The 144179-nt window shown below is 36.3% G+C and overlaps 1 long non-coding RNA gene across 1 annotated transcript; it reads left to right on the forward strand.

Annotated features, from left to right (window-relative positions):
• Positions 1 to 27236: 27236 nt before the first annotated feature.
• On the forward strand, positions 27237 to 83188 carry LOC132597325 (uncharacterized). The gene is made up of 3 exons (XR_009563867.1): positions 27237 to 27479; positions 31985 to 32034; positions 82052 to 83188. It is a non-coding gene; the product is annotated as an uncharacterized lncRNA (long non-coding RNA).
• The last annotated feature ends 60991 nt before the right edge of the window (positions 83189 to 144179 follow it).

The following is a 144179-nucleotide window of genomic DNA, read 5'->3' on the forward strand; positions in this document are numbered from 1 at the left end:
TTCTACACAATCCATCTCAATGCAATCATGCAATTCTTGGGCCTTTGTGACCTCTCTCACTTTCCTTAATATTTGTGAAGTTCACCTGTGTCGTAGCATGCATCAGTACTTCACACTTTTCCATTGCCAAATAATAGAACATTTTGTTTAAGGACTCATCAGTTGATGGACATTTGAGTTTTGGGGTTTTCTTTTTCCAGTTTTTGGCTTCAGTGAATAATGGAATGGGATGAGCCTTCATTTGCAAGCCTATTTGTGGAGATATGTTTTCATTTCTCTTGAGTACTCTTGAGAGTAGAATTTCTAGTCATGTGGTAACTTTGTGTTTCATATTTTGAGGAACTTCCAACACATTTTCCAGATTAGTTGCATTATTTTACATTCCAAACAGCAGTATAAGAGGGTTCCAATTGCTCCAAAGTTTTGCCAACACTTGTGTTTTTGATCAACTCAGTTCTTAACAACTGCTTTATCTATTTGCTTCTAAGATTTTTTTTCATAAACTGTCTCTAAAACACATTTCATTTGTTTATGTATGTTTTTATTTCTCTTGCGGCAGTAGAAGAGGCAGAAGAATAACTTAGTTGTATTTGTACATTTAATAAGGCCACATAGAGTCTGTTACCCTCTGTTAGGGACTCACAGAGCTGCAGGTGAGGGTAAGAAGACCCTAAAAGTCACCCCACAACAAAAATAATACCAGATGTGCAGAAAGAATAAAGAAAGAAGAGATTAAGGACACATATGTTATTGAAGTACAAAATAGTGATTCAATATTTTTATAAATTCTATGCCATTTAAGGTTATTACAAAATAATGGCTGTATTTCCCTGTGTTGTACAATATATCCTTACTGCTTATTTATTTTATACATAGTAGTGTGTGTCTCTTAATCCCATATTCCTATCTCACCCATTCCTCCTTTCCTGTGGGAGATATATGTATGGTATATATATATGTACACAATGGAATATTACTCATCCATGAAAAGAATAAAATTCTGCCATATGTAACAATGTGGATGCACCTAGAGAGTATTGTGATTAGCAAAATAAGAGGACAAAAGTTTTAATCACTAAAAAATTTTAAGGGAAGTAAGAAAAAAATCAGGTTAAAAATCATAGTAATAAGAAGAAACATCTCAGTCCTCTTTTAATAAATTAAGTGAGCAAAGTGAAAGACTACACTATTGCCACTTTCCATTTAATATCAAAGTCATTCGGAATTACCGATGTCAAAATAGATATTCTTTTTTTTTTTTTTTTTTTTTTTGCGATATGCGGGCCTCTCACTGCCGTGGCCTCTCCTGCTGCGGAACACAGGCTCCGGACACGCAGGCTCAGCGTCCACGGTTCACGGGCCCAGCTGCTCCGCGGCACGTGGGATCCTCCCTGACCGGGTCACGAACCCGCGTACCCTGCATCGGCAGGCAGACTCTCAACCACTGCGCCACCAGGGAAGCCCAAAATAGATATTCTTGAACCAAAGGGAGAGAAAAGACAACTATTGGTCTTTAACAGCCCTTGGCAAAGACAAAAAATACTATTAGGTGGATCTCTAAAAATAATTTTCCTTCTAAGAAATAAAGCAGTAAAGCAAAATTATAGTACAAAATAATCCCAGTGATATCATTACTGAATCAAAATCCCTAAAATAGATCACCGGCAATCCAATGGCTAGTAGGCTCTCTCTAATATCTAAAATGCTTCTAATAGATAGCTTAGGATATTTCAATAAAGCCACAGATATCCACGAATTTCCAGTGAGAAGAATTCATGAACGTGTATGAACAAATCTCCCAGATTCTTTGTTTCACGTTTTAACCCAGATGTTTTATACTGTATACATCCTAGACACAGCAGAGAAAGAAAATGCATTCTGCCTTATACTATAAGCTTTAAGAACTCAAGTTGTACCCATATATGAATACTTCATGACATTTATCACAGTATTAGAAATAAACAATAAAATTAATACAAGCCTCCATGGGATTGCAAGTCAGTTAAGTGTTAAAGTATTTACAAAAGTAAAAATCATTTGGGCTTCCCTGGTGGTGCAGTGGTTGAGAGTCTGCCTGCTGATGCAGGGGACACGAGTTCATGTCCTGGTCTGGGAAGATCCCACGTGCCGCGGAGCGGCTGGGCCCGTGAGCCATGGCCGCTGAGCCTGCGCATCCAGAGCCTGTGCTCCGCAACGGGAGAGGCCACAACAGTGAGAGGCCTGCGTACCGCAAAAGAAAAAAAAAATCATTTGAAATATAAATATATTATTTTTTATTTTTAGGTATTCTTGGATATTAAACTTTATTCCAGGGAGTGCCTTAGAATCCAAGCAAAAACCTGACTTATGAATGAGTGCCCGAGTTTTAAATTACAAAAAAGTCAATTGTTAGATTTAATGCATTTATTACAGTACTTTAGTGATTCTTTAAGAAAAATACTGTGATAAATCATCGTCAGGAGATATTGTTCATCGTTCATATGATGAGACGTTAACATGATTTATTTTAAAATATTCATAGAGAACGAATACCACCACGTTTAACTTTGAATTCAACTATTTATTTTAATTATTTTTTTCCACAATGGATGACATCTGTTTACCCAAGAGCAGTGATATTTTAAATTAAAATTATATATATGTGTATATTGCCATGCTTGATTTATATATAAACACATTCAATTCACAATAGAAACAGCTTTTTTCCTTTCACTTTTGTCATGATGAAGTTGTGAATAAAATCTGATGGATACTAAAACAATACAGTTCCCTTCAAAGGGTACCAAATATTCTTTGATCAAATAAGCAATGATCAAAGTCTAAGCTCGTTTTAAAAATCCATGAAAATATTATATTCAAGTGCTTTCTTTTTATTTCTCCTTGAGTTGGTCCTTTGATGATTCATTTTACTAAAAGAAAAAGGAAGAAAACTCATTAACATAGGGAATAAAGCTATAGAAACATCGTACAGGTGATATATCACTACAGGTGGATTTATCCTGACACTGAAAAATCAGCATTTTGAAGTGAAAGTCATCAGTGACCTAAGGCAGGTATTCCCTTCAGATGTCACAGTTGCTCATTTATGTCAGTCAAGAAATTCATTTTTTATGATTGAATTTTACTGTTGTTTAGATGCTTGTTTGATTGGAGAACATCTTAAATTTAACTGAACATATCAGTGCTAGAGCAGTCAGAAATGATTGAGTTTATTCCTACATGGAATGGCAAATATCATATCAAAGTGCAGATCACAGCTTTCAGCACCTCTCTATCAACTCACCAAATTATCAAAAACAAGAATGACCCCAACATGTCTTTGCTAATGTTATATCACATTTCTGTGTCATCAGCAAATCAAATTCTGTTAATAGATACCATTCACTGGTATACTGTTATAAAGCCTGCCCACACTGGATTTATAAAATCCTTTATCCAATTCAAGTTTTTCTCTTGCTATGAAAACACCATCTTGTCATCCTCCCTAAAAGAGAAATACGCATCTTCAATGGTACAGCATATATTGCAGAGTAAAGAATAATCCTCGCAATTAAAATAGAGACAGGGGAACTATTTGTAACATCTTAAAAGACAGAGTGCTCAGAGATGCTCCCAGTGCTGTATTTGACTTATGCTCTGCTCATGATAGAAGCAATGTATATGGCTTTACTATTTATTATTTGGGGGAGTAAGAGAATCACAAATCTTACCTACCCAGTTTCTTAGAACAAATGGGAAAATATTAACCTTCTGTGAGGTGATGGAATTCTAGGAAATAATATCTTACTTCTATCTTTCCACCTACCGCTCTCTTTTTTCTGAGCCCAAGCACATTATGTACAATAGTGTGCGTTACACATACCAGCACTAATAACGCTAGCTCCCATTTACGAAGCAGCTTGTCTGTGCCAGCACAGTGGAGTGGATTACTTGTGTACGTTGTGGAGGAAACGAGAACAATGCTGAATTTCGTAATTTGTCTCCTACAAGAATTTAGGTATTATCAATCCTGTTCTTTGGATCAGAGGATTCTTAATTCTGTCTGTGATGCTTTCAGTTTCCATGGAAGAGTCTTCCAGCCACTGAGGGGGTTTGTGAAATATGTAGAAACCCAAGCAGCCTGGGTAGCAGGCCCACTGTTTTCACTTTATGTAAAACAAACTTATTTTTAACTCTTTCATATATAAATGAGTCTTGTTGAGAGTTGTTCACAGTAAAATGCTAACATTGTTTTCTTGAAAAGAAAGATGATTAGATAAGAGTAAGGATACAGAAAGAGATGTTGGAAATTCAATGAAAGAAGAGAAGTCTATTTAAGTGAGCAAGTGAGTGGACTAGAGCATAGCATGAGAACACAGCATCACTAGGGTTCCACTGAGAGAAGTGGTTGCAAACTTAGCATCCCGCTAGCAAGCTGTTGTTGGTTGTGTGCATTTCTCCAGGTATATTCGGCAGTGCAGGCACAGGTTAGTCAGAGCATCGGATGTGATCTGGAGTTGGCATTTCTGCAAGTGAGTCCCATGGACCGAGAAAGGAGCAAAGAAGTTTCAGAGTAGAAAGGAAGTGACTGTAATATAAGATCATGGAATCTAATGTGAGTAATTAGGAAGATGACAATTTGAGGTGCTGGAAACAATCAAGTGAGATAAGTTCAGTCAGATACATATAACAATGGAGTCCAAGAATTGTCAGAATACTGAGAGTGACCTGCAAAGTTAAGAAGTGGAAGTAAAAGAGTGAAGTAGGGTAATGCAGAGGTTTCCGTTATTTCCAGTGATGAAGGGCGGGAATGGCTGAGATAGATTGGAGGAGAAGTCCCTGAAGGACAAGAAGGGAGGGAATTATCCACTAGGCTATTAAAATGATGTTAATATCATCACCAATGATGACAGGCATAATGTTACAAAGAATGGCAGCGAGAGAGGTGTTGGAATGTTAAAGAACGAGAGTGAGTCATTAGTTGAAGATGGTACCAAGGAAAGACAGTGTTGGTATAATTTAATGACAAGAGCGTTAGATCTGAGTGTTAGCAAGGTGGTAGGAGAACTATCTGGAACTGGAAATGAGAAACGAGGAGGAAACGGATTGCTCCTCTAGCCACCGCGTGACAGGACCACAGAGAAAGCAGAATCTTCCCAGGAAAAACGGGTTTCGTGTTGAGTAACAAAGGGAAGGAACAATTGGAGAAGATAAGGAAGGTTTTATTGTTGATGGACTGTGAATTGCAGGGACACAGAACAGTTTAGTGTTTGGAAAGGAATAAGAGGTGGGGCCGGTTAGAAGTAGAACAAGTATTTGGGAATGAAAATCTAAGGAGTGAGAGGTGACCTGGGCCTCTCGGGCTTATTTTTATTAATGTAAACTAGGATAATGGGCATAATAGAATCATTTCTGATAGCACAAGGAATTAAATGGTGTGAGGATGTGAATAAGAGGAGAGGGGAGGAGGGATATATACTATTAAAACAACTATTTCTAAAAATCATATTAAATAGAAATGGTACAAGGTGAAATGTAAAATTAATTATTCTCACCTCTCATATGTAACCACTGAGAACAGTTTCTTGTGTATCCATTTCTATGCATATACAAAATATATTAAGTTAGACAAAGAGCCATGTAATTCATGTATATTTAAATGTATGCCTGCAAGTATACTCATACAGAAAAAATCACACTCCGTATCCTGTTCTTTTATCTCACTCAATATTTTATCTTGGCAATTTTTCTTCAATAAGCACGTATGGATGTATTTTTTAAAAATTTCTTCATTATATATTTTTGCATTAATCTCTTTAATCTTTATTCTACTAATGAACATTTAGGCTGTTCACAGTTTTCTTGGACTTGTAAGTAACAAATTTTGGTGCATACTTTATTTCACAATTTGTATGAGTTATAGTATATATTATGAAAACTTTAAAGCCAACTTATTATATAAAATGGTATTTTCATTTAAAATTTTAGTACTTATTGCTAGGTTTTCCCTCTCAAAAGCTGTGAAAACATGCACCAGCACATGACGTACACCATGCAATGCAAATGTTATCAAACTTCTTAAATTTTGTCAATTTTCTGTTTGAAATAGAAAAATGTACTGTTTTAATCCAAAAGCTTCCAATGTCAAAGGTGAGAATTTGGACAACTGTACACAACACACGCACGCACACACACACACACACACACACATACATTTTAAGAGAAGTTATTTGGCCAAGTTGAAAGTGTTTGCTATTCCATAAATCACTCCAAATGAATGTCTTTTATACCTTTTCACAGGGCTGGCCTTGCATCTGTGTAGGAAATATCATCCTTACCATATGCTGTGAAGGAGAAACAATTTATTTAGAATCTATTCTGAATATGCACAAGCCAACTAGGGAAGCTGTTGGAATGTGGCTCGAGTGATTTCAGCCTTTTGCCTCTTCTCTCACGCGTGTAATATTCAAACCTTTGGCACATGTCAAAGAGTGCTTTACCTGTGGCAATCCGACCAGTCCTTCGAGGGATGCTTAGACTAGAACCCAGCCCTGGATATCACATCACTGTAAACTCAATTTCCACCTTCTCAGTTATCCCCGGATGTGTGCTGAAAACTGCAACTTCCTTTGCTTAACATAAAGTGTCTTAGTGGTATATTTCAATTTTTTCCAAGTATTTGGGATTTCTTATTTACCTTTTTATTGCTTTTTTTAAATTTATTCAAGATGGAGAATTAAAATAAAGGTTACTTGATAAAAGTATATAGTTAATTTAAAAATCTGGTTAACCGATCTATCACCTCATATAGTTATTGATTATTACTATTATTATTATCATTATCATTTTGAGAATGCTTAAGTTCTACTCTCTTAGCAAATTTCAAGTATACAGTACAGTATTAATAACTGCAGTCACTGTGCTATACATTTTTAAAAGTCAGTTAAAGGAGAGAATCATAAAACAAAATTTAAAGTGTCTGTAAAATAATTTCATACTTTAAAATATTTCCATTTTAATGTAATTCATATAAATAGATATGTTATTCTCCAAACAGTTGGTACAAAGTCAAGGATTCTTCTTTGATTATGCATCCTAGGATTGACATTCCTGATCTCTTTCTTTCATAAATTACATCCAAGGTATAATTAAAGTTATTTCCTCCTATTCTGCAAATAACATTTGCTTCCCAAACTCAAGATTCTTCTCTTTGTAAGTCAACTCATAAACTCTGCCAAAGAACCACAGAATCTTCCACCTCAGTATTTCAGGACGTTTGAACTTAGAGAAAAACTTCAAAGACAGAAGAAGAGAGGAGAGAGACAGGGCGAAAAAAACAGAGAAAGGCAGGGAGCAGGGGAGCTGAGAGAGAGAAGAATTAGAAGAGAATATAATATTTTTCTTGATAGAACAGATTTATTACCACACATTTATAATGTTGAAACTTAAAACACTCAGTACATCTCAGAGAAATTAAATTTCTCACCAAATTGTTGACATTTTTACGTATTATTAACAGCATATACTTTTATTGAACACATATAATGACCTATGGCCATAATTCATCAAAACAGATTAAATTAATTGATTACTAAAATCCTCATGTTGCCGATAGGTATTTGGATGTATACTTTATTCTTTCTACTGAAATACAAGCTCCTTTAATATAGCTTTTTCATTATTCAAAACAATTTGTCTGTGTCTTATGTGATATGAAGATTTACTGCAGTACACATCTGTTGAATGTGTAAAGCTACTAATTAATTATAGGATTGAGTCATAATTATTCTCAAAGTATGGAGACATAGTAAAAGGGGAAAAACATATTTACACAAATGAGCCTTGGCTCACAAAACATAGTTATGAATTACAAATTAATTACAACACTTCTATGTACAGGCAGTAAAGGAAAAGCAGGGATAGAGCAGGTTTCACACTTGTAAAAAGATCAAATAAGGTAAAATTGTATTCCCCTTAAAGTTATTCTGATTAGTCTTGTTACAAAATCACTATTTTTATTGTTGTTGTAAATTTTAGTAAAGAGTTACAACGGCTCAGTGAAGCTGGTAACAGTTTCAGAGAAGGCTAGAAGAGCAAAGACATAAATTTGAAATTTTGGATTGTAAACTAAGAAATTTAAGCTGGAAGAAAAGAATCTGATGTGATTTCTCACAATAAAGAAAACCTTATTTTTTGTAAAAAAAAAAAAAAAAGGAGCAAATGAAGTTCAGGAAGCTTTTAAATATGGAATTAACAAATTGAAAGGAAATTTCAAAATTGAGGAGCTGTGAGAGAGAGAATCATTTAGTTGAAATAAGCAATACAATACCAACATTGAGAATAAGATTTGTAGGAAGTTATAGACCAGATAAAGAAAAAAGTGTGATACGAAGAGAAAAGAGATATCAAACCCTATAGCACCATATACTACTAGATGACATTTTTCTTCCTAAATTTACTGATTAAAAAAAATCAACCTCATTTTCATTTCTTAAATAAAGAGAAATAAACTGTCACTATTAGAAATTTCAGAAGGGCATAATGCATGCTTAATGTTTTTAATAACATGATCAAAGTATTGATAATTAAGAATTTCAGAAGGTCCCTTTACTTTGGATACACCACTCTTATAAACTCTTCCTAACTTGGAAGAGCTATGAAGACATATAAAGACAATTACTTTATATTCCCAAACTCTATACTTTGTTGCAATATTTAGCTCTCTAGACATACTCTGACAAGTAAAATTCAATTCTACAAGATAGAAGGTGTACCATATATTCTTTGCTGTGTAACAAATAAACCCCCATACTTAGCATCATAGAAATAAGCAGGACTTTATTATATCTCACAGTTTCTGAAGGTCAGGAATCCAGAATCAGTCTAGCTGGCTAGGACTGGCCTAGCGCCTCTTATGGGGTTGCAACTGGCTAGGGCTGAAAGTATCTGAAGGCTGGACTCGGGTTGGAGATCCCCTTACAAGATGGTGCGTCCATGGGTGTTGGCAGAAGACCTCAGATTCTTGCTCTGTGGTGGCTGAAAGCCTTAAGACTTTGCCATGTGGACCTCTCCAAAGGCCAGCTCATAATGTGACAGCTTTCTTCCTCCAGAGTGAATGTCTAAAAGAGAGCAAAGTAGAAACTCAATGATTTTTCAGAAGTGACATACCATCACTTCAACCACATTCTGTTAGCCACACAGATCACTTCTGATACAATGTGGGAGAAACCTATAGGAGGCTGTGAATATCAGTAATGCAATAACGTTGGGGATCATTTTAGAGGCTGGTTACCTCAGAGGTTTTATGTGAATGGGCACATGAGCTGAGTATGCATAAACCTGATTAACAGAAAAGAAAAGAGGAAGAAGTAAGATATTCTGTCTCTGCTGCCTAAGGGCAAGAAACAAATGCTGATGAAGCCAAATGTGTTCATGCGTACCATAAGTCAGTGTCATTCAATGTCTAATCTGCAGACAAATTCTTTGTCACCAGTCCAAAATGCAGTGCCCTAAAGACCTGGGACTCAAAACTCTGAGGAAGCTTGCTACCCAGCTATTTGTGGTGTCTCTAAGGAGGAGGATGAGGTTGGATCTGGGATGGTATTGGAAGAAACTGGAAACGGAAGCCTCTGCTGAAGTGAAAAACAGTGGCTGAGTAGACGCTGGCAGAAACAGGAAGCTGACAGGAGGAAACATGCCTCTTCCTCTTCCTCCTGCCTTCCAATGTTCCTCTTGCCTCACCTATTGGTAGAACCTAATGGAAGTCAGCAAAGAAGAAGTGTAGATTTAAACCCCAGCCTCAGGTCCACCCCTTTGCCTAGTCAGTATCCATAAATAAGCTCTACACGTATGGGAACATCCTTCCAACAACATAAACATAAACACTTTTAACAAATGAAAAAGATTTTCCCTCTCTTCCCCAGAAGAGGGGTACACATTTCAACAGCTGCATTACTCAAATTTGGGTGATGTTAGTTACTTCTCAAGTTGAATGCCAGTTCTGTTTGAATATTCCTTAACCTAATGACTACATTGTAAAGTTAGTCACCAACAATAATCTTTCAATAAAACAATAAGGGGAAATAAGAAGTAAAGGAAAAGGAATCCACACATATATATTTAACAAGCGAGGAAGACAATATGCATAAGTGTTACAATTCTATAACTACCCTCGAAGAAAATGCAATTATAAATATAAAATATATCCTCTAAAAATAAGATACAGTTATATTTTTAACACTAGTCCTATATTTTAGTAAAAAAGAGCTAATAGGTTAATAGGTACCAAAATATTCCTCTCCTTTAATCTAAAACTAACAGTAATTATCTATTAAGAAAAAAGGATTATTGACAATATATGAAAATACAATTTTCCCTTAGTTTAAAGTTTTAATAATTGACTATATTTCTTTCTCTCCAAATAATACCCTATACACTTTGTCATGCAACCTTTTAAAACAACTGTGCTTTTTATGCCTTATCTTATAAATTCCAAATCAGTGGGGTCATATGCATGAAGTTTTCCTTCATTTTCAGCATGATAGAAAAGACAGAAGGAGTTGTCAAGGGCAGACAGTCTGGCTGTCTGTTTAAGGACTATGTTGCATTTTAGTCCCTTATGATTAGACAGGTGTCATGTCCATTCTAAGGAGATCTATCGAAATATGCTGCACATTTTTTCTTGGTTTTTTCTTGTCTTCTCAGTTTGACAGAATTGACTGAAAGGAAAATTGAATAAAGATATATATATATATATATATATATTTTTTTTTTTTTTTTTTTTTTTTTTTTTTACTTGAACTACTGTCAAAATAGAAAAGCAAAAAAGAAATCAAGGGGTTGAGTGGTGGTTAGGTAACTGCATAATGGGTAATATTTACCTGGTAACAAAACCTCATTCTCATGATGGTTCTGGGCTTCCCTGGTGGCACAGTGGTTGAGAGTCCGCCTGCCGATGCAGGGGACGCGGGTTCATGCCCTGGTCCGGGAAGATCCCACATGCCGCGGAGCGGCTGGGCCCGTGAGCCATGACCGCTGAGCCTGCGCGTCCCGAGCCTGTGCTCCGCAACGGGAGAGGCCACAGCAGTGAGAGGCCCGCGTACCGCAAAAAAAAAAAAAAAAAAAATGCTACCTCATGATGGTCCTGCCTAGGAAACAGCAAAGACTCGGTCCTGATTCTAGCTATCAGTCGTACATAGATTTATGCTCCTGTTGGTTTACGTTGAGTTTGATTATTTCTAAGATCAGTCATATTAACTTAAGTAGATATTGTTCCGCAAAGAACCATCTTTGGAGAGTCAATATGTATATGGTAGAAGTCATGGTGAAAACACATATATGTTGATTTAATGAGAAGCTTTTGTATTCTCCTTTCTTTAGAATTTTTAAAAATCCTTATATGAAGCTCATGCTCTACAGTAGAGAGCCAGTATGTGTATAGTATATGTCAAGAAAAGGCATTATCTTTCTGAGATATAGTCATGATCATGAGTCTGCCTTTCATAGATTTTCTATTATGAGTAATTTTACCAAAGTCATCAGATAATAGAGATAATCTAAGTGAATCAAGTAACCAAGCATCAAAACTAAAAGAAGTTCTATGTTACTTTGTAGGGGCAGCGATGCACAGAAAACAGGTTTGCTGCATGAGTCTCTAGCAGTGTATCTTTCTTACTTCTGGACTCCTCTAAGAGCAGTGTGCTTCTCCTTCTTCTAGTTTCTCAGCCTGAATAAAGAGGGGTAGCTTTATTTATTCCATCTTGTCTATATCTAGCTCTTCTACAATATAATTTCTATATCATGAGGCCCTGGTGTGAGACACCGTATTTTAAATCATTAATGCAATAATCAATGCATATTTTTTGCAAATATTATGAAGGATCACCTGAAGCTTTCACACAGCAAGTGTAAAATTTGAATGGTAAATCACATTGTAGCATTTATATTGCCAAAGAATGACTATTTTAAAAGTATTTTTAATTTTAATGTTTAGTATTTATAGAAAAATCTATGATCTTATTCTTTCTAAAAAAAATAATAATGAATGCTAAACACTGTACTATTTTTTTAATACAAAAGTGAACAGGACAGGAAAAAAAACAGAACCTGGTATTCTAATGGGAGTAAATATGTAAGAAAATACATACTTTCAACTAGTGTTAACTGAAATTATATAGAAAATAAATATAAAAATAAACACAGGTGATGCAATAGATAGTGAGTGGGATTCTTTAGTAAGATGCTCAGAGAATATCTTTGAGGAAGTAAAATCTAAGCTAAAGATGAGTATTGCAGTGACCCCAGGTATGCACAGATTGAATAATATAGAAGAAATGGATAATTCTTAGAAACATACAACCTACCACGACTGAATCAAGAAGAAATAGAAAGCCCGAACTGACCAACACCTAATACGAAAATTTAAGTAGTAATCAAAAACCTCCCAACAAAGAAAACCCCAGGACCAGATGGCTTCCCAGCCCTAAAAAAGAAGGTGATATTGCCATTTTGAGGCAACATGGACAAAACTAGAAGGACCTTATGCTATGGAAATAAGTCAGACACAGAAAGAAAAACACTCCATGATCTGTTAACATGTGGAGTCCAAAAATTCACATTCATAGAAACAGAGAATATAATGGTGGTTACCAGAGGTGGAGAGGGAGGGGAAATGTGGAGATGTTAGACAAAAGGTACAAAGTTGCATAAGTTCTAGCTATACAATGTACAGCATGGTGACTACAGTTAATAGTATATACTGTATGCAGGATATTTGCCAAGAGAGTAGATTTCAGGTGCTCTCATCACACACACACAAATAAGGTCACTATGTGAGGTGACGGATATGGTAATTAGCTTGACATAATAATCGGTTCACTGTGTATATGTGTATCAAAACATCATGATGTACACCTTAAATACATACAATTTTTATTAAAAAATAAATTAAAAAATTTTAAAGACCCTATTGGTCAGCCTCAAGAAAAGAGCAATCTGATTGCAAAATACACATCTCTGGCGTTCATAGCTCACCTGTTCTCAGGTCTGAAACTTTTTCACATGTGTTCATGTGCTCGATCTTTGACCACTTTGAGTAGGTGTTTCGTGCCATGCTCTTGGTTAAATATCAGGGATTCACAATATATCCAAAGAAATAAACATTTCACCAAATCACCATAATGCAATATAAGGTACTATAACACATGTATACATAGATTTATAAATGTATATGTTCTATCTTAGCTTACAGTAGCCATCATCATATCAAATCAAATATGCAGAAAACCAAACTCACTATCTTTTCTCCCCATTCTTTCTACTCACAAACTAGCTAACTGATTCCTTGTTCCAGATTCTTTACTACGTTTAATATTCCTAATCCCTAAACAAGAAGCACAAAAATTCCTTTGATGATTCCACTTCATTTATCTTATATATAAGCCTAAAAATGCCTCTACTATTATTTTATTTCTGCAGTATATTTAACATTTTGACAGCTGAAGTGAATTATTTTCTAACACCCACTTTTTCTATACAGGAAAATTATTTTCAATAATAATCCTAAAAGGAAGCAAATAATAATAGAAAAGAAGTGACAATTTTGTTTTACTGGATCTCATATGTATATATACATATATATAAAATCATGTCATTTGAAAATACACAAATTAATAATAATAAGTAAATATTACAGAAGTAAAAAACCCTCAAATTCTGTTTCTTCATTTTAAAAATCACCATACCCTCTGCTTATTTCAAAAGTACTGCATTTTACTGAAGAAATATCTAATACCTTAGGGCTTTAAAACACAAACTACCTGAAATGAGCTCAAAGGATTCCGAATTCTCATGAACTGACTCTTGAAATGAACGTGAAATGGTATAGTGGAGGCCATGGGTAATGGGAGTTGATTTTATAACCAGAAGTTCTTTGAATTAGCATCCTTTAACTGCAATGTTTATTGAGGAAAAGTAATTAAAATAGGCTAAGGTAAAGCTTGTGTGTGTATGATTAAAACTCATCAGTAACGATGGCAACTGTTTGGTACTTAGACCAAAATTTGTCAGGAAAATGTATTTTATCTTTGACATTAGAAACAGATAAACTTTTTTTCAGTTTTATTATTGTTTTGAAATTCTCTGAAACAATACATCTCCCTACTGCCTCTGACCAGGCCTGAGCACTACTTGGCCCTTTTGGTTTCCCATTCCTTTATCTACATTTTATCTGTACAGAAACCAGATGCTCATACTTTTACATTAGAATTATTACTAAAATTTTTTTTCAGTATTTTCTGGTGATTGTTTTTCCTTTCTCAGAGGCTGCCTGAATATTGTTCGAAGATTAATCCTCCTAAAATCACGTCTGCCTCATGCCCCTATCCAGCATTAAAAAGTAGAGATCAGACACATTGACTCCCTACTTTCTTCTACATTAAGCCTAAACAATTTTATTTCTCTATTAAAAACTGACAGAATGTTTCCCTTTTGCCGCTGAACTTTTCTGTATAAATCCTTGTATTGTCTGCCTTAATTCCTCATTCTTACATATGCCATGCTAATGTCTGTCTATATGCATATCCTGCTTCTTTTTAAGACACGAGGCTCAATTCTGATAAATCCCTTCCTTTAAGTGAGCTTAACTCTTTTCTCCACTAAATTTTCTCTGACTACACCAATCCATAATAATCTATCTTTACCTTGAACCACTATAATCAACTTATGTTTTATTTCTATTCTAAATTGTATCTACTGAAAAAGTATGCATATCACTTGCAGAGAAGAAGGCATGGGATTTTACAAAAAATAATTTTTAGAATTTAATCATTTCTAAGTAAAGTTTAAAGGTATAAAGGACTCATACATCAGATAGACTTGTGTCTGAAAATACAAGATTCCCTGCATATCAAGAATATAACATTTATAGATTTTTATATCAGTTTTGAAGCACAATTTGAATTAACATCTGTAATATGTGATATAACTTTTGAGAAATTTGTCACAGCTTTTTAATAAAGTAAAACAAAAGTATCTAGTATAAATGCTTTACGTATAGATGTAGTCCTTGTTCTCAAAGACATCAGTGATAATTTGCTATGAATTCAACTTTTCATAAGGGTTCTTTTCTATTAACTAAATATATGCCTACATAATGAGATTAGTAGTTCAGTTTTTCTTTAATTTATTTATTTTTGGCTGCACTGAGACTTCGTTGCTGCACGTAGGTTTTCTCTAGTTGCAGCGAGTGGGGACTACTCTCCCTTGCGGTGCATGGGCTTCTCACTGTGGTGGCTTCTCTTGTTGCAGAGCATGGGATCTAGGCATGCAGGCTTCAGTCCTTGTGGTGCTTGGGCTCAGTAGTTGTGGCTCACGGGCTTAGTTGTTCCACGGGATATGGGATCTTCCTGGACCAGGGCTCAAACCCGTGTCCCCTGCATTGGCAGGTGGATTCTTAACCACTGTGCCACCAGGGAAGCTCAGTAGTTCAGTTTTAAAACCACTCTAACTCATGTAGATTTCCTAAGTAGATTATAGTTTAATAGATTTTAAAAGGTGTTCAAGTTGAGTTAGATATATTTTTTTCATTAAAGAAAAAATGAATTTTTTTTCTCATCGGGGGATAATACTACAAATTCTATTTTATGTCATCCTTTACATCTGTATAAAATTTATTGATGGATTCCCTATGGTTTTCAAAGACTTTATTTACATGCCTTTTGGGTGGCAACAAAGTAGCTTTAACTTTTTGCTAGATTTCTGTTGGTTAGATGGCTGCTTTCTGTGGTAATTTCATTATAACTTCAACGTGGGCTCCAACTCTTATGCCTGCAATTACTTGTGAAATTTAGAGTTACCAGATTGTAAAGTTATGCTATCCACTACCAGCTTCCCAAGAGTAATTTCCCCATTAATTTCTGGATCTACACTAAGCTTTCCTTTTTATACAAATTTTAAAAACAGGAAAAAAAGGAATTCCTTAAGGAAAAAGAGTGCTTAGAGCTAGGTTCTTATAGCTAGTATTTCTGATGAAGTAATAATCATAAACAGCTAGGTTGATGATTGGCAAAATCTTCCTTCCAAGCATGAAGCTCTTTTTTTTCTTCTTTTTTCTCATTTTTAATATTAACTAAAATTATATCTATTCTCTCTAGTCAAAATCACTTTTGAAATTCTGTTATGCTCTTTCAAGGAAGTAAAACTTCCCAACCAAAGATATCAGTTAGCGTGGAGCATTTCCTAACAAACTTCGCTGTCCCAGAGACAGTCCCAAACCAGGGCGTCAGAGAGGGCTCCAAGCCATCAAAAGGAATGCCATAAGCTCACATGTGAAGCTTAAAACTTTTGCACTGAACTAATTTTACCTAAATGGACCAAGCTAATTCTCAACAATGCCTATTAAATGAGAGGTTGTTCTACTTAATAGTCCCCTGGCATAGTACGATGGTCCCTAAAAGCTTTGAAAGAGCTAATGTATTTCCAAAATTCTCAAGATTTTACCTGGAAGATCTCAGACTTGGGACAAAAAATGAAAGGATGATTGATAAAGAATAACTAACTAGAGGACATGCCAAACCTTTACTCCACAAATTAGCTATTAGTCCATTATTCTTTCTGCTCAGGAATCAGCTGCAAAGAAGTATATGCTGCTGAATAGAGCAAAGACTGTCATTTTCCTGTTCTTATGAAGATATTGAAAAATAATTGATGGTCCTTAAAAAATAAATAAATAAATTCACAGACTGGCCCAGATGGCAAATTCCTTATTCTTTATCTGAGGGAACTAAGGGTCAATAGGTTAATTGATATGCCCAGACTAGAATTTTTGTTTCCTGAATCCCAGTTCAGGGTTATTTTATCTTCACCAATAATTCTTACCTCTCTGGTGGCTGGGGATCAATTAAAGATCACATGCTGATGAAATGAAGGATGGTTTCACATTCCCAATGCTCTCTACAACTTCAGAATCTGAATTCTCTTTCCCTACAATGCTACGATTAGAAATGATTTGCTGTAATTTGCAGACTTATTTATTTTTAAATTATGTGTTGAAATGTCAAACCAGGTCAGTGTGTTTTCTTATCCTATAAGCTGCTCTTGTGGAGATGGGAAGTTTATTGGTTGGTTTGCTATCACCCACATACTTGTGTAAGATTAGTTGAGATTTATGTGGAAACAATAGCAATAAGAATTACCTGCCTTGATTTTACTATTTATTTACTTCTGAAGAGGTCTGACGTTTTTAAGTTTACGTGATTGTGATGTAGACACAACATCTGTGTGTTAGCATTGTGATCAGGACTGAAATCGTATCGTTATTATTATTTTCTGGCCGCACCGCACAGCTTGCGGGATCTTAGTTCCCCAACAAGGGATCGAACCTGGGCCCACGGCAGTGAAAGTCCCAAGTCCTAACCACTGGACCGCCAGGGAAGTCCCATGAAATCATATTAAATTTTAATGATAATCCAACTGGGATGTATTTTAGCCTTGCTGTTTGTATACAACACATAAACCTATAGCACACAAAGTATCCTCTTAAAAAATTCCTCGATTATCACTTAGAACCTTTTCTAAGTAATAATATACCTGCATGTCCTTAGAGATCTGTCAGCATGAGTTCTCTGCCACTCTTCTTCATCCCCTACTCTGGTTCCATGGCTCCTCTGATCGAAGCCACTTAAGAAAACTTCACCTCCTTCACCCAGAAGGTGTCTGCTTTCAGAAGTCCAACATTCACGCCAAGGGTGCTTAGTTCTTGAGATGCCAAAATGTTGTCAGCTTGTAAGCAGATCTGTAAGCATGATCCTCCCCTAATCTAACTACCGTCACATGGACTCTTTCTCAGCACAGCTCTAGATGCACTAAGCATCTCATAGAATTATCTTGTCAATATCTAGTCAGGTGCTATCCTTCTTTCTTCACATAAAATCTCAAAATTACTCTCAAGGAAACAGATCCTTCAGTTTATAATTCTCATCTTCCCTGTAGAACTTCAAAGTTAGTACAATGGCTCAACTGCATGGGGTTTCTCTGAAATTTTGCTTAAGTGTCACCTGCTTTGGAAGCTTTTAACATCAACTCCTGTGTCTTTATCCTAGTATTACTCCGTTTTCATTCTCAGTATTCTATTCCCCACCACCCTGAGAATTTGCAAATGTTCTCGGGGAAAAACAAAATAGAGTGAATGTGTAGCTGTACTCTGAGTTCATCTCCCTTCTCTTCAGAATTTTATCCTTGCCCATCCTGACTGCACTGGCATCTCCAATGCCTTTAAATAGAGGTTTTATATATTTAGCACAGTTTTGACAGTCCTTTTCAGTAAGCAGCTGATTGTGTTATAGATTACTCCATCATGATCAGAACCTGTGGTCTCTACTTGCTAACGTTTTTTTTTTCCCTAACAAACTTCTTAACCTGTCTGATTTCTTGAAAACTGGTCATTTTGCCACACTGGTGAAAACTTTACAGATAAGAAACTCTTTGGATAAAAATATAATCTACCTTGGTTCTTTAGTGCCATTTTCCCCTTACCTAATTACATCCAACAAACAACAGAATATAGGTATTTGTTAGTGCCTAACTTCTTATTACGCCTTTCTTCTTGAGTGATATACCGAACTGAGTATACTATAATTCCACACCAAAGATAAAGTGATTTTCCACTACAAAGTTTAAGTTAAACTAGTTAGACCTGTCACACTTCAGGGGGATTAACACTTAGCTTCTACAGAGTAATAAATGACCAAGCCCCCAAATGAAAGGGTACTTTTCTGGCAATACAGATATTTCCAAGTACTGCTACAAATATCTGAGATTTCTTCTTTTAATATGGCAGCTCGAGTGAAAGAATAAAATCTTATTGACCATTTGCCTTTTCTCAAGCTACCTGACTATTTTTACCTTTTCTCATAGCTACTTGACTATTTTTAAATGAATCCTTTGTTTAATGTTTTATGCTCTTCTTTATTCAGATTTCAATTATAGTAAATTTGGTAAATCAAGTTATATAATTTTTAAACTTTTTTAATAGGTCACGTTCTTATCTACTTAAAATCATTTCTGTACCACAATTTTAGGATGACGTCGGTATGCCTTACATCATTATTAGATCTTATTTATCATTCTCACTGACGCATGTAGCAATCCCTCAGATGTCTCCAGAACCATGATGGTTATTTCCTGAGCATTTATCACCTGAATTTTAAATTTGGGGAGGCTTAAATACAAACGACTGTATTGACTTCTCAAAATATTATTCATAGGAAATATGAATTTCCCCAGACATGTTTATTTCAATAGGAGAAGAATATTGTTGCTGAAGCTAATTTATCATCTCAGATAAATATCACTCAGTGGGAAAGTATGTGACAATCTTTGAATTACTAATCGTATGTCTATAATTAAGGACTTAGTATTTCTGTTTCTTCTTTGCTTACCTTTACTTCAGTGATGGATATTTTAGAACAAGTTGAGAATGAAAACTTTCTTTTTCCTTTCAGTATTGCTCTTCTGCTGTGAACCATACTCAGTAAAACATGGAACCTGAAAAAATAAGAGGAGAAACAATAAAATTTTGCATTTAGTAATGGTCCTCTGTGGTCTAAGACGTTGCAGTATTTTATCCATATTTTCTTAAAAGATAGCTCATTTCTTCCAAGCAATGGAACATCAACAGGCTTACATAAATTATTATGTTTACTTACAGATTTGTGTACGATTTCACACTTATTGTATAATCAAAGAAGACATGTCCTATCCTGGATCATATACCTAGGACAATAAAATAGCATAAAAATCAAGAGTACCCTCCTGTGAGGGAGGACCGCTACCTATAAAGATGTGAAGACCTCAATGTGCAACACCTCTCAGGCCACAGAAAGGAGTTTGCTTTTTATTTCAACTTTCAATGAGAACAATGGCAGGGCTCTAAACAAGTGGAGAACATGACCTGATGTAATGTTTTTGAAATCTTATCATGGGAGCTGTTTGGAGATTCGTTAGCAATGGAAGAAGAGTGCAAACGAAGATGCCAGGTAGAAAAGCTTGCAGTCAGGCAGGTGGACAGGATGCTGGCATGGAATAGAACAGCAGCTGTGGAAATGGAGACGCATGTGGAATAAATGGGATAGAAGTTTTGCATTTAGAACCAGCGAGAATGTCTGATATATCAGATGTTGGTGTGTGTGAGGGAAAATGATAGATCAAAGCTGATGTCTAGACTTTTGGCCTCTCTAGACCCAAATCCTTCCACGGAGAGCCACCATTACACATTTTCCACCTTGTCAGAATAGTTACAAGCTTTGACATTATTAAAAGGTCTTGTCTTTAGAGGCGGGACGTCAGCCTGTCTCAGAGACGGCCTGGTGCACGTGTGCCATTTTCGTTCACCTGAACTGTCTTCTGAATCACAGCTTCTCTGGTTCCCAATTTCTGAGTTATTTTTGCCCTTCTTGTCCCTCCAGGATTCTTTTGGGAACAATCACTCGGAAGTCTTCTCTTTTGCTTTAGTGGTGTTGCAAAGTTTTTCTTTCTAGACTCTCATAGAATTATTTATATTTTTTATTTTTCTGCTATTTCAAATAGATTTGGGCATGAGGGAAAAATAAATGTGCATGGTCATACACAGATCTGGAATTCAAAGTCTGCAAATACACTTACCCTCCAGCATTTTGATCAGACCCATTCTAGAAATCTATGTTCAGGTAGCATATCAGAACTATCTCTGGAGTTTTATTGTCCTAGTTATTTATTTGTTTGTTGAATTAAATAGCTTACTCTATTTGATATACAAAAGATTCTCTATTGTCCTTAAATAATAGTTTTCAAAACCATTTATGCTTCCAAATCGAGTTCTACAAACATGTTCTATGCCTAGGTTCTTCTCAGCTATGCTGAGTCAGAATTGTAGGGATGTACATCTGATAACTGTATTTTTATGGATTCCACAAATGAGCAGCCTGATTCGAGAAGCATTACCTTAGGGTAATACGCCCTCCACCATTTTAGAATTATTCTGTGTAATGAGTGATGTCACCCATGAGACTGTGTTATAAATATGATCCGTGTGAGGCAGAAAATAATTTGGGTAACGTATCTACTGATTTAGATAATTTGGATGCAGCCCTTTCTAACACCGTAAATTAGGAGGCAATCATCACTCTCTGTGCAGACGACATTGTTTCATTATGAAGAAGCCTTAAGCAATTAAACCTTTGATTAATTATTGTGAGAATAATAGCTCAGCAGTAGCAGAGCTAAAACAAAACCCTAATGTTTGATAACTATTTTCTAAGGCTTCACTGATTAATACACAATCTCACCCAGAGGTCAAATTATTGTGACTTAATCATCGGTCATTCTACAGGGACCAACATAAGTTTCTACTGAGGTCGTAGTGTCCAATCGGTAATGTTTCACCTTATATCGTTTATTACCTGAAAAGAATCCCAGTATCACTCTCATATTTTCACAGCTGCAAGGTGGATTTATCTGCTGAGTATTTAATATAGAAATATACTTTCTATATTTAAAAAATCACTATTTCTTCATTGTATACTTTGTGATACCATTGGCAATGATTTTTTTGAATACTCTGAGTACAAAATCACAATTTTGCTGCCTAAACAAATTAGATGAGCAGAAGAATGACACTACAAAAGAATGAGTGAATATATTACCATTTAAAATACTGTATTCTGGCTGGACTCATACTCCATCCAGGTCCTCAGTCACTTTGTGACAATGGTAAATTGATACATGTTTTCTGATCTAGTCTCCTCCTCTCTAAAAGGGAATAATAACACAGTTTAAAAAATTATTTTGAGGATAACACGAAATAACCTTATAAGTGGCAAGCAGAGTTGCTGTCATATAACCAGGCTCAGTATCTGGTAGCTATTATTCACAGTTGCTCATCTTAAAAAAAATTCCAATATCTACAGATCAATGCTTCTTTTCCTATTCTATGCACCCACTTATTTCCCTAATACTGTCTTTCTTCTTTCCCACTCACACTTTCTAGAACCCACACGAACATATTGTTGCAAAGCCTAGCAACTGGAAATAATTCCACTTCTTTTCCTTTTTTCATTCCTACTCTAATGTTCTATTTGACTCTGTTTATTAATGTTGACATTCTAGCTTATTGAGGTGTCCCTTTTTCATGAATTTGATTTATAGAGTTCCAGTAGGTTTGAACAGCAGTCTTTATCTCTAGGAAAATACTCTGGTTTATTTTGTAGGACTTCTAGCTCTGACATTTCGTGACATTTTCCCTTACCTTTGACAGTTTTTTTGTTTCTTTAGATAGTGAACCAGACTGGTGAAGTGTTTCATTTGTTTGATCCAGCCTGTTTTATATCTTATAAAGCCCTACAAACTTCCCATCTCACAATACATCCTTGTTTGGTTTTTATTGGCACTGCTTTTTTCTTTACCTTGAATTATTTTGTTGTTGACTAGGATATGGGAAGTTGACTTTTTCCCATAAGTAACAGGCAAACACATTTTTGTTTATTTTTATAAGAAACTGTCCTCCTTCCATAGTCATGCTGTCTGAATTTACTTACTTTTGAAGCACTATAAAATAAAATGTATCAATTCAACTAAAACCTAATTTGAACATTATTTTGCAACCTGTTCTGTGTTTATTTATATGGGTCAGTGTTACCCAGTCAAAAAAAGTTTGTAGAATCTTCCTGTTTCTCAGCAAAGTTTCTATCTTGATCATTTGCAATAAACACTACTATTCAAAATTACTGGTAGAAAAAAAATGGCTACATTTTCATAGCATAAGAAATGTATTTTTAGCATTGTTAAAATGAACACTATTAACATAACACTTTCTGGCTAGTGGTGGAAATTACTGACAGTAATTGGATAGCACTTAATCAGGACAGATTCTTTGCCTCACGACTATTGCCACTACACTTGACAAAGCAAGAGTAACATTTCTTTCTACAGAGCCCCCTTAATAAAAAAATCACAGTGTGTAACATTTTTACAAAGCTGGAAGTTTAAAGCTTCCACCTTAGTTATTTCTTTATTCGCATGTCCATTATGCCCTATTGCTATCTCAAACTTTAAATTTGGGGCGTCTCCAGCTATGTAACCCATAACAAATACACTGACTTTACTATGGATTTGTACATTGCTAGTCCAAAATCTGTGTGAATTCACATAAATAATCACATCCCTACACACACACACACACACACACACACACACACACACTGAGAGACTTCACCTTATTGAATCATTTTACTGGTACTTTTTCAACACCAACTTGTTTTCAAGGTGTTTGATACAAATTTGATAAATATTAGAGACAGAATTTTCTGCTGTGGTAGAGAGATTCATTATTCCTCCATATAACAAATATATTTAAAAGATGCAGAATAAAAGAAGATTCTAAACATTTTTTACAGTATAGCTCATTCTCCCCAGAATATAGTCGAACATAAGATCAGAGCTGTAAAGAAGAGATGGCTTAATTAAAGTACTATATTCATAGCTCGCTATTTAAATTGTCTCTCAAAGAAAAGGTTAGCGCATACTATAAAAGATGAACCGTCATCACACCAATATTAACTAGCTTTAGGCCTTCTTAAAGAGCAGGGGAACAGTCTCCCAATTTCTCCAGAGGAGGTTTTCAGACATTTGGTTGAATTTATTCATAAATAAATAACCTTAACAAGCTTATCTTTGCCCTTCTCCTGTGGTTTTTAATTATTTTAATTTGCCAAGTCATTTTTCAAAAAATCATTTTTGGCATAAATTATAATTTGTATATTTAAGGAAATGAATGTTTAAAGCCATTTCGGGGGCCAGGCTAAACTCTCCTATCCATCGCTCACACCCCTTAACACCATTACTGAGATTCTCCTGACAAAGCACTCAAGCTCCCTAACATTCCATCCCATCTGTATGTAGAATTTCAACCTTGGTTGAAACCGTGTCTTTCTTGCGCTTATCCATGTCTTTCTTTTGCTTAATTGAATCACACCCGAAGCAAGCACGTTCCCCAGAGGAATTGCACTGCCATGAACTCCGGGTCACGTCACCACCCACAATTAGCTCCTCTGTTTTGACCAGCAGCATTCTATTTCCTTCGTCATGCTACTCCCTCATTCTCCCCAATCACTACTTTTAACCTTCTTGACTTTCCTTCAAGGTCGCTTAGCAGATGACCTCAGATCCACGTTAAAGGGATCTGGTCAAAAGTGTCTCAAGTCGACGGCAACAAATTAATCAATGTGTATTTACCTGGACCTCCTTCCCTACGGTTCTAATGTATGAATGACTGGTTTTCTCTGTAGCCAATTCCTTTGACTCTGTCTTTTATCACATTCCTTTCTTCCTCTCAGCTCTCTGCTCATAGATTTTCTCTGACAGCCTCTGGATACCCATTTGTATTTTTATACTGGACTCTACCTTTCAATGTTTATTACATATTAAAATTCTCTCTCTTCTTAGAAACACAGACACTCCCTTGACTCTGTTCTTTTCCAGTTCACACTCTATCTCTCATTTATTTTACAACTTATTTTTTATGGAGTTTTGTGAGCACTTTCCATTTCTATCACTTATTTCCTCCTCACTCTTCCACTCAATTTATTTGTCTTCTGATTCCATCATTCCAGTGAGACTGTTCTTGCTAAGGTCACTCAGACACTTCTCTGAGACATCTCTTAGAATTCTCAGGAGCATATCAAACAATCTGTCCAAATTCGAACTTAAATTTTTCTCCCTAAATCAGTTCATATAGGGCATTTGTTAATTATGTCATCATTTACCCTGTTTCCCAAGCCAGAAAAACTGGATGACATGTTTGCCTCTCTTTTCTAGACCTTGTATTAATTAGTAAAATTTATAATAGGTCTTCTTAGTGTGAGGCTCACAGAAAGCACTTGGTAAATGTTAAGTATGAAAAATAGTAACAGCAAAACTGTCACCTTTGGCATCCCTTAATATTTGGGTAGATTTGTGTTTTACATGTGTTTTCCCCTAAAGGTTTCAAGTTCATTGAGGAACGTACAAATCCCCAATTTTTATACCCATGTCTGACTCCCCCATTGCTATCACAGTACCTTTAGAAGGCTTCTTCATACCAATTTTATTGTGCAGAAAGAATATTAAGCTGTACTTCCACTTCAGCAGGCATCGAACTAATGGAAGATGAATAAAAGAGATAAACATAAAATACAAAATCCTAAAAGATGAAAGAAAAGGTGACTATTTAATAAACCTCAACTTAGGAGTGCATTGTCTTAATATAAAATAAAGAAGTTACAAGCACATATCAATACATTTTACTACTTACAAAGTTAAAGTAATGCTAAAGTGAGGCAAAAATAGTGCTAAATCAAATTAAAGACCAAATCACAAATGGTTGAAGTATTACAAAAGGTTAAGTTTTTCTAAAAGATCCTTGAGAAGAGAGTTTGACTTATATGTTATAATCTGGCATATATTCCAGATAGACCTACCCCTGGACCCACCAATGGGATTTGGGCATATCCTCACAGATTGACAGATACTTGGACTCTCCAAACCCATTTCAGTGGTGGAAATACATTGGGGGTTTTGGTGAAAGCAGAGGAGAGTGTGTCCTTGATACTGAGGCCAAATTAATGGGGAAGATGGCAAGCCACAGATCTCCAAAACCAGCTCATGGTGGCTGTTGGGGGGCCAGAAAGAGCTGCCTTCAGTAGGTCCTTGTTGGTTATCTATTTTAAATATTGCAGTGTGTACATGTCAATCCCAAACTCCCAATCTATCCCTCCTCCCCCCTTACCCCCCAGTAACCATAAATTCATTCTCTAAATCTGTGAGTCTGTTTCTGTTTTGTAAATAAGTTCATTTGTATCATTTTTTTTTTTAGATTCCACTTATAAGCGATATCATATGATATTTGTCTTTCTCTGTCTGACTTACTTCACTTAGTATGATCATCTCCTGGTCCATCCATGTTGCTGCACATGCCATTATTTCATTCTTTTTTATGGCTAATATTCCAGTGTATATATGAATATCCTAATAACCTCTTTATTCTAATAACCTAAATGGGAAAAGAATTTGAAAAAGAATAGATGCATGTATATGTATAACTTAATCACTTCGCTGTACACCTGAAACTAATACAACATTGTTAATCAACTATGCTCCAATATAAAATAAAAATTTAAATAAAAAAAGAAAGAGCTGCCTTGAGGAAGGGACTCTGAAACTGGAGAAGAGATTCCACTCCTCTGGTTCCATCACAGTGTGCGATATAAGAAGGACACTCATCTTACTTCTGTGTCAAAGAGAATAGCATTGGAGAAACTCAGTATCCACTCAAATGAGAAGTCATGCCAATAAAAAAAGTTGAATGGAAAATGGAATAGCATTGCCAAGTAGATGCGGCCAAAGCCTGTAAAGATTATTGGTACTGGGAGAAGTTCTAGCAGTGAATGACAACAAGGTGACCAGGAAAAGAAAACAGTATATGGATACACTCTGTAGTGTGTAAAAAGATAATTCCTCCACATGTATCACTGAGCACGTGGGAGACAGTCCTGAAGATGTCTTAAGATAAACGGAAAAAGAAATAATTGGGATGACTTGGAGATACAGGGGTAGCAGGTGAGAAAAGTTAATAAAATTGTTGTTATTGGCACTTGTATGTTGCATTTGTACCCATAGCTTGGTGAGGTAGATCTATCACTTGAGCGGGCACACACACACACACACGTGTACTAATTTAACCTAAGAATTTTGCATGGAAACATAGGAAAAATGTCTATAATTAACATAATAAATAGAAAACAGTGGTTACCTCTGTCTCCTGAAATGTTAGGTCAGTTTAATTTTCATTTACATATATTTGGCATTTTTTTCAGTAGTTCCATGATGATGAATATATATACACATATATATAATAGTTATATAATTATATACTATAATTTTTAACACATAAAAGAATGTTATTGAAAATAATGATAATCACATTTATTCAATTTTCTGAGTTTTATTTATCTTATTACTGCTAAATCTTACAATAAAAATTTATTGAAATTTCTTTATGTCTGAATAATTGTTTTTTGCATCAGGAAATGTTATGTTCATGTTCTCTATATTAGTGGGTATGTGGAAAGTGGGACGTTTTGAACAGTGAATAATGAGAAGAGACGTATTTGTTTTTAAAGCAAGAGACTCTGGTCAGGTGCAGATATTTAAAGAGAAAAAGTGTGAATAAGTGAACATGTGAAGCTGAAGAGAAAACAGTGAGACCTAAATGTTTGGATGACATGATCTTTTCTCTGTCTGTAAGCCCGCATTTTTTCTTACAACTTTAGGCTTTGGGTGTATGCATGTGAAAAGGGAACCTTAACTCCTGCACTGAGCTCCCTTCTCCAAGAACCAACATCATAGAGCCTTGTCAGGTTGAAGACACAGCTCAGTTGTGCTGAAGCCTACGAAACACGTTCTATAGACTGACTCAGCTTCCCCAGAACCAGGTAAGAGCTAGTATCCATCTGCTTTTGCAAACAAAATGATTCGATAGGAGGATAGACACTATATGCTTCTGAGTTCAGAACAGCCATGTGGCGAGAAAATATAATTATAAATATTCAGATATTTCCCCAAGATCACAGACAAACATACATACACACGTGTGTGTTATAGGTATAGAGATTCTCTCTCTCTCTCCAAATAAATAAATAAATAAAGTATATATACACACTTTAAATACTATCATACTATATGTATACTTTAAATACTTATTATAAATATGTTTATATAGATTACATATAAATTATATATATTTATATATTTTCTTACTTGAGAACTGTAATACATACGTAGAGATTGAGAGAGGAAGTATAGTTATTCAAAGTGGAAAGGTAAGAGTTAGAGCAAGTTAACAGAAAAAGAAATGAGAAGGGGATTGGCATAAGATATTTTGATTAAAACAGGTACCCAACTTTTTCCGTAATTACTCTGACATAATTTATTTTATTTTTTTCTATTTGCTAAAAAGATATAGGATAATGTTTACTGGCCCATTATATAGATACGTACACACATATGTATTTATATATACTATACATATAAATATACGCATATATTTATATATACACATATATATCTGTATATGCATGTGTGTGTGTGTTTAACTTCTAAAGGATTATACATTGACATTTTGCCACTTGAAGTTAATCCTACTAAAATCTTGCTTTTGGTGAAAGACATTACAAAAGTACAAATCTGTATTATAATTGGAATCTCATTTAAATATCCTAAGAGATTCCATAAACCATAGGACAAGCCAATAGTCCAAATTGAATGTTTAAGCATTTACTCTGTTTTCAGATTACTTTTAAAAATCACTGGGTTCATGTAATTTTGCAATCTTTTTTATATTCCAAATTTTGAGTGCATTTTTTTAAATGATGAAAGTTTATCCATATTGCCAATATGTTACCTTTGTATTAGGTTCTTATTTCTTATAGAAGCTCATAGACTCTGTGTCACCCAGTTCAATTACCTAAATTTTAACATTCAGGAGTAAGTCGCTGAAAAGCCACGTGGTATTGAATTGTAATTAGATATTTAACAGAGAGCTCATAGATTCCACAAAGTAGTGACGACTCCAGTCAGAGTGCACACTACTTTTTAATGAAATTGTATAGTTGTTGTCTAAGCACTTCCAGAAATATGCACTAGGCAGTTGATGATTTCATATTTTTTTTAAATTCAATGCCTATCAAAAGGTAATATGTATTCTTCACAACTAAGGAGCCCACGAGCCACAACTAAGGAGCCTGCCTGCCGCAACTAAGACCTGGCGCAACCAACCAAATAAATAGTTTTTAGAAAAGGTAATAGGTATTCTAGCATGAAAAGAGACTCTAAAATTAAATCTTGGCATAGTTATTGCATTAATAAGGCAGCTCTAAAGCAGTGTGGTATGAATAGTGTGTTCCTCAAGTAATTATAAGAATATAAACTTTGTATCACTGAAATGACCCACTAAATTACACAAATACATCTTAAAGGTAAATTTGTATTTTCTAATAATTTACAGAAAATTTTTTCAGAGCCCCCAGTGTGTCTGTAAATGTAGCATGTTCTCTGCTTCACTCTGCACAGAGAATCAGAAATAGAGCTTCCACTGCCTCTAACAAGATTTGCGCACCTTATCCCCCAAAAACTAGAAATGTTTTCTCAAAGTGACTTCTTAACAGATGTTATTTAATAGCATGAGTCATATAAAATTAGAAATTGAAAAAAAGTTGCTGGCATTTACAAATGCTCGTTTATTAAACAAAGATCTGAATGCTATTGGTGTTTTCAATCACTTCCTTATTCTTTTTTCTTTACTAATCTGTTACACATAGAAAAAGAACATGAAAAGACAACTGCACAAAAATTAGTTGCATTATGTTAAGGAAACTGTCAAGCTGAAAATCAGATTTCATTTTCAAGATCATCTTCCCTGATTTCGTTTTTTGAAAATGCTCCTAAATGAAGCTTTATGGTGACCATTTTATACTGATTAAATACTATAATCCTCTTATTTGTGCAGATTTGGGCAGGTCCCCTGTGCTCCTCACTTTTATTAAACATAATATCTAATGAAGCTCATGAAGTGTTTTTGGGTAATTATTACTTATAGTCTGAAGTGAATTTTAGTTCCAACCATTTACATTTATGGGCTGAAACTAAATGATTAATGTGAATTTTTACACATTTTTAGATTTAATTTTTCAGAGTAATTAAACTATAAATTTTAAGCTCTTGGATCTTCTTATCTCCTATTTAATTCAGTATGTAATTGAGAACAAGCTGGTAATTTAAATTGATTGGCTGTTAAGCCACACTAATATATTTAAAGCAAAAGGTCTGACTGGTGTTCAAATCATAAAAACAAATTTGAAAAAAATTTTGATAATTTATAACATTAATTTATTTCCCCAAAATAGTATTACAATATTTTTACCCCTTCAGTGTTCTTATATAGCCATTTCAATCTATGCAATACTTCTTAGAAAAAACAGATTTATTCAATGCCTAACGGTTATATTACAAATGTGGTTAATAATTCTACACTCTTCACTCGATCAGCTATAGAGAAACATAAGATTCCTGATCATAACCACACTGAAATAATCATTTTCCATAAGTTGGGAATAACCATAGACCTATCCAAATTCCTATTAAAGCTTCTAATTCTTATCCAACTGAGAAAGCATCTATAATTAATTTACCAAATGATTATTTGGATTATTTTTAATACATGGGTTATTAATAAAACAAATATAGGTTTATAAGCATTAGAGCAACAATAAAAAAAGCAATTAAGCATAACACACAGCTTCCATTTTTTTAATAGAGTTTATTTTTTTTAGAACAGTTTTACATTCACAGCAAAACTGAGTCAAGTACACACAGACCCTGTGCACTTCCAACCCCACCTCACATACAGCCTCCTCCATTATCAACATCCTCACCGGAGTGGCACACTTATAACAATTGACGAGCCTATGTTGACACATCGTTGTTGCCCAGAGTCCGTAGTCTACATGAGTGTTCACTCTTGGTGTTGTACTTTCTATGGGTTTGAACAAATGTGTAATGGTATGTGTCCACCACCATGATATTATGTATGCAGGTACATATATCACAGTTTCACTGTCCTAAAAATCCTTTGTGCTCTGACTATTTCGTCCTCCTGACCCCAACCGGGCAACCATTGATTTTTGACTATTTCCATAGATTTGCTTTTTCCAGAATATGGTGTAGTTGGAATCATACAGAGTGTAGCCTATCAGGATTGGCTTCTTTCACTCAGTGATAGGCATTTAAGGTCCCTCCTTATCTTTCCAGAACTCACTTCTTTTTCACATGGAATAATATTCCACTGTCTGGATGGACCACAGTTTATTTACACGTTCACCTACTGAAAGACGTCTTGGTTGCTTCTAGGTTTTGGCAATTATAAATAAAGCTACTCTAAACTTTCGTGTGTAGGTTTTTGTATGGGCATAAGTTTTTAACTACACTGGGTAATTACCAAAGCATGTGATGGCTGGAATGTATGGTAAGAATATGTTCACTTTTGAAAAACCTGCCAAACTAGCTTCCATGGTGGCTGTACCATTTTGCATTTCCACCAGCAGAGAATGAGAGTTCCTGTTGCTACACTTTGTTGCCAATAATTTGTGTTGTCAGTATTTTGGCCATTTTAACAAGTGTGTACTGATATCTCAATGCTGTTTTAACTTGCAATTCTTTAATGACATATGATGTTGAGGACCTTTTTCATAAGCTTATTTGTCATATATATATATATATATATATATATATATATATATATATATATATATATATATATATACCTTCTTTTTATTTATTTATTTTTTTTGCGGTACGTGGGCCTCTCATCGTTGTGGCCTCTCCCGTTGCGGAGCACAGGCTCCGGACGCGCAGGCTCAGCGGCCATGGCTCACGGACCTAGCCACTCCGCAGCATGTGGGATCTTCCCGGACTGGGGCACGAACCCGCGTCCCCTGCATCGGCAGGCGGACTCTCAACCACTGCGCCAGGGAAGCCTGGTTGCATTGTTTTAATTTGATTTAGAAATAATTTCAGACCTATGAAAAATTGTAAAAATGAGATTATTACAAAGAAAACACATACTCTGCATGGATCAAACTAAGATTTCATTTTCTTTATCATTTGTGCACATGTATTCTTTACACACACACACACACACACACACACACACACACACACTTTTTTCTGAAACATTTGAGGTTAAGTTACTTACAGCATGACTCTTTAGCTCTAAATAATTCAGTATTTCCTAAGAATAAGGATATTATTTTACATAACCACAGTATAATTACCAACCCCAATACACTTAACATTGATGTGTCATTTTAATCTAATTACTCTCCATATTCTAATTTGGTCAGTTTACACAATAATGTCTTACATAGTATTCTTTTTTCTTCAGTATAGGATACAGTCTAGGACCAGGTGCTGCTTCTGAGAAAAATAACGTCTGTAAGTATATTTCCTAAAATATACCTCTATTAGTACCTTTGCATCCCTTCATTTTGTTTTGTTTTAATATTTGGTTTTTGTTTTAATATTTGGTTTAATATTTGGTTTTTATATTGAATAATTTTAGATTCATATGCAGTTTTAGATTAGAAATTAGAAATTTCTAATCTAAATTTCTAATCTAAAATTCTAAATTAGATTTAGAATCTAATTGTAGATTCATATGCAGTTGCAAGAATAATATGGGTTCCTTTACCCAGTTCAGTTTCCACAATGGTAACATTTTGCAGAAACATAGCCCAGGTTATTAACAAGTACATTGACATTGCATGCAATCAAAGGTAAAAAGATGCATGATTATATATATAACATTCTTGAAATCACAAAATTATAGAAATGGAGAACATATTAAAGACTTTTAGGAGCTAGAGACAGGAGGATGATGAGGTGGGATGTGAGTATTGCCATAAAAGGGCTAGGGCAGAGATCCTCCTGGTGATGAGACAAAATAGTATTTTTGAAAGGTCAATAAGTTTCTCCAAAGAATAGGTCAGAAGATCTGTTACCTTCAAATGTCACAAACCTCAAGGAGGTTCTCTAAGGGGAGAAGAGTCTTTGTACACAGAATTGGGTTAGTCAGATTTATCCAGATGTTTCAATACCTCCTAGTTATTGAAGGCAAAGAACCCACAGTGGGGTAAAAGAAAATGACTGTGTGTTTTCAACATGCCTTGATCGTAAGAAGAATGTAGGTGAATAATAACTTTTCACCGTTAAAAAGGCAAAACAAACATGTATGTACTTTAGTAGAGGCAGAAAACTCAGAGAGAGCTCATACTTAAAGTTAATACTGATTACTTATTTTTCTCCCCGATACACCGAAACGTGGCTTTATTCGTGCAAGCTCATATAGTCGCATCTGTAAATCAAGTATGATCTAACCACCCATGCGTGCACCTTATGAGAACTAAATACTCCTGTCAAATCCTCTGTCATCCAACTAGAATGTATTTGAAAGCAATTATAGTCATAAGAATGTTCTTGTTGACAAAATTAAATTCCTTTCCTGATTTGCTTTGTGTTATGGTATCTACTCATCTAAATCCTGAAGATGAGAACCTATAAGAACTGGATAATTTGTTTTATCCCCCTTCCTTTTTTAAAAACTTTAAATATCCCTGCATCTTATTTTTAATTCACTTATTTCTATTCGTAATTTACATGAGAAAAATATCTTATCAATAAATATTGATAACAAAATCATCAGTAATAATTAAATGCTAAATCATAGTGGCAAAAATGGTTGTGTCCCAAAGGATGCAGGAGCCAAACCACATATGTTCACATCTTGGCTCTTCCGTTTAGTACCTGTGTAGCCTTCAGCAAGATGTTTGAGCTCTCTGTGCCTCAAGTTTCTTTTTGGCAAAAACAGAAAATAATTTTTCCCTTTCAGGGAATTTTTGTGAGAAGTAATGGAATGAACGATGAAATGCCATTAGAATCATGCTTGGGGTATAACTAGTGCTCTAAAAATATCATTTTTAAATCAGAAATATAACTACTTTGTCAATTAAATAATAAAATATTGGGCTTCCATGGTGGCACAGTAGTTGAGAGTCCGCCTGCCGATGCAGGGGACACGGGTTCGTGCCCCGGTCCGGGAGGATCCCACATGCCGCGGAGCAGCTGGGCCCGTGAGCCATGGCCGCTGAGCCTGCGCGTCCGGAGCCTGTGCTCCGCAACGGGAGAGGCCACAGCAGTGAGAGGCCCGCGTACCGCAAAAAAAAAAAGAATAGCAGGTCACACCCAAGGAAAATAGAAGGAATAGATGATAAAAATAAGAGTAGAAATCAATAGTATAGAAAGTAAATGTACACAAAAGGAAAGGCCAAACTTTAGTTGTATAGAAACTTTAATGAACCTAATAAACTCCCACAAAGAGTAATCAAGAAATAGAGAAAACATGTTATTCACATTAGGAATAAAATTAGGGTATCAATACAAATCCTACATATATTAAAAGGATGGTTAGGGCACATTTTGTACAACTATTTTTCAACATATTTGAAATATGCCTGAGGTGTATAATTTTAAAAATGCAACTCACAAAAGTGACAAAAGAGGATATTGAAAATCTGAATAATCTATTGTCTTTAAAGAGATTGGCTAGTTTAAGTTCAAGATAGTGAAAAAATTCGCTACATTTTGGCGGAAGCATCTGCAAGCTATTGTAGCCGATTTTGCAGTCTACTAAAGATTTTTAGCCTCTCACTCCACACAGCTTGTTAATTAAGCAAATATCTTGTTGGGAAGTTGAGCTTATTTTGAAGAATTATTTCTTTCCTGGCTGGTCATTCTCTTCCAAGAAGCTTTTTTAGATTGTGTTAACACCCTATTCCAGAAGAATTTTTCTATTGTTATATGTATTTTGAAAACTTTCCACTTAACTTTCATAGAAAAAGCAACCATACACTTGCTTAATATAGTTGCTTAAACCATAAATATAGTTTAACTGTATTTTTGTACAAATGTATCAGTTCATATAATATTTAATTAATTTTTATGATTGCCATAGTAATCATTTGATACCATTGTACCTATCGTTTTGTTAGTATACAATTCTTTCAACTGATCAATGCAGAATTGCATAGGCTTAATGAAGATTGACCTACTAATAAGGGAAAATGAGTATGATGGGTATCCAATCAATCTGTTTTACAAAGGGAATAGGGAATATCAGTCAATCTTGAAGATTGACCTGAACAGCTAGAAAGGTAAGACTGTATTAACTGAGATGGGCTAGAACAGCTAGAAAGGTAAGACTGTATTAACTGAGATGGGCTAGAATGAGAGTAAAATAAGTTGGAGCTGAATAATGAGGAATTTCATTTTGAGCATGCTATGTTGAGATATTCAACATCAAATGGAAATGTCAAGTAAGCAGTTGGGTATTTGAATTTTGATTTCAGAAAAGGTGTTTGGGATGTAGACAAAATTTGATGATTCCACCTTATGGTGTTGTTTGCAACCATGAAATTTCATTTGATCACCAGCAGAGTGAGTGTATTTAGGGGCTACAAGCAGATCAAGAAAGAGCCCATGACTCCTCCAACATTAAATGGTCATAGATAAAAGGAAAACCAAAAAGGAAACAAAACAAGCATCCAGAGAATTCAAAAGAAAACCAGGGAACTTGTAAGATAAAGAAATGTTTCAAGGACATGTCCTCTTTAACATGACACACATATTGGGACTTCCCGGGTGCACCAGTGGTAAAGAATCCACCTTCCAATGCAGGAGACCTGGGTTCAATCTCACATGCCATGGGGCAACTAAGCCCGCGTGCCACAGCTTCTGAGCCCACGCGCTCTGGAGCCCGTATGTCACAACTAGAGGGAAGCCTGTGTGCTACAACTAGAAAGAAGCTTGTATGCTGCAACAAAGATCCTGGGTGCAGCAACTAAGACCCGACGCAGCCAAAAAGAAAAAAATAAAATAAAAAATAACATGACACATTGATACAAGAGAAGTCATACTAATCGGTGCTATAGAAGTGTTCATTTTGTTTGACTCATTTTACTATCACAGAGCAGAAAACACATCTTTGCCCTGCATGTTCTAAACCAATATTTTCAGGCCACTTCATTAAGGATAAGAGAGTAGAATTTTCCAATTTCTTTTTACTTAAATATAGACAAATAATACAAATTATCAATAACAAACTGAAATAGAAAGACTATTTACAGAACAATCAGTATGAATGTTATATATTTACAAAGCCCATTATTTTAAAATTTTATTAATATCAAATAAGAATTACAATTGCCATACTTTTCCAAAGCACTTTTATTTCCATTTTAGGTGTTGGATAAAAATATTAAAACTGGTCATATAATTATTAAAATTAATTAAAATACCATCTGCTTTGAAAGTTTTATGTAGGTTACAGAACTTAGAATGCATATATATATATTTTTATATTATAATGAAATACAAATATACAGTTATATATTGTGTATAAGCATATGTAATATACGAATATATATTATAAATGTATGTATGCATCATTCACATGCACATACGAAGATACATATATTACACAAATACAAAATGTAAAGAGGATACCTAGAGAGAAGAGAAATTGAGAAAGGAGGAAGGAGGAGGAAAAGGGAGAAATGTAAATAGTACAGAAAGTATGAGAACAAAAGTCAGAACAAACAGCATAAGAGAGAATACATTGCATTAAAAGCTGAGTTGAGAAACTTGCATGGCTAAATTCTAGCCTCTGAACAAATGTTGTCATGAAACAATAAGTGACAATTTACCTGGACTCTTTTTAGGCTAATGAGTCTTTAATCTTTACTTTTACACCATATTAATTTGGCATATTTATTTATCACCCTAATGAGAGAATCAACTTTATACTCTGCTTTATTACAAATTTTAGCTAACTCGAATATTAAATACAAATTCTCAGTTCCTTTAAAAAGATAAAGTCAGACAGTATCAGTGCTGAATAAAGCAGAAAAAAAAACAGCTTTAGTCCCTTCTGGTCTTATAGCTTTTGATTTGTTTATATTCATTAGTCCCCTTTCTTTCTATTTCAATGTGTGTTCCGTATTTCAATTCAGATTATGTCTTCGTTTGTAGATATCAACATTATAAAGATGTTTGAATTCATCCAATTAGGTCTTCCCCGGGCCTTCAGTTTAAAGCCAGTAATTCATAGGCTATTACCGCTTAAGTGCCTAAAGGGACCACAGTAGAAAGGAAGTCTCTTTGATGTTTTGGATAAAATAACTCAGCTGGAGTGCCATACTTGCTGTTAATTGTACCTGAAGAATGGTTTATGTACTCACCCTTCATGTATGGCTTCATAAAATTTAATTCAAATGTCTGAACAGAAGAAAATCAAAAAGTCCCACATCAGAGAGTATTGATTCAGAATGAGCAGAGCTGTCTCAACGAAAGCAAGTCCTGTGAATTTAGATGTTTAGATGTTTGAATGATTTTCAAGGTTGATTCCTACTCCTTCAAATCTTTTCAAGAGCATAACAAACTGAGCTAAAGGAGGGCTCTGCTGGGAGTGACTTCAAAGGTTAGCATTTCTTTTCACTGTCAAGCTTTCCAAGTAAAAGGATGAAACCACAGCGACAGTGGGATGAGCAAAATTTTACCTTTGTTGCATCTATTTGATTTGCATTTATGTTTACGAAGTATAGATATTATAGAAGCAAAGTAAAACCTACAATGCATAGCTGTGAGGTAATTTTACTCCATTTGGTTTCATGAAAAGAATCTGTGGACTAGATTACTGATTTTTAGCAGTCTATTCAGAATCTGAATAAATGTATGTCGAGGCAAATGGTCAGTGGTATATAGATTAAGAATATTTAAACTAGTTCAGACTGTGTAAAAACCATTACTGTGCAGAGGAAAGAACAAAACCCAGAAGAAAAAGGACATGGCTCTAATTCTACCTCAATCACATGTGGACTTAAACAAATATAACCTTGCTTATGTGATTTGCAAAAGTAAAGGGTCACTTTAGTTCTTCTAGCTATATTTTCAATGTGTTAGTTATCTTTATCTTTCTTGTTATAAAATAATTCATGTTTATAAGGAAAAATACAAACTGCATATACAAAGAAGACCTCAAGAACTCATTACTTATAGATAAGCAGTGGTGATTTTTTTTTTTTTTTTTTTTTTTTTGCGGTACGCTGGCCTGTCACTGCTGTGGCCTCTCCCGCTGCGGAGCACAGGCTCCGGAGGCGCAGGCTCAGCGGCCATGGCTCACGGGCCCAGCCGCTGCGTGGCATGTGGGATCTTCCCAGACCAGGACACGAACCCGTGTCCCCTGCATCGGCAGGCGGACTCTCAACCACTGCACCACCAGGGAAGCCCAGTGGTGATTTTTTTGCTTTTATACTTGTAAATCTTTTTTCTAAGCACGATTATGTGCATTTTTTAAATTAAAAAGATGTCAGTGTACTGTTTGTAGATTTTTTATTCAAAATATAAATTATAAGTATTGACATTTTGTGTTCATTTGTAATGATTGCAGAATAGTCTGCTCTAGAATAGTCAAATTTAACAAACCCTTTATTGTTGAACTTTCAAATTGCTTACACTTTTTTTTTAACATCTTTATTGGAGTATAATTGCTTTACAATAGCATGTTAGTTTCTGCTTTATAACAAAGTGAATCAGCTATACATATACATATATCCCCATATCCCCTTCCTCTTGCGTCTCCCTCCCACCCTCCCTACCCCACCCCTCTATGTGGTCACAAAGCACTGAGCTGATCTCCCTGTCCGATGCAGCTGCTTCCCACTAGCTAGCTATTTTACATTTGGTAGTATATATATGTCCATGCCACTCTCTCACTTCATTGCAGCTTACCCTTCCCCCTCCCCATGTCCTCAAGTCCATTCTCTACGTCTGCATCTTTATTCCTGTCCTGCAACTAGGTTTTTCAGAACCTTTTTTTTTTTTTTTAGATTCCATATATATGTGTTAGCATACGGTATTTGTTTTTCTCTGTATGACAGACTCTAGGTCCATCCACCTCACTACAAATAACTCAATTTCGTTTCTTTTATGGCTGAGTAATATTCCATTGTATATATGTGCCACATCTTCTTTATCCATTCATCTGTCGATGGACACTTAGGTTGTTTCCATCTCCGGGCTATTGTAAATAGAGCTGCAATGAACATTGTGGTACATGACTCTTTTTGAATTATGATTTTCTCAGGGTATATGCCCAGTAGTGAGATTGCTGGGTGGTATGGTAGTTCTATTTGTAGTTTTCTAAGGAACCTCCATACTGTTCTCCATAGTGGCTGTATCAATTTACATTCCCACCAACAGTGCAAGGAGGGTTCCCTTCTCTCCACACACTCTCCAGCATTTATTGTTTGATGATGGCCATTCTAACTGGTGTGAGGTGATACCTCATTGTAGTTTTGATTTGCATTTCTCTAATGATTAGCGATGTTGAGCATCCTTTCATGTGTTTGTTGGCAATCTGTATATCTTCTTTGGAGAAATGTCTATTTAGGTCTTCTGCCCATTTTTGGATTGGGTTGTTTTTTTGATAGTGAGCTGCATGAGCTGCTTGTATATTTTGGATATTAATCCTTTGTCAGTTGCTTCATTTGCAAATATTTTCTCCTATTCTGAGGGTTGTCTTTTCATCTTGTTTATGGTTTCCTTTGCTGTGCAAAAGCTTTTAAGTTTCATTGGGTCTCATTTGTTTATTTTTGTTTTTATTTCCATTTCTCTAGGAGGTGGGTCCAAAAGGATCTTGCTGTGATTTATGTCAGAGTGTTTTGCTTATGTTTTCCTCTAAGAGTTTTATAGTGTCTGGCCTTACATTTAGGTCTTTAATCCATTTTGAGTTTATTTTTGTGTATGGTGTTAGGGAGTGTTCTAATTTCATTCTTTTACATGTATAAATTGTTTACACTTTTAACTGTTATGTAAAAACTTCAAACGTCGTAATTATTTCAACTAATTTAATAAAAGTGGAATTTCAAAGTAAATGATTATACAATTTCTATAGGGTTTTCAAATATTTATTTAGAGTTTCCCATTAAGAATTACTGTATCTATTTTGTGCTCTCCTTTTAAGTAGTGCGGTTCAGAAGGTACAGGTGCTTTGATGAATATTTCCTCCCCTAGTTCTGTAACATTACTTGTTAATGCATATAATTATATAGGAGATGAAGTGCCTTAGAGATGTTCACTTTTACATATTCTTTAGGTAAATCTGTAAGTATTTGATACATTTTATTACACTAGGCTACTGTAAGAAGACCTAAAATTCTTGTCACGTCTTTGCTGCCAAACTATCAAAAAAATCCAGAATCACCTGGGAATATTTTAGTCTTTATGGAAGTATGTTTGCCTCTGAAAATAGAAATTCACTTCCATTTCTGAGGACACATATCTCTGTCTTGGGCTAAAGGCCATTTTGAAGGGAATACAAAGAAAGATCATGAGGTATTGTAATATAAAAAGGATTTTCATGTGGACAGAAAATATCTTTAGCCATTCTCCTAGTTTTTATTATAAAATCATTTTCATTATTATTAAAATGTTAAGAAGTCACACCAGCCTCTGTCTTTTCTATATCATCACAAATACTGTGATAACAATGTGTTAGTAATTATTACAAAATGTTTTCCCAAATTATTTTCCAGAAATCTCTAAAATTGTATACTCCCATTAGCTGTATGTAGGATTGGTCTTTCTCCAAAATTTTTGCCAACACTGGATATTATCATATTTTTAAAAATCTGTCAAATCAAAAAATCCCTTATATGTGTATACTTCTAAGAATTTGCCCCCCAAAATGCTGTATTAGGTAAATAAATGCAGACTTCTTGAACATGGAACAAATGTTTCTATAGAGTTCAATCTGTAGCAAAATCTTCCTTATCAAAGGAAGAAAATTTTATTACTAATATATGTCAAGTATAGCAAAGAAAGCATGATACCATCTGTACATCTGATTTCATTTCTGCACATTCCTATGCAAAAATCTTCCCATTAAGAAAAGAAATAAACAAAGGCCAAAGTGCCCAATTGTGAACATATTAAGAGCAAGTAGTAAATAATAGTAATTGAAATATATGTTAGGGTAAATAAAATATACAGTCTTCTTGCTTATTATCTTCCAGCTATTAGATAATTTGCTTATAAGAGGCTCTAATTAGGAGCTACACAGCATAGGGGAAAATTTTAGTAATAAGTGAAAATTGGGAAAAATAAATTGCTTTATTTGATAACAATATTGATAGACATCAATAATTTCTGAAAGTCTATAAATTTAATGAGACACAAATATATGAAAGGACCCATCTATGAATAAAATTAAAAGTTTGTTAAAAATTATTAAGAAAATTCAAACACCTCCTTCCAAAAACAATAAAGAACAACTTGAGAAATTTCACAAATAAAAAAATACATGGAACAAAATAAGTGTAAAAAGAAGCATAATCTTCTTTTAGTATAAAAGTATAAAAATTTTAAAAATACAGTCACAGAATTCCACTTTTTCCTAAAAATGTTATTCAAGGTATATAGAAAAATGGATCATCAATTGAAATTGCTACCACAATTCTTTTATCAAAACTATTAAAATAAAGTGTATCCAAAGATTTTATGTCCAGAAATGTAAACTAATGACTTACAAAAATATGTACCGAATGATTTGTGTTTACTGTGGGATCATTTCCAGTGTCAATAAAATAATAATATAAACCAAAATATCAGCCTACAGGGCTTTACTGGACACATATGTGTCCATTCACTGAATGCAACTCTAAACAAACATTAAAATGTTAATATAGATTTTTATTAAAATATTAATATAGAATATATTAAAGATCAATATTTATTACCAAGTGAAAAATGGGTAACAGAGCAGTATGTGATATAATTCAAACATAAAATATTTAGACAAACACATATAGTTTTATAGAATAGTACTGGAAGAACATATACCAAAATACTAAGCATAAACATCAATGCATGTTATAATTAAAGGAGTTTGTTTTCTTATTTGTACTTCTCTATATTGTCAAAACATTCAATAATAAACATGATTATTATAGATTTTAAAGAAGGTTTATATATGTTTTAAACAATAGTAACATGAATGAAATATACCTCTAAGCTACTTTGTTTATACATTTAGAATTTACTTTGACAAACATTAATATGCAATGTTAAAAACATGAGGATATTAAAATTACCCTTTTATAGACTCTGAGAACTATTAATTTTTTCTGCTTTGAGAAGAATTTGTGAACTGAAGCATTCTCCAAAAACACTACTCACTAAGAAAATAATTCACAGGTCAAGCAATAGCATACCTGGAATAGTCCATATCACCTTGTTTGTCAACTTTAGATCATTAAACTCTGTTTCAATGTATCTACAGTGCTTCCTTATATATTAGTTATTTGAGACCCTTTCTTGTTTCCTATCACAAACATTCTTTTCCAGTAGAATTTTAATTTCCCTGCAATTTTTCAACCAGTTCAGTCTTCAGTATAATGATATAATGCTTGGCCATTTGCTTTTAAATGTGGTTCTTAAAGGGGAATGAAAAACTGGGGGAAAATGATGAGACAAAATTAAATCATTAAACTGAGATTTAGAGAATATATTTTCTTCCCTCTATGAATATAAAGTAAGTTTACTTAAAAAGTTTCTAGTGAAGGGGTGGGATAGGGAGGGTGGGAGGGAGGGAGATGCAAGAGGGAAGAGATATGGGAACATATGTATATGTATAACTGATTCACTTTGTTACAAGGCAGAAACTAACACACCATTGTAAAGCAATTATACTCCAATACAGATGTTAAAAAAAAAATTCTAGTGAAAAAACATATAGGAATTACTCTTTTCTTTTAATTTGATACTCTTATTCTACAGAATTCTAATGAAAATTCTGGTGGCTTCATATAACTGTTAACAGAAGATCAAGATTAACAGTAAATAGTTTCATAGGGCTGAATGATAATTTTTATGACTTTTTGTCTGAAATATTACCTGTTTATTTAAACTTTGTTTTCCAGATATAAGGAAACTTTTCACCTTAAGCTAATTATGACTTATAGAAATCTGGTAAATTTTGACTTTGTAAGCAGAATTAAAACATTTATCTTTTCTCTCTACTGATCCCTCCAGAATTTGGAAACACTTTGTGAATATTCTTATTTTCATGACCATGTCATCATTTGCATGAGTTCAACAAGAATCTATTCTCCTTGTAACAGATCACAATTGAAACATTGATTATATTACAATGGTTTTGACTGGGATGCCATATTTGAGAAAAATGCAAAGAATCAGATATGATCAGACAGCTTAAACAACTAAGGTGAACTGTATGGAGCCATAAAGCCCAATAGAAAAACAGCCCAGTGCCTTGCTTACAGGGTTCCCAGCAATCTTACCAGCTAAATAAGAGAAGTTACTTCCTGGTAGTTACAGGACCTCAAGATATTTCAGGGACCTCAAGAAGAGAGGAATCAACACAAATTTGTAGGTATTTCTGGTAGAATATAGTGGCAAGTCCTTGTAGTGAATTTCCTCCACAGGAGAGGCCTTTTTAAAAGTCAATCTGAGATTCTATGTGAAAAGTTCTGGCAAAATAAATTTTAAAGAGCATATACAATCAATTGCTATTCTTGTTACACTTATGTAAAAAACCTGGCCAAGTTTATGGAAACCAGACTTATTTTGCAAACAAATTAGTCTGAGTGTGGCTACATTTTGTAGAAATGAGGGTAATTTTAGAGAAAAAATATGTTTCAGTGGATATTAAATTCTAGTGTTTTTAATGGTGTTTGAGATTTTATGTTTACTGCCTAAGACTCACTTCCAAATGGCTCCTTGTTACTGTGTTACATTATTGTAAGCTTTAACTGAATTATGGAAAGGACATTCTAAGCTTGTTTCTGAAGCTTATTATAGTAATATGTTTTTAGATGAAGATCAGGTGCCACGTGATGTGCAACCAGATTATGCATATTGGAAACGACATCATTTAAAGGACTCTCTCCAACCTAGATGGAAGGACCCTGTCAGATACTCTTAACTAGCTCATGCACAGCAAAACTGAAGGGAATTGATTCTTGAACTCATATTTTCACTTAAAAAGGGCCCCTTCACTGGACTAGTCTATAAATAGGACTACTGACTTCAAACTCACCTTAAAACAACAGTCAGACAGAGAAGATATGACATCAGCATCATGGTGAGAAAAAAACCACATCAGAAACAGAGAGCTATCCTAAGATGCTGGACCTGACCTGTATGATTATTTGTAGTGTTTTCTTGATTTTTTTGGACTTTTGCTTATTAATCAAGTGTTTTTATATCATGGTCACAGACCTATGCAGAGTTTAAAAATCAATCCAATCATTGGGCTTAAGTTCAATGATCTACATTCAGTACTTCTGGTTACCCTGGCAGATTTCTCCTCTTGAAGGCTCAGATCGAATGGTCCTTAGGAAATTTAATCTTTTCTTTTTTCACAGTCAGTGTTATTTTAATATGATATCTAATTTGTAAATGAAACAGTTTTCTAATTGTTTGAAGCCTTTGGTTAGGCAAACATTTCTTACACAAAAACCACAAACCATGAAAAATTGATAATTCTTGTAGCCTTCTTCAAAATTTAAAAAGAAAAAAAAAACTCTTTAAAAGCACTCTCAAATAAATGAAAAGATAAGCCACACATGGAGAGAATAGATATACAAAACATGTATCTAGTAAAGACCTGTATTCACATTATAAAAATATTTTAATCACTCAATAAGAGAACCAATAACTTAATACTAGGTAAAAGATTTTAGCAAACACTTCACTAAAGAAGACACACAGACGACAACAAAGGAAGACGCTCATCATTAGCTACTTAGAAAACGCAAATGAAAACCTCAGCAGATAAGAAAACGCAAGGTTGGCTAGAAGGTATAACAACTGGGACTCATACATTTCTTGTAGGAATAAAAGTGCAACAGTTCTTAGGAAATTTAATCTTGAAGAATGAAGTTACAGCTCTGTTTGGGCCATTATTAATATTACTAGATGGAATCACTCACTTGGCCAATCACTCAGACTTGCTTTGACCCTGGCCATAAATATGAATTTTCTTTAAATGTTACTCAACCTCCATCAGAGCAAAAAGCTAAATTTCAGTCAAAAACCATAACCTCCCGCTTATTAAGAGGATCCTCCCTCAGTTATGGGATTAATTTATATGGGTAACACCAGGTTATGTTCATTTAAGTTTAAAGCCCCCTTATATTGGGAACAATTAATTCATACTATATATAATCAGTCTAATATCACTAGGAAATTAGGTTGGGTGCCTTACCAGCAATGCTAATATACCATTACTTTTTTTTTTTTTTTTTTTGGTGGTATGCGGGCCTCTCACTGTTGTGGCCTCTCCCGTTGCGGAGCACAGGCTCCGGACACACAGGCTCAGCGGCTATGGCTCACGGGCCCAGCCGCTCCGCGGCATGTGGGATCTTCCCGGACCGGGGCGCGAACCCGCGTCCCCTGCATCGGCAGGCGGACTCTCAACCACTGCGCCACCAGGGAAGCCCTATCATTACTTTTAAAGATAGCGAATGGCATGCAATAGACTGGGTCTGACAGCTGTATTCTGCCTATTCTGCAAGACTATTGTTTCCTATATTACCCAATGTGCAAGTGAGCCTCCAACAAAAATAATGATGACTACGCTACTTAAAATGGTTTACCAGATACCAAGCTCTATGTAAGATTAAAATGATTGCAACAGTGTAACTCTAGATATATGAATTAACAAAGAAGAACGCCTCCTGAACCATAACAGAATAGTAACAGACTAGTAACACAAGTGGTCCGGAGACCTTTATGCTACCATTAGCAGGGTCCTGTCTACTAATAGCATATTGAGTGGGCTATCAATGAAATCCTCGCCTGACCTAGGAATGAGCCTTACTAGCACCATGGGACAAATTGGTCATGAAATGTCTCCCAAAACTTGGTCAATTTATGACCCAAAGTGGAGAATTATAAAAGAAAGAATGCTGCCCACCGTCCAGTTCTACAAGGATTAAGTAATTAGCCACTGCAGTCGTTGACCAGTGGTTCAGCCAGAAAGGAATTCAGGGTGAAAAACACTCTGTGTTTTGGAAAAACAGGCCCCTTAGGTATTTATATCTCTCAGAAAGAATTTTAATAAACCCAAATTCTTGCATCTCCCCATACATAGAACAAAAAGCAAACAAACAAAAAAGAAACCACTGGCATCATTAACAGAGATAACCTGTTCCTCATGATTGGCAATAACAATTTGTTGACATGCGTGACTGACTGCATGTAATCCTTGGCCAGAATCATATATATACCAGCCACTGCCCCACGTCTTTGAACATTACATCAGAGCTGTCTGAGAGGTTATCTCCTGGGCTACAGTCCTCACTGAGACCCTGAATAAAACTCCACCCACGACTCTTAAACACTGAACAATTTTTCTTTTACAGTGTGGTCAAGTTTGAACTTTATTTTGAGAAAGGTTGACTTAGAAAACTACTGATATTACCTTTATGTTTTATGAGAGTACTGGAAATAAATGTTGTACATAAGTAAATTGAATATATTGCTCTCAGTAACATTTACAGTTATTAAGCAAGGTATCAAATAATGTGGATTAGTGTTTTACTTTTTTTTGATAATTATAACTGTTTGCCTGACACCAAAAACACAAATATCACAACTTTATTAATAACTCTATTAGTTTGCTTAACGTGTCCAAAGTGTCTAATGACATTGTTTGAACAAAGTAAAATATTAATTCTCTTATGTCTTTTTTTTTCATGTTTTTGGGTATCTCCCACTTTCTGAATAAATGGGTGGCACCCTATGGAAGAAAAACACAACAAATTTTTTTCAATAAACTTTATTAATAAAAAACATATATTTTATAAAATATTTATTTATAAGTGACCTGTTGCCTACTATTTGAATTGATAGGATGTAAATTAAAATGACAAAGTATTCTTCCTGGTTTTTATTTCAATTAATTCAGAATTAGAATGGAAAGAAATATATAACTAAGAAGGAAGCTTCCAAAAAAGTCACCATAACTTGAAGAACAATATCTATGTCATTTCACTCTATTTCTTTTTAACTAATCCTCTCCTTTGAAAGGAGGTTTTCATTCCAGGTAAGGACAAAGAATGACACTTAGCATTCAACAGTTCTTTGGTGTCCTTCACTGGTACTTCCACTCTCTCTCTAGACTTATGTCTCTTTTTTATTTCTTTCTTAAACTTTTTCCTCCTACTGAGAATAGATAATATGAGGACAAGTCAGAATTAATAGAAACTGTGATAATAACAACAACAAGACAGTACTATAAGGAGATCTTGACGGAAGAAATTATCCAATCAAGGGCCAGACTTTCCTGTACCTCTAACCTCATTCTGCATACAATCTACTTTTGTCATTCAAGATTTCTATATCCAGCAAAGGGAATAAAACATTAAAAAGAGCAATAAATTTCTGTCCCAGGTCAACTGTTCTATAATGCAGCTTTGCTTCTGTTCAGACTTTAGATCTTGACAAACTACCTGGACTCTCTCACTGCACTTGTGCTGTCAGAATGCTTTTATTTAGCAGGACACCTGGTCAGTGTCCTGATTCTACTCTTACTACAGAAAATTGCAGAGCAAGGGAAGCATTTCAATCTCATAACCTCCTTGTTAAAACCATGAGAATGACAATAGACATCCTGTAGTACACCTGAAAATGTATTTAAAATAAAATTGTGAGAAAATATGCAGCTAATTTAATAAATAATACATCTGTGAGTAAGTAGAAGTCATTTGAACTTTCTACAAAGTCCAAACATAATAATTCTCTCTTACTATATAGGAAAGGAAAGATAAAATAGTCAATAAATAAAGAATTAAATTCTTGAGGTAGGCATGGGAGGAGCCTTTCCATATATAAATTTCCTCAATTCACAGGCAATTTCCCTTTTCAGGTCAAAGAAAGTATTCATTACTTTGAAGTAACTCAATTTCAGATTGAAAGTATTTGCCTTATGTCCAATATTCATTGTGGCCGTTACCCCCAACTCACTGATTTTTAAACAGCTGACTGAGTAGAGGACACAAATAATAGGATAAAATTTGCACTGAGTAACCTACTCAATCCAGGGTTCAGATATAACTATTGCGCTTATAGCTCCTTTGAAAAAATTAGCAATGTCCTGTTAGATTCTACTTAGACATGAATTCCTCTGATAACATTTTTAAAAATCTCTCTAATTAACCAAAAATCATAATCAGACTTTATTCACGATCGCAGTGATTATTTTTCATTAACTAGAAAATTAAATAATGCTCGCTATCAAGTTATAAAAGGCATCTTAAAGTAGAGTTGACAGTTACTTTTGGACCTAACTGGCATTAACCAAAAATACACGGTAATATAAAACATGAGCTTTTTTTTGCTGTCATGAATGAAAAGTAAAGTTAGTGAAGTGTTTTTCCCCACTTCTTTAAAATGCGAATGCTATTTCAACACTGACTTAAAATTTTTCCCCGTTTTATATTCATGTCTAAATATCAAAGTCCCAGAAGCAGCCGTTTGGCATCACTGACTAAGACTGGCGGAAGCTACACATTTTCATCGTATGCTTTCTCTGTTTTCTTCATTCTCCACGCCTTCATTTTAATTCTGACTTTTCGCATTTGTGATACATGTTATTTCTGCATCTGAAATCTGTACAATACCAAAATGTCAGTAGTTACAGTCACAAGAGTCAATAATCAAGAACTGATGTGATGAGGATAATTAAAATGTATTAAAATGAGAGAAAAAAGATTTATAATATAAAAAAAGTGTTTTAGAATGTGTTTGAGATGTCAAGAATTACGGTTCTATGAATTCCACAATAAATGTTTCCTAAATGAGGGCTTGAAAGAAAATATATTAAAGTATATTGAGATAAAACTAAACACGTACTAATTACAGTCTGAAGCCACAGTGATTGATAATTGTGTGAAAACAGACAGTTGGGCTCCAGTTCTGAAATGGGCAGCAGCACACAACAGTAGTCAAACAAGAAGTACCTACTTGTCAAGGGAGAAAAGCAGAAGGGAGCCAGAAAGGGTCTTAAAAAGTGGTTAAATAAAATTGAGCATTCCTAAGTCTATGGCTCACACAGAACAGCACAATTGCTAGTGGATGGGAGTAAGGAAGTCTAAGCATACAGGTCTGAGAGCCTGTTCTCCAAATTTCCCCACAGGAAAGAAAATCTGACCGGCCAGTATAACCTGGCTACTTACCCACAGCATCTCAAAGAAAAAAGTTGACATAACTGCAAAAGTGTGAGACAGGAAAGGATAAGCCTAGATATTATAAAAAGTAAAACACAAGAAGAACAGGAAGATTAAAATTAAAAGCACATGAGGAAAAATAATATTATAGAAAAGCACCTAACCAATTGAATAGTGAGGAGATTAAGTCACTAATGGTATGTAAATTACATCATACTCTCAAAGAATGTTAAAAATAGGGACAACGGGGCTTCCCTGGTGGCGCAGTGGTTGAGAGTCCGCCTGCCGATGCAGGCGACACGGGTTCGTGCCCCGGTCCGCGAAGATCCCACATGCCGCGGAGCGGCTGGGCCCGTGAGCCATGGCCGCTGAGCCTGTGCGTCCGGAGCCTGTGCTCCGCAACGGGACAGGCCACAACAGTGAGAGGCCCGCGTACAGCAAAAAAATAAAAATAAAAAAATAAGGACAACGAAGTCTCTCAAAGGAGTGACGGAAGAAATGTATCCATAAAAACAATAGGAAATCGTACATCAAAACAGGCTATATAAATCAAAACCAAATAGACATCCAAAAGAATTAATTGGAATTATTAGCCGTACTAAAAAAAATACCGTACTAAAAAAATTAAATAGATGTAGTATATTCTAGAATGAACCCTGTGGGGGGGAAAGTGATTGGAAGTGAATGCTGAAGAATTCATTCAGAATAAACCAGAGAAATATACTAAATATGAGAAATTTTGAAGATACGGATATTTGATTGAGAGACTCCAAGATATGTTGCATAAAATTTCCAGAAGGAAAGATTACACGGAATTACAAAAAAAACCAAGAGTGATTAAAAATATTCCAGAACTGAAAAAACATGTGAGACTTTAGAGTTAAAATATGCATGAATTGTGAAACAGTATATTAAATATATAACCTAATTATATTGCATCTATAGAATATCAGGTACAAAGTTCATTATTAGAGACACAGCACAAAAAGTGGGAGAGCACACAGAGAAACTGTTTAGTTAAGACAGAAGCAGGGCAGAGATGCACACCGGAGAGAAAGGGTGTGGGCGTCCCCCCCTAGTGAGAAGGAACGCAGTAAAGAGGCGGTTGAATCATTCATATAGGACAGTTCTTCCGGGTCTCTGTTTACCCTTAGCCAAATATCTGGTTCCTTTTTCCACACCTGACCTGTCCTAGGTCCCTCCCCAACACGCATGTGCAACGTTTTTCCAAGATGGATTCCAGCCCAGAGGCCTATGGGGAGCCTTGGCATCACCTATTACGGGGCGGCACCCCCTCCCTTTTGACCCCCAAGGAGCCTTTCTGCTCATGTGCAGTGTCTCCCTTGCCCCAGGGATGGGAAGTATGTGACGTCTTGATCTTTTGCTCACACAGGGATGAGCCCCTCTCTGCCCCCGCCAGGACTGTTATCTTAAAGTGTCCACAGGAGGCAAAGTCCAGCTATTTACCCTGTTCTTGTTGTTATTTCCATCTCGAAGTGCAAACAGGAGGCTGGCTGTAAATATCTAGCCTAGAGTCCACCTGCCTCCTGCCCCAGGAAATGTAAACAGGAGACTAGCTGTAAATGCCTAGCCTGGAGCCCATCTATCTCCTGACTCACTGGGAGGATCCTGAAGACATACTTTTCTCCACTTCTGTGAGAAAAATTACTTGTGAGAGTAATTCCTGCATCACGGAAAGAGCAGGCTTCTGCGGGCCTGACTTCACAGGGGGGCACTGCAGTCACTGAACTGGGAAGGCTAAATGCAATTAGAGTAATTGGATCCCCAGGTAGCAGGGGTCAAGTCACAGCGCTCAGCCACCAAAAGCAAGGTGGCTGTGGTAATGGCAGCAGAGAAACAATCCAAATAATCAACTCACACAGACCTAAGACACTGACTAGTCGATCATGGTGTCCCTGCAGAGAAATACGTAGGAAGAATATTAAATTCTTACTTGATCCGTATGAACGATAAAGTTCTAAGTCAAGTGAACAAAAGTCTAAAGCAAATCATAAAATCAGAGCGTCACGGTCCCTCAAGCAATTCCCAGACTCAAGCCAGCTTATGGACCCAGAATCCTTTGAGTGCAGAGGAGTCTGGGTTCCCTTGAGGAACACTGCTGCAAATGTATACTGTGAATCTTTCTCCCAGCCTTCCGTAAAGGGACCTGTAGCCTTTACCAGGGTAACTGTGCGTTTGGGAAAAAGAAATAAATTGATTTTCAGGAACAACTAGATGCTGGCTATCTACTGACACTAAATTCTGGAGACCCAAGACATATAGTCAGTTTTCACAAAGCTAGGATTACCATTTTAAAACAAGTGCATTTGTAGAAAGTATGGTCTTTCCAATTTCACCTGTAAAAGAAAAGAACTTGCCCTTTTATTACCTATGTTATGATTGTAAATCTCCTTATCTTAGCTACCTGGATGTATCCTAATCATACACTCAAAGAAACGCCCCATTTGGAGACTATAAGATCTACTAATTGGATCAGAACTGAAGCTTGGAGCCCGGTCCATTTCGGAGTGACTTAAAATATGTAACAACTGTACTTTCATCGCAAGTTCCTTACCTTTCAGGCATTTAACTGCATTCCTAAAAACACATGTTTTGTTCATTTAGGGCTTAACTATTAGAAGTTCTGTTTATTGAGTCTATGTCATTTAAGGCAAACACCAACATTACTTGTTATGGATTGAAACTGTGTTACCAAGTGAAACCACAGCAAATAAATTCCATGCCCACCTAGCTCCTGGAAAGCATGAAAGGGAACACAGGATTAATACTCCCTTAGTAGGTATTTTAGTCTGTGAGACGTACAAACCTTTTTCTAAAAAGCACGATAATAAAATATTTGGATAATATATACACATAAAAAAAGGTTTCATATAGAAATAAGGAAATTTTTAAAATATTGAGATATAAAGGGAAAACACACCATTATTTGCATTGTTGGGAATTAAAAATTATTAATAAGCAGCCTGTGAACAATATAAAAGGTAACACAATTTAAAAGCTTAAATATGAATCCTGGTTCCTGGGATTGGGTGAATTAGGAGAATTAACACGGTGATCACGGACACTAAGCCCAGAGACAAAGAAAAATCTAAGCCCTAAAATCCGGCTCAGTTTTAAGCTGAGGTACCATTCGTTGATAATGGACTGTTTACACCATGGGGAAAAGTAGCAGAAAAATGTATCTTTTAGGCCATAAGTGGCATAATATCAAAACATTTCACAGTTTTTCCACACTTACCAGTGTTTATAACTTCCAGAGCAACCCAATACATGATATATAAAATAAGAATATACCTCCCTATTACAGCTGTTAGTTTTGATGACTGTTCCCTGTCATAGTTTGTACTTAGTTTTCTTCCATTCCAATAAAAGTCCTTTGATGTATTAGAGACGGTGCATGTATAGAGTTTCCTTCTTTTCAAATACCTAGTCCTTGTGTGTAAAAATATTGATTTAAAGAGAAATTCCTTTGTTAAATATGTTCATAGCAGAGCCATAAACCTTATTAAAAATATATGAGCATTAGGTAGATTATTAGTGTAGTCCTTCAAAGTTTAATGAGACATTTGAAAATAATGTATTTAGTTGTGGGACCATACAGCTTAACAATATGAAATATGAAATATTCAATCTATTCATGTCTTTGTGTGAACATTATTTATTTACAGCCTGTAGACAGTAAAAAGAAAAACCTCTCCAGGGCAATGGCAATGTCACACATCAAACTCCTAGGAGTGCAAAGCAAAAATGTAGTAAATACAGATAGGCACACACCATATCTCACATATAATTTGAAGCAAAACTTTGAGACATCTAGACAACCACAAAATACTTCTATTTTTCTAAGAATGTCAGGTACCAAGGGTAGAAGTAAAATTTCACTTGAATTAACCTTTATACATAGCATTAATTGCCCCTAGAAAACATTGCCAGGCTTTCAAAATACAGTGTTAAAACTAATACCCTTAATATTTCGAAGAATTTATTTCCATTTCTGAATGCATATTTCTCAGTAATCATGACTAAGCTTTACATTTAAAAAGGCAAATGATTGCAAATCTGCAAGACATTTAAGGCCACTTTGCTGCTTCCAAGCAGCACATCGTTTTAGATAGGACAATTTTTGAAACTTTGAAATTTTTGCTATTAAAGGAAATCATAATCTGATTCTTGACTTCCTGTAGCATATTCAATGGCATTGCTTACATATTGTCAAGATGAAATTCTGTCCAAAAAAGAAGAGCTTAAGCAAGAAATCACCTCTGCTAACATGGTAGACTTGGCAAGTACATGCCCTGTTTAAAAAGGAAAGTTTAAAAATGCTAAATCTTTGTTATTTCCAACACCTAGAGTTAAATATTTCTAGAACACTGTGTTAGAGGAAAGAGAAGATGTTTTCAGTCATGTGTTAGTGCAATAAATATTTACATTCCCCAGAAACATATGACATCAAAATTAAACATTTTGTTTGACAGAAAAGAAATAGTTTTGGCAGCTGTAACTATTTCCCCCTTATAAGCACTCAAATTACACAACTTAAGGTCGTTTTTATTTTCCGCAACCAAAGTAAAGTGGATTCGATATTTGTTCGTGGAAGTCAGAGGGGAAGAGTTTGGTATCTTTTACTTAATATACAGTTTCGTCTTCTACCACACTTACAACTAGCCTTCCATCATTCTGTTGTGACCCTCTGCTATGAGATGGAAATGTAGACGGAAATGAGATTGGGCTTTAAATGAACAACCCATAAACAGAAAACTGCACTTAATCCTTTTTTCTACTTGTGTTAGCAAAAGGACATGAAAGAAGACGTAAGTCCAGACATATTGCACCTCTAGAAGAATTTGTGCTAGGCAATAATCTGGGTTTTGCTCAAAGTGAGGGACCATCTTTTGATACTGGACAATTTGCTTGATGGAAATGAAGAGTTTCAGATGTATAGTATGTACCCAAGTTACTTTGTTTTCAGAGTCAATCAAAGCACCATTGTATGCAGTTTACTTTTCTATTCAAGAAAAGGAAATTAGTCTAACTCATTGTATGAGTCATTATTATCCTTATACCAAAAAACAGACAAAGACGTCACAAGACGAGATAACTGAAGACCAATATCTCTTATGAATATAGACATAAAATCTCATTAAAATACTAGGAAAGCAAGTCCAGCAACATATAGAGATAATTATACAAAGTGATCAAGTAGGATACATTCCACAATGCAAGGTTTGTAGAACATTCAAAAATCTCTTATTCAAATGTAACTTGTCAATAGAATTGAAAATAAAAACCACACAATCAACTCATTAGACACAAAAAAAATTTGACAAAATCCAATATCCATTCATGATAAAAACAATTAATAAACTAAGAACAGAAGGGAACTTTTTAACCAGATTAAAAACATATATTAAAAACCCACAGCTAACATTATATTTATTGGTGAAATACTAGGTCTTTCTCCCTAAGACTGTGGACAAGAAAGGGATATATGCTCTCTCTACTTTGATACAACATTATACTGGAAGTTCTAGCTAGGGCAATTCAAGAAGAAAAAGAATTAAAATATTCATTTGGAAAGAAAAATGTAAAATTATTTCTAGTTGTAGATGATATGTCTATTTATATAAAAAATTCTAAGAAATCCAATGAAAATCATTAGAAATAATAAATAAGTTCAGCACATTTGCAGGATATAAGCTCAATACACAAAATTCATTTGTATTTCAATACGCCTGTAATGAACAATAAGAAAATGAGATTAAGAAAACAATTCCATGTACAACAGCATCAAATAGAATAAAATACTTAGGAATAAATTTAACAAAAGAAATGCAAAACCTGTTCTGAAAATTTGAAAATATTGTTGAAAGAAATGAAAGAAAATCTAAATAAAATGGGGAAATCTCCCATGTTTATGTATCAAAATATTTGATTTTGTAAAGATGGCAATACTCCCTAGATTGATGTACAGGTTCAATGCAAATCTTATCAGAATCTCAGCTGACATTCTTGTAGAAATTGACACACTGTGAAAAGATTGCGCTACCAAAAAAATGGTTATTTTTAATAGAACCAATTAGGCCTTTGCAATATCGGAGCAGCTCTCCTTTTATCAGCTGTAGGTCAAAAGAAGCAGAAGCCAAGTGCATTGGGTATCCAGTGACTATCTCAAAGGCTGCGAGTTTATGTGTTCCAATGGGTGGATCTAAATCCTAGAAGCACCAATGACAATACCTTTGGCCAAGGTATTTGGAGGGTCTCTGCAAATTTTGCTAATTGAGTCTTAGTAATGTCATTAGTTCATTTGACTAAACAAGAGGGATTGAGAGTGGTAAGCCTAGGTATAGTGTTGTAAAACTGGCCAAACAACACAGACTTCTCAGAGCACTTGGCCAGTAAAATGGGCTTCTCAAGCACTATGAAGTTCCAGAGGAGTTTCCCAGGTAAGAATAATCTTCTCCAAAGAGATTTTAGCCACAGAAGAGACAGGGGCCTGTCTGTAAGGGAAGGCTTCAGTTCAGTGTGACAACATACAGACCATGATTGAGACATGTTTATATCCATCAGACAGAGGAAGTTGTATGAAATCCATTTGCGAGACCTTGAATGGTCCACTAGGCAGCTGAACATGCCTGGAAGCAGTACAAACAGTCATCTCTGGGTTGTACTTTTGGCAAGTGGGACAAGTGAGGTAGACACTTTCTGCAGCCTTATGTTGCTTCCACAACATTCCAAAACCGTGAGCTATTCTGAAAGCATATCTACTATCTGTACAAATATTGGCAGTTTTGTCTTTGGCTGAAGTACAAGCTTGTGTAAAAGTATGTAATTGAGTCTGCTGGGCCAAAGTGGCCATAGGTAAAAAGCCTATCTTAGCAGCAAGAGAAGCTGTAAGAGCATATCCAGCATGATACTTGCCATTGTCACTTTTTAAATAAGAACCATCAATGAACCATGGTTCATTCATCAGTGAATCATGGTTCATTCATGGTCAGCAATACCCAAATGAGTTTCCTACCGATCATTATAAGGAGTCAGGAGGTGAGCCATCAGCATTAAGCACCTGTGAGGGAATTCATCCGTGATGCAGGAAAACGAGTAACGGGGTTAAAGTTACTACCATGTGAAAGAGTCATGTGAGGAGTTCTTATAGGTGGTGACGTGGCTGGCTGAGAATTGAGAGTGATGAGAAATTCAGGCAGGCTTCTACTGCATGAGATACAAAAATGGGTTCAGGGGATCCCAAAGTAATGTTCTTGGTGGTCCTAACCTAAAGGACAGTGGCCATGGTGGCCCTAAGGCCAGGGAGGTATCCTCCTATCATAGGGTCCAGTTACTGGCTATAATATCCTGTGGGTTGATGGTGGTCCCCACCTTTTTGGGTGAATACCCCAGGGACATTCTCTCCCTTTTCATATACAAAAAAGGAAACAGGGCTTCCCTGGTGGCGCAGTGGTGGAGAGTCCGCCTGCCGATGCAGGGGATGCGGGTTCGTGCCCCGGTCCGGGAAGATCCCACATGCCGCAGAGCGGCTGGGCCCGTGAGCCATGGCCGCTGAGCCTGCGCGTCCGGAGCCTGTGCTCCGCAACGGGAGAGGCCATAGCAATGAGAGGCCCGCATACCGCAAACAAAAAAGGAAACAGAGAATCTGACAATTTGCGTGTCCAAGGGCAGGCGCGTCCATCAAACCCTCCTTTAAATCCTCAAAGGCTACCTTGTCCTGTTCATCCCATAAAATTGGATTGGGGTGGTTGTTGTTGAGTAGAACATACAGAGGTTTGACTATAAGAGAGAAATTTGGAATCCAATACCAACTAGCTTGAGAAAAGCTCATAGCTGTGACTTAATTTTGAGTTTGGGAAACTTAGGACACCATGAAATTGACCTGGATCTAGGTATAGCCCTTGTTCTGATATCAGATGCCCTAAATATCAAACGTGGGTTTGAGCAAATTGCAATTTTTTTTTCCCTTGGTGACTTTATGTCCCTCTAAGACTAAAAGCTTTAGCAAGTAAGTAGATGTTGTTTTCCCATGAGGAGGCTTGAAAAAGAGAAAAAAGAACAAAATCATCCATATATTGCAGCAAAGTAGAACCCTTAGGGAACTTTATATCATCTAGACCAGCCTTCAAAATTTGTGAGAAATAAGGACTCTCAGTAAATCCCCGAGGCGTTACTGCCCAGGTAAATTGTTTTTCTTCCCAAGTGAATGCGCATAGGTATTGGCAAGCTTCATCAACTGGAATACTAAAGGATGCACTGCATAAATAAATTATAGCAAAGAATTTGCTTCCAGTAGGAATGGATTTTAGTAGGGTATGAGATTAGCAATAACAGGGTGTCAAGGGATAAAAATGTTGTTTATTGCTTAGAGATCCTTGACAAATCTCTATCCTCAGCCCTCAGATTTTCTCACTGGTAAAATGGGAGTGTTACAGAGGGTAGTACAAGGTGTAATGATAATCTATTATGGGCTTTATACATTGAAAGATTTCTTTAATTGTAGGATATTGATTAATTCTGGGGAGAGGCTGTGAGGTATCTATTTGAACCTTGATGGGAGGTATGCTGTGAATTTTGCCAATATTAGTTGGAAATTTTGCCCTTAAGGAGGGTGGTAGCCGATTCAAAAGGCAAATGATCAGTATTTCCGTAATCAGTTCTAGTACCTTCAGAAACAGAACAAGTAAAAGATGTCAAGGCGGGGGCTTCCCTGGTGGCTCAGTGGTTGAGGGTCCGCCTGCCGATGCAGGGGACGCGGGTTCGTGCCCCGGTCCAGGAGGATCCCGCGTGCCACGGTGCGGCTGGACCCGTGGGCCGTGGCCGCTGGGCCTGCGCGTCCGGAGCCTGTGCTCCGCGGCAGGAGAGGCCACAGTGGTGAGAGGCCCGCGTACCGCAAAAAAAAAAAAAAAAAAAGATGTCAAGGGGGCATTTAATTCACCTTGTTGGCTGCTTTGATGACCACTGTCAAATTCCAGAATTATTTCCCCCTTTCAGGAGAAACAAACCCCAGCATGATACTATTCTAAGAAGTCCCGGCCTAATAAATGGATAAGGGTGGAGGAACTCAGGAGAAAAGACTGTGTATCTCTCAGAGGGCCTAAACAAATGGAATAAGTTCAGAGACAGGAACTTCTTGAGGTTCATTAGAGATCCCACTATTTGAATTCTTTTAGTATTCTGAGGCAGGGACTGCTTTATAGTAGTAGGGTTAAGCACCCAGAGTGTGGCTCTGGTGTCAGTTAGGACTGGAAGAGATTCATCCCCAATCTGGAGAAATTTTTCTCCAAACCAATTAAGAGGGAGGATTGAGAAGACCCCTGTGGTTTCTCAGAGCCTCATCACTGTGAATTGGGCGGACATTGGCAAGTCCAGATAGAGGGCTGAATGTGCCTAATATATTTAAATTTGTAACAATCTCCTGCCCAGTGTCAACTCTTTGCAATAATAGCAGAAACTAGGAGGGTTTTGGTTTTATTTAGGGACCTTCATTTGCTGGATTTGAAGATTAAGAACATTGGTGGTTTTCCTTTGAGGTGACTCATGTAGATTATGAGAGAATTGGTTTTGCCAGATTAACTAATTCTGGAGTGGACATAGTCTTCCATTCATACCTGGTCCTTCTTTCTAGAAAGGAAAGGTCCAAAGAAGGACCAGTCATTTTTTCAATAATAATCTGATGTTGATTGTAATAAATATGAACACATTTTATCAGGTTTTTGTGGGCAAAAAAAAAAAAAAGGTCAGTGATCCAGAAAAAAGTGTTCAAAAAACATAATGTAAGAAATATTTGAAAAATATGACAAAGGGTAGGAAATCTAGCTAGAGAGTTAAATTTCCATGTAGAAGAAAACAAGAAACAGAAAGAGCTCTTTTGTGGCATGAGGAAAGTGGCCCAGGCTTAATTACATAATCGTGGAATACAAAGAGTGGGAACATTTATATTTTAGAAAAGCAGCATAAAGAGTATCCTTTGAATTTACAGTTCTGCCATTAAATTCCTCTTTGATTTAGGGAAGCCCTCCATCTTGTGGTGCCTCAGTTTCCACATTCATGAGAGAGTTAAACAATATGGCCATTAAAGTTTCCTTTGAGACAAAAAGTCTAAGTTGTCTTATGCAAATAAAGTCTATTTGAATTTTCACTTGTACCACTAGAAAAGAACCTTGGAATAGGAACAAACAACTAGGATCATGAGTAAAAATATTACAACATCAAGAACAAATCTATAAAGGGCAAAAGAACATCAGAGTCCTTATTTGGCACTCTAGTGGCAGGGATATATTACAGTGTATTGAGCGACATTGAGAAAGAGTTGAGTGACTTCAGCTTGTATAGTGGATGAAAGGACACACACTTGTATCTCGTAAAACATAAGGTATAGATCCTTAGAGATTGGGAACAGATTTAGTACAAGATATGAAAGTCCTTGTATTCAACAGCAGACAAATGATTTCTACCCTATTCAAGAAAATGTTTAAAAATCTCAGAAAAGACATCTGTCTAATATTTGTCATTTATTCACTGGCTGTGTAAAACGGAATTTTAGTTCATCTGTGTCGCTAATTTCCTTTTCTAAAAAAATTAATAATTGCAAAATAACAATGAAATACGTGGAAAGCACCTAAAGAAAAATGCCGTACAAATGCAAAGTGATATCAGCAATATTAAGAAATTATTAAATATTACTGGAATTCACCAAGTTGCATGTTTTCCAATTTCTTGTTTCCACCCACACAAATTGTCCTGAAGGAAAATGCACCAAATTAAAATTCAAGACATTTGGAAAACTATTCAGAACTTTGCAAAACTGTCATTATTTAAGCAGTTTAGAAAAAAAATGTGCTTTAAAAAACAGCCGATGTACATAAAAAAGAATTAGGTTGGTGCCGAGCACCTCATCGGAATGCAGAGAGGGGGAAAAACACTAAACAAGTCAGATTAATGTAGAGAAATGGGTTGTTTTCCCAGAATCACTTGGTAATCAGGTAATGCATCACATTATCCAATCATCTCTGACAGGAAGGTTGCTTTATCCTATCTTGACTAAGAAGAGTGGTAAAACCGTATCATATGAAATTATAGGTTTTCAAATTGAATTATATTATTTCACATCCTCCATGGCAGGGCTTTTACAAATTGTTAATCTCCTGGTAAACATTCCTACAACTAACACACAATTATTATTTACAAGCAAAGTGAAGGTGTTAGAGAAATGTAACAGATAGTTATCATGCATAAGTTGCCTGCTGTCTCTTGGGACTAGAAAAAGAGACATTGCATCTCCTACAGGCATCCTAAAAGGAATATTGATAGGTAAATAGAATAACTGAACATCTGGTAAATTACCATTTCAATGAATCATGTCCCTCCTAAATTCAGGAGGTAGTATCTTTTAGGAAAGTAGGAAAGTTGGGAAATGTTTATGAAAGCATTCTAAAAATGAATTAAGAAAACGCTGATGACCTTTAATACTGAGAGTTCTTATTTAGAAGTGGAAAGGGGTATTTTTTTCCTTCATATGTAGCAAATGGTGTAGTTCTTATTATATGAGCATGGGTATCATAGAACACGGCACATAGCTAAGCTTCCTCTTTATCAAGTGTGGACATAAAGAAACACAATAGTTCTTCAAAGCAGATACCAGAACCTGGAAAGGCAACCAAGAGGCTACCCAGTTGTGATTGTTACGTGAACATTTATACCAACAAACATGAAAAGCAAAATATCCTATATGCCAGAGAGTCAATACAATATATTCAGATTATTTTCAAACAAAATTCGTCATGGTTTTCATGTACCCATAATATATTATTTTTCTATTATCAATTGCATATATGATATTTAATAGTTGTGTACTTTTAAAAGCAATTATTTTGTTTATGAATTTTCATGGGCTGGTAATGTCCTTTTTATGCTCTCAATTTTTCATTAATAAAATGCTAATGAATGTTCTTGGACAATTTTTTAAGAGTTCAATACTTCACTTTGGGAAGTACATCACCTAAGTTTTTGTAAGAAAAACTTTGACCTTCCCTACAGTTCTGTAGAAATTTCATAGAGAAAATTGTGATCTGTATGATTTCTGATGCTAGATAGACATGTGTTAAACATGTGTTTGGCAAAATCTCTCTGAATGTTTAGGTAACCCACATCAGGCACATGTCACTATTTACTCTTCATCTTTTCATTTCCACATTGTATATATTATATGAGATCCTAGTAACTTAGGATCCAAGTAACTCAGGTTTTAGCTTTTCAGTTAGGATGCAATAACCTTAAACAAGATTAAAATGTTTCAAGGCATTTTACTGGTTTTAAGTCACCTATATAGTTTTATATAAGGTAATCTAATACAAAGATTCCTCAATAAATATGTTTAGTAGAATGAATTGTATTTTAATGGAAATTTTTCACCTTCTGGATAATGGGTTTTATTTTTTTCATTTTTATTTAAGTACAGTTGATTTACAATGTTGTGTTAATTTCTGGTGTACAACAAAGTGATTCTTTTTCATATTCTTTTCCATTATGGTTTATCACAGGATATTGAGTATAGCTCCCTGTGCTATACAGTAGGACTTTGTCGTTTACCCATCCTATAAGTAATAGTTTGCACCTGCTAGTCCCAAACTCCTAATCCAACCCCCCCCCTAGCCCCACTGGCAAGCACAAGTCTGTTCTCTGCGAGTCTGTTTCTGTTTTGTAGATAAGTTCACTCGTGTCATAATTTAGATTCCACATATATTCATTTTTATTAATAAATTAATTCATTCGATCAACAAAAATTTTAGTGCACTTCATCTGCCAAGCACTGAATTCAGTGCTGGAGTTGTAGAGGTGAGGATTGTCCGTTGTTTTCAAGGAACTCACAAGAATCATTTGTCTCTAATCTTTTCAAACTACCCGTACTGAAGCATGGAGTATAGAACTGCTTAATTGCAGTGATCCCCTTGTCCTATTCCATTATACTTTATTATCCAACCAACCAATAGTCTGTGTTTCTCATACAGTAAATGGCAGGTCAGCCATCAAGCCAATTCTTTAGATCTCTGGTTTTTCACTTCCTTGCTTTTCACTTGCCTGCTTTCTTGCAACTTCATCGAGTCCTCCGAAATTCAGTGTCTTAAAGGGATACTCAATTAACTCTAGCCTGCTGTAATAATGCAGTTATGGTACACAAAGCAGGCACATAAGTATCACTGCTGTTAAAAATCATCTCTGGCATCTTTCTGACTAGTGTTTCAACCAGAGCAATTTGACACAGCAACACAATCCAATAAACCAATTTGTGGCAAATAAGGGATTACCTTCGGTGTGTAAAGACTAAGGAATAATTCTGGGGCTTTAAGGCAGGTGACAGGTACCTTCTTGGTTGGGGAATAGTTAGGCTTATCTGAGTATGAATCAATAAATGAATGGATGCAGTGTTATTCATCTTTCATTTCCCAGCACATGTTATTAGACCTGGCCTATAGTAGGTTCTTTCCTATTTTCTTGATCTGAAGGCCATTTGAATATTAAACACTCAACTCCTATGAAATATCCCTGCAATATAATAAAATACCTTTCTTAGACACTAAAAACCTATTCTCATATTTCTTTTCCTGGTAGGTTTGCAATTTGACACGACCCATGCTTTACCCTCTTTTGAAATTGCCTCTAATAATTTTAAAATATTGTTTATAATATATAGCAGGGCTTCAAATAATATTCCATTTCTAATTATAAAATCTAAAGAATACAAAAATATCGAAACCAAATTTTTTTTTTTAAGAAGATGTTGGGGGTAGGAGTTTATTAATTAATTAATTTATTTTTGCTGTGTTGGGTCTTCGTTTCTGTGCGAGGGCTTTCTCTAGTTGTGGTAAGCAGGGGCCACACTTCCTCGCGGTGCGCGGGCCTCTCACTATTGCGTCCTCTCTTGTTGCGGAGCACAGGCTCCAGACGCGCAGGCTCAGTAGTTGTGGCTCACGGGCCTAGTTGCTCCGCGACATGTGGGATCCTCCCAGGCCAGGGCTCGAACCCGTGTCCCCTGCATTAGCAGGCAGATTCTCAACCACTACGCCACCAGGGAAGCCCCTAGAGTCCAATATGAAAAGTCTTCAAGACAAACATTTTCTTGCAAACAGAACCATTTCTTCAGGGATAGTTCTATAACCAGGAGTGCATGAAACCCTGGGGATAATGAAACGATTTTATTTTCCATTTGTTTAGGAAAGGCCAGAAGGCTATTTATGTACAAATAGGTTTATTAACAAAACTGAAAAAGCAATAACCTCACCTGTACAGTGATCAGTGGAGCCAGAGATAATGGAAAACCAATTTTATATAAAAGGAAATTTTATGGCTCTCATGACTAACTTTGATTTTTTTTAATAATGATTCCATTTGATGTCTCTCTTTTTTTTTCTGTTTACATATATCTTTCTGCATTTCTTTTTAAACTAAATGAAAAAATATTTAGATAAAGTATTTTTTCTTGCATGAGTATTGCCAAACATGAAAAAGCCTCTTGCAAATTAATAAAACTCTAGAACATTAATGCTGCTCACTATAATTCTCTTGTGAAGTATTAATTTGGTGACTTTACTAAGTTATATCCTTATCAGCATATGTCCTTAGCCAAGTTTGCAATGGCCATTGCAATCTATCCTTTCAAAGTAAGTTATGCATTTTAATGAAAGGTCTACAAGAAAGATGGACTGGCTATTTCCAGCACTTGTAACTCTGGGCATGGGCTATAAAAGGAAGAAAAAATTTAGGGAGGAAGAAATTTCTAAAATCAATTACTTTATGTTTGCAAAAGTGAAATGTAAACTCTACAGTTATGTCTATATGCATGAGATTGAACATTACAAAAAAACAATTTAAATGTGTTAATAACATTAAATTAATTTTCAGTAGAAATGCTATTATGTATTAAAAACTTCATTTTGCCAGACAGTTGATTCCTGTTTCATAGGAAATATAGTAAATAGGTTATTATTTGTCTTTTAAAATTAAATATAGATGGTTATCATCAAGTCTAGATCTCAGACTCTATCCATTTTTGGGCTGACCATGTCCAAATAAGACTCCACTTATACTGCCTAATAATTTAATTTGATTGTGTTTGACTAGTAAATATGACCAACCTGATGAAACATGCCACAAATGCCTTTCAGAGATCTGGTAATTGTTAATTTGATGATTCTGTGTATAGTCTGAGACAATATAATTGTTAAAAATTGATAGAATACTGAATGTTTATATTAAAAGTGGATAAAGAAATAAATTTGAGAAATTAAATATTGATAAAATTAGACATGTTACAATTAGCAAAAGAAGTAACTTAGAGATATAATGAGTTCAGGAGAGCAAAAAGGCAAACTGGGTTGAAGTAGAGAAAGAGGGCAAATGATCAGTTGGCTTAGCAAAGGGATGGGTAAAGCAGGAGACTGAATGAACTGTCAGAAAAAAAGTTAGAAATGAGATCAGTTAAGATAAAAATCCCATGAGATACTTCTGAGTAATTTTTGTTAGAATATGAAATGTGAATGTATCATATGACATGAAATTTGCATGAACTATTCAAAGAAATATTTTAAATAAATATGTATTAAATTTATTATTAAAATTACTTACTAAATAAAAAAATAAATAACAAATTTGGTCATCTTTTAAAGTTGGCAGTGAACATCTAAAAATATTTTTCTATAAATGATCTAATATCCACAGTATCCCTCACTTTAAAAAGTGCCAAAGGAGTGCAATGTGGATAATTAAAGGTAAGATGAAACTATTACAAAGAGTGGTAAAATACATGAATGAACTTCCTACAGAGAATAGAAATTTGTTAGTAGACTAACCAATTCTTTCAGCACAGACAGTGTGAGAGACTTTTTTTTTCAAGGAAATTAAAGAATTCCATACGCTAGTCAGTGGAAGGGAAAATGCTGGGACTACAAGCAATACTGAATTAATTTATAAAGAAAGGTGCTTAGATTTAATTTCCAATACTTAAAGGAAAAATTATTATTCACTTTTTGGAACATTTGATTGCAGTTTTTCTTGATGTCTTCCAGATTCTTAATTCCATGAGTTTATGAACAGAGAACCTTAAAAAAAAAAAAAAAAAGTAAGCAGGTAAACACAAGACGCTTTTAAATTCCTGAAGAAAAGTTCTCTTTTCTCATTTTTAAAGTGATTTATTTTTAGCTCTCAGTGGTTTTCAGCACTTTTTGGAGGATCATGGATGCTTTTCATTAATCTGATAAAAATATCCATTCTTAACCCCCAAAATCCTCTTCCTCAGAATATTTTGCAAATAACTTAGGGAATGTTCACACATCCTCTGAGGTCAATAGCCACTGATGTAAACTGTATGTCCTAGGGGCTAGAGTAGGAACAAATGCTATACTAGTTTTGCAGAAGCATCAAAGCGTCCATATTCATCTTCCCTACTGCACACTGGGATCCAAGGAAATCATTTAAGTTTGATTTACATGGCTGAGAAAATGGAAGACTTGAGAACTGACCAGAGATTTAGGGTTGTTTGCAGACCACCATTCTGTATCATCCATTTCAAGATATCTATTAGCCCCTCCCAGTCTTTTAATTTATTTCCCCCAACTTGTCTAAATTATTTACACAAGAAAAAGAACCACAAAGGTATTTTTCAGATTTTTAAGCATATTCATTAGTTATCTAAACCATTGCAGCTAGGATATTTTTAAAGCCTATATTTTGGAAAATAAATTTAAATTGTTATTGCGTAGCAAAGTATCAAAAACCAAAAATTGGATATTTGTCAACTGTACAATCTTATGTTGCAGAAATGAAGATAAAACTTAAGTATATTCCTGGATGAAGTTTTGTCTGAATAATTTAGATTTTTTTTCAGCATAATTTTATGTCCATTGGGTAATGCTTATGACTATATTGCATACAAAATAGCTACAATTCTGGTCAATTCAAAAATAACTAGTAAACAATCTTTTAAAACTGATGCCTTTTTTAGTATCATGAAAATTCTCTTACTGTTAAAACTTTACATTTTTTGTTTTGAGCTATACAGTGCAAAACATGTATGTCTTCAATTGGACCTATAATAAACTGACGATCTTGTTATTATTTCAATATTATCCAGTATGATTTTAATATAACAATGCAACACTTTACTTTCCTACTGGTCAAACAGTTAAACACAGTTAATACTCTAAAATTGGAAGGTTCTATGAGTTCCACTCAACGTTGGGAGGTATTATTCTTTTGAGTTTTTATACTGTGGTTTTTCTAAGTTTAAAAACACCTATTGGGCTTCCCTGGTGGCGCAGTGGTTGAGAGCCCGCCTGCCGATGCAGGGGACACGGTTTTGTGCCCCGGTCCGGGAAGATCTCACATGCCGCGGAGCAGCTGGGCCCGTGAGCCATGGCCGCTGAGCCTGTGCATCCGGAGCCTGTGCCCTGCAACGGGAGAGGCCACAACAGTGAGAGGCCCGCGTACCACAAAAATAAATAGATAAATAAATAAATAAATAAATAAATAAATAAATAAATAAAACACCTATTCAACTACACATCTTTAGATAAACACTTTCAAATAATTAAAAGACTCTTGAACAAATTACATTTGAGTTAAGCAGCTTCGGAGAAGGGTTAAGAGCGTAGTAAAACTACTTCATTTAGCATCCTTTTCATTTTTCAGTTTCTATGGCACTAGTATTAGTATCGCACGAAAGAATGCTGGTAAGCGGTTTGGATGCTCTGTAATTTTAAAACAGTAAATGCAATTAAGCTTGGTTAAATATATCTCTCTTCAGCACTTGGCAACCTCTTTAAAGATATGCCAAAGTAGAGAAAAGTACTTAGGGACGCTTTCTCAGCAACATTGTAGTACAATCAGGGAAGGAAATATTTCGCCAAACAGAGGAGTCCTCACATGCAAATCTGTGCTTTTGTTACTTTCTCTTACCAAAAATATTCTGTAAAAAAATGCTTTTGGAGTAAAATAAAGTATTTTTTGTGACAAATTTGGCATAAAGATCACTTTCACAGGGCTTCACTGGTGGCGCAGTGGTTGAGAGTCCGCCTGCCGATGCAGGGGACACGGGTTCGTGCCCCGGTCCGGGAGGATCCCACATGCCGCGGAGCGGCTGGGCCCGTGAGCCATGGCCGCTGAGCCTGTGCGTCCGGAGTCCCTGCTCTGCAATGGGAGGCCCGCGTACCGCGAAAAACAACAACAAAAAAAGATCACTTTTACAAAAAAAGTGACTTTTCCAAAATATAACTGTGAAATGTTTTATTCACATATTTGAGTATCCAAGACTATAAAGAAATCTATTTCTTTGGTGAAATCTATTTCCCATGGGTAAACTGACATTAGTAGGGAGAGTCTTCCTTTCCTTTTTCCTTTAATTAAGCTTGCTGAACTCTGCGTTTATGCTAACAGTGGTGTTGGAGGATTTCATCCAAGTGGAACTCCTTCTTGTTCTCTGTGAATTTCACTGGGAATTGTAGTTTCCTCTACTATCCTCAGTATTTATTAACATCGTAAGATCTATTCGTGGAAACTTAATTTTAAATGTGTTCATCTAGAGAGAGTTAATATAGTGGAAACATGAGTAAGCTCACTAATGAAACTGATCAATCAATCTTTCATTGAAAAACAGAATTAAAAGTCCAGTGGTAAGCTAAGCCTACATGACACACTGTTTTGGTGAGTAAGAAGCATATTGTAGCATCTTTTGGAACCATCCAAAACTGCCAGGTTTATATCAGAAATAATAGACAGATAATGACCCTTTAAAACTGGTGACACTTGTGTGACATCCTTGGAGGTCCAGTGGTTAAGACTTCACCTTCCAATGCAGAGGGTGCAGGTTCAACCCCTGGTCAGGGAGCTAGGATCCCACATGTCTTGTGGTCAAAAAACCAAAACATAAAACAGAAGCAATATTGTAACAAATTCAATGAAGACTTTAAAAATGGTCCACATCAAAAACATCTTTATAAAAAATAAAAATTGTGACACTTGCTGCAGAGTATCTGTTTGTTTCTTATCCATGCGATTCTAAGGGTCTGAGGACACATGTAGCCTACATACAGTGCAAGTAAATAATTACCCAACAGCACTTATTTAGCAAATACGCATTAGTAGCCTGTTATATGGCAAGTGTTAGATTTAGATTCTAGTGGAAGAAACATACAATAAACAAGTGAACGAAAAAATTAGTACATGAAAATTTGGGAGGTGCCAGGTGGCCAACTCATGCTGCCATTTCAGAAAATAACAGGGATGGTCTCAGCTCCTTAACCTAAAAGGGTAGGGAAAGGCCCAGCTAAGAAAGTAATTTTTAGGTTGGTTTCTGATTCCAGCTGAGAAGGTCCTAGGTACATACAAAGGTAGGTAAAAGCATTTCTATACAAAAGCAATCATCAAAAGAGCATATAGTACTGACTCCATATAGTATGCCAGACACTATACAAGGTCAATGCAGAATTGCTTTTTATTGCACTTTACTCACATTTTTTTTTCATTATCTTACACAGCAAGTCAAAAATGGAACATTGGATTTAAGTGATTCTGTCTTCACAGCTTTGTAAAGAATGTTTTCTCCTATTCAGGCCACAAATTCTCTCTTCTTAGCATCATCATTAGTTTTATCAATTAAAACTAGGTGAGAAACAATAGAGGTTGAAAAAAGGCCCATTAATATCTCTGGCATTTCTGCTGATGGTAATTGCACTTCGTTTTGCTCTGGTGTGGTGGTGAAAGCGTTTAGAGTCTCAAATCATTAATGCCTCAGTTCTGAAATTAATAAACCTGGTAAATGACACCAGATGTAAGAATGTAAATTGTATACTCTGTAAAAGCTATAACTCACATCTATATATATATTGTTGCATTTACATTAGAATCACTTTCTAGGAAAGAAAAACGTATATCCTTTATTTTAATAATTAAATGAGTATATGACTCAGGGTTAAAAAGTCTATTGTCCCTTCTACCGTTTAACTAAGTTATTACTTCTTGGATTGTATAGCTATATGAGAAGAGTAAGGGATAATTATTATGTAATCAGTCAAATAAAAATCTGATACCAGTTCTTCTACTGAGTTCTCTTACCATGTTCACAATGTTTCAAACCTCGCCCAACTTAGATAACAGATTTTTGAGCAAGAAATAAAATTGTGCTCCCAAAGGTAATAAGAACTCAATTTTGGGTCATATGTACCCTGATCTGGGTCATTGTTCTTTTTATATCTAACTCGTGCGAGAGTGATGAACAATGACATTTAAGACCTCTCAGTAAGATGGGGCTTCGAAGCCTGGCTTTGTGATCTACCATATGTATCATCACAGGTGAGCTAGTTACCATCTGTTTGCAAATCTGTAAAATGAAGGTCCATTGTTTGTAAGACTGTTATCAGGGTTAAGCACAGTGTTGGCACATGGTAAATATTAAAAATTGAAAGTTATTAATTATCATTATTGTGAATTGAAAGTAAATTGTGTTTTGTATAAAGTAGTAAAGTTTTCTCGTATTTTCCAGCACTTTTCTCTATGCTGCCATCAACCAAATCCTATCCAACACTTAGGGTCCCTAAGATTGTAAATTTGCGTGGTAACTTGAGCCAACTTGCTGTATTTCAACTCGATGTGAGGAAAGGAGCTGGAACTAGGACTAGGAAGACAATAATTGGTTCACACCAATCTAAGAATAAATTAAAAATAAGCAGTTGGTAAGGCTTTAACATTTTTTCAAAGGAGGTGTTAGAAATGTATTGTTCTCAAAAGTTCTAAGTTGCTCCTTTCAGTGAGTTTTCAAATGTCAGGGCGACTTATTCTTCTTTCATAGAAAATTCTAATATAACACATCATGGAAGTTAGTCAAGGAAACAAATGGGGACCACATAAAAAATACTTCTGGAAGAAACTCAACTCTGAGCTGTCATCAAAAAAGGTTGTTAAATGTGCCTTCTCAAATGGCGTAAAATAATTTTAAAGCAGACAATCTATTGCTAAATCAAAATGCAACAGTTTTACTTTTATCAACTAGCTGAAGCTTATTGCCATCATCATGTTCTCCCTCCTGCCATTCCACTCAGGACTTTTTCACTTTCTTTCTCCTGACTGTCACCCTGGTCCTAATTAGATATTTCTCACCTTCATACCTCAGCATCAATGTCACCTCTTCAGAGAAGCCTTCCCAGACCACCCTATCAAAAGGACCCAAACTAAGAAATGTGCCCTATCCAGCGACCTGGTCCTTCATCCCACATATAAAAAGTTGTAACGGGCTTCCCTGGTGGCGCAGTGGCTGAGAGTCCGCCTGCCGATGCAGGGGACACGGGTTCGTGTCCCGGTCCGGGAAGATCCCACATGCAGCAGAGCGGCTGGGCCCGTGAGCCATGGCCGCTGAGTTTGCGCGTCCGGAGCCTGTGCTCCACAACCGGAGAGGCCGCAACAGTGAGAGGCCCGCGTACTGCAAAAAAAAAAAAAAAAGTTGTAAGGTGTATTTAACTTATTTTAATTTATGATTTAGCAATCTGGTCTTTTCCATGCAGACAGAGACCACAATCATCTCTCACGCTAATATATTCTCCGTGCCGAGAAGAGTACTAGGCTTATAGTAAGTACTTAACAAAAACTTTCAAATTAATGAATGGAGAGATAAGTAGTTTTAGTCTTGCTTTGTTTTGTCAAGGGAGGATGCAGGGAAGAAATGTGAGTGAAATCTGACGCAAGAAAAGTTTGAGATTCTTACGTAACATCCAAAGGGAGACTACTACATACTGAGCTGGCTGTGTAGGTTTACAGCAACAAAATTATAGAGTTTAAATATATACGTTCAGCTGGAATTCATTATCTGACAGGCATGAGTGGGGATGAAACGCTCGTGTTTCGAGAGTGTAGAATGATAAAGGTATAGAAAATATTATAAGTAACACCAACCTTCAGAGGTAGTGGAGAAGGTTGTGGGTAGAGGAGAAGCCTGTTTAGTAGACTGTAAAGGAACCGCGGGACTGGAGGAAGGCAAGGAAGGGAGTCCTGGACACTTAGAGAAAGAATATCTCAGGAAGCAGGGGATAATCAACTGAGTCGGATGGGGTTCACAGGTCAGGGAAGAAATAGAAAATGTCATTGGATTTGTCAACATGAAAATTACTAGTTACCTTAGCAAGGAGAGCGTCCATAGAGGAAGCTGGAGTGAGCTGAATGGTGAGTTGCAGTCAATAAAGAGGGAACAGTGCGTGAAGCGGGAAATGACAGGTCCACAGTCCCTTATGAGAAAATGCGGGGCTTAGGTGTGCTCGGAATTCTGAATATTTCACATTTTAAAAAGGTAGAGGTGGGGCTTCCCTGGTGGTGCAGTGATTAAGAATCCACCTGCCAATGCAGGGAACACAGGTTCCAGCCCTGGTCCGGGAAGATCCCACATGCTCTGGAGCAACTAAGCCCGTGTACCACAACTACTGAGCCTGTGCTCTAGAGCCCGTGAGCCATAACTACTGAGCCCGCATGCCACAACTACTGAGCCCACGTGCCTAGAGCCCGTGCTCTGCAACAAGATAAGCCACCACAATGAGAAGCCCGTGCACCAGAACAAACAGTAGCCCCCGCAACTAGAGAAAAGCCCATGAGCAGCAACAAAGACCCAAGGCAGCCAAAAATAAACAAATTTATTTAATAAATAAGTAAATTTAATAAATAAATTTAATAAGTAAGTAAATTTGTTTAATAAATAAATAAAAAGGTAGAGAGACACCTATTGTATGTAAGTGACACCCCGTGACTTCTTAACAGCACCCCAAAATCAAGTATTATATTAAAATTTTCATTGACTTTTCTGGAGTCATTTGAATATGAATGTATGAGTATTCATGCTAAGTTGCATAAGACTATAAATAGCCTCTTGTAAGTTAAAGTCCGATAAGGTTTTGACCAGTTAAGTGAAATGTAAAAAATAAAACTTTTGGTTTTCAAACTGTTTGGCTCTCTGGATTGTGGTTGAAGAATCATGTAGACAAATTAGGTGCTAGCTAGAGAGGGATTTGCTATTAGAGATTTGTTTTCTCTCTTTTTGGTTTGCTTTTCTATTACTGAAGTTATGAAAATGTACCTAAAAATGATACTGGGGATCTTAATAAAGAAGCAGCTAAAGATTGAGTAGAGATAGATTTCCAATAGAATTCAGCTCCCTAAGAAATCAATTTGTAAGAAAATCTAGAAGACCCAGAGAGTAGCTGGCATTTCAGAGAGAGATGGCATACCTTTAAATTATACTCAGAGAAAAGGAAAGAAAGGGTATAGATGCAGAGAATTTTTTCATTTGGTAGAGGGAAGATAACAGGATTCACTTTTTTTTTTTTTTTTTTTTTTTTGCGGTACACAGGGCTCTCACTGCTGTGGCCTCTCGCGCCGCGGAGCACAGGCTCCCGACGCGCAGGCTCAGCGGCCATGGCTCATGGGCCCAGCCGCTCCGCGGCATGTGGGATCTTCCCGGACCGGGGCACGAACCCGTGTCCCCTGCATCGACAGGCGGGCTCTCAGCCACTGTGCCACCAGGGAAGCCCAAGGATTCACTTTTAAAAGGTTTTATTTTCTCTGTGAAATGTGATAAAAAGATATTGCCAGAGAGTTTAGAAAGCAAAAGGAAAGTCCACTGCTTAAGTGAGGAATAGTCTTTGAAGAATGTGGGAGAGCAAACACAACTAGAAAAAATGCTGTAAGATGTGTTATTTGCAATCAACATAGTTAAACTTGATAAATTAAAATTAATTTAATCATTCTCTCCATATTTATAAGGGTCTATGATGTTACTGCTCTATTCGAGGTTTTAAAACAGAAAAGAGGTGAGACACAGTAACCTTTCTGAAATTAAATCCTAGTGGGAGAGAAAATGAATTTGTAGTAAACATGTTCAGAAATTAAACCCACGAAAATAAAGTAGACATATCTCCTAACTCATTTAAGCTTATTGTGCAGAAGTATGTGAGAGTTGGACTCTAGGGTTAGGATTTTCAGAACTAGATCTGAAATATCAACTTATTATAGCCAAATTAGAACAAGAGAAGTTGGTAAAATTACTCATAAAAATAAACTTTTTTGACCCCATATAATCACATGATGAATATTTCTGCAGAATTATATATATTAATTTCTTAGATGAAAACGAAATGAAATATCATAACAAGTAGTTTATTTTTCATAAAATACTCATCATATTTTAAAAGTTGCCATAACCTTCCATGGCTGTGTGCTGATCTGATAGAGCGTTTCAATCATGTGTTATAAAAAACTGGTTTTATTTCAAAGATTCATCTGGGGCAGCCACCTGAATAATATTAGCAATTACAAATCATGTAAAACACATTTCTTCACTAGCCATGGCATTTTGTTTGTGAGAAGTATCTTTTATCTCCTCCTGAGGGAACCACAGAATATGAAAGAATCTCTTGTAAATGTGTACTGAGAATTGTTTCTTGATTACAGTGCCATGCATCATGGCACTGTGGTTTAAAGGTGCTGGGCTTCCCTTCCAAACACTGGTTTCTGAGCACTTCTATTTCAGCAACTCAAAATGTAATGTCCTGAAACCTGGCACTTGAATTGCAAACTGAGATGAATCTTTTTTTTTTTTTATAAGTATTGGTGCAAGTGGTCAAGCCATTTCCTTTTTTAATGTAGTTTCTGGGACTTTTCTAGTCATCCACAAATAAAACAAGCTCTCAGTACTTTTAAAGATTAATAGTTCAGCAATACATTGTGCAACAGCGAGATAAAAATTAAATAAAGGCTGATGTCAGGAGAAATTACTTTTTTAACCTGGGATACAATGTACAAAAAAGACTGAATATTGGTCTTGCTCTCAATTAACAATGGGATGGCAACTCTTCTTAACACACTGAATATAAATCCAATTTATCATCTCTGTTTCAGACTCTTAAGTTATTTAGGTTTTACTGTACTGAATGCATTAAGGCCTCTACAACACGCGCGCACACACATACACACACACACATACACACTCGGCAAAAGTAGATCTTTCTGGAAGACACAGAGGACCTATGGGTGGGTGAGGACACCTGTGTGAGGGCAGTGTTTTGGTTCTTCAGTGTTTTTACCACTACTGATACAGAAAATAAAAATAGACATAAGGAAATTTTTGAACTATCAATCATAGGCTTCTAAATCCTGACTATTTTATTTTAAAATCAAGACAGAGAAATTTCAACAGTGTGTAGTACTTCTAAGTTATAAGATCATCCTTCTAGATGTGATATGTTCAAAACTATAAGTCCGCCATTGATTCTACAGTCTTGTGTCCTCTCTTAGCACAGAGATATATCTCCAAATTAGGAGACTGTCTGAGACATCACTTTTTCAACATAATGCATGACCTGTCAACCCAGCTGGGGTTTAGACCTGCATAAGGAAGGTGAATTAAGCATTGAGTGAATTGTCTTATTTGCAGACCACAAGTCTGATAAGGATGGGTGATCTTAAAGAATCATTAAACACATCAAATGCCTTTCAAATCTAGGTTACTGACTTGTGTCTGTTTTACTTAATCAGGCTCCTAAATGCCCATCAATGATTGGTTTTAATAATTACATTGATGGCTTTTGCCCATTTCCTTCTATATTAGAAAAATTGGCATTCTCAAGAAAAAAACTACACGTTAAGTGACTTAAGCATAGATTGTGAAAAACTACAACTTTTAATACACTTCATGTGATCTCGGGGGGGAAATGCTTTAAAGTTTCACTTATTTATAGGCCCATGCATTAATTGATGCAGTGAATATCAAAAATTCTCTCCTGAGGAGACCTGGGGAAACATACCTATGGTTTAGTAAGGGGGAGGGGGTGATAGAAAATGGAAAACTGAAGTCTGGAGGGAATCACAGGCCAATGTCCCACCCCTGGAGCACACACTCACACACATTCACATTCACACACTCTCACACACTCATACACAGTAATTTGGGTTGTACAGGAAAATCCCATGGTAATTAAACAGTAAGCACCTCCTCTGGTTGCCTACTGTATATAGGATGAACTATTCATTTTTTCTGGGTGGAAAATCTGAGCTACTTCGTGTGTTTGAATCATCAGTATGTCTGGATTTCTGGATTTGAGCTTCTCAGTCTCTCCAGGCTATCAGTATTTCAAGAGTGTTTCTTAAATATGGGCTGATCATTGGGTCTTGAGTGGGCAGTAGCTCTCAAATGGACACTTTATCTGAAGCAGTGTGAACGTTTGGCTCTCAGCATACAAGCAGTGTTCTCTCATTATGAAAACTCAGTCTCATCCCAAACTCCCTTAGCAGATACTAGATCTTTGCTCGATTCACATCTCCCCCTTCCCCTGCTGTCTCCAACCACCAAGAGATAAGCCACAATATAGAGTGGAAAGATCATGGCTCTTCTTGTCTACCTCGTGGCCTGTCTTTATTTTCTTCCTCACAAACCTGTCCTAATACCCCCCCTTTCCACTCCTTACCTTTGTCAGTAAGGCCTGGGAGAAGGTCCTATGCTTCGCAGTTTAAAAACCAACGTGATGGACAAATACTGTCACTTATAAGTAGAATCTAAAAAATACAACAAACTAGTGAATATAACAAAAAAAGAAGCAGACTTACAGATATAGAGAACAACTAGTGGTTACCAGTGGTGAGGGGGGAATACAGGGGTGGGTGAGTGAGAGGCACAAGATCTCACTTGTGAGCACAAGCTCACACTTGGGTGTGAGATAGGCTCAAGTGTGTATGGTACAACATGGGGAATAGAGCCAGTATTTTGTAATAACTGTAAATGGAAAGTAACCTTTAAAAATTGTATAAAAATATTTTTTAATTAAAAAATAAAAAGTAAGATCATTAATTAAAAAAAAAAGAAACAACTAGAATACAAACTTGAAATCCAGAGTCAGATATGTAGGATTTGGAGTTTCTCTTTCGTCCTTACTAGCAGTCCTTGGGCAAGTCACTTCAACTCTCTAAGTCTTAGTTCGCACCTTTAAAATGATGATAAAAATACCCACCTCAGGTTTATTGTGAGTTATGTGACATGACGTCTGACTTAAATTCCTTAGGACAGAGCCGGAAATAGGCAAAGCACATAATAAAAGGTAGCTGGTATCATTTTTAATGTGCTAAATTTATATTATTACTATTAGTTGCTTAAATATTAATTAATTGAATTAATCAGGTACAAATAAAGCCTACCAGAGCTTTTAAAAATCAGTGAAAATTAGATGTGGCTAAACGTACAAGCATGATGTAAAAACAGATTCAGTTGGAAACTCTAAGAACTATACCTGAGCATTTTGCAAGTGGATTAGTAGTAGTCAGCTTCCTTGAGCTGTTCCTCTATTTCAAGTTTATTCTATTGCAGCAATGTAACTGAGATTTTGAACTTTACAACTCATAGAAATTAAAATATGCAATGCTCAATATCACATACTATTACATAAAAATTATAGTCATGATGACATTTACCATATTGAAAATCCAATATTATATATATAGTTAATTGAATTTATTGGATTATTTTTTAGATCTTACTTTGTATATATAATAAGCATTTATAAATCAAAAAACCCAACTTTTTGATGTATAATTTAAGTTTTAGTAAATAACACAGTGTTTATTTTGTGTAAAATTGAACCACATTTAGTATTTAGCAAACAATATAATTGTTCATGTTTTTACAATTATTATTGGAAAACATGGGCCCAAATTATCCGTGTGCTATACACCAGTAAAAGTGAAGGACAGTTTCACAAATACATTAAACCAAATGCAAAATGTGTCTTTCCAGATTTTGCTACAGCTAATTAGAAACACTGTATATCCGAAGAGTCATTCAGCAGTCAAGGAGAAGCTTTAGTTTTAGATGCCAAACTAGCTTAAATTTATGAATGTCTAGCCAAACTAGCTGGATATTTAGAAAAGCAGCAGAGCGATAATTTCACTGCTGTCTTTATGAATGTCTTGCTTAAATTGGGTATTGATGGGTTCAGTCCCCATTTCTAAATGGAAAAAGAAATCTTTGCTCAGAGCAATTAAAAGTACTGAAGGGATGATAAATAATGAGGTGTCTATGAGAGAGGAAAGCAGGCCCGCCAACTAACCCTGCTCCACAAGAGCAGCCCTAACCGGAAGGTGTGATCATGGTAACAATGACAGTCCCTGAGGACTGAACTGCATACCGGCTTGTACCACCATTTAGGTGTTTTGTCACTGTTGATGTCTTGTGCAACACCATTTTCTGGAAAACTGTGTAGATCACCACAGGAGTTCAACACATTTTTCAGCTGTTTGTTTTTATGTTATTATCTTTTATTTCGGTACGCGGGCCTCTCACTATTGTGGCCTCTCCCGTTGCAGAGCACAGGCTCCGGACGCGCAGGCTCAGCGGCCATGGCTCACGGGCCCAGCCGCTCCACGGCATGTGGGATCTTCCCGGACCAGGGCACGAACCCGTGTCGCCTGCATTGGCAGGCGGACTCCCAACCACTGCGCCACCAGGGAAGCCCATGTTTTTATGTTATTATCTTTTAAACTCCTCCTTTTCCATTTGAATTGGTGAAGTAGTTTAATGGTATTTAAGCAATTCTGGTTTTATGCAGTGTTTCCAGTTTCCCTGTAGTGCGGGAGTACGTCTGGTCACCAATTTCAGAAAATAGATGTGACCTGGTTTCCCTATAGGGATGCAGGAATGAATAATGTGATGATCAGGAGCCCTTGACGCTTCAATCCACACAGCCAAACAAACCAGGATACACATCCCTTTCTGCAACGTTGGTCCACGAGGACTGGCTTTTTGTCACCCTCCTACATCCCTTCTAGGAGAACATTACGGTGCTCTCCCATTTGTCTTCTCAACTCCTTGCAAACACATTACAGACCTGCAAGTTGAGTCAACCCACATGCAGTAGCAGCTCAATCCCAAGCTCTGTTAGTCACAGAAAAACTATCTCCAAGTTTTGTGATGTTATTGGCGTAGTGTTCCTAAAGCAGAGCAACAGTGGTGTACATTTTTGTATGCCCTTGAAGAACTTCATCTAGGTGCCCTGCACAAACCCATCTCTCTTAAGTTTGCCGTAAGTGGTTTGGTCGTCTGGATGTTATCCATTCTCTTGACAACTGCAGTATAGCACAGTTGAGTTTTTAATACCAAACCTTTCCCTAGGAAAAAACTGAGTATATTCCAGTTTATCAGTTTTTGAGGATATTGCCCTCGTAACTCTTTCAGTATTAAACAGGATGTATAAGTCACTTGGTTGTCATTTGTTGAGTAAATGAACATAATACTTGTAATGTGAACTAGATTATCTGTAAACTCATTGGAGCCTTGGACACTGGCTAACATAACCTGGCTCTAACTCAGCATTATATCTGGTGTGGACAGATAAGAGCATTCTCCAAGGTTCTCTAATGGTCTCTGGTTGACCAATGCCAATCCAGGATATGAACCTAGTTAGAAAAATATCGAGGGGATTTGGGGATATATCGAGGGGATATGGGGATATATGTATATGTATAGCTGATTCACTTTGTTATAAAGCAGAAACACACCATTGTAAAGCAATTATACTCCAATAAAGATGTTAAACTATATATATATATATATATATATATATATATAAAGTCTCCCACCTAGAGGGGTGGGATAGGGAGGGTGGGAGGGAGACGCAAGAGGGAGGAGATATGGGGATATATGTATATGTATAGCTGATTCACCTTGTTATAAAGCAGAAACTAACACACCATTGTAGAGCAATTATACTCCAATAAAGATGTTAAAAAATTTTTAAAAATTGAAAAAAATACAAAGAAAACTATGAAGTGTCTTGGGGAACAAAAAGCAGCTGAGGAGCATGGCAGCTGGAATCATTACAAAACACATTTGAATTTATGAGAAAATTTCCATAGAGGCTGGATAGACAGGCAACTCCTGTCCTCTTCACCTGTTTGTATCATGAATAACAGGTTACCTTGGGGTTTCTTAGGTTAGTAAATCTTAGTATTCTCTTAGGTATTCTCTTAGGTAAATTTATATTCTTGATTACTTTTAAATTCTTAGAATAGAACCAAGGTGATTAGTAAATATCTGTGTTGAATACTACCAACAATAGAGATACCATTCACAATTCACAGACTGCCTGGTAGAACCTGCAGGCGCCGTTATCTATGAAGCACACTGTCAAGATGCTTATAGTCTCATAGAAGACAATTAAGTGGAAACAGACACATCCAATTTATCAAAACTACTATTATTTTATTTAAATCTGCTACACTAATATTTTATCAAGAGATTGCTATATGGCAGGCACTCAGTGTTTTACATGTGTAAACTCAATTAAACTTCTCATCAACCTAGGAAATGTGCAATAGCATTTTCTAATTTGCAAAAGAGGAAACTGAGACACAAAGAAGTTAAGTAACTTAACTTGCTCTGCTTCCCCCAGCTAGTGTGTGGTAGATCATCTGACACTCTAATAAGAATACAGCTTGCCCTCTTAGAGACTGGTTTACGATGTGCTGGGTGCAGCAAATAGGTCATCTGGGGATGCTTTCCAGGAGGTGACATTTCAGGAGAATTCTAAAGGTATTCAGCAAAATGTTCTACCTCCTCTCCTTACCGTCTATCACTGTAAAATATCTAAGTAAGCATGTCCTCTCTTTCATATCCCACACCCAAATTCACCATATCTTTAAGATTTCCAGTCTTTTAAGGCTGTTTTTGCTGGCTTACAACATGATCCCATCCCTGGATTCAAAAGTCAGAACTTGACACGAAGATGATCATTTTAGGAATTTTAGAATCTAATGTAACCTCATCACCTGCGAAGATCTGCTTCAAATTAAGCTAGTAGTTGCCCCTTATGTCAGAGTAGGAAAATTATCTTTTTATACAAATTTTCCATGTGGATCAGATTAAATGTAACTCTGAAAGACAACCTGACACCCTCATATCACATGACACCAGCATGATGATTCCTAACCTAGGGAAGAAGAAAAAGGATTTTCCCACTCATAATTGAGCAATAGAGACTTCTTTAAAAGTCTAGTGCTAAAATAATCAAACTTGAGCTTTTTTAGCTTTATTAATGCACTTTATTTTCTAATAACAACCTGATTAGCGTCCAGAGTAACTATTTAACAAAATGCTGCATTTAAAAGAAATTGACCAGCTTCCAGCAATGTTCCAATATTTCCTTTCATAGGCAATTTGCTTGAGGACTCAAAGTACGGTTTCTGTTAAACTTGTAAAATGTTATTTTGCACTGTATAACCTAATATATGTTCTATAATATAGCTATAGATCAAAAATGTGGAATATGCATTCACTAAATAACTATAATTCAACATGTAATAGCCATGCTGAATTTTCTTATCTCTAAAATGGGAATACTTATGTTTATGTCAACTGTTATTCAAGGGAGGAAAAGTAACAAAAAAATTAAAATTGCAGGATAGTGATAGAAAAGTGATTAAAAGTCATATTAGGATGCTTAAGAAGTCAAAATAATTTTGGTCTTTCTCATCTATAAAAGAAGAATTTATATAAGAAATTTAAACATTTCAGGATTGGTTTCATTACACAATTATAGATATATTTATGTAGTGCTATACAAAAACTTGTTTTTCAACTAATAGAGAATATACATTACATTTAAACAAAACAATGAATTGAATTTTAACCATCCTCTGGTTATTAGATTCCTCCTGAAGATACAGAATGAAGAATTTTATTTCTCTGTACACATCACTGTTGACTTTTTAGAATGTATCTTCTAAGAGAATGATCTTCCCAAAGTAACATTAAGAAATCATAGTACCACTCTACAGAACCAGGATAAAAAACCCCCATACTCCAAATTTGGTTCCTACGGTGAGACTGATGACCCTGCATACTCACCAAGAGTGTATGAAAAGCTTTATTACTCACATAATGTGGCTTTCTGAGTAGCAAACAGTGGCTCTCCAACAGGTCCAAAAACAGAAAGGAGAAAAAATGGAAAAGAGACTGGCTTAGGGCTTTTATGGTGGTTAGGGGGTACGCAGCGGGGACGATTCCCACTTCTGAGCAGTGGTGTTAATCTCTCACTGGCACTACAGGGAGATTACCCTGACATTTTAATCAGCTTGCTCAGATTGAAATGGACCAGTATGGTCCTTGCCCCTCATGTCCTCCACCTGCCTTTTGTCTGTAGAAAAACTTTAGCCAAAGAATAAGTTTAATCAGAGAAGTCAGTAAACGCAGAAGCAAAGGAGAACAGTCAAATAGGGCAAATAATAATAGTTGAGTCATTAAACAAAATCTAGGACCTTTAGTTCCTCCTCAAGGGCTATAGATAATATTCTGAGCCATATCGTGTGAGCTGTCTTGTAGATACCGAAAAACCTGCCGGGAGGAAGAAGTTAACTACATGATGACCAGACTGTAGCCATCACATAGGCTGCCACAATTCCAAGAACTGTCCTCAAAGGAATGGGAACAAACTGACCCTGGAACTGAAGACTAACTGTATTTAAAACAATCAGGATAACACTAATCAGATCACTGCATGACCAATTTCAAGATGACGGTCAGAGCTGAATGTGCTGTTTCTGCATGTAGCCCCTTCCCTCCATCTATACGCCTCTGAGACTCCCCTTTCAAAGCTCTTGCCCACTGATTGGCGGTGGGAGGAGTAGGCCTTTGACACTAGCTCACCTCTCCTTCAGTTGCTGGCCTCTGTAATAAAGCAGACTTTCCTTTCTGCCAACCTTGCCTCTTGAGTACTGGCTTTCAAGGGGTGGGCAGCTGGACCCCACTTTTGGTAACAAGATGATGGGCCAAGGGGGATGAAGAAAAGGTGAGGCTTGGAAGCTATCAGCATTCAAACATCAAAAAAATGGAGTTAGATTCTTTATTACACAAATGCAAATCACTCTTGAAGTGAGGCAGTAGGAGCTAGAGGACATGGTGTCAGTCGGGGCAGATCACGGAGGCCCTTGGAGGCCATAGGAAGACTCTGAAATTCTCCACAACTGGAATAAGAAGATATAAAATAGCTTTAAGCACAGAAATGGTATACAGGCGTACCTCATTTTATTGTGCTTCACTTTCTTGTGCCCCACAGATTCTGCAGTTTTGACAAACTGAATTTTGCGGCAACCCTGCGTCGAGCAAGCCTATCAGCAGCATTTTTCCAACAACATTTGCTCATTTCATGTCTGTGTCATAGTTTTAGTATTTCTCACAATAATTCAAACTTTTTCATATCATTGTATTTCTGATGGCCATCTGTGATCAGTGATCTCTGCTGTTACTACTAGAACTCAGTGAAGGCTCAGATGATGGTTAGCATTTTCCAGCAATAAAATATACTTAATTAAAGTGTGACTATTGCATACTTAACACACTACAGTATAATGTAAACATAACTTTTATATGCACTGGGAGACCAAAGAAATTCACGTGACTGACTTTATTGCGGTAGTCTGGAACTGAACAGGCAGTATCTCTGCCTGTAATGCGATTTACAGTTAGGCTGCTGGGTACGGAATGGACTCTACAGAGGCCATGGGGAAATCAGGGAGGCAGTTAGGACTGCCATGGTCCAGACAAGAGGACACAGTGGCTTGCACCCGAGAGGTGACACCAGAGGCAGGGAGAAAACTAGCAATGCATTTATGGTTAGAACCTAGCAAATTCATGAGAGGATAGAGGTGGAGGTGAGGTTAAGAGTGGGACTGAAAGAACCTTCCACTTTTGACTATAGCAACCATGCTGATGGTTATACAATTTATGGAGATGAAGCTTTCAGAGGAGTAAGTGTTCTGTGAAAAAATAAAGGATTTTGCTCAAAGACTTGTTAAAATATGAAGGGGAAGGAAATATTTGTACAGAGAGAGATCCTCTAAATGCCACTGCTGACATGTATGCATATATTAGGAACCAAATGTGTAAATTTGCAAATTATGTGAGGGAGTTCTGAGGTATATTAAACTGTTGATTTCTTCATAAGTGTAATACAATTCATTGTTTCATGGTAGTGTCCGCAAATTTCACATCTCTAAAAATGAAAGAATTTGGTTCATTGTTTCTAAAGCAGTTTTCTACTCAAATCAAATGTCACTCTGATTGCAGGTGTGTAAATAATGATTGAAGCATGATCTTAAAAATATGTGTGTTGGACATATATACACTACCAAATGTAAAATAGATAGCTAGAGGGAAGCAGCCGCATAGCACAGGGACATCAGCTCAGTGCTTTGTGACCACCTAGAAGGGTGGGATAGGGAGGGTGGGAGGGATATGCAAGAAGGAGGAGATATGGGGATGTATGTATATGTATAGCTGATTCACTTTGTTATAAAGCGGAAACTAACACACTATTGTAAAGCAATTATACTCCAGTAAAGGTGTTAAATAAATAAATAAATAAAAATATGTGTGTTGCCAAGTTAGAAGGGGAAGTTCGTGTTTGAGGACGATGAATGAGTCCAAAACTCTTCCCTGAGTCTTGATTATTTAGGCCTTTGATGTTCCTGCATTGTCAGCTAAGAAGAAATTCTTGTTTTTTACAAACAGTCCTCTAATGATAACAAATGGTCAAATTCAACTAGGCAAAACCCCTGTTTTCAGAGAATTCTTTCTGGAGATTGATGACATAGCAGCTCCTTTATGCCCACCCATTCTACAAAAGATATAACAACATGTAAAATGATGAGTTAAAATGAACAGGAAAGCCATGTCTTAAATTCCTTTTCATTTAGTTTATTCACTTTCCAAAGGTCAGGACATTCTATGTTGCATTGTAGCTGGTTGGACTGCCTCATTTACAAGGAAATCAGAAGGATATTACTGAAGACTTCAGAAGTCAAATAGCTTGATCTTAAATCATGGTGATGACCTCCAAACCAGTTTGTCTCCTATTTGTCCTGGAAAGTTGCATGAATAATAAATAAAACTGTATCACCAGAGGTCTACACAGGTGCTGTGTAAGCCAAAGAATGTAACAACACAGCAAAGCCTGAGTCTGAAAGTTAATAAATCAAGAACTGGTCTATGTAGTAAAACTGCAACAGTAGCGTGGATGGTTGATAGCCATCACGGCTACATTGAATGAAATCAGGGGAAAAAAAAAGAAAAAAAAGCAACAACTGTGCTCCATCATTTTATTCCTTTAAAATCTAATAAAAGCAGAAATACAAGTGTTTACCATTCCTTTAGCAAAATAGACTTTTCAAAAGATGAATGTACACACCTGTGTTAGAGAACATATATCATGTCAGCAAGCACTAGATTTCTCTCATGGTTAGAAGTTATGTGATTTAAAATTTACTCTCTAAATGCAGTAGTTACAGTACGTGAATCATTTTTCTGCCAAATATAGAGGAATAGAGGTTGTTTTATTGATGCATTCATTAGTAAGCCCATGGTACCTCATTAACTAAAAGAGTCATATAAACCTGCAACAATTTGCAGACTATTATATCAGACTCATTAGGGGTTAAGTAAAAGTACTGCAAACCAATTCATGAGGATTGCTGGAAGGTAATCAGGTAAGGAAGGATCAGTGGCGTAATGCTATCAAACAATGCATTTATGTATCATTGATATTTGTCTGTGTGCTTCTTCTCACATCATGATTCATTGATAATCTGTTGTAACTGATCGAGATTTTGAACTGAGAATAGAAATTCTCATAAATTAAAAAATGCAAATCAAAATATACTGCTGTACAAATATAAGTAAACAAAATGTTATTTTAAAAACTTATATTTTAAGAAATCCTATTAAAATACTAGTAACATATCTGTAAGAAATGTTCTGACATCTTTTAAAATCCATTATATTTTTGTAATAGGGAAGAACAAATCTGATTCCATATTTTACTTTAGTCTTTGTATTCTATCACTTTTGCTACAGGTTAAGAATGTTGCCTACAGCCTGAAACATACAGGATAGCCCATTCTCAAGGCTCTGACCTTTAAGGGTATAACATTTTCCCATTCATATAGAGATGAAAAGTTGCAGAACCGAGAATAACATTTGTCTTGTTGGAGATTTACAGGAACATAGTGACCTGACCTTCGTGGACAGTTGCGAGAACGAAGGATTCCGACACCAAGAAGTTTGCAACAAATAACCACACCCCTCCCTCACCTTGCCTTTTAAAAGTGCTTTGCTGAAACCCTTCAGAGAGTTCAGTGTTTTGGGGGGCAAGAGCCACCCGTTCTCCTTACTTGGCCCTGCAATAAACCTTTCTCTGCTCCAAACTCCGACATATTGGTTTGTTTTGGCCTCACTGTGTGAAGGGTGCATGAACTTGCATTCAGTAACTTTTTTTTTTTTTTTTTTTTGCGGTACGCGGGCCTCTCACCGCCGTGGCCCCTCCCGCCGCGGAGCACAGGCTCCAGACGCACAGGCCCAGCGGCCACGGCTCAAGAGCCCAGCTGCTCCGCAGCATGTGGGATCCTCCCGGACCGGGGCACGAACCCCTGTCCCCTGCATCGGCAGGCAGCCTCTCAACCACTGCGCCACCAGGGAAGCCCCCAGTAACATTTTTTATTTTATCTTAAAAGCTGCTATTATATCTAGATGCACTAAAATATTAAGATACAATCTCTGTAGCCAGAATTGCAGTTATGGCTGTGTGACTCTCAGTAAATCATTTAACCGCTCTGTGATCCAGTTACCTCTTCTGTAAAATGAAGTCTAATAATGATACCTACCTCCTGGGATTGTTGGATTTAATCAATGAACATAAGTAAAATTTTTTAAATAGTGGGTGTCACTTTGTCAGCAATGATAAAATATTAGCTATTTTTATTATATCCAATAAAGGTTTTTCACCTTTGGTGTGACATGGACACATCTGGAAGTTTAGTGAAATGTTTGTCATAATAATGTTTTTTTAAGTACTCCAAAAAGTAAATAATACTATAAAGGATATCATTATATTGAAATATACTTTTTTTTTTTTTTTTTTTTTGGTGATTGACAATGTCTGGGCCAGACCCTCCCCGAATTTTTTTTTAACATCTTTATTAGAGTATAATTGCTTTACAATGGTGTGCTAGTTTCTGCTTTATAACAAAGTGAATCAGCTATATGTATACATATATCCCCATATCTCCTCCCTCTTGCATCTCCCTCCCACCCTCCCTACCCCACCCCTCTAGGTGGTCACAAAGCACCGAGCTTATCTCCCTGTGTTGAAATATACTTCTATCCACAATCTCCTAGGGATCAGAGAACAGAAGTTAAGACCCGAGCTTTATGATGTCGAATAGGTCCTGCTGTTACTCATCCCTTTAGTTGGTTTGTTTTTCCTATAATTCACTCTCCATTCGTGCAGTATCATTGGATAATTGATTGCATTTCATGTGCAATTTCATTGTTCACCCAGAAAGACAAGTAAGAATTTTTTATTCATTTATACTAATTCTATTCTGAAAATGTAGATTATATAACACATATATGTATGTATGTTTCCAAGCATATATAAGATAAATCTACATTACATTAATTCTCCAAAATAGACTATTTTTAAGTCAGATGTAGAGCCATTGGACAAATTTAAATTTCAACAATATTTTAAAATAATCAAATAAGGGGCTGAGTGATAATGCACAAAACCTCTGGAACAAATCTTTAAATGAATAGTAACATTACATATATACCAAGAAAAAGGGCTTTTTCAAAAATACCAAATAAAGAAAGAGAATTGTTTATACAAGTACTATGCAAATTGGATAAAAGTGTCCTAAATTTCTATAACTGGATATAGCAAAGGACACTTATAAAGAAGCCAGTAGTAGGTCAGATACAGAGTGGAAGGAAATAAAATTTGCAAACATATGAGGTTTATGAAGCTTTTTAAAAGAAAACTAAACAAATCTTACGGCCCTTGCACCAATAAGCACTGAAAACTCCAGTCAATATTTTCTGCACATTCCACTATAAAACAGGTGCAAATTTAGTCAATACTTACACTTAACCCTTGTGCAATAATTCTGTTAAAAAGTACTTGCAGTGGAATTGTTTTACCCTTATCAATGATAAGACTTATAAAATAAATAATGCAGTACATTTTTAATTTTACAAATAAATGAATTGAAAACAAGTGAGCAATAGGGAGTAAACTAAGACTTTGAGATCTTTAATACATTAGTCAACATACTTTTAAAATTAGTTGCCAAATAATTATAAACAGGTATTAACATGTTCAAAAAGAGCAGTTATTTAGTAGTTTTAGTGTTGTTTTCTTCATACCAAAGAAGTACTGAAATTATAATCCAAACAATGGGAAAAGCTCAGACGATAGCATTTCATCAATACTAAATGCACTTCCCACTTGAGCAGAAAAATAAGAAAATCACTGGTGTGCACAATAGCTGTGTAATTGATACTAACAGTTATTCAGGGGAAACTTAATGTTAAACACAAGTTCCATTCATTTGTCTCTCATGGTTTGATCTGAAACCAAATAATGTATTGTTAAAAAACATAAAATGCATATTTTTTCTTTAGAGTGTTTTTCCCATAAAAGGTGGGAGGAATTCAGCTTCCTCAGATCACTTTTAGCTTCAGCACTTCTTTTCCCTATGCCATTTAATTACTTACCAACAAAAAAAGGAAGTTTATACTTAAGATCCAAATAAGAAGTTTGTGAGCAGATAGATTCTAACTGTAGCCGGTTCCTCTTCAATTATATTTGAAGCAGTTCAACAGAAATGCCACGGCCTGTAATTTACATAGCAAAGTCAATTTCAAACTCCCTCAAATCACACCACCCAGGATAAACTGGAGACAGCGGAATGTATCCAAAGTCAAGGGGACACTCAATCTAAATGTCTACTTTCACCCGTAATGCCATATTTCAAATCTTAGGTGGCCGTGATGTGTCAAAACCAGATATCATAGGGAGAGTGGGAGGGAGGGAGACGCAAGAGGGAAGACATATGGGAACATATGTTTATGTATGACTGATTCACTTTGTTATAAAGCAGAAACTAACACACCATTGTAAAGCAATTATACCCCAATAAAGGTGTTAAAAAAAAAAAAAACCAGATATCACACACACACGCACACACACACATATTCATGCACACACGCACTTTTGGAAAGAAATAATTTTACTCTCTCAGGAGGCCTGAGGAGTAAAGGATCTGTTATCTAATGAATGATATAGAATCATCCATAGAAAAATGTCCATATCAGCAAACAATTTAGCAAATTTATTTATGTACAAACAACTTTGCTTTTAGCTTTAGAGCACTTGTGGTAGGGTCTATGAACCTTCAGTTTTATAGCTACTAGTTGAGATTTACTGTAAGCCTGTTCTAAAACAATACATCTTTGCTTGTCTGACTACGACCAAATATAATTAAAATCGATCAGTCCCCCAAAGATTAAATACCTAGGGCTGTTTTTCCAAACCCAGCCAACATAAGAATATACAATAATCCAACAAGGTATTAAAAACACAATAAAATAACAAACACACATATATGTACAAACACACACACGCACACATACACATGCTGTAAGTTCACATCTAACTGTATAGAGTTTGCAATCTCCATGGAATTTAACATTAAAAAATAAACAAAGTCTTACCCAATGCTCTGCATTGTCATTACTATTTCTGGGCTATTTCCACATACATGGGATTTAACCATTATAGAAATCTTTTTCAATCAGGTCTTTGGGCTTTCTGCTCTGCATACCAAAGTGTATTAGGCAGAGATTTTTCAAATGGTCTGTCTGTATTTTATCAGTCCAAACAAAAGGTGCTGTCATACTGGTTCTTTTATAGTTGTTTCACATATCTTAAGAAATACATATACTGTTGCTATAACTAATCTTTGGTTTTCTGATCATCATTTTGTATCCTCACTTCCTTTCCATTTAGGAAAGGAAATTTCCTAAATTTCCTTTTATTATTAGTGGGCTGAATACATACCCTGAAGCTAAACTGCCAGGATCCAGAATTCTACCCCTTACCAGCTGTGTGAGTATATGGGTAGTGACTTAATTTCCCTGTGCCTCAGTTTATTCATCTCAAATACAGAGATCAGTGGCTAGTGGCTACCATACTGGACAGTGCAGGCCTAGACTTTGTGATGATGGGTATAAAAATGGGTTTTTTATGATGGAAACTTGCACGAAAGACTCTGTCATTGAAACTGCAATGAAAACAATTAAGAAATAAAATAAAATAAGATATAAACTAAAATACAGAGATCAATAATAGCACCCACATTTTGGGGTTGTATTGAGGACTGAATAGGCTAATATACATATAAGAACATTAAAGAGTGTCTGCTTGCCACAAAAAAGTGTTGGATATTATGATTATTCATTCATTCATAAGCTAAGGCACAGAGTAAATGAAGTTTACACAGCTGCAGTTCAGAATATACCAAAATATTAGCTCTGAGGAACACTGATTCCCCAAGATGACACGAAATGTTGGAGAAACAGAGCTTATTAGAGCTGTCTCAGAGACTCACAAAGCCCATCCATTTATTAAAGACTCTGAGAGGTTAAGACCGATTTTACTGATGTTCCCCCAAGTGTATTTGATTATATAACCCAGTTTTGTCCCTTTGTTTATAAGACTTGAATACAAAACTATTAATGTCCTGGAAACAATATTGCTCCAGTGGATCCCAGAAGAGTGAGCACAAGTAGCATTAAAGTAAGACCGGGGTGGCTACAAGAGTTTCCACAGTGTGTCTGGGGGCCGCATCAGGGGGCAGCCTCACTCTGGGAAAAGAAGAGTAGCTAAAAGTAAATCATTAGCATCATAAAGGTCTTCTCTGTGGAAAAAAAGGAGTAGAAGATAATATATTATAAAGATAGCAGAGTACTATGGAAACTAGCAAAGAATACAATGGTTTGTTGCTAAGAGAGAGATTAAGAGCTCTGTCTTTAAATTTCATTTGGTCAGATGTTATCAACTCAGACTTGTTGCGGTAATCTACAGATGTCTAAACCAAAGTCATTTCTCGATGATTTTAGTTTATGAATTAATGAAATTCTCTCTTACACTGTCTCTTTTATTACAAAATAATATAGTATATTGATTTCAATACCCACCTACTTGTAACTGAATCTCCTCTCTTTCGATGATCTTCTACCCCATTTTAACCTCTTCTTCTCCTTCCTTCAATCTTATGTCTGACCTGTAGTGACAAATGACCATACCTTACACAATCTCAGTTTCAAGCATCTTAACTCTCTGAATGTCATGCTCTCTGGTACCCTTACACGGAAGTGCTTCAATTACACCAAGATATCTTTTCACTAACCTTCAACTGATCTTCATGTCCTCAGTTCCCTCCTATCCAGTGTGGATTACATGGCCCATCTCTAAAATCACTCCCTGAACAGACCCTCAGGTCTCCTGCCCTCTTTGCTATATGCACTTGTTCTGTTCACAGGACAAAATTCGAATCCTACTGAAATCCAATGCAATTCATGTTTTGTACCTCATCTACTCAGAAGAATATGGACAGAGGAAGACACACACCTATGTAAAAAAGATCTGATTTTAAAATCAAAGCCAGTAACTTCAAGTGGTCCGTACTTACTATCTGGTAATTGTACTACTTTCCTAAGTCCCTCTCTCCTCCCAGATGCTCCATTTCCTCTCCCAAATTATTTTACAACTTCTCCTCTCCTCTAGGCTCTAAAATCTCCATCCACTTTCTCACTTTCAGTGTCTCTCTTTCCTTTTTCACTGAAAGAAATGTAAGTAGTTGGAAGAGAACTTTCACAAGTTTTCAACATCACACTCACCAACTCACCTGTCTCTACCCAGAGATCAATTGTCTTTGCTCATAGGTAAGCTAACATTCTACTTGTACCCTGAATCCTGAAATTTCTGACCTATACCTTCTTTCTCTTGCATCATCAAATATATCCAGTGTGCAACTACCTCTTTTCACCTCCCCAATGACACTAGAAACCCATTATCATTTCTCAGTTGACTTATTGCAAAAACTTCTACCTAATCATAGTCTCTGTGTCTGTCCTTGCCTCTCCTACAGTACACCCTCAACACAGACGCCAGGGTATGGCATTCCTCTGCTCAAATTCTTCTAACAAAAGAAATTCTTCTAACAAAAGAAAACAAATTCTGGCTCATACAGAGCAAATTCTAACATACTTTTAATTTCCACAAATACCTCATGACCCGGCCTCACTTTATCTCCTAATTCTCTCCCCCTTACTCTGAGTTCCTGGTTTCCCTTGAATACACCACCTCAGGGTCTTTGCACATGCTTTCTCTCTACTTACAGAGCTTCCTCTAGTACCCACATGGATTTCTCCCTCATTTCCTCAGGGCTTTCTTCAATGCCACCTTATTATTAAGTCTTCTCTGATTACCCTATTAGAAATTGCGTCAAAACTAACCAGGGAATTTTATCCTCCTGCTTTGCTATATTTTTCCCCATAATATTGCCACTATCTGCTATTTGTCTGATGAATATTTGTTGAGTTATTCCTATGTATAATTAAAAATCAGTGGAATACCAACACAACATTGTAAATCAACTCTAGTTCAATTTTAAAAAAGAAATTAGCTTAAACAAAATAAATAGGAAGGTTAACATGCTGATGTGGGGGAAAGGGGGTGTGCAGGAGTGGAATGGGGTTGGCAGGGAGAGGAGGAAAGATTAGTAGCAAAACCAACCTTTTGGGTTAGGCATTCTCCGTTTCTATTACTGAGATCATTGAAAAGTCTTGAAAAAATAGACATGAATTTCTCTTGAAAAAAAAAAAAAAATCAGTGGAATACCAAGGCTCTGTGGAGTGCAACTCAACCTCTAAGCCTCTAAAATATAAGTAGAACTGCTGGAATAGACAGGTGCACATAAGGAAACAAAAACCCAAATGTGAGTAAACCTACCGGACTATTCTCACCACTGCATCCAAATTCTCCCACAGTGATTCTTTGTTCCAATGCTGATCCTATCTCAAATGACTCCCTCTAGCCCCATCTTTCACTTTTTTATATGTAACTTTAACAATGAAATGGGAGCCTTAACTATTTCCTTTTGTTCTAGTGTGTTACGGGATATAGCCACACCCACTTTTGTATTATTAGGAATTACCCCAAACATTAAGAATCAGAAGCACAATCCCTTTACAGGCATGAGAACTTATAAAGAATAGTCACTTCATTTTTTTCCTAAAAACATGTAATTAAGATGAAATTCAGTAATATGTAAAAAATACTTTACACAAGTGTTTTAAGGATATTCTGAAGCCCATATTAAGGTAGTGGACTAGAATTAAGCAATAGCCACTAAATTATATAGATATTTATATAAAATAGATAACCAACAAGGACATACTGTACAGCACAGGGAACTCTACTCAATATTCTGTCATAACCTATATGGGAAAAAAATCTGATAAAGAATGAATATATGTATATGTGTAACTGAATCCCCTTGCTATACACCTGAAACTAACACAATATTGTAAATCAGCTATACTGCAATAACATTTTTAGAAAGGAAAGGAAAAAGAAGTTAGGTGTTGTCATTCCAATGTTCAATCTCTTGTCAACTGAGAATCAGAAGAGGGAGGTGACTTAACCTCCACGTTGGCTAGTAAGGCTGCTCTGATGGTTCAGAGGGAACACACACAAATCAACCGTGTGGCAGAGATCTCCACACCCACATTCATCACGTAACTTCCATTCTGACACATCAGACATCGTTCAATCAAATGCTGAAGACAACCCTCCCCTAAATCATGACACAGGAGAATTCATGATGATATTGAAGATAATAAAAAAAACTTTTTTAGAAACACTACAGGAAGGATCTATTCACTATAGTAATATGAGTAACAATATTAACAACTACCAATTACGGAGCGTCTATTGCCTTAGCTTAGGACCTTTATGTATATCATTTTTAATACTCAAAACAGGTTTCCAAAAAGTCATTCTTACCCTATATTACAGAAGACAAAACTGAGATTCAGAGGCGTTACATACATGCCTTTAATCTAACGACGAATAAATAATAGAGCTGAAATTATATCCCAGGTCTGTCTCATCTCAAAGCCCTTATGCTTAAATTATGTCAAACTTCTTGCAGCTGTACTTAGTAAAGCCGTTGATAATAGTCAGTAAATAAATTTTAAATCTAAAGCAAATAACTTTTAGTAACAATTATTAATCAAACTGATATAGGTACAACTCAAAGAAAAATTGTAAAGGGAACAGATACAGAATTGTTCATATCACAGACTCTATGGGAACCATAAAATTATTTTTATTTGTATAAATATGGTTAGAAAACTCCAACAAATTAAACCTTATGTCTTTAGTCATTATTAACAAATGGCCAAATACAAGCATTCAGAGATACATATAAAGTTAGATAAATGTTTATATGACTTTAATTCTAATTCTTTGCGTCCTGTTACCATTATAATAATATTTCCAAATTTGCTAAACTTAATAAGCATAACAGAAGGAAATAAAATCCAAAGGAAAACATATATATTTCATACATTTTTATGTCCAATATATAGAAAACATTTTTGTTCCTTACCTCATATTGACCTTTTTGTATTCATATTCAGGATTAAAAGAGAAAACTGATTACAGCCAGTTTTTGTTTTTTTTTTTCTTTTGCGGTACGCAGGCCTCTCACTGTTGTGGCCTCTCCCGTTGCGGGGCACAGGCTCCGGACGCGCAGGCTCAGCGGCCATGGCTCACGGGCCCAGCTGCTCCGTGGCATGTGGGATCTTCACGGACCGGGGCACGAACCCGTGTCCCCTGCATCGGCAGGCGGACTCTCAACCACTGCGCCACCAGGGAAGCCGTACAGCCAGTTTTTTAACTTTCAAGGGAGAATACAGCCATGCCGCAAAGCACAAAAAACAATAAAATATATTGTAATAATTTCTACAGTCAGGATGAGTACAAAGAGATTTGGAGCCCTAAGAAAGTAGTAATGGATTCTGTCCAAGGTGGAGGAGTTGCAGTTGGTAGCAGAAAGGCCTTAGAGAGAAGATGTAATTTGAGCTATGCCTTGAAGGATAAATGAACTCCACTGGGTTGAAAGGAAGGAAATAATATTTCAGACAGAGAACAGCATGAGTAAAGGCCCAGAGGAACAAAGAGCGTGACCAACTCATTACTGTGTTAGAAATATTTGGGGTCTAGAATATAGGTTTCTTGGAAGTGGAGTTGGGGAGAAAGCTAAAAGAAGCAAGGCTAAAACAGAGACTGGAGCTATGAATATTTCCATTAAAATGTTGGAGTTTATTATGTACATAAGGGGAGCAAGGAAGGTTTTAAATAAAAGATAAATTCAAATCTATATTTCCACAGAAATAACTCTACCAGCATCACTGAGGTTGAATTTGAAGATAAAACTATGACAACAGTGTAGTTAAGAAAGGAACAGTGATCGTTTGGATTAGGGATAAGCAGTCATGTCAAGGATATTTCTGCAGTAGAACTGGAAGGATTCGAGGACCGCTACCTGCAGAGGGTGAAAAGGCTTAATAAAGACACTTGTGAGGTTTCTAGCTTAGACAGCTGAATGGTTGAGGCATCATTAAATGAGCAGGAAACATAGAGAAACTGTAACAAATGTTCACGTTCAAGAGTAGAACTTGATTTCTCTGTAAAGCATCTCAAATAGATATACTTAATAGACGGTTGGGATGTGGGTCAGGAGAAATCTAAGCATTGGAAAGATACAGTCTAAAATAATTAGAGAGTAATGTAATACAGGGTAATAGACGCTCAGAATCTGGTCTGCAACCTGACTCCGACATAATTAACTACATCACCATAAGCATGCGATGTGATCTCTCATTTTCCTTATTTGTGATATGGGAACAGTATGAGAATCTATGTCATTGGGTCTGGTGAAAGAATGCAGATTAAGTTTCTAGAAGCTGGAAAGCATGTAATAAAAGTTACTCATTATTATTCTTGTCAAGGAATAGCTAATAATTTAAGTAATGGAAGCAAGTAAGATTGGCCAGGATAAAACATAGAGAAAGAAAGCAAAGCAAAGCAGAAATTAAAAAATTGAGAGTACCCAAACCTAAGACATTTCTGGAGAAACATGAACAAAATTGCCTAGAAAATGATATGGTCAAATCCAGGGGACAAAAAGTACAAGATTACAGTATTGCTTAAATTGTCAAATACTGCAGAGAAGTAAAAAGATCACTGCAGAGAACTGAAAAGCAGGCAGTGGAATTAGGAATTAGGAGTGTTAGAGGGGTGTAAAAACAGTATTAAACCTGTACCCATCTTTACAAGGTTTATAATCTATTCAGAAGCCGGTACATTCTGAAATATTTCAATTAATTCCATCAATACCTATTTGAAAGCTCACTATGTGCTGGGAAAGGTAAAAATATAAGGCCAAGGTTAATAAGGCAGACAAAAATTGTTGCAGTCCTGCAGAACAAACCTAATGTTTGCCGCAGTAGCCAGAGATAACCCAATGTGAAAGAAGTGAAAACTAGGATTAGGGAGAGAGGAATGGAAAAGACATTCCATGAGGGAGGAATATTGGGTACAAATGCAGAAAGTGGAAAAAATAATTGCGTTTTTGCCTGTATTTTAATGAAATAATTTAATTGCATTTCTTCCTTTTGATACGAATATATAGAAAAGCAAAAAGTGGGGAGAAGCCATATATAAAGAAATAAAATTGAATAAGCTTTACTGATATATTCAGAAACAATCCTCTTAGCTTATCCAATGTGATAATATCAAGGAATCATTCAAAGAACAGAATGGCCGCTAATGTAGTTGGAATACAGTATAGCCTACTGTTAATATTTCAATTTTTTAAATATATTATGGTTTATTGGAAAAAAGCATTTTGTGTCATTTTCAAATTTATTTTACAAATATAAATGATTCTATTAGTAAAAATAAGGTCCCAAACACTCATTTTCCAAAAAGAACTTGTTTAGCAGCCCTGTGGATGTGAAGGTCACCTTAGTGGTGAACTGTTTGCTGTTATTGCCTTGTTCAATGTAATCTGTACCATCATGTAATAAATCATAGTGCATATATCTTATAAGTAATACAGATAATCCTCGAAACTATGAAGTAAAAATGTTCCTGTAATTACATGATACAGTTTTCCATATTATCACTGAAGCCATACCATACTTTTCTTTGGATACTAAATTCTAAATAAAATGTCTTCTTCTAAATATTCAATTAATTTTAGGTGGCTGGCTGTCAAATTCTATATTTCATCTTTCCATGCAAGACTTGCAATATATACAACCAGAGAAATATCTGATGCAGGACAGTCATGTGCCATTCATCCCGTGATGACTTTAAGTTGACAAGGTATCTCACAAATACCCATAATAATTAATATTAAGAGTAGATAACTGGAATGTTAATAAGATTTAATGCTCTTTAAAATAAATCAGGGACTAAGTAGCATCTTTAATGTGATTTATATGACTGATGTTTCAATGTCTGAACGATTTATATTTAACGGCACTTCGTGGGAATTAAAGTTTTAAAAGTCTGTACTAATTAGAGAGTTTAATTCATCATTGTGCTAACTAAAACTGAAATAATTGATTGCAATAAGTAGAAAAATTCTCTTGGTGTTAAGCACAGAATTTCTTACATCCTTAAGAAAGCATTAAAAGCAATTTCCTTAGCCAGAAATTTAGGGCATGTTGTATAGATTATAGAGATGATTGCAGGTGAAACGAAGGCAAATCGTACAGATTAAATGTACTTACAGGTTATGGTTATTCCAACAAGATATTTTTAAGGAAAAAATTTATTGTTTAAAAAATCAAGTCAAACTTCCAGCCCAACAATTACAAAATCTGGATAGCACCACTTTGTCCCAACACCAAGTGAAAAACTGAACTGAAAAAGTACCAGTTCTTCTTGGGTCCACAGTACAAGTAAGGTCCCAGGGCAGAGCGCTTATCTCAGCCCATTCCGACTGCTATAACAAATGCCATAGACTGAACGGCTTACAAATGACAGAAGCTTATTCCTCACCGTTCTGGAGCCTGAAAGTCCAAGATCAGGGTGCCAGTGTGGTTGGGTTCTGGTGAAGGACCCAGTTACAACTGCTGACTTCTCTCTGTGTCCTAAAAGGTGGAAGGGGACAAGGATCTCTCTTGGGCCTTTTATAAGGGCATTGATCCCATTCTTGAGGGTCCTCCTAACCTAATCACCTCCCAAAGTCCTACTTTCTACGTCATTACCCTGGGCATTAGACTTTCAACATATGAATTTGGGGGCACAAACATTCAGACTCTAAAACCACACCACGCAAAACTGGAGAGCCCAAGAGGCGAATAATGAGAATCACAACTTAGCTGAGTAGAAACCCACAAACGGAAACTGCTGAGGGACCCATTGCCAGTGTAAGGAAACCTGAACTGTAATTAACAAATGACTGAAGGCTCAGTGTGGACAAAACTGAGTCAAAACTCCAGGGAGACCTAGTCATAGGGGGCCCCATTCATTTTTTCTTCCAGGAGCTTGAACTTGTTCTCACAGTGAATATAATAAAAAAGTTCCCTCATGCCTCCTACAGGAGGACAGTAAAAAGGCATTTTGAAACGTGCTAGAGCATTCCGTTCTTAACAAGCTCTGCCTTCAGAGAAACTAATTGGAGCTTAACCTGTTGGGGTTTTATCAGAGCCTAACTGACCTGGGGAAGGGATATATTCAACTCTAGTCAATTGTAGCCTTCCACGTGGGAGAAGGAAATACCAGCCCACTTTAGCCATCCTGCCCAATTGAAATGCATAATCCATGCTGAGACCTAATCATAGGACCTAATCATAGACTAATCATAGGATGCTTCCCAGGTCCCCATACCTCACCAACGTACTACTAAAAGTCCATTTACAGCACTTTCTTTCACCCAATGCATCATGTCCAGCTATGGAAAAAAAATGTGGTGTATATACATTTAGAAAACAAGGAAATCCTGCCCTATGTGACACCATCTATTAACCCTGAGGATACTATGCTAAGTGAAATAAACCAGTCACAGAAGAAAAAATATTTCCTGATCCACTTATAGGAGGTTTCTAAAATAGTCAAACACGTAGAAGCCAAGAGCAGAATGGTGGTTGCCCGGGACTAGAGGAAGGAGAAATAGGATTTGCTATTTTCAACAAGTATAAAGTTTCAGTTATATAAGCTGATTAAGTTCTAGAGGTCTGCTGTAAAACATTGTGCCTCTAGTTAACATTACTGTATTACACAAGGGAAGACATATTAAGAAGGTATATCTCATGTTAAATATTCTTACTGCAATAAAATAATAAAAATTAAAAAATAATAAACCTACTAATCTGACTTAAGGTAAAGACATGCAAGAAAATATAAATACATATTAAAACTGGATTTACTATGATTTAAAATTTGTTCCCAAAGCTAAATTTCTTGAACACGTTCAATTGTATTCGATTGATACAACCTACTTTTCAACACATATATCCAATTTATATTAATACTTTCTATTGTACTTTTCAAACTACAGAGAGGTTTTACACTCAGCAAAATGCAAATAAATTAAAATGATATCTGAAACATAATAGAGCTGAAGTAATATTTTGAAAATGTTGAAATGTATTGGCTAATTCAATGCCAAGAAGATGTTGTCAACATTGAATTCTGATGTTAAACCTCAAAAGTAAATCTGTAAATATTAGCAACATTCAAATTGAGAAACTGAAGAGTGGAACAGAGACAAAGATGAAGGAGAGAGATAAAGGAAAGTATACTGAGTATCACTCCCATCATTGTGATGTACGGTCGATGTTCTTGTCATAGGCACTGAGAGTGGGTCAAGTGTCTTTACTTCTTGTAAGATATACCACTCAAAGCAAACTGTTAGGTCCATCCCTTTGGCAATATGAGCTAGTGATTAAGCAGGTGGGATATTGAACAGTTCTTTTCAGGGAATGATAAAGTAGCTTTGGAAGTTGCTCTTTCTTTGTTTTCTAGTGTTAGTATTTTATTATGTTATATAGTACAGCTTTTATCAGTGTTAATCCTACTTTGGAAACTATTTTTTATATACATGGATGATATAAAATAACCATTTAAGTACAAGCCTATTTTCCAAAGTCACAGTATATTCTTATGAAGCAGGTCATTAGTTAATGCATCATTAGGTTAGCTGGAAATTTATGACTTTTTTTCTTTAACAGTTTTTTTTATAAACATTTGTACTGTAAATTGTCTTAACCTTTGGTTTGATGCTGATCTTTGTTAGAAATCATTATTGTGTCTCTGCTCTGGGGCTTTATTGCCCATAATCAACTTGACACACACTTTAGGAATCTCTCACTCCCTGTTCATATTATTCTATCTAATCTGTCCTTCTCGGTGAATAAAGTAAGCCCATGTATTGACTTATTAATTCTATGTAAAATGGAATCTTAGGAAGCAGCATTAAGTAATTCTGGTCACTAGCAAACCCATAGGGCTCTGAATTTACAATGTAAGAGATGTGAGATGATTCATTAGAAAGAAAAAAAAAAGTTTACGTAACTTTTGAAACTCAAACTTTTGGATTATACCCTGCATGTTGTCTGTGATAATGATAAATATGCCCAATGTTCCTTAGGGCTATAGGGGTCCAGGACATATATTCTATGGTTGTCAAGTGCCCTAATTTATTCCAACCAGACCTCTAATGATCTTAACAGATGATGCAGAGAAGATGTTAGATAATTTACTGGTGAGTTATTACCTAATAACTGAAACTCAGACTTTAAATGAGTACAAAAACTCTTACATTTTTAAAATCAGTTGTTCTCAAATATGAATATGTGTTAGAATAATCTGGGGAACACAGAAAAAGAAAATGGACGAAGCCCACCACAAGAATCATTGATGGTGGAGATTCAAAAAAGTATATTTTTTAAAAACCTAACAGCTGGGGCTTCCCTGGTGGCGCAGTGGTTGAGAGTCCGCTTGCCGATGCAGGGGACACAGGTTCGTGCCCCAGTCCGGGAAGATCCCACATGCCACGGAGCGGCTGGACCCATGAGCCATGGCCACTGAGCCTGCACGTCCGGAGCCTGTGCTCTGCAACGGGAGAGGCCACAACAGTGAGAGGCCCGCGTACCGCAAAAAAAAAAAAAAACAACACCTAACAGGTGATTCTGATGTGCAACTTAAAGTTCAACTTACAGCTTTTCATACAAAGAGTGTTGACAGAAAATATAACATTTTATTTTAATACAGAAAATATAATATTTTATTTTAATATAACATTTTATTTTACTTGGTATGTGTTTTTGACTTACGTTCTTGCTATAACAGAGAAAGAAAGAATTATCCCTAATGTCAATTGGGGATTGTGAATAAGTGCAAAGAAACCAGAAAATTTGAAACATATTTCCAGAACTTTTTAAATGTGTAAATTAAAATACTACACTAAATATCCAGAATTCCCTATCACAAAACATGAAATATATAAATATATAGAGATGTAAAAGTTCATAGGAAAAATTTTTTTAATATCTACCTATATTATAAAATTAGATCTTGACAATCAAAAAGGACATATTAATCTTAGATCTAATCTTTTTTCTTAGAACTTCACCTAGAATTATACTAGTATATTTATTTATTTATTTATTTTGATGACAATAGCGTTTTTTTTTTTTTACATATGTTCCCATATCTCTTCCCTCTTTCATCTCCCTCCCTCCCACCCTCCCTATCCCACACCTCCAGGAGGTCACAAAGCACCGAGCTGATCTCCCTGTGCTATGCAGCTGCTTCCCACTAGCTATCTACCTTACGTTTGGTAGTGTATATATGTCCATGCCTCTCTCACTTTGTCACAGCTTACCCTTCCCCCTCCCCATATCCTCAAGTCCATTCTCTAGTAGGTCTGTGTCTTTATTCCTGTCTTACCCCTAGGTTCTTGATGACAGTTTTTTTCTTAAATTCCATATATACGTGTTAGCATACGGTATTTGTCTTTCTCTTTCTGACATACTTCACTCTGTATGGCAGATTCTAGGTCTATCCACCTCATTACAAATAGCTCAATTTCATTTCTTTTTATGGCTGAGTAATATTCCATTGTATATATGTGCCACATCTTCATTATCCATTCATCCGATGATGGACACTTAGGTTGTTTCCATCGCCGGGCTATTGTAAATAGAGCTGCAATGAACATTTTGGTACATGACTCTTTTTGAATTATGTTTTTCTCAGTGTATATGCACAGTAGTGGGATTGCTGGGTCATATGGTAGTTCTATTTGTAGTTTTTTAAGGAACCTCCATATTGTTCTCCATAGTGGCTGTATCAATTTACATTTCCACCAACAGTGCAAGAGGGTTTCCTTTTCTCCACACCCTCTCTAGAATTTATTGTTTCTAGATTTTTTGATGATGGCCATTCTGACTGGTGTGAGATGATATCTCATTGTAGTTTTGATTTGCATTTCTCTAATGATTAATGATGTTGAGCATTCTTTCATGTGTTTGTTGGCAGTCTGTATATCTTCTTTGTAGAAATGTCTATTTAGGTCTTCTGTTAACCTTATGGGGATTCCCTTGTGTGTTGTTGTTTTTCCCTTGCTGCTTTTAATATGTTTTCTTTGTATTTAATTTTTGACAGTTTGATTAATATGTGTCTTGGCGTATTTCTCCTTGTATTTATCCTGTATGGGACTCTCTGTGCTTCCTGGACTTGATTAACTATTTCCTTTCCCATATTAGGGAAATTTTCAACTATAATCTCTTCAAATATTTTCTCAGTCCCTTTCTTTTTCTCTTCTTCTGGAACCCCTATAATTCGAATGTTGGTGTGTTTAATGTTTTCCCAGAGGTCTCTGAGACTGTCCTCAGTTCTTTTCATTCTTTTTGCTTTATTCTGCTCTGCAGTAGTTATTTCCACTATTTTATCTTCCAGGTCATTTATCCATTCTTCTGCCTCAGTTATTCTGCTATTGATCCCATCTAGAGTATTTTTAATTTCATTTATTGTGTTGTTCATCGTTGTTTGTTTCATCTTTAGTTCTTCTAGGTCCTTATTAAATGTTCCTTGCATTTTGTCTATTCTATTTCCAAGATTTTGGATCATCTTTACTATTCATTATTCTGAATTCTTTTTCAGGTAGACTGCCTATTTCCTCTTCATTTGTTAGGTCTGGTGGGTTTTTATCTTGCTCCTTCATCTGCTGTGTGTTTTTCTGTCTTCTCATTTTGCTTATCCTACTGTGCTTGGGGTCTCCTTTTTGCAGGGTGCAAAAAGGTTCGTAGTTCCTGTTGTTTTTGGTGTCTGTCCCCAGTGGTTAAAGTTGGTTCAGTGGGTTGTGTAGGCTTCCTGGTGGAGGGGACTAGTGCCTGTGTCCTGGTGGATGAGGCTGGATCCTGTCTTTCTGGTGGGCAGGTCCGCGTCTGGTGGTGTGTTTTGGTGTGTCTGTGGACTTATTATGATTTTAGGCAGCCTCTCTGCTAATGGGTGGGGTTGTGTTCCTGTCTTGCTAGTTGTTTGGCATAGGATGTCCAGCCCTGTAGCTTGCTGGTCGTTGAGTGAAGCTGGGTGCTGGTGTTGAGATGGAGATCTCTGGGAGATTTTCTCCGTTTGATATTATGTGGAGCTGGGAGGTCTCTTGTGGACCAGTGTCCTGAAGTTGGCTCTCCCACCTCAGAGGCACAGCACTGACTCCTGGCTGCAGCACCAAGAGCCTTTCATCCACACGGATCAGTATAAAAGGGAGAAAAAGTAGAAAGAAAGAATTAGTAGAAGTACAAAGAAAGAAAGAGAGAAAGAAGGGAGGGAGGGAGGGAGGAAGGAAGGAAAGAAGGAGGGAAGGAAGGAAAAAAGGAAAGAAGATAAAGTAAAATAAAATAAAGTAAGATAAAATATAATAGTTATTAAAATAAAAAATAATTATTAAGAAAAAAAAATTTTTTTAAACAAAAAAAAACCGGACGGATAGAACCCTAGGACAAATGGTGGAAGCAAAGCTATACAGACAAAATCTCACACAGAAGCATACACATACACACTCACAAAAAGAGGAAAATGGGAAAAAAATCATAAATCTTGCTCTCAAAGTCCACCTCCTCAGTTTGGGAAGACTCGTTGTCTATTCATGTATTCCACAGATGCAGGGCACATCAAGTTGATTGTGGAGCTTTAATCCGCTGCTCCTGAGGCTGCTGGGAGAGATTTCCCTTTCTCGTCTTTGTTCGCACAGCTCCCGGGGCTCAGCTTTGGATTCGGCCCCGCCTCTGCGTGTAGGTCGCCTGAGGGCGTCTGTTCTTCGCTCAGACAGGACGGGCTTAAAGGAGCCGCTGATTCGGGCGCTCTGGCTCACTCAGGCCCGGGGCGGGGGTGGGGGAGGGCGGGGCACGGAGGGCGGGGCGGGCCTGCGGCGTCAGAGGCGGCGTGACGTTGCACCAGCGTGAGGCGTGCCGTGCGTTCTCCCGGGGAAGTTGTCCCTCGATCCCGGGACCCTGGCAGTGGCGGGCTGCACAGGCTCCCGGGAGGGGGCTGTGGAGAGTGACCTGTGCTCGCACACAGGCCCCTTGGTGGCGGCAGCAGCAGCCTTAGCGTCTCATGCCTGTCTCTGGGGTCCGCGCTTTTAGCCGCGGCTCGCGCCCGTCTCTGGAGCTCCTTTAAGCAGCGCTCTGAATCCCCTCTCCTCGCGCACCAGGAAACAAAGAGGTAAGAAAAAGTCTCTTGCCTCTTCGGCAGGTCCAGACTCTTTCCCGGACTCCCTCCCGCCTAGCCGTGGTGCACTAGCCCCCTGCAGGCTGTGTTCACGCCGCCAACCCCAGTCCTCTCCCTGCGCTCCGTCCGAAACCGAAACCCGAGCCTCAGAGCCTCAGCTCGTAGCCCCGCCCGCCCCGGCGGGTGAGCAGACAAGCCTCTCGGGCTGGTGAGTGCCGGTCGGCACCGATCCTCTGTGCGGGAATCTCTCCGCTTTGGCCTCCGCACCCCTGTGGCTGCGCTCTCCTCCGCGGCTTCGAAGCTCCCCCCTCCGCCACCCGCCGTTTCCGCCCGCGAAGGGGCTCCTAGTGTGTGGAAAGCTTTCCTCCTTCACAGCTCCCTCCCACTGGTGCAGGCCCCGTCCCTATTCTTTTGTCTCTGTTTTTTCTTTTGCCCTACCCAGGTACGTGGGGGGTTTCTTGCCTTTTGGGAGGTCTGAGGTCTTCTGCCAGCGTTCAGTAGGTGTTCTGTAGGAGTTGTTCCACGTGTAGATGTATTTCTGGTGTATCTGTGGGGAGGAAGGTGAGCTCCACGTCTTACTCTTCCGCCATCTTCCCGGAAGCCCCGACAATACCTTTTGTCATTCTGCGAGTGTTGGAGGGTCTCATGCAGAGGCGGGCAGTGGCTGTGGCTCACCGTGGGGACAAGGACACTGGCAGCAGAAGCTCTAGGAAGTACTCCTTGGCGTGAGCCCTCCCAGAGTCCTAAAACAATCTAAGAAAAGAACAAACAAAACCCAATGTTAGCAGAAGAAAGAAATAATAAAGATCAGAGCAGAAATAAATGAAATAGAGACTGAAAAAAATAATAGAAGAGATCAATGAAACTAAGAGCTGGTTCTTTGAAAAGATAAACAAAATTGATATATTGATACATGCAGTGGAATATAATTGATATAAATTGCATATAATTGTCTAATTGATATATACATACAGTGGAATATTATTCTGCCTTAGAAAGGAAGGAAAATTTTATATTTCCTACAACAAGGATGAACCCTTAGGACATTATGCTAAGTGAAATGAGCCAGTCACAAAAAGACAAATACTGTACGATTTCACTTATATCACATATTTAGAGAAGTCAAAAATCATAGAAACAGCAAGGTGTTTGCCAAGGGCTGGAGGGCGGAGGAATGGGGAGTTTAACAAATTCAGAGCTTCAATTTTACAAGATGAAAAGAGTTATGGAGATTGATGGTTGTGATGGTTACACACGACTCTGATTCTATTTATTACCGTAAATTTTTAAATGATTGAGATGATACATTTTGTTACATGTATTTTACCACAACAGAATATTGGGAAAGAAGTAAATAAATGCTAGATAAATTTCTTTTTGCCATCGTTGCTTATGTTAGAATTAGTTTTAAGTAGATACATTTTCTTCATCATTTGGATCCATGGAGGACTAAAATTGATTAATTAATCTGAGTTATAGCAGGAGTTTTGTCATCAGCTGTTCTCCAAAAACTACAGGTAATGCTCAAAATACCTCATTGGAAATACAGAATATTATTAGAGGCTGAAACAATGTTAGCAGATATTTCTTAATGTAACTAATCATACTAGAGTTAGAATACATGCATACACAAGTTATAAAATTTGATCTAAGAATATTGATTTCTCTTTATTTTCTCTTTCTTTTCAAAGCCAGTTCTTTCATTTTCTTTGTATTGAGATAAAGAATTCCCAAATTTAGTGTAGTCCCAAATCTAGTATGACATTTAATGAAAGCATATATAGAAGGAAAGTCTCACTTTATTTCAATACAACTTTTTGGCTAGAAAAGTCAAATCATTTCTTTGTCCAAATATGTGGAGGGAAGAAGTTAAATCTGAAAAGGGTGACCAGGGGTGTTCTATTTGCCTTCAAATATTTCTCCAATTTCTCTGCATTTAAATATCTGATTTAAATATCTCAAAAGTGGTATAGAATAGGGGTATATGGTACTAGTTCACAATTAAGAGAGTATATAAGAGTGTTGTGCATAGTATTTTATATGCCAAGCAATGGGCCACTTGAATATTTAAATGCAATACACTTTCCATTCATACTCAATAGAGCAATCATATCCCCTTTATTCAATTCAACTGCATTCAGCAAACATTTAATATTAGTAGTAGTATTAGAAAAATAATGCTTAATTGCTTCAATAGTGAATACATGAAAAAGTATAACAAAATCACAAAGATATGATATAGCCCCACCTTCAGTGAACATATAATATTCCTGGAGAGGAGAGTTTAATACATAAAAACAGTTGTGGAAAGATTAATATTAAATTCCAAATTATGTGGTCTAAGAACTCTGATGGGAGGTAAGATTTCATAGTTAAAGGACTTTAGATTTTCTTGGAAAAGAATTATTATAATAGTCTCTTTTTATAAGAACATATGAGAATTGAATGAAGAAGTACTGGGAATTAGGCTTTCAAAGCAGAATGGCACAGCTAATGAGAACTTCAAGACTGTATACCAGTACAATGCTGGAGTTGTTGCCAATGAGTCTGATACCCATTATTCTTCCTTCAGCTAACAATAAATCATGAATCTTGGCTTTTTCCTTCATTCCCTAAAGCAGAATGATCTATTTTAAAAGAATCTTATTAAAACCAAGGGCTAGCAAAATAGGAGATAAAACGTAGTATTAAAAATGTCATTTACAAAGTAGAGTTTTTGGTTTGACTTGACTAGAAAACATTATGAGAAATATATTTCTTTTAGATTTTTTCAATAAATAAAGGCAAAAAACCTAATTCATTTTCATCTTACTTAATATATTTAAGTCACACATCATTTACAAAGTGTGTTGGGCTTCCCTGGTGGCGCAGTGGTTGAGAGTCCGCTTGCCGATGCAGGGGACACGGGTTCGTGCCCAGGTCCGGGAGGGTCCCACATGCTTTAGAGCGGCTGGGCCCGTGAGCCATGGCCGCTGAGCCTGCGCGTCCAGAGCCTGTGCTCTGCAACGGGAGAGGCCACAACAGTGAGAGGCCCGCGTACCGCAAAAAAAAAAAAAAAAGTGTGTAACTCTCTTTAGCAAAGACCAACTAAGATAATGTGAATCTTTTAAAAGAAGTGTAATTTTTTAATTATTATAAAGTTTATAGAAAATTATTAGTCATTAGTGTGTAGCCTATACTTCTCAAGAACTTGTAAAAGATTAACCCATATTTTATCATTTAACACTGGCTAGGAAACTGTAGGAATTTTTGAAAAGTTTATACTTATATATTCACTAAATCTATTTAGGTCAAATAAATCTATGCTAAGAAAATAATTAAAACAAATTATATATGTATTAAATATATAAGTTTTATGAATATTAATGGATGATAAAGTCCATTATTTATATAATTATCTCTCTAATCAGGGACCTAAGGAGTCTTTCAGCTGTCTGTGTGCCAGGCACATAATTGGTTTTTAGGATGAAAAAATTTTAGAAGAGATGGTAAATGCCTTTAGTAAATTTCAAATACAGAGGATCACATTGTCTCTATGGTTTAACAGTAAGCTGCTTCTCTGAACCAAAGGCAAACACCTGTTGAAAAATCTAATAGCTTTCTTGTTCAAAATCTATCACAGGATTTTTCCTTCCAGCCAAACTGGTGTTAACAGGTATCTTCCAACCTAAATTAATTTTAAAATCTGAACAAAATATATAAAACCATGGTTTTCATGGCATTGACCACAAGCAACAGGAGACAGTGATGCCAAAGATACAGGAAGCAGATGAAGGAGCCCTATGATTGCCCACTTTACAGTTTCCAGGCAATGACAGGGGGAACTCAATTGAAGCCCACTATTCTCCCTGAATTGAGTTACATCTGGCAAAAGATATGCAAAACCTCTACATGGCAAACTACAAAACACTGCTGACAGAAATAAATTTAGAAATATACCTTTGCTATTAGTGAGAAGACTGAATAACAATAGGATAACAATTGATACTACAGGCAAAGAACTTAAATCAGTGAAAAATAAAAAAGAGAAAAACATTTAGAAAGAAAAAGCAAAGATGAAGAGATTATACTGCGTGATGTCTAGACTTCTTATAAAGCCACAATAATCAAGACAGTGTGGGCATAAAGAAAGACAAAGGAATATTGGCACAGAATAAAGACTCCAGATATAGACCTACATATATCTGTTCAGTTGATTATCAAATAAGATATACAGATAATTCAGTGGAGAATAGATTGCCTTTTAAACAATTGATGCTGGGAAAATTGAATATATATATGCAAAAAAATAAATTTCAATGCATACTTTACAGCATCTACAAAAATTAATTCAAAGTGTGTTGTAGACTAAATTGAAAATCTAAATCTAGAAAATATGTGGAAGAACATATAGAGAAAATCTTTACGTTGGCAAATCTAAATTAGCAAATTGGTAAGTGGATACATTTTACATAAAAATTAAAAGCTTCTAGGCTTTGAAAGATAAAAAGTCAAATCATTGAGTGGAGAAAAATAAAGGAAAACCATTTATCTGATAAAAGACTTTTACACTGGTTGTAGGAAGGTAAAATGAAATGACCACTTGGGAAAAAATTGAGCAATTTCTTACCAAATGGCAAAGCATTTTCACTCTTAGGTATTTAAGCAAGAATAAAAGTGTATGTCCCACACAGAGATTTGTACACAAATTTTCACATAGCAGATCTACATGTAACACCCCAAAACTCTGAACAGCTCAATGTTTCCTGACTGGTGAATGGAAAAACCAACTGTGTTATAGCCACAGAATGGAATAGCATTCTGCAATAAGAAACCACAGACTGTTGACACATGCAACAATATGGATGAAATAAAAAATGATTATGCTAAGTGAAAGAAGTCAGACAAAAAAGTGTTCATACTGTATTATTTAATTTTCATAAAGTTCCACAAAATGCAAACAAATATATAGTGACAGAAAGCAGATCTGTAGTTCCCCAAAATGGGGTAAGATAGAAGAAAAAGGGAAGGTTAGGAAAGAAGTAAAGCAAAGAGGCAGAATGAAATTTTTGTGGGAGATAAATAAGTTCATTTTCTTGGTTGAGGTGGTGGTTTCATGAGTGTATACATACGTCAAAACAGAAAATTGTCTGTGGGATTTTTCCTGGCAGAAATAATATAGCAAACTAAATATAATTCCTTCAGCTTTTCTTTATATTTGCAATTTTTCATAATACATGTTGAGAAAAACTAGTGAGCAATTCTAGGAAAAAGCACATCTTTTTCAATATCACTATTAATAGAGTTTGGTGAAATTTTCCACTAACTTTTAAACATAGTTTTCCAATTTGTACTTTTACCTGTAAAGTTTGAAACAGAAACATAATCTCAGTCTGTATTTATTTTTCACAGAAAAAGAATAAGAATGTTTGAACATTTAGTATTCTTCAATATTGTACATATTTTCATAATTAGCAAGATAAAAATATTGGCCTAGATGATACTTAAAGCAATACATCTTCATCTTTATCTTTATAGCAGTTAATTATCTTGCTACAAAGTCTCAAAACAGATGAGTATCTAGGAATGTATCCAAAACGAAATTCAGAATATTTCCTTGCAGGAGATAGGAAGGTCCATGAGAAGACTAGCAGTGGAATCTGTCATTTTGGCTAATAAGACTTCCAGCTGGGAATCTGTATCACATTTCTTTAATTAATAGACTTTTTAGAACAGTTTTATGTTTTAAAAAATTGAACTGAAAGTATGGAGAGTGCCCATGTACCCTCTGTCCCACATCTCCTCTCTTCCCCAGCAGACAGTTTCCCTTATCATTAACATCCAGCATTAATATGGTACATTTCAAGGTGGATGAGACAATATTGATACACTATTATGAACTGAAGTCAATAGTTTACGTTAGGGCCCAAGATTTGTGTTGTACATTTTACAGATTTTGACAAATGTGATGACATATATCCACCATTATGGTGTCATGCAGAAGTTTCACCGTCATAAAAATCCCATTCCCCACATATTCATCCCTCTTTCCTATCCTTAAAACCTTGGCAATCATTGATCTCTTTTCACTGTCTCCATAGTTGTGCTTTTTCAGAATGTCTTATAGTTGTAATCCTACCTATGTAGCCTTTTCAGATTGGCTTATTTCACTTAGAAATTTGCATTTGGATTTATCCATGTTTTCTTGGGACTTAATAGCTCATTTCCTTTTATCACTGAGTACTATTTTATTGCATAGATGTCACACATATTATTTATCCATTTATCTATTGAAGGACGTCTAGATTCCTTCCAAGTTAAACAATTGTGAATAAAGTTGCTATGAAGATATGTGTGAAGGTGGTATGTTTTGGGGTGTCTGTGGCCTTATTATGATTTTTAGGCAGCCTCTCTGCTAATGGGTGGGGTTGTGTTCCTCTCTTGCTAGTTGTTTGGCCTAGGGTGTCCAGCACTGTAACTTGCTCATCGATGAGTGGAGTTGGGTCTTAGCATTAAGATGGAGATCTCTCGGTGAGCTTTTGCTGTTTGATATTATGTGGAGCCAGGAGGTCTCTGGTGGACCAATGTCCTGAACTCGGCTCTCCCACGTCAGAGGCACAGGCCTGACACCCAGACGGAGCACAAAGACTCTGTCAGCCACACGTCTTTTGGGAGGTCTGAAGTCTTCTGCCAGCGTTCAGTAGGTGTTCTGTATGAGTTGTTCCATGTGTAGATGTATTTCTACTGTATTTGTTGGGAGGAAGGTGATCTCCACGTCTTACTCCTTCGCCATCTTGAAGGTCTCCCGTTACTAATTCTTTTAAATGTAACTGAAATGTTTTATTAGAAAATAAAAATTCTTAGGATAGAATAAGTAAACCCCAAGGATAAAACATTTATGTAATTTTTTAAAATTTATATGTTATTCAAGAAAACAGTGAAAATTTATTTTAACAATTAGTACTATGAAGTAATTAGTCTAATTAGAGTCACTCCTAATATTATTTCATCTTTTAAAGTATTTAATAATTTACAATTTCTGTCAACAAAAAGTAAAATAATAGACCTGTCAGGATTCATTTTATTAAGAGATTCACTTCCAATAAAATTTTACTTTTTATTTTTTAATATTTTATTTTATTTTATTTTTTATACAGCATGTTCTTATTAGTTATCCATTTTATACATATTAGTGTATATATGTCAATCCCAATCTCCCAATTCATCCCACCACCACCACCCCTGCCCCACTTTCCTGCCTTGGTGTCCATACATTTGTTCTCTACATCTGCATCTCTATTTCTGCCTTGCAAACCGGTTCATCTGTGCCAGTTTTCTAGATTTAATAATTGTTTATCAAGCATTTTAAATCACTTATTTTGATTAATTTTGTAATCATTATAATATAATATTATCTAAATCTGGAAAAGAAATGTAGTGCCTCATAGGTTCTTTTCACAGGAAACAAACTTACTTTAAAATTGCAATATAAATACACATTAATATATGTACATTAATTTATATACATATAAGTTCTATATAAGAATTTATGTAAGATCGGTTAAAGGCATTAGATAGTTAGGATTAAGATTATACTAACATTTAAAACTTACTATGTTTTATTATATGAGGAGATCCCAAGAAGATAAATTGATTGAAAATTACTTAAGTTATTAGCATGTAAATCTTTACAGAGAGAAGAATATAAATAAAGTTTAGGGTAAAAGAAAAATGTAAACTTTAAGCTGTCATGTTTAAATCTGAGTAATGGTAGATATCAAATTAAACTGATATTTAGATTCCATTGGTTATATTTTTAAAAGTGATGTAACAGTTTTATTTTTTAATGCCAACATTTACAATATTCCAAAAATTACATCCCTAGGAACTATTTAAATCGGTAATGGAAAATTTTAGATGAAGACTTCTGTAGGTTTGTAAGCTTACAAATATATAAGAGAGAGCACAGGTTTCAAAATTATTTCAAATGGAATACAAGCCAAAATGATGGAAGACCTTAAATGATCTCTGAACATATACATTTCTTTCCATTCAGGATTTTATCTATGTAATTGCATAGAAAATACTAACTTCCAAGGGAAGCTGTTTCATAACTTTCCCAATGTATTTAATATCTGTCAACAAATTATTTCCTGTATATAGTGACATGTTAGAATTTAAATCAAATTCTTCTATCTCTTATAAAGGTGTATAGCTACTATCAAAATTTTTCTATTACATAACCCAACATACACACACAAAATTCATTCCTGCACTTCCTTTTTCAACTCTTTTGAAATTCACTTATCTAGTTAAATCAAACTCTTCAAGCATCACTAGGCAATCTATTTAGCAAAATTGAAATTCCATTACTTTCTACTTGAAAGCAGTGTATAAGATTTTGAGCTTTTGTAATGCCAGATAAAGCTTAAATGAGGTTTTAAAACCAGATTACTTTTTGTAGGTGAAATCCTGAGCTTGCTATCCTCTCTACCCACATGAAAGTGTATTTAATTCACAAAGGAAAACAGTGGATTTATTAATTAAAATGGTTTATAAACTCTATGTTAATGATCAATTTACAGAAGAAAGCATTTTCAGAGAATACAGAATAAGCTATTGGAACATAAAGCATTGGTGACCTTCTAACACACTAGCAAAATGAAGTTAGGTATCCTAATTGGCTGAGATCAAACAATAACTGAAAAAACCAAAGAACTAACATATCAGAAACAGGAGATAAGTAAAACAACTTCTGCAAATAATTTCTTAGTGAACCTAAGAGTTAAAATAATACTAAGTAACACTTTAAAATTCATTTAAAATGAGGATATAAAGAGATTCAAAGATTTAATATATGAAGAGATTCAAAGTACAAAAGGAGATTTAAAGATTCTGGAATAGTTTAGCTTGGAAACATAATAGCACCCCAAATAACACCCACCCCTTACTATAAGACTTTATTCTCCAAAGTACTCAGGAAGAAAGATGTATTCAATATATGAGCTGATTTTTTAACATGTAAGATGACAAATTAGTTCCACCTGACCTGGATCCCCAGATATGATCAACAACCATGCCAAAACCATTTTTACTAACTTCTATAATTACCTGATATTCTACCATCAAAGGCCCCGATACAAAGAAGAATGATACTTTATTAGAAGATAAAATGAATTGTTGGTATAATTGAACTGTTGGCAAAGAATAATAATAGCATGTTTTGCTGTTAAAGCATATCTAAATTGAGCTCAAGTCATATATCTAGATTTCTAGTTCCAACTACTGCATAACAACTCGAAATCTTAGTGGCTTAAAACAACAATAGTTATTTCGTTTCTATTTCTCATGGTTCTGTTGGTTGACTGGGCTTGGCTAGGTGGTTCTTGACTTAGAGTCTATGCAATTATAGTAGGTGGTGGCACTGGTGCCACTACAGAGGCTTCTTCCCGCATGTCTGGTGGTTGATACTGTCAGCTTGGATCTTTTCTGTGGTCATCAGCTACAACACCCCCATGCAACTAGCAACCACTTCATAGGTTGCTTGGCTTCCTTAGACCATGATCAATACGTGTGTGCCGAAAGAACCAGAAAGAAACGGTACAGTGTTCCTCCTGCCATAGTCAAAATCCACCCAGATTCAAGGGTAAAGAACAAAGATCCCCACCTCTTGCTGGGATCAGTATTAAAGAATTCAGGGGCTACATTATAGATCAGTCATGATTTACACACCGGCAACGAGTTATTCACATTTTTCCTACCTAAAACATTGAGAAATTCAGATGATATAAAAGTTAATTGTCATTTTACATGATGCAAAATCAGTTAATATATTTGATGATCCTTCCTTCCACAGCAAGCATTTTGGCCCTCAGAAAAAGGAGGTGCTTAGTCAATTAAATTCCTATAATACTATCAGACTGAATTATCTCATAAGACTCAAAATAAAGTTCAATTTTTTAACCCCTTTCTAAGACTTGTCAGATGTCTCATCAGACAGGGCTCTAGGTTCAAAATCGTGCATCTAGGTCAAATCAAGTTGAGATGAGGTTCTTGTTTGTTTTGGGGGGGAAACAGCTTCTCTGATAAGATTTTTTTCCACTTGAAAGTCTCCACTAAAAAAAACCAAGTTAGCCCTCCCTACATAAACCCAATAAGCAAGTGTTAAGGCATTAGAGCAATAAACACTCTGTTCAAAAAGAGGAAACCAGACTGCATGGGATAGTCCCATGGACTGGGCACACACTGAAACCTGGCTGGGCACACGTTGTCAGGTCTTGGGTACAGCCTGGTTCTGCTTCCTGGGAGTGATTCTCCATGGATCGTGGCTCCATTTTCTGAGTTCTTGATGCAAAACTCTGAGTCATGCATCCTTTCTCTATGAGAAAACACATTGAACTGAATACTCAGCCTACTCTCTGTCTGAAACATCGAGGGTCCAAAGACATTTTAATTTTCTATTCTCTCTTTTGGTGCTTCCAAGAGAAGCAATATCCTAACAACTTTGTGGGTTTTCTATAAATTCTACAGCAGTTCATTCCTTTAAACAAAATGTACAACCATAATAACTACCAGACAGGCCCTTCTGGACCTTTAGCTCCCAATGAAACCGCTATTGGACACGAGCCTTGAGATTCTTAGAAGCCCTGTTGTTTACTAAGAGGATTTGCGCATGCCTTTAAGATTCATAAAAGGTCTTTTATCTTTCTAAAGGTTTCATTGAGGCACCATTCCATATTTCTTTGAAGTCTTCACAGGTCTTGCTCTAGATGTGATCTTGGCATGGAAGCTTTTTACTCCTTTTTTTCTTGGAGAATTTTTGCCATCTGGAAAGGAATGAGAAAATTGTATTTTTAATTTAGGAGGTTCTATCTCTTTTTTAGATTTTTTTTCAAATTTTACTATGCAGTTCCTTTTATTCTCGCCTCTATTCTCACACTTAATGTGTTCAACTAGAAAAAGCCGTGTGGTATGTTTAATATTCTGCCTGGATAACATTTTTGTTAGACTTTCAAGGTCCTTAGGTACATTTCCTATTTTCCATGTTATCATACATGACAGTGTCCACCAAACTTTCTTCCAAATGAAGTCCTCTTCCTTCTGGCTTCTCAAAACATTTCATCACTTTCCTTTGAGCCCCCATGCCCTCCTGATCCCTTTAGATTTCTGCTTATCCTCTCCTCACGGCCCTTTAAGCTTTCACTAAAACACTCTGTAACACCCTTCCAGCTGTTCTCTTGTTCCAAAGCCAGTTACACATGTTGCAAGTTTTTGTTACAGCACTTTCAAGTACAAAAATTGGTTCAGTTACTATTGCTGTGTAACAGGTTACCCTAAGAAGTAATGATATAAAAGACATTTACCATTTTATTATAACTATTTGTTTCTAAGTATTGACTGTGCTCAGCTAGGTGACCCTCACCCAGGGTCTCGCACGCTTTTATGGTGAGATGGAGGCTGAGGTTGGCATTATCACAAAGGCTTCTTCCTTTACTTATCCTGCAGGTGGTGATGGCTGTCATCTGGAACTGCATCTGGTGCTGTTGACTGTAACATCTCCACGTGGCTTCTTCATGTGGCTACTTGGCTTTCTCAGAGGCTGGTGACTGTAGGTTAGTGTAAACCCCCCAAGACAATTAAATAGAAGCTCTATTCTATATGGCCTCAGAGGTACTTAGTATCTCCTCCTCCATAGTCAAAAGTCATTCAGATTCAAAAGGGGGAAACACAGATTCTGTCTTTTGATGGGAGGAGTGCAGAAGAATTTGGTGCATTTTAAAAAATAACACCACAATGGGAAAATAATAAAGTAAAATGTACTAGCAAACCCTAACATACTCCCTCAGTCCCTTTCCGTAAAATAAAGAGATTCTTTGCTTGCTGGAAAAGTAAACTTCAGAAAATTTGATTTTTGAAATGATTTTCAAAAAAAAAAAAGTACTTCTGGGGAATTTCCTGGCAGTACAGTGGTTAGGACTTGGCACACTCACTGCTGGGGCCCTGGATACCATACCTGGTAGGGAATTAAAATCCCTCAAGCCACCCAGAGAGGAAAAAAAAAAAAGAAGTACTCTGTTAATAGTGGTTACTCTCAGTGAAGATGTAGTTACTGAGTTACTGGAAAGGTACATGCAAGGAGTTTCTGGGATGCTAGTAATGTTTTGTTTCTTGACCTAGATGCTGATTAAAGAGGTACATTCACTTTATGTATATATCTGTGACCATTTATATAAAGATATAATATTTCAGTGTAATATTGCATTTGAAGAGTATGTAAACAGGGTTCCATATGGAAAGAGCTTGGAAGTTGCCACTCCATCATAATAACAAGTAAAAGCTAAACAGACTGAAAAATCAACAACTCTTCTTGGATCTGTTAGAGAGGGGAGGGTGAAGGGAAAAACAGTGCCTGTAAGATTGGAGACACAGACAGGCCAAGACAGGGAATCCCAGTTTACTAGAGCAGAGAGGCACAAGCAGAAACTGTCATGGGAACCAGTGCCGGGGTAGGAAAACCTGTACATGTCATCATACATTTGTGCAAACTCCTAGGATGTACAACCCCAAGAACGAACCTGAAGGTAAACTTTGACCTTGGGATAATAATGATGTGTCAGTGTACGTTCATCAGTTGTAACAAATGTAGCATATGGTGGGGATGTCAATAATGGGGGAGGCCGTGTATGTGTGAGGGTAGGGGGTACATATATGGGAAATCTCTGTCACTTCCACTTTATTTTGCTGTGATCCTACCACTGCTCTAAAAAAATTGTCTTTAAAAAATGTAGGAAAACATTTTTTTTGAATTTTTGAATTTTATTTATTTTTTTATATAGCAGGTTCTTATTAGTTATCCATTTTATACGTATTAGTGTATATATGTCAATCGCAATCTCCCAGTTCATCCCACCACCACCCCCCGAGGAAAACAATTTTTAAAAAGACTGTAAATATCTTACTTTTCTATAAACATTCATTAAATGTTAACCATTAATTTCTTAGAGAAACAAAAGATCCCAAACAAAATCATAATTGTGTTTAGTTAGAGCTTAAAGTAATGACTGGTTCTATAACACGCATGGCCCTAAGGTGATCCATGTTTCTCTGCATTCTCAAAGTAACTGCCCATGTTCAATTTACTGTTTTTAAATATACTATATAATGATTTCAGAAACTGCCTCTGATGATTAAAAATGTGCAAACACACAAAGTTCATATACTGGAATTATTGAAATATACCTATATTTGATTGCAATTATTTAAAGTTATACCGCAAAGTAAAGTTGTATAGTTATATATCATGTTCTGTTAAAGAAAAGCTTTGTGTAAAGTGAAATAAATTTATAGTGTTTTCGGATTCTTGCTGCCGGGATTTCCCCTGACAAGAATCAAAAATCTGTAAACAAGCCAGCTTTCACGACAGGACTACAGCTCAAATGTGTTTGGATAGCCTTCTGCTTTTCCGTTTGCTCACGTTACACATCTTAGAGTGATTCTCACAATGAAATCCCACATAAACCCACGAGTTAGTCATGAGGTGTACCATAGTAAATCTGGAAGGCAGATGGCAAGCATTGCTCGTCCGACTTTGATCCCTTTAGTCCCTTTTTTCTCTTCTTGGATCCAATTTATCTACACTTCTTCTAATGTTAAAATTATCAGGTTATTTTAGCAGTTTTATTGTTTAATCATCCTAGAGCCACCTTTATGACTTACAAACATTTGAACTATATAACATCTTAGATTGTATACTAAGACCTAGACCAGAAATGTCTTATAAGCAACAGATTATCCACTGCGGTATGTATGATGAGATCTGGATAAAATGAAAAGAAATATAGATGTTCAGAAATCACCAGGTGATGTGGCCAGATATCCACCTGATAATTTGAAGGGTTTCAATTTTAAGGAATGTAAGAAATTATAGTACTAGTACTAGACCTATATGGTGCCTTTATGTCATAGCAGGGCAATGGGCAGATTCAAGTTTAGCTAGTATCTAGTAATATAAGACTAAAGGAATGAGATGGGTGTCTTAAGTCAAAGGACAGGTAATGAAATCCAGATATTTCAAAAGTTTATGGGAGTTTTTTAAAGTCCTATTAGGCACTTTAAAAAGTTGGAGAAGATTTGCAGGTCTCAAGTATCAAGGCAGAAAAGAAAAGAGCAAAAATAATAAAAAGAACATGACCTTTTAAAATAGTGCCCTCTAGGTTCATACATGAAAATACAGTACTAAGAAATGATAGTAAATTCTCTGGCATCTTAGGAATTTCCAACTTATCCCAGATAAGTGGTCCAGTGCTAATTTCTTACAAACTGTGGCATCCCTGAATTTATCAAGCATTGATTATTGCAATAATGCTGCATGACAAAACGACCCTACCAGTCCGTGGCTTAAAACAATGCAACACTTATTCTCCTGGGTAGACTGGCTGGCTCTGTGCCAGCTGTCACAGCTGCGCACTGAACACTGCAGACCTGAGAGTTTGCATCTGTTCTGCATGCCTCTCTCCCTCCTTAGACCAGTGGCCCAGGAAAGACATGGTTTTTCTCCAAGTGACTGAAGAGGCACAAAAGGAAGTACCCCCTCATGGCGATACATTTAAAACCCCTGCTTGTGTCCCATACACTAGTTTGCCATTGACGGAAGCAGGTTATGTGGAAGAATCCTAATTCAAAGTATAGAGAAATATAATCTACTGTTTGTGGAGTCAACTGCAAATTTACATAGCAAAGGACATGGATACGGGGAGGAGTAAAGAATTGAGACCAATAATTCATTCTACAACAGTGCTTCCATCTTAGAAGTGAGCACTTTTTTAGTGGAGAGGAGTGTCAGGCCAGCTTTAAATCCTTTTCGTATTTCATCAACCCAAGACGGTTCCAGGCTGAAGATGGAATCTCTAGAACATTATTAAAAGGCAGAAGATTAGTTTTCATAAGGTCTGTGTCCAGATCTTGTTTGGGGAAGAAAGATGTTCACAGGATTCTGTAAAATGTTATTTTCTTAGTCCATTCGGACTGCTGTAATGAAATAGCATAGACTGGGTAGCTCCTAAACAACAGAAGTTTATTTCTCACAGTTCTGGTGGCGAGAAGTCTGAGGTCCAGGCATCAGCCTGGTCATGTTCTGGTGAAGATCTTCCTCCTGGCTCACAGCTGGCACCTGCTCACTGTGTCCTCAGTGGTGGAAGGGATTAGGGAGTTTTGCGGGGTCTCTTCTAGATGAACACTGATCCATTCATGAGGATTGACTCGCAAGACCTAAGCATCTCCAAAAGTTTCCACCTCTTAACACCATCCTCTTTGGGGTTTAGGATTTTAACATATGGATTTTGGGGAACACAAACATTCAGCAATTTTTTTTTACAAATGTGTCTCAATTTAAAGAATATGTACCCACTTTTTAAGTATATTTAGAGTGATCCAAGTGTCCTTTCATTCATTTATCTACATAACACACATGTATAGTACACTGCAGAAATATATAAAAATATATTCACTAATTAAAATAACATACAAGTCATCTTGTCTGTTTTTTCAAACATGGGTAGCACCACATTTTAATTATATTGTTTCCCCAGAGAAAAACAGTTAAAAGTAAAGTTACTTGAGATGATTGGCATGCAAATCCATTCAAGAGGCATGAACATGTTGTGAATATACCACAGATAGGTTCCAGTTATCTCGAGCTAGCAATCTTATAAAACTTTGAAATACTTTTTAAAATGCAAATCTCAGTTATTTAGTTTGTCTAACTTTGTAGTCAATAGTCATCTTCTGCCAGAGACACAATTTCAAGGAAAACAGCTCTTTGATAATCTGTGTTCCCACAGCCGAGGCAAATTAAAGCCAATATATTTTGACCAAGGTCACAACATGACAATAGTTTTCTGTGTTATCAAACTATTCTTAAATTATTAATTATGTTTATGTATGTATGTACGTATAGTTCAGTTTGCTATACATAGAAGCACTTTCAAACTAAAAATCTATACCTCTGTACATTTAAATTATTTTACAGAGAGCCATAAAATTCTCGAAGAGCCAATGATTGATTCTTTAATCACTGTGCTAGTCCACAGGCATCATTTGATTATCCTGCATTACCTTGTTACACTGCTGCTGATCTGTGACTATCATGACTAATAGCATTTCCCCAGAATAAAGCAGATCCTCTTCTCTCATTGACAGCGTTCCGCAGACAGAAAAATCTTGTCAAATGCACTTTGCTAAAATTGAAAAGAAAAGGAGAGACTCCGCATAGAGCAGGTGGTATCTACTCAAGGAGAGATTTCTATTTTTATGCCTCTAATTTGCATTTCTCCTTTCCTAAATGTGACATTGGAGTTGCAGGAGAAGATGAAGTAAATCTAAAAGGCAATAAAAAGTATTTCATGTCAAAGCAGAGGTACCAGGCCCCACGGAGCACGCCTTCAATTTATAATAATTTTTCCCCAGTTTGCAAGACTGTCTATTTGCATCCGGCTTTAAGTCAGTGCTTTGATTTTTATAAATCCCCATGACTCCAGCAGTCACAAAGATATGGCTTTCCCTTTGCATCTTTAAGTACCTGAATTAGTTGGGATAGAATAGGCTTTTCCTTGGGTAGCGAACAACCCCAAATCTCAGTGGCTTAATACAACCAAAGTTTTTTCTCACTCACCAAAGCATAAAAAAGCTTCACTCAAGCAGCAGGAATGCAGATTGCTTCAATCTTGTGGCTCTGTCAGCTCAAAAAGTGGATTCTTTCAAGACACTGCTGCAAAGGGAGAGAAAGTCTGAATAAGCGCACAGCCAGTTCCCATTGCTCCAGACCAGGAGTGACAAATGTCCTGTATGCTCATGACTCATTTGTCAAAAATAGTCATATGATCTGCTTAACAAACTAGGAAGTGTGGTTTTCCATGTACCCAAGCAAAAGTCATATGAAATAGAATCAGATGAACATACTCTTTTGTCTGTCACACTACTCAAAGTATGTAGTAAATCAGCCATAGAAAAGAATGAAATAATGCCATTTGCAGCAACATGGATGGATCTAGCGATTATCATACTGAGTGACGTAAGTCAGACAAAGACAAATATCATGCGATATCACTCATATGTGGAATCTAACTTTAAAAAAGATACAAATGAACTTATTTACAAAACAGAAGCAAACTTACAGATATCAAAAACAAACTTATGGTTACCAAAGGGGAAACGTGGTGTGGGAGGATAGATCAGGAGCTTGGGTTGAACACACGCACACTACTCTATATAAGATAAATAACCAACAAGGACCTGCTGTAGAGCACAGGGAACTCTACCCAATATTCTGTGATAACCTATGTGAGAAAAGAATCTAAAAAAGAATGAATATATGTGTACGTATAACTGAGTTACTTTGCTGTACACCTGAAACTAACACAACATTGTAAATCAAACTATACTCCCATAAAATTAAAATATTTTTTTAAAAGTATGTAGTAAAAACGAGTCAGAATGCCTGGGTTTAGTGAGTAGCTTGACTCTATTTAAATTTCCTCACAGGCCAAATTAAGATATCGGACTCAGTGATCTTTGGCTTTTCTGCAAGTAAATGTTCATCATTCCCTCCTTCTAGGAAGGAAGCTCTCTCACCTTATACTATAATCGTTAGCCTTTAGAGAGTGCCATATATTGACTAGTAGATTGACTCGTGTTGTATATTATAAAAGCAGGATCAGCAGTATTTGAGGAATGATTATATCTCCTCAGGTTAGCAAGACAGTGGCGATGGTAAGAAAATTGCTCAGTTGAGTATTTTCCCATACGAGCTGCATAAGAAATGGAGCATAGCCTCATAATCATAGGATTAGGGAAAATCATCTTTGAGCACTTACGCTTTCACAAGAGTAGCCATGTAAGTCGATGAATTTTGACTGAAATCACCACCACTTGGGTGTATTGAGTGAATTTGTTTGTCTCTCTCCTAGCTGCCCCCCTGGCCCAGCTGTGGGCAGGTAGAAGCATGCTGGAGTCATCCCGTGGCAGCAGGAAGGACGTGGACTTTGATATAAGGCAAGTCTTGGATTATGGTGTTGCATTCACCAGTTTGATATTCTGGTGTTTCCTCTGTGATATCAACAATGATGTGTTTGAAAACTCTAAACTCACTGAACTTACAAACAGGGAGTAAATTTAACTTTGCAATGTAGGAAATATATTAGCAAATTTCTGCCCAATGAAAGAAATTACAACTTAGCTCACATTCCAATCAGAAATTTACTTTTTAGCCAAAGAAGGTCAAAATTCCTCTCTGGCACTGACCAGCAGAATGTAGAAGCATATACGAAAGAAATAAAAACAAAAAACAAGGTTATATGGTTGTGCTACAATAGGAAGAAACCAAGGTATTACCAGTTGCAATCCAGACGCATCAGCCAGTATCTGGTAGAGCCCATTGGAGGGAGAAAAATCTCTATATCAATTAAGGGATACAAATTTTTCGATGCAGATTAATGAATATGTTAAGTGAGAGGAAGAGGCCCTTAAAAAGAAAAAAATCAACCTCATTATTGAAAAATGTAGAATAGTTTTCACTAGTTACTAGTGAAAAGGCACTGAATATTGATACAAAGCCTCATGGTATAGTGACAGTTACTGAGGTCATCTAAGTATAATGTATACAGTTATAAATAATATGCATTCAGTCTTTCTCAACGAACGCCTGTCTGTTCTTATTCATATTCATCAAATCCAAATTTGAAGAACTCAATCAGTTATTGTTATGAACAGATGTGTCACCTTAAGATTGAGTATATAATCTTAGGCAACAAGAGTAGGAAAATGAGATGTACAGAAATTTTTACAGAATATCATTTTAGCTAGGCTGTTTTCTCATAGGCTTATTATATGTTACTTTCTCCTGGACTTTCTGTAACCTTTCACATGTGGTTACTGTTTCTCATCTCCTTTTGGATTTCTCTTATTACTTAACTCTAAACCTTTGTGTAACCCTCAACCTCAGTTGTTGAATCTCTTCTTTATTTTTTTCCATTTGACCATTCTCAACCTATAATCCCTCCTGTTTCATGGCTTTAAAAGCAATCTGTATGATAACTCTCAAATTTATGTCTCCTTCCTACATCTCTTCTTTTAGTTTTGGACTCAAATATCTACTGGCTTACCAAATAACGATTTTGTAACTATTTTATGTTTTCAAAATTGCAATACAGATTTCCACTCCATCCCCAAATTGTTCTTCTCCCTGTCTTGTCTACTCTTGGGCAAATGGCAACCCAATCCTTCCAGTTTATAATGCAAAACAAAACTTGTAGTCATCCTAGAGTCACCTCTTTTTTCTGACAATCCACATCCAATTCAATTTCACCTTTCAGAATAGATTCAGATTCTCACTCCTTTTCAGGACCATCAGGGCTACTAGCCTAGTCTAAGCCATCCATATTCTTATTCTAATCTAAACGACTGTAATTGCCTTTTAATGTGTACACCCAGCACCATGTCTGGTATATAGTTAGTACCTTTTTCCTACCTATTATCCAGAGCTTCTTTTTTGTTTTTCTATTTTCTCCATTGATTTCATCTTTGAGCCCTTAGTTCTTTGGACTCTTAACTACAACTACGAATAGTAATACTGTAGACCACTGGTCCTTTTCCTTATAACTAAGGCATTATGGTAGTTTTATACATCACTGATTTCACATGAACAAAAAAAAGTATGTCAGTAAAGCTAAAATTATGCCTTCAGCATCTGTCTCACTATAGATTATATCATATTTGTTTCCCAACAAAAGGTAATGTTACAAAACATCCAACTGTGTTTTTCATAGCTTATAAACAAACCTGCCACTAAATCTTTGACAAACAAATTGTGCTCTTCGTGCATTAATAGTACCATCTGTAAAATGAAAATCATTTTTAAAATATACATGAAAAAAAATCAATGAAATCAACAGTAAAAATTGTTGCTTTTCACTTTACTTGGAAAACTTAGCAACTTGACATTTCTGATCTGCCCAAATACAAATTGTAAACCCTTCACTGTCAGGGAAAAAAAAAATGGCCTTTTTCCCAAATTATCAAGAATTTTGAAGTTTACCTAAGGGGGAAATTATTTTAAGACAAGTTTTATCTTTAATATAAAAACTAACATTTTAGATGGTTTCGTGTGAGCCTTTTATGACTCAACAGTGTTACTCTTGTGGTTAAGAAGGAAATCCTTAGTTAATCTAAGTGGGTAGATGATCTTTTAGAGGCAGCTGAATTTTCACTTGAAAAAGGATATAGGAAACAACAATTCTACGCATGAAGGAACCTAGAGCAATTGTCAAAAAATATAATAATGATAATTACCATTTATTGAACAGCAACTCTGTACTTGGCTTTAATGCTTGACAAGTTATCATCAAGATGTCATCCAGTTCTTACAACAGAATTTGTAAACACATCTATGTAACTCCATAGCCGGTATTCTCAACAACTGAGCTACATTCACTTTTAAAATAATGGTCATAAATTAATTTATGAATATCTATTTTATAAAAAGCTTTTATCACATACTATTTTATTTAATTCTCTCAATAACTCTGCAAAGTAACCGTTTTAAACACAAGAAAACTGAAACCTATAGGGAGCAAATGAATATTTCAATTTCACAATATAAGTGCAAGATCTAACTCCAAACACCATGCTTGCATTCTATTTTACCAAAATTTTAAAAACAGGAGGTATCTGGAGGGTGAAGAAATCAGCAAGACAGCAGAATAGGAGTTTCCTACCATTTTGCCCACAAAGAACACCAATTTGGACAATTGCCTATGGGTCAGAGTACCTTTGTGGAAGTCTAAGAGTCCAGTGGAGAAGCTCCAGCACACCACTGGAACAAAAAGATTCAAGACTGTATGCACTGAAGAGGGAAAGAGGGACCGTTTCACTGTACTTGCATCACCCTGCTCCCAGGCTTGTGCCTCGTCTCTGCCCCCAGAAGGTCATCTACCCACTTAAACTAATTAAGGATTTTATTCTTAACTCTAACATTAACACTGTTGAGTTCTAAAAGTTCACATTAAACAATGAGAAACACGAATTTTATATAAAAGATTAAACGTATTGACTTAACTTGTGCAAAGACAGAACCTCTCAGCCCGCCATTTCGCCCACGTGGTAAAGTCAGGGCATGTGCTTGAGTGCCCGGCTTCCACAACCATGCAGGAGGCTGCCAAAGAGGCCCACTTCTCTTCTGCTCCATCTGGAGCACGGAGATGAGCTGCACGACGGGGGTGAGAAAAGGCTAAGGTAGCAGCCTCCAGAGAGCTCAGAGAGCATGGAAGAGATGCGTATGCTGCTAAGTACTTCTTGCAGTTCACCCAGAAGCCTGCCTATGAGCCTCTGGGGTGGCTTCACCTTGAGATCCCCCAACACTGGCTCAAGGGCACCCCCAACATCCCAAGTGATCACCCATGCACCTCCTGGCTAGCTTCCTGTGCACAGCCTTGGGAACTGTGACTATGAGCCTTTGCAGACAGGTAGTTAGTATACACATAAAGCCATCCCCACTCTGCAGGGTTGGGAGACAGCACACAAACTTGAGAATTTAGCACCACTCTGGAGGAAGCAAATGGGAGGCTTTCAGTAATTGGCCTGACTTTACAGGATCTCAGGAAGGCGTGCAAGTTTAACAATACCCCATGAAAAGGGAACAGAGTATGGGGCAGGCATACCCATAGGAAAGATACAGAAAGCCTCAGAATTCCTAGCAAGGGTGACAGAAGTTTTTTTCTCTTCCAAAGCCTATTAGTAAAGACTTGAGGAGGTGACGATTTCTTCAAATGCAAAGACAGCAACACAAGACTTCCAAAAATATGATAACTCAAAGAAATACGATGCCACCAAAGGAACACAATAATCCTCCAGTAATCAACTGCAAAGGAATGGATATCTGTGATTTGTTTGGTAAAAATTAAAACTAATTGTTTAAAGGAAGGTCTGTGGCCTATGAGGAAGACACAGAAAGACAATTAGACAAAATCAGGAAAACAATACATAAACAAAACAAAAAGTTTAATGGAGAGATAGAAATCATATAAAGAACCAAACAGAAATCTGAAGGTGAAATATACGATGAATGAAATGAAAAATGTAATAGAATCAACAGACTTGATCAAACAAAAGAACTATCTATGAACTCAAAAACAGGTCATTTGAAATTATCCAGTCAGAGGAGAACAACAAAAAGTAATTAAAAAATAGTTAAGAAAGCTTATGTGAAGTATGGGATACCATTAAGTAAAATAATTTACGCATTATTAAAGTCCCCAAAGGAGAGGGAAGGTAGAAAGGAGAAAAATCTTATTTAAGAAAAAATAATGTGTGAGAACGTCCCAAAGCTGAGGAAGGATTGGGACTTCCAAGTTCTTGAAGCGCACAGGTCCCAAAATAGATTCAGCCCAAGGAAATTTTCTTCAAGACATAATAATACTCGAAAATCAAAAACAGAGATAATTTTTAAAACAGCAAGAATGAAACATTCCTCGTGTAGAAGGAAATCCCCATAAGACTGTTAGCAGAAAACTTGCAGGCCAGGAGAGAATGAAATGACATTCAAATTGCAGGAAAAACTGCCAACTGAGAATGCTTTACTTGGTAAAATTTTACTTCAGAAATTTAAGAGATGTAAAGACTTTCCCAGACAAACAGAAGCTGAGGAAGTTCATCACCACTAGACCTGACATAAGAAATACTGAAAGGAGTTATTCACACTGAAAAGAAAGGGCACTAACTAATAACATGAAAACATCTGAAAAAATAAAACACACTGTTAAAAGTAAGCACATAGTCAAATTCAGAGTATTCTAACTGTAACATGGTGGTGTATTAATCACTTATTTGTACTATGAAGATTAAAGGACTAAAGTATTAAAATAACTACAGCTACAATAATTTGTTGATGAATACACAATATGAAAATATTAAGTTGTGACAACAAAATATAAAATGTTTGTGTGTGGAAGGGAAGTAAAATGGTAGAATTTTGTATTCTATCAAAGTTAAGTTGTTGTCAGCTTAAAATAGACTATTATAACTGTAAGATGTTATATGTAAGCCTCACAGTAACCACAAAACAAAAACCTACAGTAGATACACAAAATATAAGGAGAAGGGAATCAACACGTAAAATTCTGGAAAGTTGTTAATTCACAAAGAAGGACAACAGAGAGAAAGAAAGAAGCAAAGGACTAGAAAACAGCCACAAAGCAATTATTAAGTTGGCATTAGTAAGTCCTTACCTTCTATATAAATAGATTAAATTTTCCAAACAAAAGATCTAGAATGGATGAAAGAATTAAAAAAAGACCTAACTGTATGTTGCCTACAAAAGACTCAATTCAGATTTAAGGACATAGAAAGTGAAGGGATGGGAAAATCCACACACCAAAGAATGAAAATGGACCCTTATCTTACACCACACACAAAAATCAACTCAAAATTGATCAAAGACCTGAACAGAAGGGTGGAAACCATAAAACTCCTGGAAGAAAACAGGGGGTAAGGTTTTAGATTGGCAAGGGCAACCAAAGCAAAAATAAACAAGTGGGACTACATCAAACTAAAAGGCTTCTGCATAGATGTATGGTCAGGCCATTCAAGGTGGCTGTCCTCTTGCTCTCTGTCCATCCCCTGCCCGACCAGTGCCTGCTTCACCTACACCTACTCACATGAATGACCTTCCTATGTGCCTGCCCCAGGCCCCAGTTCATGATTGCTCTTCTCAAAGGAGCAGTGAGGGGCATGCCCCTCTGCTGGTTTCCGTGGTAACCGATGAGGCAACCTGACATCAATTCCCCTGTAACTGGCAATCTCCCCATTCCCCCGGAGCAAAGACTGACACCATGTCCTGCCCACCATGCACTGCACACGGTGCAGTGTCACTCCAGGACCTTGCTTCAGACGTGTAAGATCCCCCATCCATTAAACCATTGATGTCTCAGTTGCTGACTCTGGGCTCTTTCTTCATTCTTGAAGCTGGGCATGCACAGGGCTTGTAGGTCTGCAGGGTGCAGCCCAACAATAGCAAATGAAACCATCACCACAATAAAAAGACATATACCCCAAGAAAACAAAATCAGTATCTCGAAGAGACATCTGCACTCCCATGTAATATTACTCAGAATATCAAAGATATGGAAACAACCTAAGTACCTATTGATGGATGAATGGATAAAGAAGATGTGATTCCACAGAAAATGGAATATTACTATATTTAGCCATGAGAAAGAAGGAATTCCTGCCTTTTGCAACAACATGGATGAACCTGGAGGGCATTATGTTAAGTGAAATAAGCCAGACAGAGAAAGAAAACACTGTATAACCTCACGTGTGAAATCTAAAAAAAGCAAACTCACAGAAACAAAGAGTAGAAAGTGGCTATCAGAGGCTGGGGTGGGGGAAATGAGGAGATGCTGGTCATACAGTACAAGCCTTCAGTTATAAAGTGAATAAGTGCTGGGGGTCTAACATACAGCATGATGACTGTAATTAATAATACTGTACTGTACACTTGAAATTTGCTAAGAGGGAGGATCTTAAGTGTCCATACCACACACATGCAAAAGAAGGTAACTATGTAAGGTGATGGATGTGTTAATTAACCTGATTGTGGTAATCATTTCACAGAGTATACTTGTATCAAATCGTCATGTGTACACTTTAAATATATACAGTTATACCTCAAGAAGGTTGGAGAAAAATTAAAAGAGGAGGTATCTGAAATAACAATTCTGAAATTTGGATTGAAGAGCTGGGTTCTGTTGTATTAGTTTAGGAGATAATGTAACCTTCTCTCTTAGAAGATGGAATAAGAAAATATTAAAAGTGATTTTTCTTTGAGACATAAATGGTCCATGCCCCAGACAGTGAGAAAGAGAGAAAAAATTATTTCTGGGGAAGGAGGTACAGACTCATAGAGATTATCACTTATAAGTCATTCACTACATCTATAAGGAATTGTGCACTGAAGATGCTAATTAATTTGCCATTTATCAGTCAATGTCCAATAAGGAGAATAGAAGACATTCAAAGTATTTCAAATACAGTGGATATTTAATTCAAAGCTTTGTCACACAGATGTTATCAAGGCTGACAGAGCAAACAAGAAGTTGAGGGGTGTCAGGTGTCCCCAAGACGATGCTCAGGACTGATGACTCAGCAGAACAATTCACAGATTTCAGGAAAGCCATTATTCTCATGGTTACAGTTTATAACAGTAGAAGAATACAGATTAAAATTAGCAAGGGGAAAAGACGAAGTGAAGTCCAGGAGAAACCAGGCACACTTTTCCATGTGTCGTCTCCCAGTGAGATCACACAAACACACTTCATCCTCCCAGTCATGAAGTGACAGCATGGGCAAGGAAGCTCACCAAGCCCTGTGAAATCCAGCAGGACCCTGTGGGGCTTCTGGGCGCAGAAGCCTTTCTGTGTCCCCAGTTTCTTGCTTGTAGGAAATAGGCTCCAGCCTCCATGATCTTCCCTGAGTTCCAAAGGGCAGAATCGAACAGTTGCTAATCAGAGAAGGGAAGGGATGCAGAGACAAGGGAGGGGCAGCCAAGAAACAACAGTGCAGCCTGGGGGCAGGTCCTGGCTCCTTTTTAAGGGATACACAGAACAATACCTTTGAGCTCTTTACAGAGCTATAATAAAAACCCCAACAAATGGAAGATGTTAACTACTTAATGAAGCACTCTTAATGCCAGAGGTGAGTTTGATAACCTCAAGAAGCTCATCAGGGGACCACCTGAGACCAGATTAAAGGAGTGCAGGCCCTGCACACACCCTGATTCTTATCAGCAACCCCACCCTTGAACCATTGCTATAAAACTCCTCACCAAATCCTTCCGGGTTGGGACACACAGTTTTTCAGGGCACAGGCCCACTGTGTCCCCATTTGCCTGGCAAAGCAATAAAGCTCTTCTTTTCTACTTCACCCAAGACTCCGTCTCCAAGATTTGATTCGGCACCAGTGCACAGAGGCTGAGTTTTCGGCATCACCTTGTGTACAAGGATTTTTAGGGAGTCAGGCAGGCAAGCAGGCAGGCAGTGACTCACCTCAGCTGCTCAAGCTTTAGCATCCCAGAGCAAAAACAGGCATTTGTTACAAATCACATTGTTAGCATAGACTATCTAATCCAACTGGTACCTCAAGCCCCATAGCCTCAGACATACAAAAACAAGTGTTTACCCCAAATCACAATGTTAGCATAGACTATCTGATCAAACAGTTATCTCATGCTCTAAGACCTCAGACATAAGAAAATAATCTTATCAGGCAGAATATTCCAAGTGCTCAGAACCCATCTCTGGAGGTAGCCAAGGGCCAGGACCAAAGACAGGACCTTCCTGTGAATGTGCAGGGTTTGAGCACTCCAGGGCTGCTGAGTTAATCTTTTTCTGCATGTGAGATACCCCAGATAGAGTGATTACAGGAGGCAGCAACTTCTACCTGCAGGACTGGAGACTTTCCCTCTACATAGCTGGGGCTTAGACAGATTGGTAGGAGGGCTGGGGGTGGGAATGTGAAATGAGAGCTTGGAACCATTGAAGGTGATCGAATGGTTTGGTCCTCGTCTCTCTGAGGGGCTGCAGCACAGCTGGTGCTGGAAGTGCTGGAAGTGCCCAGAGGAAGTGGAGCATGAAGCAGCAGTGTCCATGCTCTGGAAAAACACTTATTAAAAACTGAAAATAGGTAGTCTCTTCTTTCCTCTTCCCACCTCCTCATTCCCCTCTAGTGAGTCCCTTAGGCTTTTCTCTCTATTGCCTTCCTGCCCAAAGTCTGAAATTTAGTGTGCGATCTCCTCCAGCAGGGAGTAGATAGTAAATAACCATCACACTAACCTTTAGAAAACTATGAGTCAGCAACAGAATCCCCACAACTTAAACATTTTTCTACACCAATGGTCTTTCTACCATATCTTGACAACAAAGCTGGTGAGAAGAGTGGTTAGGCAGACAGTGGGGTTTGGACAACCAAAAAAGTATGACCTTCAATTTTTATAGGAAAGGACCTTTGAAATTAGATTTCCTCATAAAATTAAAAATTAAGACAAAATACTAGAAACCTTGGATTCTTGTCACCTTTCCCTCTGAGCTTTATCCCTGGTTTCAGTATCCTTATCTGTAAAACAAAAGATAAGAAATAGGAGCTCATTTTCAAATGAACATCCGAAATAACCCAATCAGGACTAGGAAACTCAATGCGGTAAATCGGCGATGCGTTGAATTTACATTCTTTTTAACCGTTCGGTTTTAGTTGACCAGTGTTCATTTTGCCGTCATAAGAGCATTCTAAGGAAAATTCAATTCGTTTTTGCTCTGCAGGTGGCAACCAGGGGGCGGAGATATCAGGAAAGTGCTACCTGCTCAGTATAACTGATGAATGCTTTCTTTTCCTTAAGATTAATGTCTTTAGGTGAAAAGAGCATCTGTTGTCATAACCTACGCACGGGTCTGTCTATTTGGAGGCAATATATAATTGCTTGCACCGCGTGTTAAACACATGTGTTTCCAAATTCCACCTGTAAAAGATCTTCACGACATATTTGCATCCATGTCAATCCTTTGCTTGTGGAAAATAACTTCAGTTCTTGAGTTTAGGTGAAATATAACAGTATCCGAAGAGACATAAGGCTTGTTAAGATTTCATAGTTTTTATACATTTGTCACAATGTGGAGTCAGAACCTCTGAGTCTGGGCCTGGAGCATCAGGTTTCCTGAGCACTCAGGTTACCACTTAGGTGATATCTAATACAAATCCCCAGTTTCCTCTCACGAAGAAATGAATGACAACACCTTACCCAAATGGTTCAGTGTTCTTTCATCTCTAGATTTTTTTGTGTGCATGTGTTTTAGAGGCTGGAGTTCTTTGCTGTGTTAAATTATTCCTGGCAGAAAGAATTACTCCATGATTGACTTGAAAGGTAAATGGATTGCACGTCACACAGGAATTTAACTCTGCTTCTTGTACAGTATCAAGTGTTCAACCCCTCTTTCCACTCCAGTAGTAACTTTGAGCCTCTTTGTTTAAAGATCACCTCATGTTTAACAGGTTACACATGCAGAATTGATTTCTGAATCAATGATGATAAAGGAAATCAAATTGAAAAATATTGTTTGTCTCCAAAGGAAGTTTACAATCAACCATAAGCTGCTTCTTTTTTTTTAAGTGGTATAAAATACTATCCTTCCAAAGGGCTGGTTTAAATTCTTGTCACTATAGCATTTTCAAGATTTATTTCATAGTTTAAAAATGATTTGCATAAATAATTTTGAAGAATGCGGAGCACAGGCTCCGGATGCGCAGGCTCAGCGGCGAGGGCTCATGGGCCCAGCCACTCCGCTGCATGTGGGATCCTCCCGGACCGGGGCACGAACCCATGTCCCCTGCATCGGCAGGCGGACTCTCAACCACTGTGCCACCAGGGAAACCCCTATGACACATCTTTTTTTAAACTAAAGGGATCATTTCTAGGACACTTTGGTATTTGCAGCCATAAGACATGTTACTTTATCTTTACTTATCAGATTTTGGACTTTAAATAGAAACATGTTAAAACATGGTTATATTCAGTAGTCAGTTCTTTCTTAACTTCAACAAAGGCAAATCAGATTGACATGTGATAGTCTTGGTCTCTTCTCTTAGTTACTGGATAGAACGAATGTGCTTGACAGATATGGGACTTGGATGGAATCTGGCTTCTCTCTTGGTTTTGTAGTTTGGAGTCTTCCTTGATGAAATAGAGTATAACGTTAGAAGAGATGCTGTATGCTTTTAAGAGAAGAATGATCTGCTTGTAGTTTTGAAGCTAATTTAATTCTTCATTCTCCACTGGAAACAGCTCTTGGATGCTTTTCCACTGTAAGCGTGCATCCTTTTATCATGTCAAGGTTCAACTTTTATGTAGGTACTTGAAAAATATGTTTTTGTATCCCTAACCTGGCTGGACTGTCTCTTTGTCATCCAGGCCTTTCTTGTTTGCTATGAAACACTGTGAATTTTTCTTTTTTCTAAAAAACTTTGAGATAAAATTTAAAATTGCTAGTAGATAAATATGACTTTTAGATATAAATAACATATGATACTTAAATTATGCTGTCTTTGCTCTTTACCTATTTGACTATTTTAACCATTTAACTTCTATTTTCTTTTTAGTTGGTTGTATCTTTTGGATAATTTCCTTCTTCTTTGTATGTACACCTAATTCTTTCCAGCTCTTCAAGCTTTAAAGAATCATAAGGCAATTCTTCATCACAAATAAAAAATGTTTTATGAAAAAATAACAAATATTATCTTTCTGCAATTTTTAATCATGTTTTTTTCACTCTTTATTTCTTTTTCAGTGTACTCAGAACTTCTTATCTTTATTTTCCTAATTGCCAAGTGATTTTTTTTGGTTATTAACTTTTCCCTTACTACTCATCAAACTAATTTTTGTATTAAAAAGACTTAAAAAGCATATCTTTACGTTCTTTCTTTCTTTCTTCCTTTTCTGTCCTTTTTACTACATTTAGGGTTTGAAGCTTACAGTTAGTTTTTAAGTTGTGCTTTTAAGAATTAAGATAAAATGAGAAAGAGACAGGCAGACAGACAGAGAAAATTCCCTCAGCATTTCAGATTCTGTAGTTTGGAGACAGAATTCAACTTGTTTCTCAAAATTCAGTGATGTCATTGAAGGGACACAGTTATTTTATTTCCATCAAAGAAAATAATCCATAAATACATTATTTTGTATATAAATTTAGGTGACATCATCTGTGCTTCCTCCTTTCAGTGGATTAATAACATATTTTATACACAGTATTTGCAACAGTTTTACAAAAGTGAACAGATCCAATTCTCATTCACCGTGTGGCCCTCTTATGTACTTGCAAACAAATTGTTTCCGATTTTCTTCTTTGCTACAACTACATTAAAGCTCTCCTCTATCATTTGTATGGACTTTTCAAAGCGTGAATCTTTACCTTATATTGTGTCAGTTAAATATGAATTTCTCATTTATGATACAGTGTATAAGTTTTTATAGAGATCCTTTGGTTTTATTTCTGATTCACTCACCCCCTGACTGAAGATTTCTTACTTAAGATCAATATTGACTTATATCAAGCAAATTGTTAGATGGAAAAAATCTAATAATCATAAACTCTAGAGTGAATCTCCTAAATATAAGTCAGAGGATAGCAATATTAAATAATAAAATAAAATTTTGGAAAGTAATAACTTCAAAATTAATGTAGTTGGACCCAACTTCTTATCTGATGCTTCAATGTCCACTACCACATGCCCATAAAGGGTTTGGCAAGCTCCAAGCTTGAAGATATGTAGAAAAGGAAAGTCTCCAGGGAATGAAATATGTTTTCTTTCACGTTGACTGAAAGATTTGCCACACTGCAATTTGTGCTTACCGTGCAGTTTCTAGCTCTTTGCCCTTAACAGAACAATAGTCCTTCCTTCATTTGACAGACGTCCTTATAAATATTTGAGGAAAGGCATTGTATCCTCTTTTTGTTCACAAACCTTTTCAAATTTTAACAACCGTATATCTTTTTCTTAGGTCCTCTCATCATTCTAGCCCCAGTCTTCTGTAAGAAGCTCTGTGATCAGCAGAGCTGGGCTGGATTACTTCTTCCATTAAAAAAACATTTGTTTTGGGCTTCCCTGGTGGCGCAGTGGTTGAGAGTCCGCCTGCCGAAGCAGGGGACACGGGTTCGTGCCCCGGTCCGGGAAGATCCCACATGCCACGGAGTGGCTAGGCTCGTGAGCCATGGCCGCTGAGCCTGCGCGTCCGGAGCCTGTGCTCCGCAGCATGAGAGGCCACAGCAGTGAGAGGCCCGTGTACCACAAAAAAACACATTTGTTTTTCTGTCACTGAAAGCCTGATGTCATATTGACTTATACTCAATTCCATGGTAGTTTTGTATTGTACTTATCCCCCCAAACCCCTTGTGGTAGGCGGAATAACACCCCTTCCCTAAAGATGTCACTTCCTAATCCCCTGACCCTGTGAATGTGTTACTTTACATGGCAAAGAGACTCCGCAGTGGGATGAGACTAAGGAACTTGAGATGAGGAGATTATCCTGGATCAGCTGCTTGGGCCCAATGTAATCACAGGATCCTTTTTAGAGGGAGGCAGTAGGATCAGAGTCAGAGAAGGAGATGTGACCACAAAGGCAGAAGTCAGGGTGATGCTATTGCTGGAAGGGAACCAACAGCCAAGGGATGTAGGCAGCCCCTGGAAACTGGAAAAGGGCAGGAAGGGATGCTCCCCCAGTGTCTCCAGAGAACCAGCTCTGCCGGTACCTTGATTTTTTTTTTTTTTTTTGGTTTCATTTTGGACTTTATTGGGAAAAGTTAGTGTAAAACACATTCAAATTCATAAAATTTAAATAAGAAAGTAAAATTATACCTTGTGGCTATAGTAATCGCTATAGTAATCACAAATAAGTCTAAATTACTGCCTAAGCAAACACTATTTTGTCAGGCTTCTCTCATAAGCCCAAGGCAGGAAACACTGCAATTATTAGAAGTCAGCCCAATGACGAATTTGCATTTGAAGCTGAAGAAAGGGAAAAAAGCATGTTCTGATTACAGCATCACGACACTCTAGCCTGAAAAAAGCAACTTTATTAATGTCCTGCAGCAGAGTACATTAGTTATTGTAAACATGCATTAAAATTCTCATGTCATAAAGAGAGTAATCAGTTTTCTTCATGATACATTTATCTCTGGCTCAGTTTCGTGTGGTTTGTCCCTCTGAAGGTGAGAGAAATTTGGGGGCTTCTAACCTTTGAGCTGTAAGGTAAAAAAACCTGTGTTTTTAAAGCTACCAAGTTTATGATAATTTCTTATAGCAGTGACAGAAAACTAGTATAATTCCTAAATCATCTTCATGCATAGCACTTCTAAGTCATGTGGTACTTACGCCATTTATTCTTAGGAGCCCCATAAAGCAAGTTATATTCATTCTTCTAAAATTTTAGATTGTTGGATTGATCTCATTTCTCCATTTTAAATGCTGATTTGACTTCAATTACCAGCCTTATCACTTTTGTTCCTTCTGGAACTTGGTAAACAGACCTTATGTTATGTAACTGTGATGCTGGAATGAATGTTCGTTTTACATCATCTACCACCTGCATTGATTGGTCTTTACCTTTGAAGCAGGACATGGCTATAAGCTACTGCTACACTCTCCTTCCTCTCTTTATAGCATAGAGCTGAGTTCTAGCTCCTTTCATTCTAACAATTTTGGGAAAAAGAAGAAGAAAAGAGAAGGATGGACTGTTTTCCATTAGGAATCTAGGAATCTAGAACTACATCAAAAATACAAAGTTACCACCCAGTTTACCAAAATCCCAACCGCAAAATAAGATGGCTTACAGGAAAGTGTTCTGTAAATAAAACAACTTACCATATCGGAAGTGAAACAGAAGAATTGATATACAACTTGAACTAATCATATGCCATCTGTCAGGCACTGTAAGAGGCATTTTCCCATGTGTTACCATGTTTAATCCCCACGACCTCCATTCTCTTTGGTATGTGTGATCTTCATATATGAAATTACTAACCTATGGTTAGACGACCATTTGCCTAACAATCACATAGCTATCTACAATTGTTGGAGGTGGGAATCAAACCTTTTGATGTTTTATTTTTATTATTATTACTATAATCCTGTGAATAAGAAGACCTGAAATATGTTACTATCCAGATTTTTCCAGAATGAAAATTCATATAATTATTCCAAATAAATTCCCGGATTTTTAATTTGGAATATGCAATAGAATAGAAAATATTTTTCAAAACACCAGAACATCAGCAGAGCAAAATAGAAGAATCACCATTGCCTATCATTTTATAATCTTGTTAGCAAGTTATTGGTCAATTGGTGAGCTCTCAATCAATTCTTTTTTTTTTTTTATATTGCTCCTTGACCATCTGCTTAATTTCTTTTTTTTTTTTTAAACATCTTTATTGGGGTATAATTGCTTTACAATGGTGTGTTAGTTTCTGCTTTATAACAAACTGAATCAGTCATACATAAACATATGTTCCCATATGTCTTCCCTCTTGCGTCTCCCTCCCTCCCACCCTCCCTATCCCACCCCTCCAGGCTGTCACAAAGCACCGAGCCAATATCCCTGTGCCATGCGGCTGCTTCCCACTAGCTATCTACCTTACTACGTTTGTTAGTGTGTATATGCCCATGACTCTCTCTCGCCCTGTCACAGCTCACCCTTCCCCCTCCCCATAACCTCAAGTCCGTTCTCTAGGAGGTCTGCGTCTTTATTCCTGCTTTACCCCTAAGTTCTTCATGACATTTTTTTTCTTAAATTCCATATATATGTGTTAGCATACGGTATTTGTCTTTTTCTTTCTGACTTACTTCACTCTGTATGACAGACTCTAGGTCTATCCACCTCATTACAAATAGCTCAATTTCGTTTCTTTTTATGGCTGAGTAATATTCCATTGTATATATGTGCCACATCTTCTTTGTCCATTCATCCGCTGATGGGCACTTAGGTTGTTTCCATCTCCGGGCTATTGTAAATAGAGCTGCAATGAACATTTTGGTACATGACTCTTTTTGAATTTTGGTTTTCTCAGGGTATATGCCCAGTAGTGGGATTGCTGGGTCATATGGTAGTTCTATTTGTAGTTTTTTAAGAAACCTCCATACTGTTCTCCATAGTGGCTGAACCAATTCACATTCCCACCAGCAGTGCAAGAGTGTTCCCTTTTCTCCACACCCTCTCCAGCATTTATTGTTTCCAGATTTTTTGATGATGGCCATTCTGACTGGTGTGAGATGATATCTCATTGTAGTTTTGATTTGCATTTCTCTAATGATTAATGATGTTGAGCATTGTTTCATGTGTTTGTTGGCAGTCTGTATATCTTCTTTGGAGAAATGTCTATTTAGGTCTTCTGCCCATTTTTGGATTGGGTTGTTTGTTTTCTTGTTATTGAGCTGCATGAGCTGCTTGTAAATTTTGGAGAGTAATACTTTGTCGGTTGCTTCATTTGCAAATATTTTCTCCCATTCTGAGGGGTGTCTTTTGGTCTTCTTTATGGTTTCCTTTGCTGTGCAAAAGCTTTGAAGTTTCATTAGGTCCCATTTGTTTATTTTTGTTTTTATTTCCATTACTCTAGGAGGTGGGTCAGAAAGGATCTTGCTGTGATTTATGTCATAGAGTGTTCTGCCTATGTTTTTCTCTAAGAGTTTGATAGTTTCTGGCCTTACATTTAGGTCTTTAATCCATTTTGAGCTTATTTTTGTGTATGGTGTTAGGGAGTGATCTAATCTTATACTTTTACATGTACCTGTCCAGTTTTCCCAGCACCACTTATTGAAGAGGCTGTCCTTTCTCCACTGTACATTCCTGCCACCTTTATCAAAGATAAGGTGTCCATATGTGCATGGGTTTATCTCTGGGCTTTCGATCCTGTTCCATTGATCTATCTTTCTGTTTTTGTGCCAGTACCATACCGTCTTGATAACTGAAGCTTTGTAGTATAGTCTGAAGTCAGGGAGCCTGATTCCTCCAGTTCCTTCTTTCGTTCTCAAGATTGCTTTGGCTATTCGGGGTCTTTTGTGTTTCCATACAAATTGCAAAATTTTTTGTTCTAGTTCTGTGAAAAATGCCAGTGGTAGTTTGATAGGGATTGCATTGAATCTATAGATTGCTTTGGGTAGTAGAGTCATTTTCACAATGTTGATTCTTCCAATCCAAGAACATGGTATATCTCTCCATCTATTTGTATCATCTTTAATTTCTTTCATCAGTGTCTTATAATTTTCTGCATACAGGTCTTTTGTCTCCTTACGTAGGTTTATTCCTAGATATTTTATTCTTTTTGTTGCAATAGTAAATGGGAGTGTTTTCTTGATTTCACTTTCAGATTTTTCATCATTAGTATATAGGAATGCCAGAGATTTCTGTGCATTAATTTTGTATCCTGCCACTTTACCAAATTCATTGATTAGCTCTAGTAGTTTTCTGGTAGCATCTTTAGGGTTCTCTATGTATAGAATCATGTCATCTGCAAACAGTGACAGCTTTACTTCTTCTTTTCCGATTTGGATTCCTTTTATTTCCTTTTCTTCTCTGATTGCTGTGGCTAAAACTTCCAAAACTATGTTGAATAAGAGTGGTGAGAGTGGGCAACCTTGTCTTGTTCCTGATCTTAGTGGAAATGCTTTCAGTTTTTCACCATTGAGGATGATGTTTGCTGTGGGCTTGTCATATATGGCCTTTATTATGTTGAGGAACGTTCCCTCTATGCCTACTTTCTGCAGGGTTTTTATCATAAATGGGTGTTGAATTTTGTCAAAAGCTTTCTCTGCATCTATTGAGATGATCATATGGTTTTTCTCCTTCAATTTGTTAATATGGTGTATCACATTGATAGATTTGCGTATATTGAAGAATCCTTGCATTCCTGGAATAAACCCCACTTGATCATGATGTATGATCCTTTTAATGTGCTGTTGGATTCTGTTTGCTAGTATTTTGTTGAGGATTTTTGCATCTATGTTCATCAGTGATATTGGCCTGTAGTTTTCTTTCTTTGTGACATCCTTGTCTGGTTTTGGTATCAAGGTGATGGTGGCCTCGTAGAAGGAGTTTGGGAGTGTTCCTCCCTCTGCTATATTTTGGAAGAGTTTGAGAAGGATAGGTGTTAGCTCTTCTCTAAATGTTTGATAGAATTCGCCTGTGAAGCCATCTGGTCCTGGGCTTTTCTTTGTTGGAAGCTTTTTAATCACAGTTTCAATTTCAGTGCTTGTGATTGGTCTGTTCATATTTCCTATTTCTTCCTGATTCAGTCTTGGCAGGTTGTGCATTTCTAAGAATTTGTCCATTTCTTCCAGATTGTCCATTTTATTGGCATAGAGTTGCTTGTAGTAATCTCTCATGATCTCTTTTATTTCTGCAGTGTCAGTTGTTACCTCTCCTTTTTCATTTCTAATTCTATTGATTTGAGTCTTCTCCCTTTTTTTCTTGATGAGTCTGGCTAGTGGTTTATCTATTTTGTTTATCTTCTCAAAGAACCAGCTTTTAGTTTTATTGATCTTTGCTATTGTTTCCTTCATTTCTTTTTCATTTATTTCTGATCTGATTTTTATGATTTCTTTCCTTCTGCTAGCTTTGGGGTTTTTTTGTTCTTCTTTCTCTAATTGCTTGAGGTGCAAGGTTAGGTTGTTTATTCGAGATGTTTCCTGCTTCTTACGGTGGGCTTGTATTGCTATAAACTTCCCCCTTAGAACTGCTTTTGCTGCATCCCACAGGTTTTGGGTCGTTGTGTCTCCATTGTCATTTGTTTCTAGGTATTTTTTGATTTCCTCTTTGATTTCTTCAGTGATCACTTCATTATTAAGTAGTGTATTGTTTAGCCTCCATGTGTTTGTATTTTTTACAGATCTTTTCCTGTAATTGATATCTATTCTCATGGCGTTGTGGTCAGAAAAGATACTTGATACAATTTCAATTTTCTTAAATTTACCAAGGCTTGATTTGTGACCTAAGATATGATCTATCCTGGAGAATGTTCCATGAGCACTTGAGAAAAATGTGTATTCTGTTGTTTTTGGATGGAGTGTCCTATAAATATCAATTAAGTCCATCTTGTTTAATGTATCATTTAAAGCTTGTGTTTCCTTATTTTTTTTCATTTTGGATGATCTGTCCATGGGTGAAAGTGGGGTGTTTAAGTCCCCTACTATGAATGTGTTACTGTCAATTTCCCCTTTTATGGCTGTTAGTATTTGCCTTATGTATTGAGGTGCTCCTATGTTGGGTGCATAAATATTGACAATTGTTATATCTTCTTCTTGGATCGATCCCTTGATCATTATGTAGTGTCCTTCTTTGTCTCTTTTAATAGTCCTTATTTTAAAGTCTATTTTGTCTGATATGAGAATTGCTACTCCAGCTTTCTTTTGGTTTCCATTTGCATGGAATATCTTTTTCCATCCCCTTACTTTCAGTCTGTATGTGTCTCTAGGTCTGAAGTGGGTCTCTTGTAGACAGCATATATAAGGGTCTTGTTTTTGTATCCATTCAGCTAATCTGTGTCTTTTGGTGGGAGCATTTAGTCCATTTACATTTAAGGTAATTATAGATATGTATGTTCCTATTCCCATTTTCTAAATTGTTTTGGGTTCGTTATTATAGGTCTTTTCCTTCTCTTGTGTTTCTTGCCTAGAGAAGATCCTTTAGCATTTGTTGTAAAGCTGGTTTGGTGGTGCTGAACTCTCTCAGCTTTTGCTTGTCTGTAAAGGTTTTAATTTCTCCATCAAATCTGAATGAGATCCTTGCTGGGTAGAGTAGTCTTGGCTGCAGGTTTTTCTCCTTCATCACTTTCAGTATGTCCTGCCACTCCCTTCTGGCTTGCAGAGTTTCTGCTGAAAGATCAGCTGTTAACCTTATGGGGATTCCCTTGTGTGTTATTTGTTGTTTTTCCCTTGCTGCTTTTAATATGTTTTCTTTGTATTTAATTTTTGATAGTTTGATTAATATGTGTCTTGGCGTATTTCTCCTTGGATTTATCCTGTATGGGACTCTCTGTGCTTCCTGGACTTGATTAACTATTTCCTTTCCCATATTAGGGAAGTTTTCAACTATAATCTCTTCAAATATTTTCTCAGTCCCTTTCTTTTTCTCTTCTTCTTCTGGAACCCCTATAATTCGAATGTTGGTGCGTTTAATGTTGTCCCAGAGGTCTCTGAGACTGTCCTCAGTTCTTTTCATTCTTTTTTCTTTATTCTGCTCTGCAGTAGTTATTTCCACTATTTTATCTTCCAGGTCACTTATCCGTTCTTCTGCCTCAGTTATTCTGCTATTGATCCCATCTAGAGTACTTTTAATTTCATTTATTGTGTTGTTCATCGTTGCTTGTTTCATCTTTAGTTCTTCTAGGTCCTTGTTAACTGATTCTTGCATTTTGTCCATTCTATTGTCCATTCTATCTCCAAGATTTTGGATCAAACTTACTATCATTATTCTGAATTCTTTTTCAGGTAGACTGCCTATTTCCTCTTCATTTGTTAGGTCTGGTTCAATCAATTCTTAATTCCTTTGGTTGACTTAAATATCTCGGCTGAAAAACAAATTTTTTTAGTCTCATTGTGGATTAAAACAGTTTTAAACTGACATGCACATCTAAGAAAAAATACATTTCCTGAAGAGAACCTTCATCATTATCAATTTAAAAGGAATAACTTTTATCTTTAAAATGTTCAGGTCACTCTAATTATCTACCTTGATTTTTTGGAATAGAATTGGAATTTTGAAAAATAGATGTAATGTTACATGGGGTCAGGTATTATTAGGTAGTACTCCATGAACAATTAGTTGCTACGCAACAGCCTTCAACCAGTAACTGAAAATATTTTTTTAATAAAATAATGTTCTTTTAGATTCTGTCTGGACTCAAGCTATGCATATATAAATAAGAAGTATTCAGTCTTACTGACTCTGATCTTATTTGTGTGTACCTTTAGTGATACCTTGGGCACATGAAGAAAGACTGCCCTGACTATGAATCCTGTCTAAGCTTTAAATGTGTTTGTCTATACAAAGATAGAAGATGACAGTTGGAATAGCAGTATTTGGTATTTGTTTATCATCTATCTCTGAGAAACTCAATACACTACAAAATTATCTTTCCTATAAGGCAAAACATCTTTATTTGAACAAAATATGAACCACATAAACTGGTTAATATTATCACCAACTCAGAATATCAATTTGCTAATGAAGGAAGTAGAAATATATGGTTAACATTCAGCATTATTGAAATAAGCAACAATTTACTTCACAGGAATATGAGCAAATACACTTAAGGGTCAATTCAAGATTTGGTGAAAAATGAGGTATTAATTCTCGGTATGAGGACATCTGTCAGATACTTCAGCTTCTGCTCTGAAATCGGATGCCCTGTTACTCTAACCTGAAGGCATGTTCTAGACATACCTCCACAACCATAATAATCAATTTCACACCTAACTATTGCATCTGCATGATGATAACTTCAGAAATGATTACAAAGGTAGTTCTCTCCTTTTTTCTTATCGACAGTGACTTTTATTTCCAGGGAAAAAAATGAACAAATCATACAATGTTATATGATTTTATTTCTTCTAAAAAATCCACATATTTCTGAAATATATAAGAATGGTTCCGATTTGCTTCACTGTCCTTATACATGCTATGTTCATGAATGAGTTGATGGGATTGAAATACACATAAAAATACATATATGAAACTATAGATATTTCCCCTTAAGGTTTCTATAATTTATTGGTTTGTGATTTTAAAATATTATGTTTATAACACATATAAAATGCAGTTGCATGGTTTAAAGCACTGTGTTTGAAGTCAGGAAAAATGGTTTTTGTTTCAGCTCTGCCCCTACAAGCTGTATGATTTTGGTAAAACATTTATCTTAAGCTTGTTTGATCATCTGTAGGGTGAGCACATTAATATCTAGCATGTTTGATTTCTACAGTGATCAGTTTGAAGCAGATAAAGTGATATAAAATTATTTTATATATAAATTACATTTAATGAATCAAATAATGATACAAGTCAGATTAAGTTAGAATTTTAGGGTATATAATCATAGAAGTTCAAAAAGAAAAGACATCTTTTTGGCTGGTTGGTTGTTTCATCAAGATGGCCTTAGAAGGATTACTAGCTTATTCTAAAAGATTCGAATGGACAGAACGTTCCTATTATGGTGAACCACACAACAAAAATGTTGGATCAGAAAAGAGAAACCATGCTTTGGAGCCGTGGATAAATTATCCTTCTTAGAATGAAATGTTTATGTTAACAGGGGGTGACACGGTTGAATAGACTGGAAAAAAAGAGACTGGACTTCGTAGGACTTTTTGATGTAAAGTAAGAGCTTCATGAACATTCAGTAGAAAAAGAAAGAGAAAGAGGGAAGGTTGAAAGGAAGGAAGGAGGGAGGAAGGAAGGAAGGAAGGAAGAGAGGGAGGGAAGGAAGAGACGAGGGAGAAAAGAGACAAGAGAACGTAAACGTTGTGCATTAAAGTCTTGCTCTGTGTCAGGCACTATGACAGGTATTTTAATATAGTCTAATATAATGCACATGATCACCATAGATAATTTCATCCACACTGCATTCTTTTTTTTAATTAAGAGAAATTATCTAGTGTGCCTAAGCCACAGTATGGAAAAAATAATGCTTTGAGTTCAGTTCTGTGCCCTTTTGCTGTGACACACCAGCTCTCCCTGTAATGCACAGGTCAGGAAGGGTTCTGGTGAGTGTGAGATAGTAGAAATACCACGCAACTATATTAACAACATCTCGTCCGACTGTCCTGTCATATCAGCATATAACATGCTTCATTTTCCTAAACTGCGAACAGATATTTTGGGAAAAATGCATTAAGTCAAAAAGCGAAACCTGTTACAAATCAGCATAGCTGATAGCGACTTTAGAGAATCTTACTCAAAAGGATATTTAGCATA

Source organism: Globicephala melas, chromosome 5 (genome assembly GCF_963455315.2).
Source record: "Globicephala melas chromosome 5, mGloMel1.2, whole genome shotgun sequence".
Classification (NCBI taxonomy): Eukaryota; Metazoa; Chordata; class Mammalia; order Artiodactyla; family Delphinidae; genus Globicephala; species Globicephala melas.